Source organism: Parambassis ranga, chromosome 17 (genome assembly GCF_900634625.1).
Source record: "Parambassis ranga chromosome 17, fParRan2.1, whole genome shotgun sequence".
Taxonomy (NCBI): Eukaryota; Metazoa; Chordata; class Actinopteri; family Ambassidae; genus Parambassis; species Parambassis ranga.
The window spans coordinates 20,487,361-20,605,045 of NC_041037.1; the positions used below are offsets into that span (position 1 = coordinate 20,487,361).

General features: G+C 41.6%; 3 protein-coding genes, 2 long non-coding RNA genes and 1 pseudogene across 5 annotated transcripts; 4 read left to right on the top strand and 2 right to left on the bottom strand.

Annotated features, from left to right (window-relative positions):
- The first annotated feature begins 43,755 nt into the window (after positions 1 to 43,755).
- LOC114450080 (proenkephalin-A-like) lies at positions 43,756 to 46,336 on the top strand. Its single transcript, XM_028427987.1, has 3 exons — positions 43,756 to 43,828; positions 44,127 to 44,270; positions 45,514 to 46,336. The coding sequence occupies exons 2-3, from the start codon at positions 44,130 to 44,132 to the stop codon at positions 46,111 to 46,113; spliced, it is 741 nt and encodes a 246-aa protein (XP_028283788.1). The 5' UTR covers positions 43,756 to 43,828; positions 44,127 to 44,129; the 3' UTR covers positions 46,114 to 46,336.
- A 4,364-nt stretch (positions 46,337 to 50,700) lies between these two features.
- Positions 50,701 to 70,389, top strand: LOC114449268 (epidermal retinol dehydrogenase 2-like). The gene is given in 9 exon segments (XM_028426770.1): positions 50,701 to 51,056; positions 51,142 to 51,229; positions 51,695 to 52,019; positions 52,267 to 52,398; positions 58,334 to 58,433; positions 59,413 to 59,478; positions 59,481 to 59,556; positions 61,689 to 61,814; positions 69,259 to 70,389. Coding segments are annotated over 7 exon segments (915 nt in total). The 5' UTR covers positions 50,701 to 51,056; positions 51,142 to 51,229; positions 51,695 to 51,701; the 3' UTR covers positions 69,356 to 70,389.
- A 7,751-nt stretch (positions 70,390 to 78,140) lies between these two features.
- On the top strand, positions 78,141 to 90,815 carry tp53rk (TP53 regulating kinase). The gene is made up of 2 exons (XM_028426772.1): positions 78,141 to 78,642; positions 89,727 to 90,815. Exons 1-2 carry the CDS (start codon positions 78,438 to 78,440, stop codon positions 90,206 to 90,208), a joined length of 687 nt encoding a protein of 228 aa, XP_028282573.1. The 5' UTR covers positions 78,141 to 78,437; the 3' UTR covers positions 90,209 to 90,815.
- Positions 79,597 to 82,204, bottom strand: LOC114449270 (uncharacterized). Its single transcript, XR_003671969.1, has 6 exons — positions 82,002 to 82,204; positions 81,543 to 81,598; positions 80,924 to 81,460; positions 80,644 to 80,811; positions 80,353 to 80,448; positions 79,597 to 80,151 (listed from the first exon to the last, which is right to left on the bottom strand). It is a non-coding gene; the product is annotated as an uncharacterized LOC114449270 (long non-coding RNA).
- A 12,739-nt stretch (positions 90,816 to 103,554) lies between the features above and the next one.
- On the top strand, positions 103,555 to 109,590 carry LOC114449267 (maternal embryonic leucine zipper kinase-like; annotated as a pseudogene).
- Positions 109,591 to 116,538: 6,948 nt separating this feature from the next.
- On the bottom strand, positions 116,539 to 117,014 carry LOC114450216 (uncharacterized). The gene is made up of 3 exons (XR_003672052.1): positions 116,943 to 117,014; positions 116,686 to 116,849; positions 116,539 to 116,584 (listed from the first exon to the last, which is right to left on the bottom strand). It is a non-coding gene; the product is annotated as an uncharacterized LOC114450216 (long non-coding RNA).
- Positions 117,015 to 117,685: the final 671 nt, after the last annotated feature.

The following is a 117,685-nucleotide window of genomic DNA, read 5'->3' on the forward strand; positions in this document are numbered from 1 at the left end:
GTAGACTTATTTTCACGGTAGTGGTTGAGGAATCAGGACGAGTGGAGGAGTCTCATATGGATGTTTGCATTTAGTCACCACTACACTGTAACAATAATGCTCGTAGTAATGGCTGTGTATTATTAATTTGTAGGCAGGTATGTCTTCACAAATAGGTTTAATGCGTCTCTCCACTTGGAATGTAAATGGGCTGAGTAATTGGGAATCTGTATCATATGCAGCGGTTGCGGGTGAGGCCCTAAAGGCTGTGATCAGGGGTTGCATCATCCAACATACATCATACCATAAGAAAATTAAAACACAGAACTTGTTAGAATTGGAAAAGGTAATTAAGTTAAAATATCAGTATAATAATATAATAACCCAAAAGGTTGAATTTAATTTGTTCAGGTCAAGACAATCATATTTTGAGTCAGGAGACAAAGCAGGAGGAGCAAGTTGCTTGCCAGTTATATAAAGCAGAGGGATTTGGCCTCTACTATTCCTGCTGTTAGGTTGCTGGACGGGGAACTGCTGACTGCAACTGTAGATATTAATCAGGCCAGAATTCTATAGTAATCTCTGTAGTTCAACATCTACCTCTAGTGAAGAAGAAATTCATAAGTTCATAGAACCATTAGGACTTCCAAAATGGACAGATAAGAGATTTAGATATTACTATTAAGGAGATTAAAGGGGTAATAAAAGCCTTCAAATAAAGCACCTGGGCCCGATGGCTTTATGAGAGGAATTCTTTAAGAGCTTTGCAACAAAACAAGCTTCACCTTTATTGGAGGTGTATAAAGAGGCACTGAAAAGGGGTATACTGCCACCAACCCTGAGACAGGCCCTTATTACTCTACTCCTTCCTAAGAAAGGCATAGATTTGGATGAATGCAAGAATTATTTTCCTATTTCCTTAATGCAAATAGATGTTAAAATCATATCAAAGATTTTAGCAAACCGATCAGACAGTGTTATTACATCATTGATTTATATTGATCCAGTGGGATTCATTCATGTTTGTAGCTCCTCAGATAATATTAGACGCCTTGTTAATATCATGTAGTCGGTTGCTGACGCCCAGTCCCTAGTTGCAGCAATTTCTTTTGATGCTGAAAAGGCGTTTGACACGGTGATATCTATTTCAAATTTAAGAAGAGATGGGATTTTGTAATAACTTTTTAAAATGGATTCATGTATTATACAAGCACCCAGAAGCAGCAGTGCAGACTAATGGTCTTGTCTTGGCCTCAGCAAGTTATCATGTATCTGGGTATTCGATTTCCTAGACAGCTGAAAGATGTCATTAAAGTTCATTTTAAACCATTATTACAAAAAGTTTCTTGTGATGTTGAGATATGGGCAACTCTGAATTTGTCTATGGCAAGTAAAGTTAACGTGTTGAAAATTAACTGTGTTCCTAAACTTAATTATCTTATCCAGACCCTCCCCTTAGAAATCCCCCATTATTATTTCAAAATGTTTGACAGGTTATCCAAGATATTTATTTGGAATGGTAAATGCCTCCACTTGAACCACAGTAAGTTACAAAGACCTGCAGATAGAGGAGGTTTAGGCCTGCCCAAGATGTTGTTTTACTATTATGCTTTCAACTTAAGGCACCTGGCCCAATTACTGTAGTTTCTCCCTCCTTTTTATTGGACTCCGTCTCCATCTGAGGAAGGTAATTTAGTGCATGTTTTATGGTCATGCGATAAAGTCCAACAATTCTGGACTAACATTTATGATCATTTGTGTGAAATTGCAGAGATACAAATGCCATTTAGTCCTAAATTATTTGTTTTGGGTGATCATTCAGGTCTGACAGGACACGACAAACATATCACTAGTTATGTCCAGACCAGTATCAAGGTTCACTACTAAGACCTGCAGGTCTTAGTAGTGAAGACTTTATAAGCTTCTTCAAAGATAAAATCACTAATATTAGAGAACAAATCAACCATGATCTTTCCGTGACCGCTGAGGATACACCGCTACTTCTAAACAATCAGACATTGTCTCAAAGCGCTTCACAGGAACCCCCCTAAGAGCACTGTGGCAAGGAAAAACTCCCTTTAAGAGGAAGAAACCTTGAGCAGGACCCGTCAACTTAAGGGGGAACCAGTCCTGCTGCTAGTCAGAGAGGATGAGGGAGAGAGAGAGAGAGAGAGAGAGAGGATGAAGGAGAAAGAGAGAGAGGGAGAGAGGAGCAAACATGATACAAACATGATACAGTACAGAGCAAACATGACAGCAAGATGAAACAGTGATTATATTGCAATAGATATCTATATATATCGTCGGTCCATAAGTAGGAATAGTAATTTGATAGTAAAGATGAGCAGCAGGGGCTAGTGAAGTCGATGAGCACAGGAGAGACTGCAGGTCAGTATGCAGGTCTTGAGACCTGCAAAGAGAGAGAGCGAGAGCGAGGCACAGAACTACAAGGAAGACAGTTAACACAGATTATGAGACGATATTACCCAGTATGATCCAGACTAAGGAGAGTGGAGGAGAGGTCAGAGGGTGTTCAGAGGATCGTGTTTGTGCCACCCGACAACGTAGAGCAAGAGAGACTGCACGGGCCGGACTGCAGGTCATCATCCAGGTCTTGAGACCAGTGTGAGCCAGACTAAGGAGAGAAAAGGAGAGGTTAGAGGGTGAGAGGGAAACTTCTCAGTGGATCATGTTTGTGCCCCCCGACAACGTAGGCCTAGAGCAGCATAGCTGTGCTACACACTAGGTCTAAGGCTAACTGTACGCCTTACTAAACAGAAAAGTTTTAAGTCTAGTCTTAAAGGTGGAGGCAGTGTCTGCCTCTCGGACCCAGATTGGTAACTGGTTCCATAATAGCGGTGCCTGATAGCTGAAAGCTCATCCTCCCATTCTGCTTCTATGAATCCTAGGAACTACTAGTAAACCTGCACTCAGAGATCTGAGTGTCCTATTAGGAACATATGGTACAATCAGGTCCTGCAGATACAATGGAGCAAGTCCATGAAGAGCCTGGTAGGTTAGAAGAAGGATCTTGAAGTGTATTCTTGAATCCACTGGGAGCCAGTGAAGAGACGCTAGAACAGGAGAGATGTGATCCCTTTGGCTGCTTCTGTCAGAACTCTAGCTGCTGCGTTCTGGATCAGCTGCAGACTGTTGATGGAGTAATGTGGACATCCTGACAATAAAGAGTTGCAGTAGTCCAGTCTTGAAGTGAAAAAAGCATGGATGAGCTTTTCAGCATCACTCTGAGAGAGGATGCTCCTGATCTTAGTAATATTACGCAGGTGAAAGAAAGCGGTCCTGGAGACCTGCTTAATATGAGAGACAAACGACATGTCTTGATCAAAGATAACTCCAAGGTTCCTCACAGTCGTACTGGAGGCCAGAGTAATTCCATCCAGAGAGAAAGTATTATCTGATAAACTAGTTCTGAGATGTTTCGGTCCAAAAACAATGACCTCAGTCTTGTCCGAGTTTAATAGTAAAAGGTTGGAGGACATCCAGTCCTTTATGTCCTTTAGACACGCCTGTAGTCTGACTAGCGGCTCCGTTTCTTCAGGCTTCATGGATAAATACAGCTGGGTATCATCAGCATAACAATGAAAGTTTATGCCGTGCTTCTGGATGATGTTTCCTATTGCTCTCCCTCCTATGGAGGGAGCATGTAGAGGGTGAACAGGATCGGTCCGAGCACAGAACCCTGTGGGACACCGTGGTTAACCCTTGTACCTGTGGAAGACACATCGTTAGTGTGAACAAAATGAAATCTGTCAGATAAATATGATTTAAACCAGCGCAGTGCTGTTCCTGTAATCCTGATCTCGTGTTCCAATCTGTGTAGCAGGATGCGATGATCTACGGTGTCGAAGGCAGCACTGAGATCCAGTAGAACGAGTACAGAGACGAGACCCCGGTCCGATGCCATAAGGAGGTCATTGGTGACTTTAAGCAGTGCTGTTTCTGTGCTGTGATGGGCTCTGAATCCAGACTGGAAAGCATCGAACAGACTGTTCCTACGCAGGTGGTCGTTTAGCTGACTTACAACAGCTCTTTCGAGTAGTTTGGAGATAAAGGTGAGGGTGGAGATCGGTCTGTAGTTTCCTAGGACGTCCGGGTCCAGTGAAGGTTTTTTAAGTATCGGAATGATCACAGCAGTTTTAAAAGCCTGTGGTACATATCCTGTTTCCAGAGACAAGTTGATCTGTCCTAATATAGAGTCTCCGATCAGAGGAATAGCATCTTTGAGGAGCCGTGAAGGGATCGGATCCAGAAGACAGGTAGTAGGTTTAGACTTGCTGATGCTGGTGGTCAGCTCAGGGAGGCCGATGGGCACGAAGCAGTCCAGAGTTAGATCAGGATCCATTTCCAGAAGTGGCGGTGTATCCTCAGCGGTCACAGAGAGATTGTGGTTGATTTGTCTTCTAATAGTGGTGATTTTATCGGTGAAGAAGCTCATGAAATCTTCACTACTAAGAGCTGCAGGAATGCGAGGCTTCACAGAGCTGTGGCTCTTTGTCAGCCTGGCCACGGCGTTAAAGAGAAAGCGCGGGTTGTTCTTGTTTTCTTCTATTAGTGATGAATAGTAGGCTGTCCTAGCTTTGCGAAGGGCCTTCTTATACGTCAGCAGACTGTCTCTCCAGACCCTCCGGGAGTCATCTGATTTAGAGGACTGCCACATCCTCTCCATCCTACGTGTAATCCGTTTCAGTGATCGGATGTTTGAGTTGTACCACGGAGCTAGCCGTGCTAGAGTGTAGGGATCGTATGTTAAACAATCCACACCTGAGTGTTCTGTTACCTTGTTCTATGTGTTTGTGTGTGTTAGTGTGTATTTTTATGAGGTTATTATGATTAATATATCTTAACTTGTGTGCTTGATGAACTGTGGGAGGACGTGTGACCGTCACCACTTCTATAACATTATTAAGCTTAGTGTTTCTATGTGTATTTGTGTTTAATGTGTTTCTAACTGAGGGCGGCAGTCCTCCAGAAGCAGCAGAGAGGTGTGTAGGACAGCGACTCTGCCTCCTGGCCTCGACCCTGAGTTGTCAGGTTGGTCTAATAAACTTGGCTATGTTTCTAGAAATCAGAGCTGCACCACCCTGGGTGGGATGGATGCCGTCTCTCCTAATAAGGCCAGGTTTCCCCCAGAAAGTTTCCCAGTTATCTATAAAGGCCACGTTATTTTCTGGACACCACCATGACAGCCAGCGACGGAGCGAGGACATGCGGCTAAACATGTCATCACTGGTCAGATTTGGGAGGGGACCAGAGACTCAATATTAACTTTAGTGACCTCTGACTGGCGAAGCCGGGTGTCATTAACACCGACGTGAATTATAATCCTACTGTATTTATGCTGATCTTTCGCCAGCAGCTTCAGGCTACCCTCTATGTCGCCCGCTCTGGCCCCCGGGATGCACTTAACTATAGCCGCTGGTGTCGGCTTTACATGCCGCAAAACAGAGTCGCCAATAACCAGGGTCGGCTTCTCAGCGGGTGTGTCGCCGAGTGGGGAAAAACGCTTCGATATGTCAAGCGGCTGGTGGTCTTTGTTTCGGGCTACGCTTCCTTCGAACCGCCACCCAACCTCTCTGACTTCCCGGCTGCTCAGGGGCTGCCGGGGTGCGGCTAACATCAGCTAAGGCAGGCTGTCCTTAGTCTGAATTTATGACCATCTTGTACCAACCGGAGCTCTCTCCAGAGAGCAGAAAAACAACTGATCTCATCTGCCACAGCCTGAACTGCAGAAAACAATTTATATGACACAATGAAATTACTTGTTAATATATTCAGTATCCTCGAATTACTTTGATTTTCTATAAAACTTCCTAACACATAAACACTTTAATAAATAAATCACATTATTAAGTAATATACACTTGAATACTTCACGTTAGGGACATACTTCTAGATATGTGAACACACACTGCATGTTAACACCGTGTCGAATAAATTCTTTCACCCTTCAACTGGTCAAAAGGACAAAGAGGTAAAAAGTATTCACTAGGTTACTGCAACATATAAAATAAACTGCAGCAAGAGAGTTACCAAAGACGGCAAAAAATTCAGCATCAGTCTGAAGTCCAGCACCATAAGAAGTGGGGAATGAGGAATTCAGCCCCAAGTGTGCCAGCCTCCAGCCAGCAGGAAACTATGCCCAGCCACTCTGTAAAAGGAGGAACCTCCAAAAGGATGGAGAAAGAACAGAAATTATACAAAAAATCCATAACAAACCCCACACGTAACACAACCATCTCTATTCTCCTCTTCTTCCTATCCCCTCTCCTCACCTTTCATCAAGCCGATGCATTATTTCATATCACTGTGTTCCTTGTAGTTTTGTGTCTCTCCAGCCAAACTCAGTGTCTATTGTCAACACCTGCCAATGTCAGGTTCAACGTAGTACTATTAGGTCGAACAACATAGCAGCTAAAATACATACAATACATTGTTTCTCAGCATTTATTTTCGTTTTTCGTTTGTTCTCTGTAATGTATGATGTTTATTGCATGTTCTCTACCCGGCTGACTGTCAGCAGGAAGCCTTATGAGTTGGGTCCTGTTCAAGGTTTCTTCCTGTTAACAGGGAGTTATCCTTGCCACTGTCTGCTTGCTTGGGGGTTCAGGCTCTGGGTTTCTGTAAAGCCCCTAGAGACAATTTTGCTTGTAAAAAGTGCTATATAAGTAAAATTTAAATGAATGTGCATACACATACATACATATGTGCATGCAAACACACACCCACACACACAGATGCACACATGCTACATGCATGCACACGCACAGTGAAAAATACACTAAGCATACATACTAAAACACATGCTTGCACTTCTGCTATCATTCCTTCTTTACAGTAATACAGCTATGAGGGACTAATATCCAAACAAACATTGTTAAGAAAATTAAAGCCATCAGCCCCATAATGTGTGTTTCTGTGTTGGTGTAAGTGAACATAATTAAATGTGCTAGCATCAGGTGTGTGTGTATGTGTACACATGTGCTTTTGTGTGAGCACTTTTTTAATTAAGTCAGCTGGCACCCCTGGGGTAGAGTTATTACAGAGGTGACAGAGACCTCCTGGACAGTGACTAAACAGACAGCATTTTCATTAATTCACTCATGCAGTGTGGATGTGTGTTAATTTGCCTTGTGTGTGTGTGTCTGTGTGTGTGTGTGTGTGTGTGTGAAGCTGTGGGAGTAGGAGGATAATGGCTTCAGGTGTCAAACCATATCGGTCTGTCTTTTTATTAGACCCTAACTGTAACAAGTAATTAACTTCCTGCCGTGAACATGTTTGTTCCTCCACTGATGTCATAAAGAGAGATATTAGCAAGCCATGGGTCAGAATTTATTTTTCCATGCCAGAGGAAAGGGAAAGAAATATGTGGGTGTGTTTTGCAGTGCAGATCAATCAAATTTACTATTCACTATTATTTGATAATACATGACAGCTTTTCTCTTTTATTCTTGTTCCTATTTTATAATTCTCAGTGTAGTGAAAAAATATATACAGTATTTTTTTCATCCATAGCCTACTGTAGTCTACTATAGGTGTCACGACCTGGTGTATTTTTGGTTTTGTTTTCCTTGTTTTGGGTTTTTTAGTTTAATCTGTGTTTAGTTATTGTTATTTTCCTTTAGTTCTGGTGTTTTGTTTCCCTGGGTTTGTGTTTAGTTGTCTAGTCTTGTCTTGTGTTTCATGTTTTACTTTGGTAGTCCTGTCCTCCCTGTGTATTGTCTTGTGTTTTACTTCCTGTGTTTTCCCTCCTTGTGTGATTACCTGCCCTGCCCTAATGTGTGCCACCTGTACCTCGTTGTCTTCCCTGGTCTTGTGTATTTGGTCTTTGTCTTCCCTGCACTCTCTTCCAGTTTGTCTCGTCGTCACTCTAGGGGATTGTGTGTCCATGCCTCGACGCTATGACCAGGCTTTTCCATGCCATGCCATGCTTTTTGTTTGCCATGCTTAGATTTAGCCTTGTTTTTGCCTTGTGATTTTTAGTTAGTTAACTTTTGCCTTGACTTTTGAAGCGCGGCAAGTGTGATTTTTAGTTTGCTTCGTTTGCCCTCCTGGCCTGTAATAAAGACTTTGTTTTGCCACGTGAACGCCTCGTGATTCTGCATCTGTGTCTGCTTCACCCGCACAAACCCTGACAATAGGACTGTTTTTACTGGTCTTACAACTTTAACATTTCCCAAACTATGCAATATAAATATAAAAATCATTTAGACAAGAAAGATACACCTTCACAAACTGTGCAGTTAATCTAGTCTTGTGTACCAAACTGAACACTTTTAACAGTTTACAACATGCATGTTGCCCTGGTACATTGACAATAGCCCTGTGGCCAATGATGTTTCTGCCCCTTCTCACTGTTGCCAGGTTAAATCCAGCCTCATCAATGTATATAAACTCATGCGGGACTTCTTCCACATCCATTTGCAAAACTCTCTGAAATACAGCAGAATATCACATTGCGTAATCAATATACTGTAGGTCTGCTATACAGTAAAATTACATGTACTGTAAAAAGGTTATGTGTGCAGTACACATTGCTACAGTCAGTGAACAAAACATACCACCACATATTCATGCCACAGGACTTTCACCCTGTCTGAATTTCTTTCAAATGGCAGTTTATACAGTTTTTAAGGATACGGCCTGTTGTTGACAGAGAGACCTGTTGGACATTGAAAATTTGGTCGTAATTGACAATATGGGCTTGACTTTCTCAAAGTCTGATTGCATTACAGTTTTTCTCAATTGTTTAAACACATTTTCTGAAAGCATGCCTCATATTCTCATAGCGCTACACACAAATCCAAAATAACACACACAATGGGCAAAACCCCTCAATTCTCCTGCAAAATATAACATTACATTCTAAACAATGTTATTTCTTCTCAAAATGGGTTTTTGTTTTTAAATGACACACAAACCATCATATGATTAGACATCTATAAGAACCAGCTGAACACTGATGTGCTCAGTGTAAAACACTATGATGAATGTTTTCCAATGACTTGGTTTTTTGGTTCAGTGTTACACTGACTACAGACAGTACATACATGTGTGTTGTAAAATATTTGAACACACAAATACACTGTAAAATTTTATTTTATTTTTCCTGCAAAAACAATGTACACAGTGTACATCCCATTCCCATCCCAACCAACACAAAGTTGCACATACACTACATACAAAACGACAGAAGAATTTACTGTATACAGTTACAGTACCAAAAAAAAGCTAACCAAAAAAACAAACAAAAAAATGCTGCATCCTCTGTTCTGTTGCGGTCTGGCCACAGCACATCATCCACATCACAAGCAATGTTTTGCCTGGCCAAGCAGCGGGGGAAATGTCGCCTAGCGTGGCAAATCCAGCCATGAAAAGCATCAGCTGCCATATCTCCACATGCTCCTCCATAGCTTGGAGAAGGGGAACACGTGTTTGTGGTTTCGGTCATACACTTTCCATCTCCAGGCAGAAAAAAATTCCTCAATAGGCTTGAGGAATGGAGAATATGGAGGGAGATAAACAACTAAAAAGCGTGCATGGGCAGTGAACCAGTTACGAACCAGAGCAGCCCTGTGGAAACTTGCGTTGTCCCAAATGACAACGTATACTTGAGCTGCTCTGGGCCATCTACCTGATTTGGTGGAATGAGTGTGTTGTGTAGGGTGTCCAGCAATGTGATCAGATGGGCAGTGTTGTAGGGGCCAACTGTACTCACTGAGTACTGTATTGATATGCAGTACTGCCATTTTCTAGTGAGAGTACATACACCAATCCATTGCTCCAAAACAGAAGAGCTCACCTGTTGCCCTTTTATGCTAAAGCTCTGATTGCTAATTGTAAAACTGTGTGATGGGTGTTTGCCCTTGTGATAAGTCAGTGTGCATATTTGAATGACAAAACAAGATATGTTCTGCATGAAAATGGTGCCAAAAGCAGAAAAATGTGTGTACTATTTTGAAAAAAGTGTGTTTTAGAACTGCAATTTGTGTAAAGCAGGAATTGTGCTTCTAGTTTAGCAGAATTGGTTCAGGGGGTTGGTAAATGAGTTACATGTTGTGGTCATTGTGTCTCAAGTACCAGAATTTGTGTGTAAACAATTGAGAAAAACTGTATTGGCATTGAACTTGCCTGTTGCCTTTTTATAGTGCTTACAGTTTTTTCTGATTGCTTAAACACTAACAATGATTCTTATAGCACAATTTCTAAAACTATTAATAGTTTTAACAAAATCACTCACTGAGTTTGCAAAACTAAAAGCAAAAAAACTGCTCTACACTCAATTTGCACTTTTGTAACACACAATTTGCAATTGTATAAATATAATCCACTTCACAGCACTCTTTTTGCTGAACTGTAAACACAACTCACTGCTTTACACACAACTTCCAAATGATCAACACACTCCTAGTAAAACTACACACATTTATGGCTGGTATTTACACTATTTTGCCAACTGTCTGGCTACACTGTCACATGTGAGAACTGTTTTACATCATTAGTTCACTTTGCAATCAGCATGAGCTCTGTGAATAAGACACAGGTAAGCTTCAGAGTGGAGAACAATGGAAGGAGAAGGAAACTGAGAAGAGTGAGAATTAGAGGAGGATGAGGACATGAGGAAGCAGGAGGAAGAGGAAGGAGGAAGGGTAAGAAGAAATAGAATTACTGATGTCATCGGAGCTACAATAGTGGATCATGTGATCAACCATGGAATGACCCTGAGGGAAGCTGGACAACGGGTTCAGCCTGAGCCGCTACAATATAGCAAGCATCATGAGGACATATTGATGAGAATGGGTTAGTACAGTTCCCTCACTCTAAGTTTTTCTCTAATGAGAAAAACATCAATACTGTACATGTAAAACTGAAACTGTTACTCCATAGAATTGCTAGACATCCAGCATCTAGAAGGAGGCATGCGAGGATATGGACCAGGCATCATGTCAGGCCTGGATACAGCACTCCAGGAGACATGTTCCCCGGTGCCTTGGACTAGAAGACATTGCATGTGATGTTGATGAAATTCTGTGGCCGGACCCAGAGAGACAATGAGACTGATTTTCTCTCTCTCTCTCTCTCTCTTTCAGTGAAATTGTATGTTTTCTAGTGTTTGTTTTGATGTGTGTGAATAAACATTCATACTTGAAATTTGAATCCCTGTGTTTCTATAGAACTATTTATGACAAAAGTTTGACCTCACATGGACATACCTTGTGCACAGAGAAAGCAAAAGCCAGATGTGTTTTCAGTTAATACCATCAGTGTGTAGTTGGCACATTGTGTGCTTAGTAATATGGTGGTTTGTGTTAACTGTGTGGTACAAAAATACCATTTTTACAAAGGTTTGAAGAGTTAAGCAAGATGTATTAGCTTTTGCAAAAGATCTACAATGTTTTGCTGATTTGGTGTAAGGTTTTTTTATTTGTGTGTAGAGTTTTGCACAAATAGCCAATAGTTACAGAAATGTGCTTAAGCAATCAGAAAAAACTGTAACTGAAAACACATCTGGCTTTTGCTTTCTCTGTGCACAAGGTATGTCCATGTGAGGTCAAACTTTTGTCATAAATAGTTCTATAAACACACAGAGATTCAAATTTCAAGTATGAATGTTTATTCACACACATCAAAACAAACACAAGAAAACATACAATTTCACTGAAAGAGAGAGAGAGAAAATCATTGTCTCATTGTCTCTCTGGGTCCGGCCACAGAATTTCATCGTCTCATGCAATGTCTTCTAGTCCAAGGCACCGGGGAACATGTCTCCTGGAGTGCCGTATCCAGGCCTGAAATGATGCCTGGTCCATATCCTCGCATGCCTCCTTCCAGATGCTGGATGTCTAGTAATTCTGTGGAGTAACAGTTTCAGTTTTACATGTACAGTATTGTTGTTTTTCTCATTAGAGTATGGTACACCTACAAAACTTAGAGTGAGGGAACTGTACTAACCCATTCTCATCAATATGTCCTTATGATGCTTGCTACAGTGTAGCGGCTCAGGCTGAACCCGTTGTCCAGCTTCCCTCAGGGTCATTCCATGGTTGATCACATGATCCACTATTGTAGCTCCGATGACATCAGTAATTCTATTTCTTCTTACCCTTCCTCCGTCCTCTTCACCTCCTCGTCCTCTTCCTCTAAATTCACGTCCTAGTCTTTGTCCTCCTCCTCTTCCTCATGTTCCTCCTCTAATTCTCACTCTTCTCAGTCTTCTTCTCCCTCCATTGTTCTCCACACTGAAGCTTACCTGTGGCTTATTCACAGAGCTCATGCTGATTGCAAAGTGAACTAATGATGTAAAACAGTTCTCACATGTGACAGTGTAGCCAGACAGTTGGCAAAATAGTGTAACCACTAGCCATAAATGTGTGTAGTTTTACTAGGAGTGTGTTGATCATTTGGAAATTGTGTGTAAAGCAGTGAGTTGTGTTTACAGTTCAGCAAAAAGAGTGCTGTGAAGTTGATTATATTTATACAATTGCAAATTGTGTGTTACAAAAGTGCAAATTGAGTGTAAAGCAGTTTTTTTGCTTTTAGTTTTGCAAACTCAGTGAGTGATTTTGTTAAAACTATTAATAGTTTTAGAAATTGTGCTATAAGAATCATTGTTAGTGTTTAAGCAATCAGAAAAAACTGTAAGCACCAGTGTGTGTGCACACCTGGTGGCTGTGGTTAACCAATTGGTTCGTAGGGTGTCAAATGCATACAAGTGTGTTTAGTGTTTTGCAAATCACTGTGTGTAATGTTTTGCAAAAATTGTGAAGCTGACAATGTGCTTACAGTTGTGCAAATCTAGGCCTGTGTTTTGCTGCTTGAGTGTTAGGTTTTGTTAATTGTGGGAAAGTTTTAATTTTAGTGTGTAAGCAATTGAAAAAAACTGTAAACAAACTAAACAGCGCATGTTATTTTTCTTATTTGCATGGCAGCATGTCATTTCTGTCTGTATGGTTGTGCATTTACAATTCACTACTGCTGTCTGCGCAGGTGTGCACATACTCCCACCGTCGGACAGAGAACGTGTTGTTTTGCCCACCATTGCTCATGACATGCTAGTTGGATAGACTGAATAGACTGCATTGAAGCGGGAGCGGGGGGAGGCTCACGGTCGCTGCTTGTCGAGGAGAGTAGCCTGACTGCAGAATGATACGTGCTTTCACATCAAATGTCACTAGATAGAGTCGCTAGTTGCTTTCGATAAAAAAAGTTTGAAAAGCTGCCAAATGTAGCGAGAAAGGCACCAAGTTGCCAACACTCATCTCCATGCTGTGGAAAAAATGCGTCCCTGCATTACTTGATGCACATGTCCTGAACTGAACAAAACATGCGCCCCGAACTGAAACATGTGTACCGTTCTGATTTTTTTCCTGAACCGTCCCACCCCTAATCATTACCTTATTACTCCTGCATTATTCATATATATATATATATATATATATATATATATATATATATATATATATATATATATATATATATATATATATAATATACATATATATGTGTGTGTGTGTCTGTGGATGTGGACTAGAAAGGAATAACTGTGTTGTGTGTGTGCTGCAGGCCTGTGCTCTAATAATTAGTCTTACCATCTGTGTGTCTGAGGGTGGTAGCATACACCCTCTGTCTTGTCCCTGCCTCCAGGATTTTATTTTATAAACTTGCTCATTCACTATGACTCTGTGTCACTGCACAGTCAAGTCACTGTCTGACAAAGTCAGACAAAACACTCACACCTTTTTGCATTATATGATGGTGTTTTCTATGGGGCTAAAACTGTGATGGTATACTATGCCAATCTCAGGCCATTGTACCTGAAATGTTGTTTAGCTGTGTGAACTGTGATGGCCCATCATCATTAACTTCAACTAACTTGAACACTTTTAGATCTCATCTTGGAGTTCCTTAACTACCTCAGTGAGCTCGGTGCAGGACATTGGCTTTGCCTCATGTGTAGAAGGCAGGAGCTCCTGAGAGGGCTCTGTCCAGCTGTGTTTCCTAAGTCAGATGTTCTAGGTTCTTCAACCTCGATAGAACTGAATTGATAGTTTGTGCTCACTATATTGGAAGTGTGCATTACAGATACAGATAGATTCAAGATTCAAAGCGTTTATCGTCATATGCACAGTATAGAAACTGGTTTCCCTTTACAATGAAATTCTTACTTTGCTGCTACAAGCACACAGCAAAATTTAGTTGGAACATGCCTTCGAGCCACTGCCATCAGGCGCCACCACACGCTCTCCTGAAAGTTAGTTTGCAGATGCGATACATACAATCAACACAATCACATAATGACATGACATTTGTACACAAGACACATGGTAACATGCTGGAATTTTTTTTAATGGACACAGAGGGTGAGGGGAGGAAAACACAAGATATGGAGGCAGGCGTGAAAACAGCCAAAATCATAACAACAATTTTTCTATCTGTGATTAATTTGCCCAGATCAGTAATCAATCGATCAGTCAGGTCTCAGTGCTCTTCATCCCTTGCAGGTGGATGGAGAACCTTCAATATCTCATCCAGCTTAGAAGATAGTCCTTCTACCGATTGTCAGGTATTCAGACTGTCTTCCAATGTCACCAATCCATTTCCGTCCTTCCCCAGATTGGGCTGAGATGATCAGTCCTTCAATCCAGCCCATCTTCAGATGTAGTAATGTGGTGAAACACTCATAGTGCCACCTACTGGGACTATGAATTGTGTTTTGCCTGATTTTCCATGTTCCACTCCTCATATTTTAAGCGAACTCCTCCTAGGGAAATACTCTGATAGACCTGAGATTTTGTCACATGGTTCTGAAGACATGGTTGTGCAAAAGTTATCAAATGCGCAGATCGAAGTTACACCGTCTCGGCGGGGCAATGCCACAAAGTTGACCCTTCACCATAGAGAAAGTATGTATTTCTTGATTTATTAATCCTATGTGCCTCTTACTCTATCATGACATCAGACACTGTCACCTTTTCATATAACCTTGTCATCAAGTGCAGGTAAGGCCACATGGCTCAGCAGCGCCCCCTAGAATGAGATCTGGGTCCCGGTTTGACCTACAGACAGGAAAATTGGTACACATATGTAACACCTCTAGATGAGAAAAAAACAAAACAGGGTTCTTGCAGGTTTTAGTAAGTTAAATTTAAGACCTTTTTAAGAACACGACGCATTACCCGAAACAAGATGCTGCAAATATCAGTACAACTATTAAAGCAGCAAGCGGCGATAATCGGGCCCTCGCACTCCGCGTGACTGCGGGAGTTGCTTGTATTGTCCCTTCTCTCCCCCACGAGCTGCTGTGATTTTGCCAGCAATGGAAAAAAGTGTCAGACAGAAGCAGAGACATGTCAGTGCAACAAATCTGTCAAGATATGTAAAACTTGTTAGTATGCAGTAATCTCCTCTTTACAGTGGGTGGCGCTGTCCACCGAAATCATGCAACTATACACACCTGTATTACATGTAAAAAATTTGACGCTTTTTGGAGCATTTATGATGAAGTTATACAAGTTGCAGTACTGCATGCATCCACTAGGTGGAGTAAGAACCCATGAAAATAGTGGAAACCTGTTTGTGCATCAAACCTCCAAAAACATTTGATTCATACATGAAAATTGTCAATAAGCAGGTACTTCCTGTTGGTGGTGCTGTGCAGGTAACTCGTGAGCACGCAGACGTGTCCAGGGACAGACCATTATGACATGAAAAAAATCTGAGGACATCAGGATGATGTACGGCAAAGCAGTAAGCAGCACGGTCTTTAGGTGACATCCACCTGACATGAAGTCAATCGGGTGAAATCCCTAGGAGGAGTTTGTCTGCATACCAAAGGTGGAAATTGCTAAAATTTGACCGCCAAAATCAAAATGGATGTCCTGTGTGATCTAGATCAATGGTGCAAGAAACTTTTATGTGCGTCTGGACGTGTTCTGTATGTGTGCCAATTTTTGTCTTCTGCCATTTTGCCCCGCCCACTTGCAAGACCCCCATCAGCTGCTAGGTGAATGTGTGTATGAATTTTCATGATCATAGATGGTCCTTAAGGTTATTAAAAACCCAAACGTAATTTCACGGCGAGGGATCAACAGTCACTGCGCCGCCACACAGACGCCATTGCAAGCAGCTTCACAACCTTCATAGTTGGGAAGGTTGTAGAGCAGAAGTTGATGGTGTCAACTATGTAGGAGCAGTACATGTCAGAGTAAAAAAGAGGCCATTTCCTGTTACCAGCAGGAGGCACCACGATTAAGGCAGGATTTCGACATATGGAGGCGTTCACGGAAGAGCCCTCATCATGCTCATAAAGTTTGAAGACGTTTGGATAAAGTATGTTTCATGGCAAAATAATGAATCGTCACCAGATTTTGGAAAGCCACAGAGGCCTCGTCCTTTAAGTTAGAGAAAAGCTTTTGATAACTTTTGATCAGCAGGTCCTTTAGGTGACATCCACTAAATATCAAATGAATCGGGCCAAATCATCCGCATACCAATGGTGGAAATCGCCAACTTCCACCCAAGATGGCGGACTTCCTGTTAGGTTGAGGTCATGGTGTCAAGAGACATTTTGGTGCGTCTTGGTATAATAAATGTGTACTGATTTCTGAATGTGTACTGAGATCGTGCAACTACTACACCCACATTGTTTCAAAATAACGAAGAGGTAAGGCCACTCCTCCTTAACAAAAGCCTTTTCAGCATTTAAAGATAGGAGGGCCTTATCAGAGGGGTCTTTCAGGCCTTGAATAACATTAAGGACTCTTCTGACATTATGGAATCCTTGGTGTCCTCGAAACCTATTTGGATATTATACTAGGTAATATTTCTTGCTATAATTTTGAGCTCAGAATTTAATAAACTTATTGGGCTTACTGGGCCTTCCAGGTTTTGGCAACAATATTATTATTGCCCCTGTCATTGATTTTAGGTAGACTACCACTATGTAATGCTTCCAGCAGCACTTCTAATGGCTTTAGTAAATTGGATTGGAATTTTTTATACAGGTTAATTGCTAGCCCATCTGGACCAGCTGTTTTGCCTGCTTTTGTGGTATTGATAGCTTTGCCTATTTCTACCTCTTTCAGGTCTGCCTCTAACTCTTCTACAAATTCAGCAGAGATAGTAGGTCATTTCAGTTAATCCAAAAATACATTCTGGGCCTGTTGGTCATATTCAACTTGAGATTTAATCCTACTCTTTTATTATTTCTTACATTATGCATATCCGCACGTTAAAAAGATGACATATCTGTGTAATAGCATTACTACAGCATACTGCGTTTGGCTCAGAGTTTAGCTCTTAACTGGCATTGTTCATCGATCTTACAAGCCAGATGCAGCCTTACATGGATAACTGAAGAGAACATGAGCGTGAACATATAGTCAAAATATATAATGAAACTAAAATTTAAATTAAATGAAAGATAATGTATTTAAAAGAATTTCATAGGCTCCATACTTTTCTGTCTACAATAGAAAAGCACTGGGATTTGTTCTTAAAGAGAAGATTTGAATTATAATATTTTCTCTCTAGAGCTTTATCTATAAAGACAGAAGAGAGAATTAGAGGGCAATTAATACTAGATTAAATGCATTCGGAGACAGAGGGAGGAAGAAAATAAAGGAGGAGAAGAAGATGAGGGAGGATACTAAATGACAATGGCTGATTATTTTCCTCATTTGTTAGGGACATGTTGCCACTGAAATGAAGTCATAAATATTTACTGTCTTAACAGTAGAAAAGTAGGAGTGCGGTCCCTCCCAGTGTCCCATCGGCATAAACTAGCTTATTACAAAGAATAAATTCCGCTATATCGAATCAGATTCAATAATAACTCCTTATCCATTTTAAGCAATGGTGACACATACAAACACAAATTTACAGTGAAACAAGAAGATTTTTGTCAATCTAATGGTGGTAGTACACTAACTATAGGTTTATCTACCTTGGCGCCCCCATAATTGTAACCACACACATTACTAAATAAATTTCTGCTTCACTGTATTCCAAATAACACGACCAGCTGGACTCCCTCATAATAATGGCATATTATTATTAAGCACATACTGCAGCATGTTGACCAGTACCTTTCCAGGACCCTGAGGCATGCAGGTCAGATAACAGCTGACCCTTCTCACCCTGGACATGGACTCTTTGAGCCACTATAGCCATTATATTATATTATATTTCATGTTTTATGCACTAAATCACTAATTCCTAGTGAAATTTCCACAGACAATAAATATCATAAGGGCAAAGTAGGCCCCATTATTGGCCTTACAATATCATTTAATTTCTGAAAACAACTTTTAACATTGTTGATGAATTTAAATGAAATGATAGCCTACCTAGCTAATGGATCTCCTTGACTAGCCAGCTAATAACTAATACCCTTTCCAAAAACCTGTGTTGAAAATATGATGATGAGATTCCGTTTCTTTGTGAGAAATCTCCTTATGTCTTTGCAGTGTTGGGAAGGATTATTTACATGTTGTGTAATTGTATTGAATTGCATTTTAATAATTAAACACACGTGTGTATGACGGTGTACATAACCACACAATTAGTGTGGGATACCATGGGTGGCGTTTGAGCACATGAACTTGTTGTAATTGCGTGTGAGACTTTAGCCCTGCCCCAGGAAACCATGCCCAGCCACTCTGAAAGAAATAAACCTCCTACTGGGAGGCAGAGCACCAGACCATAACCACAACAAACAAGAGTCCACATAACAGTAACTGTTTACTTTTAAAGTTTCTCCTTCTTTTAACAGACGAAGCACAAAAGCTGACTTCCAGATTTGCACTCAGCTTCAAAAAGATGTGTCTAATTTTCCCAGTGCTCTGTGTTTCAGGTAGGTATAATGAGGTAGTTCTCAGAAACGACACAATTTATTAGACTTAGTGTAGCACACTTGGCAGAGCTCATGACACATTGACACATTGGCTCATTCATAACATTATGTGCTTAAGTCATCTCTTCCCTGTTACATAATATGTTCTAAGGAATAATAACTGAAAATACATAATCTCTGTGAACATCATTTCCAGACAATCAGGTTATAAAACATATCCAGTAAAATCAGGGTTTAAACCTGCAAAAATGTTCACTAAAATGAATTCAGCATGTGCTGATTTATAACTAGAGTAGTCAGTGTACAGCTTGTATAGCTGTATTTATTGTTCTCTGAAAATAACTCAACACAGCCATTATTGGAAATCTGTTGTGTAGCCTAGTTCCCAAGGTAGGGGATCATGCTCTGCTTCAAAATATCACAGTAAAGGTTGGAAGTCATGTTTCCCTCAATAACCCACAGCTCCCCAGTGCTGGCAGCACTCATTCAGCCTCAGACCATCACCACCACCATGCTTGACTGTAGGCAAGACATTGTTATGTTGGTAATCCTCACCAGGGCTCTGCCACACATACTAGACACATCTGAGCCAAACAAGTTATTTGTGGGTGTTCTTGTCAGCCAGCCAAAAGGCTTTCTTCTAGGATAAGGGCCATGCAGACCAACTTGATGCAGTGTGTGGAGTATAATCAGACAGATTGGCCTACTGCTTCTTCAACCTTTGCAGCAATGCTGGCAGCACTCATGTTTTTTGAAGCAAACTTTTGGATATGACTGCATGAGGGCTCAAGTTTTTGGTTGACCCTGGTGAAGCCTGCTTTGACTGGAACCCATCTTGAAAAACCACAGTTTGACCTCGGCCAGCGTGCTATAGCTCAGTTTCAGGGTGTTACCAGTCTTTTAATAGTCTAGGCCAACTTCATGGAGAGTTCTTTGCCTTGAGGTGCCATGTTGAGTATTGGGTGTATGTAGGGGCTTTGGTCTCCGTCATCTCGGAGGACCTGGAGGACTCTCTAGGTCTGGATATGCCATTAACAGTGGGTTTATCAGCTAATCTACAATGCTGGATGTGTTTTTCAAAACTGGGGGTGAACACCAAGACATCATCCAGGTATGGGACACAAGTCTCCCAGGCATCCCTCCACGTAGCGCTGAAAAGTGGCTGGAGCACAAGTCAGTCCAAATAGGATCCTCATTATTTATAAAGTCCCCAGGGTGTTATGAATGCCGTGCCAGATCTGCTTTTCTCACTCATGAAGCCCTGGTGATAGGGCTATATTATGCCTTACACAGTTAACACAATAATAGCAATAGAACAAAATATATAGCATAAGCATAAAAAAAACAAAATAGGAATAAAATCAAATGACACAGTAAGTGCCGTGATAAGAGGTTGGAGTTTTAACAGTCTGTACAGTCTGTATTTTATACAGTCTTTGCATGGTAGTATTGCACAGAACTGATATCAGTGTCACTGCTAAGACCTGATGGCTGCCATCTTAACAATGGGGCATTTCTTGGAGTCAAACTTTAAGCACATCTGATACTACTGTAAACCACTAAGAAACCTTTAGTTAGAACGTTTTCAAGGTCAAACCATATTGGCAGTTGACTATAAAGTCCAGGCACATATAGCCCACCTTAAGTCTGCTAACAGCTGTGGTGTGAGGTCATGGTCCGGATGGACCGTAACCTTTTTCCTGAAGGGAGTGGCTCAAAGAGTCCATGTCCAGAGTGAGAAGGGTAAGCTGTGATGTGATCTGCACGCCTCAGAGTCCTGGAGAAGTACAGGTCTTGGAGAGATTGGAGGCTGCAGCCGATCACCGGTGCTGATGGTCCAGGTGTCCGAGACATTCTTTCCCAGCCTCACATGCTGTCTCATGTGAACTGACTTCAGAGAGGAGTTGAAAATGTCTTTGAACACTGGAGTCAGCTCGTTCGCACAGTGTCACAGGACACACCATCTGGTCCAGGAGCCTTGCAAGGGTTAGTCTCCTAAACACCCTGTAACATCCTCCAAGATTGAAGGGCTCTAGCTGAGGAGGAGTGCAAGGTGGACTTTGGTGAGGTGTCTTCTGGGGTGTGGATGTCCAGGTGTGGGCACATGTTTTTGGGCCGGGGATATCATTCATCATTTAATCAAAAATGTGTATTATAAATATTTTTATCAGCCGACAGTATTTGAGAGACGTGACGCGACTCATTGGTTGATTTTCTTGAAGTACATTTGGCTTATCTCTCAGCATCCCTCTTCCTCTTCTGCCCACCCCTCCCCTCCCTCCTCGACCGGAGTTAGAGAGAAGTGACTGTCCGTCTGTGGAAATGGACAATAAACCACAAAAGCGGCAGGGGGGGCGCAGAGAAGCAGAGAGAGAAAAGGCTCAAAAGCCTACAAATGTGCAAATGTGCCAAAATCACAGATATGTTTGCCACACACATGTTCGGCTGTAGCAGCAGCAGGTGCAGGGCTGACATCAACTGCAGAAGCAGTCCCATCGAGTGCACAGGCTGTCGGAGTGGCACACAGCTTTAATGTGCAACAGAGTAGTAACACAGAGGGAGGAGGAGAGACCTGACCCAGCAGGGACAGGCTGAGGAGTCGGTCAGAATAGCTTCTGTCAGCCCGGTAAGAAGTAGCTGAAATGTTAGCAGAATGAAGAAGGGAGGAAGGAGTACTGTGTGTGTGTGTGTGAGAGAGAGAGAGAGAGAGAGAGAGAATTGCCTTTATTGCTTTTGTTTTCAAATTATGCTATGAGTAGACTTGGTGTCCAACTTACAGTGTAGTTTGCAGGAGTTACCATTATTATTATCATAATATAATAATATTAATATTATTTAAACATTGTTTTGTCAAAATGGATGATTAGTCATTAGGAGGTAACCAGGGAAATAACACGTTATTTATAATGAACATTCCTGTCTGTGCATGTGTGTGTGTGTCTCATACTTAAAGGTGCCACTTTGAGGAACTCTTTATTTTACATATATGTATGGTCTTACTGTAGGCCTGATTGTCTTTTTTGTATTTCTAAATGGTATGTTTAGAATTGTAAAGACATTTATTATAGTGTTTCTTTGACAGCCACTTTAGCTTCAAAATGGGAATTGTGGCACTGTGGCCATCTCTCCCAAGATGAAAATCTCTGTGAGTGTTGAAAGAATGTATTTTTTTAGCATGGTTACTCTCTTCCATCCTATGTGCTTTATTTAATTTTTTTATTTAATTTTTGAAACAACACAATGTGCCTTTATATCCTCTTGTATGTCATATGCCTCCATATAAATAATCATAGTGGGTAGTCCATCAAAGCATCAGTAGAACTCATTCAGACTGTTGGCTAATTAACTATTCCTGGACTGTTTACATTATGCCAACTGCACTGTCTTGCACCATTACATCTTTTGCACTCTCATACCAGTCTCAATAAGCTTTAATAATAAGTTAAACCATTCCTGTTTATATTATGCCAACTGCACTGTCTTGCACTATACATCTTTTGCACTCTTACTGCATTGTGCCTTCATAATGTGCCTTGTATTTTGTGTGTGCCTCATTGTAGGTACATTTTTTTACACTTTATATTTATCTTTAGTTTTTAGTTACATGTTATATGTTGCGGAGTGAAGAGTAACGCAATTTTGATTCTCTGTATGTCCAGCACATATAGCAGATTTGACAATAAAGCTGACTTTGACTTTGACTTTGACTAATTGCAGGTCGTCAGTGGAGTGGGGGGCTTTAGGCTTGTAGCTGGTAATTTGCCTAAGCCCTTTTCAACACAGAGGCCAAGTCGTTAGCAGAGAACTGCTGTTGAAGTCTCTCAGAGTACAGTCATCTAGCACTTCTCACCTCCTTGCTAAACCTGTACTTGGCCTATTTCTTTCTTTTGTAAAGAAAAGAACTATGTAAGAATTGTGTCAAAAAGGCTGATTTCCAATTTCTCTTAACACAGTGTATCAGCATGAAAATGATTGCTATGAACCACATACAATAAATGTTGAAGTGCTTTTAAAAACAGTAGGTCTAGTTACGGGTGGCCATACATAATTGAAGCACTGTGCTTGTCAGGCAGACGATTAATGTTCCCATTTAAATCGGCAAACAAACCACTGCCTTCTGTGTGTGTGTGTATGTGTGTGTGTGTGTGTGTGAGAGAGAGAGAGAGAGAACACATTGCTCTAGGGCTGTTTAACACCTGCATGACAGAAAAACATATGAAAACTGATGAAAGAGGAAAGCAAGCACCACCACAGATGCCCGTTGGTTCACCTATAAAGCATATCTTGTCTTTGTTCACTGAGCTTGAAGAAACCTGTCTGAACATTTTATACTCTGACTGACACTACCAGTGTAGGTATGTCTGCTGTAACCTGTTATCCTCCATTAAATCATCATTTTATGTTGTAGAAGCACTAGAAGATACATTTGAGGGACACATACCAGTTTCCCCTCTGATGTCAAAATGCTTAGTAATTGAACTATAGTAATATCACTGCCTGGCAGGGGGACAGATTCTAGACATTGAATAACTTTGTAAGGGTCTTATATAATATTTGTTAACATTGTGTTTTTCACAGAATGATGGTTCTGGGATCAAATTTAACAAGGGCCATATGTGTTGAGTTTGCATGTTCTCTCTGTTTGTGCATGGGTTTCCTCCAGGTACTCCGGCTTCCTCCCACATGCACAAAGATGTGCATGTAAGATAGAATGATGAGTCTAAATTGGCTGTAGACGTGAGTGTTAATAGTTCTTCATTTCTGTATGTTAGCCCTGTGATAAATTGCCAATCTGCCCAAAGTGTACCTCTCGACCATTGATGCTGTAGTACAGGACAAAACCGGTTAAGCAGGATATAGAATTTTTTTCCCCCTGTGTCTCCTTAACTTCATACCATGGAACACATCTATTCTTTAAAATTGAATCAAATTGAAAAAATACCATACATATACAAAATGTAGCCAACCAAAAAACAGCTACACTGAATCTGTTAAACAAAATCAAATGCAAATTCTTTTTATCATCATAAATACATGTATCTAAATCAAATGGTTTGTCAACTAAGATGAAAACTTGTTGTCATTGTTAAATGATGTGTGGCCAGGAATCCTCCTGTCAACCTTACAATTAGTGGACAACCTGATTTACCACCTGAACCACAGCCACCTCTATTCTAGTTTTAGTCCCATTAATGGCCATAAAACCCAGAGCAATAATGGATCTACTCAATCAGCAGTAATGGGGGCTTTCACTTAAAGCATGCTATTAAAGAGATAACAAACAAATCCAAAAATGTGTCATTCATCTATTTTTTGTGAACTTTAAATGACCCTTATGACTGAAAAACACTCTCAGAACTTCCAATCTACCCACACCCACCACACACACCTCGGCAGTGCTGGGTGAGGCAGAGCAGGGAGAAAATGCCTGCCTGGAGAACCACTGCAGTGACAACCACTGAGTGAACCAGAGCTTTGAAGAGGACAAGGCTAATCACCAGCCTACTGTGTTCCACAAGCTGTAAGAGTCTAGACTAGGAGCAGCAGTGGCAGCTGTGTCAGCATGTGTTTGCTAGCAAAGACAAGGACTGCAGCCATACCAACCTAGTCTTCAACTTGGTGTCTGACTTTTGCCATGCAGTTCAGAGCACAACAGTAGTTGAAAGCAAATCTCCAGCAGGCATCATCCAACATCCCCTGGCTGGCCCTTTGCTGTGCTTATGTGTAAGAAAGATGACACCTGGCTGTTCGGCATGGACTAGAGATAACGCGACAATGTCACCCGCAGAGACTCATACCTGCTCCCATAACTAGATGATACACTGGACTATATATTATTTTACTTTTATTTATCCTTTATTTAATCAGGTTTGTCCCATTGAGATCAACGATCTCTTTTACAAGGGAGATCTGGCCAAGAGGGCAGCCTTAGTTACATTAAAACAAAAAATAACACATAAAAATACCAAGACTTGCTCACATAAAACAGTTGCACACAGACAAGGTACTGTGCAAAGATTTCATCAAAGCAAATATGCTAATTAGAATATTACATGGCCAAAACATGTAGCAGGCACCAGTGTTACTAGTCTATGAGGAATACAAAGGTGAAATGGTCATTATGATGGAACCTGATGGTTGCCATTTTTAAAATGGGGCAGTTGATAGAGTCAAACTTTGGTGAACTTTGGGTATGTTTTTAAGCAACCACTAAGAAACCTTTAGTTAAAATTTACTACTAGGCTACCCAGTTGAGGTTTTGCCTCAAGCACCCTACACTACTGATAAACATTTCCAACACTTAGACAACCATTATCCTAATGTGAAGAAAAAAAAAGAATAGTTCATACTATTCATCCTTTTAATATCCCATCTCACAGAAAAGCATTAAGTACGAAATCTGTTCACCAACCCAGATATGAGTGATCTGCCACCTGTGGTGCAGCATAAACTTCTGGAGCTCTTGTGCAATACTGGTTTGCAGTCTTAGGCCCCGTTCACACTGGAGAAAGTCATTCCAGCTAGAGCAGGATTGAGCCCAGACAGCCTTTAAGCTGGATGCGTTCAGACCAATTTTAAATCTGGCTAGCACACACTTGTGTCCGCACTCAATCCGGCTTCATCCAGCGTGTTTGCTGTCCTCCAAACCACTAGGTGGCACCTTGTAATATACAGAGTCCGTTCACGCCGTGGTAGGACCGTGTGTGCGCATGCGTCGTGGGTTTTTTTTGTCCTGTGTCGCGCCCCGTGAACCGGAAGTAGCACATCGCTAACCGAAAGTAGCATGTCGCTAACCGGAAGTAGCATGTCGCTAGCCGGATTCGCTCGCCACATTTGCGTTCACACCTGAGCCACATTTGAGCCAATCTGGCTAGATCCACCTCTCGTGGGTGGATCTAGCCGGATTGAAATCAAACTGGATACAGCCGGATTCAAGGTGTTCACACTCAGAAAAAAACACATCTGGATTGATCTGGATGCGGCCGAATCCTGCTTAAGCCACATTTTTTTCCCCAGTGTGAACGGGGTATTAGTTTACTTGTAGTTTCTAGGATTCATACAAGTAGAATGACAGGACGAGCTATCGGGCACCGGTACTATGGAACCAGTTACCAATCTGGGTCAGAAGACACCACCTCCACCTTTAAGACTAGACTTAAAACTTTTCTGTTTAGTAGCATATACTTAGCCTTAAACATAGTGTTTAGGGCTGATAGGTATAGATAAAGTGTATATATATAAAACATACCGTATATATAAAAATTCCTTCCTGGGTGGTGTGTCTTCCTCAATCTCGGGTCCTCTACCAGAGGCCTGGGAGTTTGAGGGTTCTTCGCAGTATCTTAGCTGTTCCTAGCACTGCGCTCTTCTGGACTGAGAGTTCTGACATTGTTCCTGGGATCTGTTGGAGCCACTCTCTGAGCTTGGGGGTCACAGCCCCGAGGGTTTGAATTACCACGGAGACCACTGTTACCTTCACCTTCCACATTTTTTCTAGCTCTTCTTTAAGCCCTTGGTATTTCTCCAGTTTCACATGTTCCTTCTTCCGTATGTTGCCTACTACTATGTCCGGTTGGTTAGCCATCACCATTTTGTCGGTCTGTATCTGGAAGTCCCACAAGATCTTGACTTGGTCATTCTCAATCACCTTTGAGGGTGTGTCCCATCTTGACCTTGGGAACTCCAGGCCATACTAGGCACAGATGTTCCTGTACACTATGCCTGCCACTTGGTTATGCCGTTCCATGTTCGCATCTACACCCTGCTGTTATGTGCTGGATTGTCTCAGGGGCGTCTTTGCACAGTCTGCACCTGGGGTTCTGTCTCTATCCAGCCTCTATCAATCTTGTGCTCAGGGCCTGTTCCTGTGCTGCTACGATTAGTGCCTCTGTGCTGTCTTTCAGTCCAGCTTTTTCTAGCCACTCATAGGACTTCTCGATGTCAGCCACTTCCTGTATCTGTCGGTGGTACATTCCATGGAGGGGCTTGTCCTGCCATGATGGCTGTCATGTTTCTACTCCCCCATACATACATATATATATATATATATATATATATATATATATATATATATATATATATATATATATACTATTACATACTATTACCTTAAAAAAACATCAAGTTGTGATGAAACAACTGTATAAAGTGCCACTTGAAAGAAATTGAGACAGGGTGAAAGTCCTGCAGTGTGAACATGTGGTGGTATGTTTTGTTTACTGACTGTAGCACATGACCTTTTTACAGTACATGTAATTTTACTGTATAGCAGACCTACAGTATATTGATTACGTAATGTGATATTTTGCTGTATTTCAGAGAGTTTTGCAAATTGATGCGGAAGAAGTCCCGAATAAGTTTATATACAATGATGAAGCTGGATTTACTGTAACCTGACAACAGTGAGAAGAAGGGGCAGAAACATCATTGGCCACAGGGCTATTGTCAATGTACCAGGGCAACGTGGGGGTAACATTACCCTTTGTGCTGCCATCACACAGAACGGGGTCCTCCACCGCCATGCCAACTTGGGTCCTTACAACACTGAACTCATTCTTACATTTTTAGACAGATTACAAAATTATTATCACAGCAGCAAACCAAAGAGACCAGATGCAATACATTGTTGTCTGGGACAATGTAGCTTTCCATCGTACCACTCTGGTCCAAAACTGGTTTCATCAACACCCACAATTTACAGTTCAATACCTTCCACTATACTCCCCCTTCATGCGAGTGTAGGAAGAGCACATGCATGTGTTCATTGTGGCTATTAATTGATCTAATGTGTCTTTTACCATGAGACAAATGTGCGTGTCAAAATAGCAATGAGTCATGCAAGCATTGCGAGCACCCACTGGCAGGAACATAAATCGGCGCCCCTGCTTTCTAGTTTTTTCAGCTTATGATGCATATGAGGTGTGACACATGGCTTCAATAGTATGCTAGACAAGGTGTTTGATGGAGTCTCTCCTACAGTTAAAAACATAATGTAGCCTGCGTGTGTGTGTGACCAATGCAAGTCACGACCAACAATGCCTCTAGAATAAAAGACATATTGGAACTCTGTTGCTAGTCCAGACTTCCAGCTGACTCCGAGAGAGAATTACTGGGTGACTGTTCCATGTTTTTTTTCTTTTCTCTAACCAATCTGCTTATGCTTTTCTCTGTACCCCCCCTTTTACTCCCCAATTTGCCTTCAGGCCAAAAACACAAATAATTTTGCCGACCTCTTTTTTGTTCATTTCTTCTTCCATCCAGTTAAGCTCATCCCTCTAATCGTTACTACTGTCTTGCTCTCTTCTGACCTTCTCTCATGTTTGTTTCCTTAGTTTGATTGTAAACATGGTTTATAATGCTTACATGTTGTATCAAGAGGTGGGCTTAAGCACAGCGCATTTGCACATGCTATAAGGTGGTGTATGTGGAGTAAAAGCTGGTGCCTGCATGTGGTGCTGATATTAGATTTGTCGTCATAGGTAACAACATAATGGTGCTCGGTAATAAAAACTGGAGGAAAATTATGGTAGAGTAAAAAAAATCTCAGAGGTACAGATGTCTAACGTGATTCCCCAATTGGTGCTAATGTTTTAGAATCAAAGATAATTAAATGTAATAATGCACTGGGAATGTGTGTGATAATGCTTTTAACACTGAACAGCATTTTCAGTTGTTTATTTATTTATTTTTTCTGACACAAAATACCATTAAGCCCTGCAGGTTTAAATTCACCTCATACAGACAATATAACATACATGTTCAGCTCTCTGCTTGAGGGGAAGATTTAGAAACTAGTTTCTATAATGTGAGGAAGTACGCTAAAGAGACAGGCATTCTAGAAGTGAGCTGAAAAGAGAAACACACTCCGACCTCAGTTCTTTCTTAATGTGTTGTTGGTTTGTTTGTTTGTTTTTGTGGTTCTGTTTCCATTTTACTATTCACTTTATGTAGCCCTTTTCCATTTTTTTGGGCTTTACCTACTGCCTTAAAAATAAAATGTAACCACTTTTCCATCGTGTTTTAGGAGAGCCCATTTCGTGAATGTACCACAACTCAATAACAACAAAACACATGCCCACTCTCTTGCAGATTAAAATTAAGCTTTTTCAGCAACCATTTTGTCCAAACCACAATCAATGCAGGTTGAAAAGGTTCAAACGAGTTATCTAGAGAACTAGGTTATCTGTTTGTCTGATTGTTAAATTTAGTCTGATTCAACAATCATGATTGAAAGAAAAGTGTTCATTGACCTGTTCTTTGCTGTCATAGTCTGGGCATCTCCCATTGCTCTTTGTTTTCTTTGTGTTCAACAGATTTTCCATCCTGTCATGGAGAAATAGGGATGGTGGTGGTGGAGTTGTGGGGTTAGCGGGGGAGAGAAGGTACGGCGTGGAGGGGAGGGGGTGGTCCTGCGGAGTGCGAGAGTCCAATCATCGCTGCTTGCAGATTTAATTATTATTATTAATTGTGCCACTTTATGCTGCATTTTCGCCCCTTTGCCATGCACGAAAACTCACACTTATCAGGTTTGGGGAAAAATTTGATATTTTGTGGTCGCTGCAAAGGGGCGGGGCAAAATGGTTCTACAGCGCCCCCTTGAAATTTTGAAAGACCCCTCACATTTGGCTTAGTTTGGAGTATGTGCACGAAAATCGGTACATATGTTTATCATACTGAGATGCACCAAAAAGTCTCTTGACACCATGATCTTAACCCAACAGGAAGTCCGCCATCTTGGATGGAAAATGGCGATTTTGGCGATTTACACCAGTGGTATGCGGACGAACTCCTTCTAGAGATTTTGCCCGACTGACTTGAAAATTATTCTATTCTAGAACCTTCTCAGCTAGTTGGTGAAGCTACACTATGAAGGCCGTGAAGCTGCATACAATGGCGTCCGTGTGGCGGCGCGGCGACTGTCAATCCTTCGCCGTGAGATTACGTTTGCATTTTTAATGACCTTAACGGTCGTTAAGGTCATTAATATATGGTATATTAATTATATGATCATGAAAATTCATACACACATTCCCGGGGGGCGTGTCCTAGCAACTGATGGGGTCTCGTAAGTGGGCAGGGCAAAATGGCTCAATGGTGCCCCCTTGAATTTTTAAAATACCCCTTTCCATAGGGGTTTTTTTGGAGTAGGAAGACAAATATCGGCACACACACAGAACACGTCCAGCCGCACATAAAAGTCTCTTGCACCATTGATCTAGACCACACAGGAAGTCGGCCATTTTGATTTTGGCATACATTTCGAATGGCTCTCACGCCCGCATACTTGCTCCAAACGGCTTCAAACTTTCTGCACGTGCTCAGAGCTCCGCCCTGAGTGTGTCTAAGTCATCATGACCTGTGTCGCTCATGGCGCTCCCTTGTGGTGGAGACAGGAAGTGCCATGTTCTACACTGACATGCACTTCTCTCAAACTGTTTAATCCTTGCCCATCATTACACAGGCAAATGAGGATCACAGACTTGAAGTCCCACAGAGACACCTGTGTGGTTTCCTGTATCAGGCAGGTGGCGACTGTAGAACCTTCGCCATCAAACATCATCTGCTTATAACTTCGCCATGCATCGTCCTAACGTCCTCAAATTTTTATGTCACAACGGTCCGTCCCCGGACACGTCTGCATGCTCATGAGTCCCCTGTACAGCGCCACCTACAGGAAACCGGAAGTAACTGCTTCTTGACAATTTTCATGTATGAATCAAATGTTTTTGGAGGTTTGAAGCACAGACAGGTCTCCACTATTCTCATGGGATCTGGCTCCACCTAGTGGACACATAGGGTACTACAGCTGGTATAACTCCACCACGGATGCTCTGCGCTGTGATACGTCAACTGTCTGTCACTCAAGCGGCAATGCCCATAATTATGCGTAATTTTAAGTCCGAATACAATTGAAATGAGTGAGTTGTAAAAAAATTCACCCCCCCTACAATTGATACCAGAAGAGAACCTATCATCTGAGACCAGAGTGGTTTTTTGTACCAGGCTGTAAACATGTTCTTTTCTGCTGTGAAATCGGCCATTTTAACATGGGAGTCTATGGGAAATTACTCGCTTTTGGAGCCAGCCCCCAGCAGTTGCGGCGTGAATTACAAGTTTTGACACTTCCGCATGGGCTTCAACTTTGAGCCCCGAAGGTTGCCGCTTGTGTAATACAGACCCAACCCCGACCATGTGTGGACATCTGTGGACAGCACCACCTACTGTAAACAGGAGGTTACTGCATACTAACATTTTTTACATATACTGACAGATTTGTTGCACTGACATGTCTTTGCTTTTGTCTGCTGCTTTTTTCCCAGCACTGTCTGCAGCTCGTGGGGGGAGCAGGGGAGAGAAGGGACTGCGTGATGGGAAGGGGGTGGTCTCGAGGAGTGCAAGGGCCCGATCATCACTGCTTGCAGTTTTAATTCTCTTTTTTTCTTCCGCGTCATTCAACGCAATTTTTACCCCCTGAATGTGCTTAAAAGTCAGGCTCACAAAAAATGGCGATCTGAAACGCTGTGACTGCGACTTCCCAAATGGCTCTGGAGCGCCCCCTAGAATTTGCAAATATTCAGCGTAACAGCTACAGCCATGAAAATTGGTACACATATGTATCTCCTCACTCAAGGAAACATGCCTTTGGAAAAAAAATTCCACCCCCTACAGGGCGTCGGCCATCTTGGAATAACTTCGTTGTTCATGTTCCAAAATGGCATGAAAATAATATGCTCACACTTGGCTCTGGATTGTTAGATTTATTGAGAGTTGATTTTGAGTGAAAATTGATACATTGATATAATTTTTCTTAATTTTGAATGTATTTACAGAATCAGGGAAACTTGATTCAAACTTTCCTAATACTTGTCTTTAATGTGGACTTTTACTTTTATATTTATTTATATATAGCTTTATATTATTTATGCAATTCCAGGTCCTGACTACATTCGGCAGAAGTTTAATGAGCCATTAGATGTGAATGAGGTCATTGTTGAGGAGAAAAAAGAGACATCTCCATCAGGGAGCCCTCATTTCTACCGGAAAGGCACGACACCCACTCATTCTGTCATGGTTTCAGCCAGGTCTTTTATTTTGTAGTTCATTTTCTGTTTGTATTAGTTCTAGTTTTACTAGTCACTTCCTGTTTTATTTTGAAACTCGATCTTCCCCTTGTGTTTCAGTTCTGTTTACTTCCCCTTCCTCATGTGTGCTCCCTTCCCCCACCTGTGATTACCTGCTCCGCCCTAATGTGCTTCACCTGTGTCCAATTGTCTTCCCGCCCTCCTGTGTATAAAGCCTGTGTGTTTCCTGCCCCTTGTTGCCAGTTCGTCTTGTGAGTCTTCCATGCGACACAGCCGTCCAAGTAGCCTTTCTGCTCTTGTGATTTTTCCCTACGTGTTCTCGAGTAAGTTTTGGATTCTTGTGTTTTTTCCCTACGTGTTTTCGAGTAAGTTTTGGATTCTCTTGTGTGTGACTTGGTTTGGATTTGACTACTGCTTTTTTGCCTTTGTCTTTTGGATACCTCTGCCACATTGACTGATCACCTGTGTACCGAACCCTGGCCTATATTAAAGGAACTGAGTTTGTTTTCACCTCCGGCTAAGTCTGCGTTTGTGTCCGCCATCTCACAACCCCTGACATTACGAACTGGCCAATAAAAGGACACAGCGGACATGGAAGAGGTCAGAGCGGCTGTTAAAAGCCGAAGCCTTCAGTGGGCACCATTTAAGATGGTGCGTCAGTGGAACCAGGTTTACCAGCTTAGAGGAACAGTTCAAGCTGAGTTAGACCTGCTGGACACCCTGCCTTCACCACCCACAGACGAGAAGGAGCTGTGGCGGTTGGTTAACCGCAGGATTTTCTTGCTCCAACAACTTGGAACACTATGGAACTGCAAAGAGACGCTTAGAACTGGGATGGACCAAGCGCTGAACTCAGAGCCTTGGCTCCACATCCATTATATCGGGGCGTTCCAGGAAATGGAGGAGTTCACTGCTCCTGTGGCCTCCTTTCTGCCCACCTGGTTTCCCAGTCTCCAGTTGACGCCGTTCTCCCCAGTTTCGCCCGGAGGCGGGCACCCGTTGCCGTCACCACTTCCGGTTCCGCCCGGAGGCGGGCACCCGTTGACGTCACCACTTCCGGTTCCGCCCGGAGGCGGGCTCCAGACGGCGCCGCTCCTCCCGTCTCGGCCAGAGGGCAGGCTCCCGACGGCGCCGCTCCTCCCGTCTCGGCCAGAGGGCGGGCTCCCGACGGCGTCGCTCCTCCCGTCTCGGCCAGAGGGCGGGCTCCAGACGGCGTCGCTCCTCCCGTCTCGGCCAGAGGGCGGGCTCCAGACATCGCCTCTCTGTTCCGACCCCGGTGGTCCACCGCTCCCGAGTCCCTGTTCCGACCCCGGTGGTCCACCGCTCCCGAGTCCCTGTTCCGACCCCGGTGGTCCACCGCTCCCGAGTCCCTGTTCCGACCCCGGTGGTCCACCGCTCCCGAGTCCCTGTTCCGACCCCGGTGGTCCACCGCTCCCGAGCCGGTGGTCCTTCGCCTCTGGTCTTCAGTTCCGACGCCGGTGGTCCCTCGCCTCTGGTCTCCAGCCCTGACGCCGGTGGTCCTCCCTCAGTTCTGGTTTCCTGTCCGGACCCCGGAGGGTCCTCGGCTCTGGTTTCCTGTCCGGACCCCGGAGGGTCCTCGGCTCTGGTTTCCTGCCCGGACCCCGGAGGGTCCCCTGCTCTGGTTTCCAGTCTGGACCCTGGAGGGTCTTCTGCCTCGTCTTCGGTTCTGGCTTCCAGTCTGGACCCTGGAGGGTCTTCTGCCTCGTCTTCGGCTCTGGCTTCCAGTCTGGACCCTGGAGGGTCTTCTGCCTCGTCTTCGGTTCTGGCTTCCAGTCTGGACCCTGGAGGGTCTTCTGCCTCGTCTTCGGTTCTGGCTCCCAGTCTGGACCCTGGAGGGTCTTCTGCCTCGTCTTCGGTTCTGGCTTCCAGTCTGGACCCTGGAGGGTCTTCTGTCTCGTCCTCGCCGGCGTTCTGCCCGGACCCTGGAGGGTCCGCAGCCTCGTCTCCGCCGACCTTCTGCCGGACCCTGGAGGGTCCGCAGCCTCGTCTCCGCCGACCTTCTGCCCGGACCCTGGTGGGTCAGCCTCATCGTCTCCGCCGACCTTCTGCCCGGACCCAGGAGGGTCCGCCTCGCCTTCCTCGCTGGTCTTCTGCCCGGACCCAGGAGGGTCCGCCTCGCCTTCCTCTCTGGTCTTCTGCCCGGACCCAGGAGGGTCCGCCTCGCCTTCCTCGCTGGTCTTCTACCCGGACCCAGGAGGGTCCGCCTCGCCTTCCTCGCTGGTCTTCTACCCGGACCCAGGAGGGTCCGCCTCGCCTTCCTCGCTGGTCTTCCGCCCGGACCCAGGAGGGTCCGCGTCTCCATCGCTGGTGGTCTTCCGCCCGGACCCAGGAGGGTCCGTCGTCTCGTCATCGCTGGTGGTCTTCCGCCCGGACCCAGGAGGGTCCGTCGTCTCGTCATCGCTGGTGGTCTTCCGCCCGGACCCTGGAGGGTCCGCGTCTCCATCGCTGGTGGTCTTCCGCCCGGACTCTGGAGGGTCCGCGTCTCCATCTCTGTTGTTTTTCCGCCCGGACCCTAGAGGGTCCGCGTCTCCATCTCTGTTGTTTTTCCGCCCGGACCCTGGAGGGTCCGCGTCTCCATCTCTGTTGTTTTTCCGCCCGGACCCTGGAGGGGCCGTGTCTCCATCTCTGTTGTTTTCCCGCCCGGACCCTGGAGGGGCCGCGTCTCTATCTCTGTTGTTCTTCCGCCCAGACCCTGGAGGGTCTGCAACCTCGTCTCTGGTGTTCCCCCGCCGTTTCTCTCGACCCTGGGAAATCTCAGCCTTCTCAGCCTCTGGCCTTGCTCTCTGAGCCCCCCCAGACTTCGTCACGCTGGGTCTCTACCCAGTTTTCTGAGTTTGTTTACTGGACCCTTATTAGACTGAGTTTTTGCTCCCTGTATTTTTGTTCGGACTTGTGGTTTCTAGTGGAACGTCTGGGAGCCGTTCCTTGGGGGGGGGGGGGGGTACTGTCATGGTTTCAGCCAGGTCTTTTATTTTGTAGTTCATTTTCTGTTTGTATTAGTTCTAGTTTTACTAGTCACTTCCTGTTTTATTTTGAAACTCGATCTTCCCCTTGTGTTTCAGTTCTGTTTACTTCCCCTTCCTCATGTGTGCTCCCTTCCCCCACCTGTGATTACCTGCTCCGCCCTAATGTGCTTCACCTGTGTCCAATTGTCTTCCCGCCCTCCTGTGTATAAAGCCTGTGTGTTTCCTGCCCCTTGTTGCCAGTTCGTCTTGTGAGTCTTCCATGCGACACAGCCGTCCAAGTAGCCTTTCTGCTCTTGTGATTTTTCCCTACGTGTTCTCGAGTAAGTTTTGGATTCTTGTGTTTTTTCCCTACGTGTTTTCGAGTAAGTTTTGGATTCTCTTGTGTGTGACTTGGTTTGGATTTGACTACTGCTTTTTTGCCTTTGCCTTTTGGATACCTCTGCCACGTTGACTGATCACCTGTGTACCGAACCCTGGCCTATATTAAAGGAACTGAGTTTGTTTTCACCTCCGGCTAAGTCTGCGTTTGTGTCCGCCATCTCACAACCCCTGACACATTCTCCATGGCAGAGCCCAGCTCCCAGTCCTGATCCATCACCCACTGTGGTCAAAAAGATCCCTCCCAGCAGTGAAACTCCGGACAACATGGCTTCTGCAAAACCTGCTGTGAAAGAAAAATTCATGTTCCAATTTGCACTCCCTGCACTTTTGCGAACGCCTTCTAGGGGAATTGCTTGATAGGGCTGAAAATTGGTGTGCTTGCCCTTAAGGGATCAGGGACCAAAAGTTATCAAAAACGCAGTCATATGGTCTGGCTGTGGTGCCACCACGAATTTGAACCTTCGCCAATGCACAGGAAATTGATGTTTTTGTGGCTGCATCTCCCACATACTTCATCCTATGTGGATGAAAAAAATCAGGCATGATGAGCCTGTCCTTCTGAATAGACTGATATAACCATATGCACATGCAATGTGCACAAGTGTGGCGACATGGTTCAGCAGCACCCCCTACACTAAGGTCTGGGTGCCACTTTGACCTACAGACATGAAACCCGGTACACATATGTATCAACTCTAGACGAGAAAAAAAAGTCTTTTGGGGGTATCCTCTAAAACACACAGGAAGTCTGCCATTTTGAAAAAACTGCACCATTTCATTTGTAGGAAAAATAAAATAAAATGTTACCATGTATTTGTGTGTTCTGAGTATAAAAACAATATTCTCAAATACACTCAACAAAAATATAAACGCAACACTTTTGTTTTTGCTCCCATGTTTCATGAGATGGACTTGAAGATCTAAACTTCATTCCAGATACACAATATTACCATTCCTCTCAAACATTGTTCACAAATCTGTCTAAATGTGTGATAGTGAGCACTTCTGCTTTGCTGAGATAATCCATCCCACCTCTGACCAAGGTGGCCTTTTATTGTGGGCAGTTTAAGGTACACCTGTGCACTAATCATGATGTCAGATCAGCATCTTGATGTGGCACACCTGTGAGGTGGGATGGATTATCTCAGCAAAGCAGAAGTGCTCACTATCACACATTTAGACAGATTTGTGAACAATGTTTGAGAGGAATGGAATGGTTTAGATCTTCAAGTCCATCTCATGAAACATGGGAGCAAAAACAAAAGTGTTGCGTTTATATTTTTGTTGAGTGTATTTTGCAACACACTTATAGAGTAGAGTTCTGAGAATATGAGGCATGCTTTCAAAAATATGTGCGTAAACAATTGAGAAAAACTGTAAAGTCCCCAGATATGACCATAAATGCCTTGGGGTGCTTTGTCTGCACCTTTGCTGTTACTGTGTGTATCTTCTCACAGGCAGCTGATGCGTCTGTGCTCGGTGGTACATATACACAGAGCACGATCACGTGACTTAGCTCCCTCAGCAACTGATATGGCTGCAGGCTAACGGCTAACAGTTCCAAGTCCTGACAACACAGTAAGTTTTTTATTGAGACATGTCCTAGGCAACACCAGCTTTCGTTCACATACAGACCCTTTCCAAAAAATTAGAATATCAAGGAAAAGTTCATTAATTTCCATAATTGCATTAAAATAGTTAAACCTTTATAAATTATAGATTCAGGGCCCACATTTTAAACAATTTCAAGTATTTATTTTTTTATTTTTACATAATTGGGGCTCCCAGCTCATAAAACCCATGAAAACAGAAATTCAAACAATTAAAATATTGTGAGCCAAATTATGCAGGCCATGAACATTTTAAACTGAGTGTCACCCACTAATCATCTACTAAACTCAAAGCACCTCCACAGGTTTCCCCAGGTGTCATTAAATTGCTTTAGTTCGGTTCAATATGGGGAAGACTGCAGACTTGACAACTGGCCAGTAGACCATCATTGATACCCTCTATATGGGTGCCGTGTCCAAGCACATCAATGGAAAGTGTGGCAGGAGAAAATGCACCAGCACAAGAGATGACTGTGAGCTTCAGCAGATCATCAAACAGGATTCTGTTGAGATCTGGCAGAGATTCAGAAAGAGTGGAATGAGGCAGGAGTCACAGCTTTAAAAACCACCACATTCAGATGCATCCAGGAGATAGGCTACAACTGTTGGGTTCGTAGGAAGCATCTCAACTGAGAAAAGGAGAAGAAGGTCTAGACTGTTGGCCAGTGGTCCAAGGTCCTCTTTTCTGATGAGAGTAAAGTGTGCCTTTCATTAGGTAATCAAGGTCCAAGGGTTTGGAGGAAGACGGGTGAGGAACAGAACCCAAGCTGCTTGAGGTCAAGTGTGAAATATCCATAGTCAGTGATGATTTAGGGTCACCACAAAAGTCTACCAGAATGTTTTGGAGGACTTCATGATTCCTTCTGCTGAGGATCTGTATGGAGATGTAGATTTCATCTTCCAGCAGGACCTGGCCCCTGCCCATACTGCCAGGAGCACCAAAACCTAGTTTAATGCTCATGCCATCACAGTGCTTGACTTGCCATCCAACTCACCAGACCTAGACCCCATTGAGAATCTCTGGGGTATTCTTAAGAGGAAAATGAGGGACACCAGACCCAAAAACAAAGAAGAGCTGACAGCAAGCATCAAGGACATTTGGGCTTCCATAACACCCATGCAATGCCACAAGCTGATTGCCTTAATGCCACGGCCCATCAAGGCAGTGATTAAGGCAAAGGGATTCCCAACCAAGTATTGACATATCGCTTAGACAGTACCATATTTTGATTGAGTTAATGTGATCCTAATTTCTTTATTTTTTCTGCAAAAACTGAGAAGTAAATGGTGATTTCTTTATAGTATTCTAATTTTTTGAATTCCCGTTTTCATGGGTTTTATGAGCTGGGAGCAATTATGGAAATTAATGAACTTTTCCTTGATATTCTAATTTTTTGGAAAGGGTCATCATTGACCTCTGCTCTTCTCGCAAGCATTCATGTCTCTGTTGGCTCTCACAGCAGTAAAACCCGGTAGATCGACGTTAGCATCTGGTATCACATCAGTGAGCCACGTCTCTGTGAAGATGTATAAGCTGCACTCACGCCGCCAATGGCGACAGTGTCAAGGGGCAATTTTCGTCAGGGGACCATTTTATGCCAGATTTGCTGAGTTTTTGAGCATGTTCGGGGGGTCAAATTCGCAATACCGTGGTTGGAACAATTGTCAAGTATAAAATAACACCTTGCATTTCAATATGGCTCTCGCACATTTCGTGCTCAGCTAATTAGATGCCAATCCAATGAACAGAAACACAATGTGACCAAAGAGAGACAGTGTAAGCATAAAGAGACACTGCAAGCACCCAGGAGGAGCTGAGAGTTTGTGAGTGTGAGCATCAAGAACCCTGTTTATAGACCTGTGCCCTCATAATTTGGATCTTCCCACTTAAGGAGAGATTATATAAATAATATAATAAAATTCCTCCTTGTTATCTGGATCAGACTTATTACCTGGTTCTTCACTTTCTAGGGTTGACTTGAATAGAATAGAATAGAATAGAATAGAATAGAATAGAATAGAATAGAATAGAATAGAATTGAAATACTTTATTCATCCCAAGCTGGGAAATTACGCTATTGCAGCAGCAATATACAGGCACTCAGCATCCTCAACATTTACCCCTAAAGTAAAAATAACCAGTATAGACATTACATGGCATTACGTTACAGAAAATAGAAGTATAAGTACAAAATAAAGTGTGGAATTTGAGATGTGAATATAAATTATAAGTACAAAACAGGTTGTGCAATTTGAGATGTAAATATAAGTATAAGTACAGAACAAGTGTAATTTCAGATGGAGATAGGGATGATGTAGGGAAGATTTCCTGTAGCAATCTGTATGACAACGAAGCTGTCTGAGTCTTTGGAAAAGACGCACCGTTGTCTGTCCAGTACAGGGAGGAGAGGATGGTCAGGGTTATCCATGATAGATAACAGTTTGTTCCCTTCCTCCTGAAGTCAATCACCATCTCTCTTGTCCACATTGAGCAGCAGGTGATTTCCTCCAGCCCACTCCACAAATCTGTCCACCAGCCCCCTGTACTCCTCCTCCTGTCCTAGTACTGAAAGTGTGAAAGGTGAACAAGAATGGAGAAAGCACAGTGCCCTGTGGGGCTCCTACACCACTCATCACCACATCAGACAGGACACTACCTAGTTAAGCTGGATCCATACTCCGCGAGACAAAGAACTTTTTCCCTCGTGCAGACGTTACGCCCACAAAATGACGTCATTTTTTGTCTCTGACCGCCCGCTGTTCCGCACTCTTGTGCACAGGGTCCGGGCCAAACTTTGTCTTTCAAGGCTGTGCGGCAACCGTGCTGTGATTGGTCGGAATTTATTGTGGGCGTGGTGAAAGTGGAGAAGCGCAAGAGCCTCTCCAGGTATATAGGTAGGTGTATAAATAGCACTGATTCAACAGATTTAGATAAGACCATACCGGTTTTGCATGATGAGCAATAAAAGAAAGAAAGGCAAGTAAGGGTGATTTGTCACCAATAACTCCAGACAGCCATTCACACATACCAGATGGTGACTGTTATTACCATTCTATATACTCCTACATACCCGGGCATAATAGGCTCGTTAACAATGTCTGTATATCTTTGCTATTGTTACTTTTAATGTCGCATCTTCACAGCTCATCACCGGACAGTTTGAAGTATCGCAGGCACATTGGAACACAGTAGGTGTGCAAATGTGATCATAAAGGCTAGCACAAACACTGAATCTTTGCTATTGTTACTTTTAATGTCGCATTTTCACAACTCATCGCCATGCATCTCACGCTGTTGCAGGCACCCTCTCTGTATAATGCCCCCTTGCCATGGCACAAGTCCTTGTGGTGTGTTAAAAAACTCAATAAAGTCTTTCCTTATAGTTTAGTGGGCGGGCCGTATGAGGAGTTCTGCACACACACGTCTCGCGGAGTATGGTACCTCAGTGCGGAAAAGACCTTTTTTTTTATCTCTTACCACCCGTGGAGCGCGTTCTCTGCTCTGTCTCGCGGAGTATGGAACAGCCTTTAGACGAACTGTGGTCTGTCTGTCAGGTAATCAGTGATATTTCACTGTGATACTCCACGAGAACAAAGAACTTTCTTCTCGCTCTCGGCGCTCCAACTACAAAATTACGTCATTTTGTTCTCGGAGTGCCTGTTCGGCAGCTCTTGCAGACACATGGCAGAACTTTTTTTCTCAGTGGTGTGCGAGAACAATTCTGTGATTGGTCGGAATTTAGTGGGCGTGAATAATGTGGTGAAGTGCAATAGCTTCTTCTGGTGTGCAGAACACACAGACAGAAGGAGGAAGTACAACAACATTAAACACTGGGAGATGGGATATATTATTCCAGACAGCCATCCACGTGTTCACAGAATTAAACTCACACATACCACAGGTCTGCTATACAGTCAGCTACACTATTCTTCTATCTATTGTCATGCTATACGCCCTCTTCACTGAGCATTATCAGCTAGTTAGGCCAGGTAACCACGACTTTGCACACAATTTGGAATACGATTGTATTGTCAACCTTTTGTGTGTGATGTGCGCTGTAGTGGGAGGGCCGTATGATGAGTTCTGCACACACATTTCCCGGAGAGTATGATTACTCAGTACTGAAACTAACTTTTTTCTTGTTCTTGCCACCCGCGAGCGACAAGAAAGGTTTTTGTTCTCATGGAGTATGTATCCAGTTTAAGTCTGGTCCAGTAATCTCATCGTAGGAGGAGTAGGGGAGAGCTGACAGGTCATTGGAGGGGGAGGGTAGTAGTGTGGGTGGTGCGGGGGAGGGATAGACAGAAGCAGTCTGAGAGCTAAACCTGTTGAAATAGGTGTAAGGCTTGTTAGCTCTCTCCCTGTTACCATCATTCAGTCTACCTTCCCCCCACTTCCTGTGATCTCCTTCATTCCAGACAACACCTCCCTCACTTATCTTCTGTGATCACATCTTCAGGGTGAACTCTGTATTTTCAAAATCTGGCTGTTTCTTCTGTATCTTCAATAGTAGTAGTAGTAAATTCGTCTCTCTTACTCTCAGGATTTACAATCAGAATCAGAAATACTTTATTAATCCCAGGAGGAGATTGCAGGTGCTCCATGCATGATCAAAAACAGGTTAGAAAAAAAAATAAGGTAAGGTAAAATAGCAAGTAAATAAAATAAAATAACATTCTAAACAATAATAAAATTCAAGTCAAAAATTCAAACCTAAAATGGTAGTCATATATAATACACCTGGAATACTGTAAGTAGTAAAATATAACAGTACTATAATAACATCCCGATGTAAGAAATTGTTTTAGATCAGATTGTCTGATCAGCTAAAGAGGGATTGATTCTGGATAGCTCTTAGGTAATTGTAAAATTCAGAGTCCATTCAGGCTACAGTAGGACAGTGTGTGTGCATGTGTTGTGGATTTTTTTTCCATGTCATTTGTATTTTTTGCATTTTGAACCACTGTTTATTCCTCTGTAACACTGTTGAAAAATAAAACAGGGCAATGCTGTTGTACTTCGACAGTTGTTTACACACAGCGTTGTACGCGACCCGACACTGTCCCCATGAACCAAGAAGTGTGACGTCACTAGTGGGATTCGGTATAACCACATTTGCTTTCCAATTTAAGCGTATCCGGCTAGATCCACCTCCGAGAGGTGGATTGAAATCAATCCATATATATCCGGCTTTGAGTTGTTCAGACTGGGAAAAACTACCTGCATCGCTATGATGTGACAAATCTGTATCAAATACAATCTTCTGTCATACCTGTCATATACTGTGCCATGGGTATGGTCTCTACTGCTATTGCAGGTTCATTAATTTTCTTCCAGTTAAGACCTCTAATCCTTTGTGCCTACAGTCAGTGTTTGAATTATAGGGGAGCTAAGGAGAGTCGAGCTCCCCTGAAAAGGACACAAGCTTTCCTGAAAGCCTACTATGAGACATTTAGGGAGAGCTCTGAAATATGGTCAGTTTTTGGGTCACAGGTTACAGACTTTGATTTTCTGTACAGTCAGGTTCCTGAAATAATACAGTAAAACACACCAGTGCATGTTAATTCGCTGTCTCCATAAATACATGCAATGTCTATTCTGTTGCCAACCATCACTACATTTTTAGTGTTACGTTGCCTCCTGAATTTCTCATCACTTAAGTGGTGTGGCAGCAGGTCTCTCAAGTTTTACGCATTAAGAGTGAAACATGTATTTCAACAACTTCTCCCCTCATATGCCACACATGGCATTTCTCATACAGAGAAATGATTAACTTCCCCGCACAGAATTCTTATAAACTATCCTATAAATGAGTCAAAGGCAGATTACGCTCATACAGCTATCTGGAATTAGCCCTATCGACCATCAGAAAATAGAATTCCTTGTTGCCTGAACTGTCAGGAGAGGGACAGAACAAGTTTAATGGGAAAGTCTGCCTACAGTGGCCTGTAAAGCAAAAATCAAATTTATTTTCTTGAGGTTTCGACAGTATAATCTAAAGTCTACTGGAATATTTAGAGATGAATGACTATGACCAGTTTAAAAAACAAAAATGTATTAAAATTGTTTTTGTCACACTCCCAGATACAATGTAGAAATAGTTCTTTTCCAGTTTGTTAGTGCCCTTTGCTTTATGGCATCTCCCCAGCTCACGACAGCAGAGAAAATGGTGCCTGTCACGACAGACTGGTAAAACATATGGATGGAGCTTCCGGCATAAAAATATTCTATTCATGTCCTTCTTATACATGGCCTTAGTGTTTGTGGGCAACCCCAGTTTTTATATATTTATGTAGGATTAGACTATTTCCACGCAGTTGGAGTCAGATGAATATAGCACATTATATGCGAGAATATGACTTCCTTCCCTGGCCCATTAAGAAGTGTGTTAATTTTTCCTGGTGGGGGAAAAAGATATACAGCTAGGTGCGAATGATAGACTATCCCTACACAAAACAGTCTAGATATAATTATTAAGCATATCCCATCAGTATAACAGTGCTTGGTAATGCAGAATTAATGCGTGACAGAAATGTGTTGCGGTGGTGTTGATGTGTGTGCGTAGATGTGTGTGTGTTGGGAAGAGGGGGCAGGGGATGAATGCCACACAAACTACCTGAACAAACTGCAAAGCCTCTGGCCGCAGTTTTTCTATTACCAGGCAGGAGCGTAGCTTTCTTGCGACAACCGCAACACCAGAAACTTGTGTTGTCACAAATTTAACTGTAGACAGCGCGGATGAGAACGCACAGTGTGTATCTACGTTTGCTGATTGGCTGACAACCGCTGTGCAACCGTACAACACGAACGACCGTGCGCATATATATCGGATGCACACACACACCCCGTTACAGTATTCCCACTGGCTGACGAGGAGGGCAACATAATATCGTTAAATCGTTTAAAATAAAGCAGAGGTAAGATAACATATACTTCATTTATATTTCAGCCATTATCTTACGCAAATTGTATTTATATATGATTAGTAACTGACTGAGATTTGCACTTTACAATTATATGCATATACAAGGCATACATTACTTACAGATCAAAAATATTTAAAAATTAAATAAATGATTTTATTTTATAGAATACTATTGTTGTTAGCTAATGTTAGTGTTAAAATATTCTAATTATAATGGCAGTAGTTACTGACAGTAAGTAGTGTGAATTTATCGTTTTGTGTATTTTTTTTTTGTCAATTTCTGTCCTCAGTCCATGGCTAGCGCAAGCAGCAACTACATGTGGATGTTGGTGCTGGGAGTATGTGTATCGCTGGTGGTTGGAATAGACTGTGGGAAGGAGTGTGCACTTTGTGTGTACCATTTGCTAGGACAAAAGTCTACTTTCACATCTCTGGTAATATCAACAATTTAACTAGTTATTTATTTATGTATGTATTTATTTATATTTAAAGACTTCCTTTACCATTGTAATCAGTTATTCGGCAACTATAGTCAATACAATAATCCCATGGATTCTAAACAAATTAATCCAGTACAGATACACTGAATTTTAAATTCTTGTTTTATTAGAGAATGTTTTGTTTTGAGGGTTTTCTTCTATCAGTGCTTTCTGTTGTGCTTGCAATATCAGCATCTTGATTATTATATCCTGTTTTTATTATGCCAACTTCATATAGATCTCCTGTGTATTTACTGTAATGTAATCTGCAATTAAGAAATGTAACACATTACATCCTTACAGACTTTTCTTAATGTAGCACTTAATTCCCAATAATAATTAATTAATTCCCAACCAATAATTTGGTTAAATTGGACACATAGAGAGTCCACTTTTGACAGAACCTAAATAATGAACAGAGCCTCCCCAATTTACTTACATTTGAAACACAACGGATGCATCCGGCGTTTGCTGTCCCTGATGCATGTGTTCATTTTGGACACAAGAGGGTGCTAGTGCATGTTTCCTTCTTAGCCCTATAGGTGACAATACCCCCTCAATTCAATTTTCCTGTTCATTAATCCTGTAGTCATTAGCCAACAGCACTAAAATCTCAGCAAGAATCTCATCTGTCATCAAATAAGAATGACTGTTGGCTCCAAGTTTCAATAAAATGCATGATGTTTGGGAGTATGTAACCCATCACAGGGATGTTATGGATCACAAACTCTCTGCTGATTTGTGTCTCAAATAATACATTTGGAAAACATCTGCTGCTGTCACAGTTCACTGCATATATACTAGGTAAATTATTCAGCAGAAGAATTTTACAGTGGAGGCAGCAAAACATTAGGGGTGGAGAATGAGGCTCTAGAGTTAGAGTGAATATTCAAAACTAGACTTTTGAGTATTCACTGTCATTAAGCCCATTGATATTTAAAACTTGTTACCTTGTTAGTTGTACACATTTGCTTTGTTCCATTATGTTTTCTTTAGATTTAATAATTAATAATAATTAGATATTCATATTGAGAATGTAATGAGCTTTTAATTTAAGCAGACCAAGCTACAAAAATGGTAAAACTATTAAAATAAACCTAGATTTCTAATCTGATGTACCCAGGTCCAGTTAAAATGATAATAAACTGTAACAATAGGCTTTAAAATAAATTCATAATCACAATTTTGATCTTTCCAGACATGCTCAATTGAGTGTGAAGGTGTGTTGGACAACCAGAAGCTGCGCATATGCAAAGACATACTACTGGAGGAGGAAAACCAAATTCCTCTGGATGTTGACCCCCATCAACAACAGGTTCAAGAAGGAGGAGTCAACACATCAACTGACGATGTGGACACAGCATTGTTAGAACCCCAGATGTCCAAAAAGTATGGTGGCTTCATGAAACGCTATGGTGGTTTCATGTCCCGTCGTTCCACATTGCCAGGAGAAATAGTAGATGGTCCAGAAAACCATAATAAAGAAGAAAATGTTCGCCTGGAGATCCTAAAGATCCTCAATGCAGCAGCTGAGCATAGCAGTGAGGGGGAAGGCCAGGGAGGTGAGACTATGAAGCGGTATGGAGGATTCATGCGTCGGGTTGAAAGTGGGGTGCCACAAGGCAGCTTGCTGGAAGCAGTATTAGGCCGTGGACTCAAGAAGCGCTATGGAGGGTTCATGAGGCGTGTAGGTAGGCCTGAGTGGCTGGTGGACAACAGCAAAAATGGAGGGGCATTGAAACGGGCTTGGGAGGTTGGCAGTGAGCTACAGAAGAGGTACGGGGGGTTTATGGACTAGGAACACAGTAACCATTCGGTCTCATTAGCTTTCCAACCCACTTCTCAACCAATCATATTGTGGTCTGGACTTGTTGGTATTGGTGTTTGAATAAACTGTTCACCTCCTATGCTAGTAACATGCGTTTGTATAATGTGCTACAACCTCTTTAGCTTATATATACACACACATACTTTCTTTCTGTTTGATTGAACATATGTATTAAAGGAATCTCTTGATGGTGTATGGATTGACTATGATTTTTTTACAGTTTTTTCTGATTGCTTAAGCACATTTCTGTAACTATTGGCTATTTGTGCAAAACTCTACACACAAATAAAAAAAAACCTTACACCAAATACGCAAAACATTGTAGATCTCTTGCAAAAGCCAATACATCTTGCTTAACCTCTTCAAACCTTTGTAAAAATGGTATTTTTTGTACCACACAGTTAACACAACCATCATATACTAAGCACACAATGTGCCAACTACACACTGATGGTATTAACTGAAAACACATCTGGCTTTTGCTTTCTCTGTGCACAAGGTATGTCCATGTGAGGTCAAACTTTTGTCATAAATAGTTCTATAAACACAGGGATTCAAATTTCAAGTATGAATGTTTATTCACACACATCAAAACAATCACAAGAAACATACAATTTCACTGAAAGAGAGAAGGAAGAGAGAAAATCAGTCTCATTGTCTCTCTGGGTCCGGCCACAGAATTTCATCAACATCACATGCAATGTCTTCTAGTCCAAGGCACCGGGGAACATGTCTCCTGGAGTGCCGTATCCAGGCCTGACATGATGCCTGGTCCATATCCTCGCATGCCTCCTTCCAGATGCTGGATGTCTAGTAATTCTGTGGAGTAACAGTTTCAGTTTTACATGTACAGTATTGTTGTTTTTCTCATTAGAGTATGGTACACCTACAAAACTTAGTGTGAGGGAACTGTACTAACCCATTCTCATCAATATGTCCTTATGATGCTTGCTATATGTAGCGGCTCAGGCTGAACCCGTTGTCCAGCTTCCCTCAGGGTCAATCCATGGTTGATCACATGATCCATTATTGTAGCTCCGATGACATCAGTAATTCTATTTCTTCTTACCCTTCCTCCTTCCTCTTCACCTCCTCGTCCTCTTCCTCTAAATTCACCTCCTAGTCTTCGTCTCCTCCTCTTCCTCATGTTCCTCCTCTAATTCTCACTCTTCTCAGTCTCCTTCTCCCTCCATTGTTCTCCACACTGAAGCTTACCTGTGTCTTATTCACAGAGCTCATGCTGATTGCAAAGTGAACTAATGATGTAAAACAGTTCTCACATGTGACAGTGTAGCCAGACAGTTGGCAAAATAGTGTAAATACCAGCCATAAATGTGTGTAGTTTTACTATGAGTGTGTTGATCTTTTGGAAGTTGTGTGTAAAGCAGTGAGTTGTGTTTAAGTTCAGCAAAAAGATGCTGTGAAGTGGATTATATTTATACATTTGCAAATTGTGTGTTACAAAAGTGCAAATTGAGTGTAAAGCAGTTTTTTTGCTTTTAGTTTTGCAAACTCAGTGAGTGATTTTGCTATAACTACTAATAGTTTTAGAAATTGTGCTATAAGAATCATTGTTAGTGTTTAAGCAATCAGAAAAAACTGTAAAAACATGTCTGGGTATATGTGTTTGTTTACAGTTTTTTCTGAGGACATATTGATGAGAATGGGTTAGTACAGTTCCTTCACACTAAGTTTTGTAGGTGTACCATACTCTAATGAGAAAAACAACAATACTCTACATGTAAAACTGAAAACTGTTACTCCACAGAATTACTAGACATCCAGCATCTGGAAGGAGGCATGCAAGGATATGGACCAGGCATCATGTCAGGCCTGGATATGGCCTCCAGGAGACATGTTCCCCAGTGCCTTGGACTAGAAGACATTGCTGTGATGTTGATGAAATTCTGTGGCCGGACCCAGAGAGACAATGAGACTGATTTCTCTCTCTCTCTCTCTCTCTTTCAGTGAAATTGTATGTTTTCTTATGTTTGTTTGATGTGTGTGAATAAACATTCATACTTGAAATTTGAATCCCTGTGTTTATAGAACTATTTATGACAAAAGTTTGACCTCACATGGACAGACCTGTGCACAGAGAAAGCAAAAGTAAGATGCGTTTTCAGTTAATACCATCAGTGTGTAGTTGGCACATTGTGTGCTTAGTAATATATGGGTTTGTGTTAACTGTGTGGTACAAAAATACCATTTTTACAAAGGTTTAGAAGAGTTAAGCAGATGTATTAGCTTTTGCAAGAGATCTACAATGTTTTGCTGATTTGGTGTAAGGTTTTTTATTTGGTGTGTAGAGTGTTTGCACAAATAGCCAATAGTTACAGAAATGTGCTTAAGCAATCAGAAAAACTGTAAAATGGTCAGGAGTCAGTTTTGAGCCAGGGCTTTTATTTGGTTTTTGTTGTGTTACCTTGATTGTAGCTTTATTTCCGGTTTTGGTTAGTTATTTCCTGTTTTATTTTGAAATCACTGATCCTTCCTCTCATTTTAGCCTGACAGTTGTAGGCCCACCTCCTGGATGCGTCTAAATGTGGTGGTTTTTTAAAGCTGTGACTCCCGCCTCATTCCACTCTTTCTGGACCTCTGCCAGATCTCAACAGAATCCTGTTTGATAATCTGCTAAAGCTCACAGTCATTTTCTCCTGCCACATTTTGCTCTCTCTACATTGATATGCTTGGACACGGCACTTTGTGAACAGCAAGCCTCCTTAGCTATGAACTTTTGTGGCTTACCCATATGGGAGGTATCAAGGGTTCTTCTGGCCAGTTATCAAATCTGCAGTCTCCCCATATTGAACCGAACTGAAGCAATTTAGACACCTGTGAAAACCTGTGGAGGTGCTTTGAGTTTAGTAGATGATTAGTGGGTGACACTCAGTTTAAAACATTCATGGCCTGCATAATTTGGGCTGACTTCTTCACAGTATTCTATTTTTTGAATTCCTGTTTTTGTAGGTTTTATGAGGTGGAGCCCAAATTATGTAAAAATAAAAAATAAAATTGTTTAAATGTGGGCCCTGAATCTATAATCTATAAGAGTTTTAACTTTTTAAAATGGAATTATGGTAATTAATTACCGTAACCTTTCCCTCATATTTTATTTATTTTTTGCAAAGGGTCTGTACTATATTGGCTGAGCAGGAGTACTTTGTGGTGCTGCTGGACTGGATGGGATGCCACATTGTAGGATACAGCATAAAAGTAACTACAAATAAAAAATACATATGCAAAAATATGTTATAAATAAATGATATGATAACATATTACTAGATATTGCACATACTCAAGTAAGAGGGGTTTTGTAGAGCTGTATGATGGTTAATGGTTATAAGCTGGTAGTCAGTCTCCAGTGTTATGTTTAAGATTCCAGTGAACACTGTAACAGCTGATCAGCACAGTGTTTCAGGTGGATGGAGTGACAGTCTGGTCCAGGGTGCTTTGTAGGAGAATCTGTTAACATCCCTTTCCAGAATAGTAAGAGATCACCGGAGGGATCACCGGAGAGGTGAAGAGCCTGGGGTGGGGGGAGGTTATGTGGGGATAAGTATTGGGTGAAAGGACGGAGGGGGGGTGGGGGGGGGGGGGGGGGGGGGGGTGGGGGGGGTGGGGGGGGGGGGGGGGGGGGGGGGGGGGGTGGGGGGGGGGGGGGGGGGGGGGGGGGGGGGGGGGGGGGGGGGGGGGGGGGGGGGGGGGGGGGGGGGGGGTGGGGGGGGGGGGTGGTATGGGTCTTGTGGCTCCTGACTGCATACTTTATCCCGACGTGGTAGCAGCTGTACAAATTCCAGTGATTGATCCAAACATGTCTCCTGTTCACTATTTGACGTCCTCATAACAGGTTTATATTTTCATATCTGTAAAACTAACTTTAACTACCTACATTGTATTATTAACCAAAGCACCTGATTAACTATTATGGTAAACTATAACTGAATTTAGTAAACACTATCATTGCTCCAGTCCTCTGACTTTTTTTCCCCATTAGTTCAAGTCATTTTTTATTCAAAAGGTTTTACTGTATACTAATTCTCAAGCTACATAGCATATTTGTTTAACTGTAAACCCATGGCCTTTGAACTTCAGGGGGCCTTCGTTGTTACAAAGTTGAGGCTCAGAGGGATACACTCTTTGGAATGATTTATCTGAGGAGCAAAGGCTTGCAAAAAGCAGCGTCGCTTCTTATGTCTTACAGACTCAAGTCCACATTATTAGGGCCAATTACAGTTTACATATTACTTTATGTGGGTTTAATTCTGGCATAATGACTGTACTCTTCATTGTAGGATGTTTACAGTATATTTATATCTTTGTACTATTTTTCTGATTTATCTTGACTTATCTTAATCTGCCTGTCTTTCAGTTTTTGAAACTTGTGTCATTTGGTTTTTGTGTGCTCTTGTTTGGCCTTTGCTGCTGTCGTTTGCTGTTGTTTTTTTATGTAAATATGTCTTTCCTACACTTGTCTGCCATTTTACACACCCGCACTACAAATCCCATAATACATCAGAGAGGAGGACGCGCAGGACTGGGAATGGTTGACTGCTTGTCACGTGACACATCGGTGTCCTTGTTGGTTTGGTTTGAGGTTGCTATAATATTCCGTTATGCTCGTCCGCAGGCTAAAAGTCGAGTAAACAGTACCGTGACCAAACTACCGAGTACTTTATAGATAAACCCTCGAACCCTCACTGTCTTGCCCACCGAGTAACGCGGAACGGGCACCGGGTGTGGGACTTGTAATTACACGCGGATGTTGCCTTTATCTGCATGAGTAAGATAAGAGCAGAACGTGTTGAATTTAGCCTATGTGGAGAGCAAAGGTTACGGTTAAAGCACATACTTTTGATGCGACAAGGACAAACAGCTGGGCATTTTTAGCACTCGGAAGGACCTCTGCCTCAGTAAGCCAGGAGAAGTTTATTTTGGACAAATGCGTAGCATTGTCAGAGTGACTCGTTTTAATTTACCTTAAATATTTCTTTGCAGAAGTTTGTTCTTTGTCCCTGTGAACTGCCTATCAACAACAGAAAAGTGTGAGTGGCACCGTGCGGCAAACTTAAGGAGCTTCAACAAGGTAAATGTCAGCAACAATTTTCCAGCATTATATAGTGGCAACTATACGTTTTCTTTAACCATACTTAAAACATGTGTTAAGACATATCAAGACTGTTAAGAGCTCACAGTGCACAGGGGATCTCACTGTTTGAAGCTACGTCTGGATGTGATTCTGTTTTCTTTGTCTAAAGGAAGTTGCAGCCAAAGAACAATATATGAAATATAATAAATTGAAATAAATATGTATTAAAATAGAATATTCATTTACAAAATGTTAGTGCTAAGTGTCATTTGTTCAGTGAAAAGTGGCACCACTGTTTAACAGTGTGTAATTTAAGACAGGTTATGCTTACTTGGCCTGAAAAAGGTAAAGGTTACATGGAAGTGTAATGAAGAATATATTGAATAAAAACTGTGAACAAGAGTTTTCACAAAGGTTACCTTTCTCTAATGAATCATTTACTTTCTTTTCTTTCTGTCCTAGACCCATCATGAATTTTTTTCTAGAAACCATTCAAGTAATACTCCTGTCCATATGGTACAATGTGGAATCTTTCATCCACCTCTTTGTGCCCATGAAGAAAAAAAACATAGCTGGGGAGGTGGTACTGATCACAGGAGCAGGAAGTGGAATCGGTCGCCTCATGGCTCAGGAGTTTTCAGCTCTTGGTACTGTGGTGGTACTATGGGATATTAACCAGGAGGGGATGAAGGAAACTGCTAGACTAGTAAAAGAGAGCGGTGCCAGAGTGCATTACTATCTGTGTGACTGCAGTGACAAGAATGAAGTTTACAGGGTGGCTGACCAGGTAAGTCTCCTTAAAAATAAAAAAAACCTTACAAAATTAAGTGCCTATTATACATGTCTACACTTTTGACCAGTACACTTTGCATGCGTATTACAGTATGATTTCTTCCTTCATTTAACATGTGGACATTAAGGCAGCAGTTACGTTTTCCTGCACTGAAACATTTACTGTACATTACTGTAATATTGGGTATGTTTTGATAAATTAGAATTGCATTGCACATTATATTTTCCTTTGCTGATTGTAGGTGAAACGGGAAGTGGGTGATGTCAGCATTCTGGTGAATAACGCTGGAATTGTGACTGGAAAGAAGTTCATGGATGCTCCAGACTCCCTTATTGAGAAGACCTTGGATGTCAACACAATGGCTCACTTTTGGGTGAGTCATATCACAAACATATGGAAGCTACTTTTGGAGGCTCCTTTAACGTGTCCTGTGTCTGCCTTGTGGTCTATGCCCTGATGATTAGTTCACCTCTATAGGGAGATGCCCAGGAGCATGTTCACTAGATGCCTCTGATATGGAGGGTAGGAACAGTAGGCTTCCTCTGCTGAAGCCAGAGATGGCATACCACTTGGCCGTTCTACATCACTGATTTGATATGAGCTAGACTGGGTTCTGTGGGATAAAGCAATTTCTTTATCCACCAAAGGTCAATGTTTGAATTGTGTTTGTATGGACCTTCAACTCAAACTGTTTGCCTTGGGAGGCCCTGCATATAGATCCAGACAACCTATCCCTTGCTGATCTATCTTTTTTGCCTTGAAGAGGCCTTGATTTCAGAAGGTGGCATGTGAGGTTTAACAGTTGTCATGGTATTTTGATTTGATTTTAGCTTAAATTTAGCTTAAAATTGCCATAGCACAAATCATACTGCCAGTAGGTGGCAGGGGAAACGTCCAAGAGACTTTTTCTCATATGGTGGTGCTCCATCTGTGTATTGATTCTTTGTGTCTGTAGGTCAACGGGGGACCCAGACCTCATTGTAGGGGGTGCTGCTGAGCCATGTGTTCACCGCCCACATGTACATATGGTTATAGAATCAGTTTTGAATGATAGGCTAATCATGCCTGATTTTTTTTCATCCACATTGGATGAAGGATGTGGGAGATACAGCCAAAAATACCTCCATTTCCTGTGCGTTGGGGCCAACTTCGTGGCGGCATCACAGGCAGGTCGTACAATGAAGTGCTGCGTTTTTGATAACTCCTGGTCCTTATGGTTTAAGAGTGAGCTCACCAATTAATCAATCATCAGTTTTGGGTACAATTTAGGTGACTTTTCGCACATGTTCAGGGGTCAAATTTCCACTTATTTAGGAATGCTAAAATCGAAGACAAATAATAATAACATCCCCTTTAGTTCCAATAGGGCACCACTTGTTTCGTGCTTTGGCCCTTGTAAAAAATTGCGATTACAATAGGGCAGGGGTGTCCAAACCTTTTTCGGGGAGGGCCAGATTTGATAATAGTCTCTGAGGGCCAACAGTCCCCGATGACATTATTTTAAACAATAAAAAATATGTATGCTGTTTTGTAATATATTTAATTTTACACAGCAAACAAAATAACAATATTTTAGCATTCAGATGAACAGATGAGAAAATGTTATCTAAATATACAGCATAAACCTAAAACATTCAGAAACTGTGTGGTTGTGATAACTGAGCAACAGTCAAGTTATTGACACTATTGTGAAGGTGAGAACTGATCATATGTGGCAGGTCTGGTTTAGGAGCAGCAGACATCAGTAAAATGTGAGGTAGACCAGGTGGGAGTCATTTAGTGCTGATCTCAAAGGGTCTGGTAATTTAATGTTTACACAGGTTTGCAGTGCATGCCAACGAAACGTAAAAACGTAATGACGTGCCTTATGACAGATGAGTACTGAATTACGGAGTCAGTTAGAGAGAAGTGCCGCATATCACTGTACATCTGAGAGTTTAACAACAGAGGACGTTAAACAAGCAAAGACGGACTACTCATTGCTGCACCAATAAAGCATCACAGTTTATAACAGACAGTCTGCTCACACAACACAAACATGGTTTATGTTTACAAATGGTTTACAAATGTTCGCATTTCTGGAGAGTTACTTTTATTCAGCTGCTGGTAAAAAGGCACGAGCAGGCTGCCCGGCCAGGACGCAGCCTCCCAGTGCAGCAGGGAGCAATGAGTCCATCGTATCACGTTGACTCCTCTAATGGCTCTAGCATTGCTCCCTGCTGCACCCTTTTTCATGAATTCTAATACTACTACTACTACTAATAATAACAATATTTCCTGCGCACATTATACATAATTCGTGGCCACAAATTTCTTTTTTGACCATGTTACCAGAGGGGCTCCGTAGTTTTGGAGAACTTCACTTGTACAATACAAACACTCTCTGATAGCAGGTTGTATGCAGAAGCATGTTTAGTCTCGTAGTGAATTGTGTCGAAGTGCTGCACCGGTGTTTTGCAACTTCAGAGCCCTCTGCGTAGCTGTAACCAACAACCAAGCACCATGTGAAGCACCGTAATGATGCAGACACAATTGTTGTGCTGCTGCTCAATGTTGTGTTGGTAGTAAATTCAACTGTAGGATTCCTGCATATACTCTGAGACCTGATGAGTGTGCAAAGTTTTGTGAGTTTTCAGGCATAGAAAAGGGTCGAAAAATGTTTTTCTTTTGGGAGGATAGATAATAATAAAAAAAAAAGAAGAAAAAGATAAAACAAAATTACGATTACAATAGGACCTCTGCACTACTTGTGCTCTGGCCCAAATAATAAGTTAAAGCTGCAAGAAGTGATGATCAGGCCCTTGCAGTCTGTGGGGCCATTGTTATATTCATTAATAAATCGCTCAAAAATAGTAATATGAAACATATTTTCTGTGTTCTATGGGTGGCAATATGAATATTAGATGATAGTGTTATATAAATATATTAATACTAAAAGTTCTAAGACCCAGTTCAAACTTCTGTAATCAATTTGGTTAGAGCAGGATTTGGGCTGTATCCTGCTGGAGCAATAAGCACTTGTTTAGGAGAAAGAGAGAACAAGACAAAATGACAAGGAAGATGGGAAAACATAGTTAATAACATGAATCACTAGTGTGGACTGGGCTGATAAGAGAGGTAAGAATGGGTTGAGGAAGTAGGGGAACTGCTCAGAGGATAATTTTTGTCTCCCAGCAACGTCAGTCTATATCAGCATAGCTATGATTTGTCATCCCTGTTCTACCTGTGGCTGTAGCCACATTGGCAAATGACTATACCTATGCTTATTTGCCCCACACACTGTAGTTTAGACTACACCTTGCTAAACAGAAAGGTTGTAAGTATGATCTTACAGTGGAAATTGGAAGCTGGTTCCACAGTAGGGGTGTCTGATGGCTAAAGCAGGGGTGGGCAATAATTTTATTGCAAGGGCCACATAGACTTCCAGGGGTAGGGCTGGGCGATATGGTTTACTTTCACATTAAATCAGTTTTTCCCCTCTGCTAAAACAAAACAACACATTTGAAAAATGATTTTCCCAGTGTAGGCTGCTTTTTATCTGTATCTCATATGGAGCAATATTTGTCCCACTTGGTTGCATGCCTCCATTTGAGGTGCTGAAATAATCAAAGAAAACATCTTAAAATTAAAATTGAGACTATGTAGTTAAATTAAAACTTCAGTACAAACTGAATTGTAGCTTACCCACAACCAGTTATGTGCATCTAGTCATGGGGCAGCTGGGGGCATTAAGTGAAGAGAAGCTGCTAAATGGATAATAGTAAAGAGAACGTTACGGAGTCTGACATAGATTTTGCACAAGTTACACCGACTCTATGTTGATTTTTGATCACCTCCAACAGGCAAAGCTGGGTGTCAATAGTAGGGCTGGGTATTGATTCAAATGTCAAGAATCGATTTGATTAAAATTCTAAAGATTCATAATCGATTATCTCAATCTGATCCAATCCGATCTTGATTCTGGTTAGTGTTAGTAAAACCATTTTTTTGAGGTGTTATTTGAATTACTTGACTGTGTAGTTATGCAACATATATTATTCCTAGTATTATATTGACATTCAACAGCAATTAATGAAGTATTGGTAGTTAATGATGACTGTAAAGACCAATCCCCCTCCCAGAATGTTGATACAATTGCTTTCACATACTGTGGGGTAGAATTGCAGAATGGGTCCAGGAAAGCAAACGGAGGATGCCAAAGGTGTCTATACCTACAGCAGTCGACTGCTACTGGGAAACTAACCTGGTGCATTATCAAAAAGAATTCACCCAAAAGCTGTTGCTGTTGAATTCAAATGCACTTTTATTTTAATTATCAATATAAAATCAAAGATTTTCTCAGCCAGTGTAGATGTAAACAGAGTTCAAGTTTGGATTCAAAGTATCTAAATAAATATCAAAGGTACAGTACTTTAGGAAACATAAGTGTCTAAGACATTCAATTGCCTTGCGAACATGTACACTATGGGATTAGAATCCTGCCATAAGCTAAACCCGAAAAAAGGTTTGAAACCTTGAATAATATTTTGTATCTCAATCAAAGTTTTGAATCTCTGCAAACATAATTTTGTATTTGAATTTTTATTTTTCATAACTAAAGAGTTTCATCATCACATCTTCAGAGATTCAAACCTCTTGTTGCACCCTTCCTGTTTTTCGAATATACATTTTCAGAGTTTCAAATTTGGCATTGTTCTCCCACCAGATTTAGTTTGCAAAAAAGTTTTGAAACCTTGCAATATGAGATCTGCCAGATAAATTTTGAGAATGCCCTCTCCAGATCTGTGTTAACCTACCTAGGTAAGTATATGGGGAGCAAGGTGACCGAGGTGAAAATTGGGGTAAAGTTTAGTTTCCACAGTTCTCTCAGACCTGGGGCCACCCTGATTCCCAAATAGATGAAACCAGTATCCGACCATTTGAAAGGAAATCCTTCTGAGATGTCTGTCTTAGTTAAGGCTGCCACTGGCTTTGCTTCAGATTTATTAGGGCCCGAGCACCGAATGGTGCAAGAGCCCTATTGAAATGCAAGCGTTTATTATTCTCTTTTTTACTTCCGTGTCATTCGACGCAAATTTGACCCCCTGAACGTGCTCAAAAACTCACCAAATTTGGCACACAGCTCAGATTCGTGACAAATGGCGATCTGAAACTGTTGGCGTGACAGTGACTTGCAAAATGGCTCTACAGCGCCCCGTGGAATGGGAATTTGAAAATATTCAGCGTAACAGCTACGACCATGAAAATTTGTATGCTGATATATCGCCTCAGCTTGCAGCTTTAATTATAGTTAATCTTGTATCCAGATATCTTACTTAATTCCTCAAAAATGCTTAGGGTTGTAGAAATGGAGAGCTGAGGGGAGAATAAGAACAGGAGTATGTCATCCGCATACAAGGCAATTTTGTGTTCATCACCTCCCATTGTAATTCCCTTAACTCCACTATGCAGTCGTAGTGTTTCACCAAATGGTTCCATAGCTAAGTCAAAAAGGAGTAGGCTGAGTGGGCAGCCCTGGCGGACACCCCTAGCTAATAAGAATGGTTCTGAACGTTGTCTGTTAGTTATAACGGTAGCTGTCGATGAGTCATATATAGTCTGAATCCATCTAACGAAGTCACCTCCAAGGCCAAACCTTCCAAGAACATCAAATAGGTAGCTCCATTCTAGTCATTGAAAGGCTTTTTCTGCATCTAGTGAGACAGCCAGAGCCTTTAGCTTATTCTGTAAAGAAAAATGTATACCACTGTATTTACTCTTATACCTTGCCAGTAGCTTTATGTTGGCTTCTGAGATGCACTTACCTATAGTCACTGGGATCAACTTCACATATTGTAAAATAGTCACCAATTACCAGGGTTGGTTTCTTAGCAGGTGTGTCACTGAGTGGGGAGAAATGGTTTGTTATGTGAAGCAGGTGGTGGTGACCCATGGGCCTTCATTTATGGCTACCCTTTTTCTTTGAATCGGCCCCCATTAATGGACACAAAAGCATCGGGGTACTGAGATAGTAACCTAGCAACTGTGCTGTGTACACATCACATGCCTCACCAAAGTCTTTCCATTTTTTTAAAGTGGCACTTTCATTCACTGCCTCTGATGCTTTTAAAAGCGTTAAGGCTAAACAATATTTGAACACCAATCTTTACTTTCAAGTGCAAATCAAGTGCTAGATGGATTATGCCTAGTATTTGTCAACTAATATATGCAGACACAAATTACCTGCTGCATGTTTAAGTTAGATTGTCAGTGTTAATTGTTTAGAGACTTTAAAAATACATTGTTATGTTTTGTTTCTGTTTGCTCAGACCTACAAGGCCTTCCTCCCTGCCATGATTGCCAATAATCATGGCCATCTCGTCAGCATTGCCAGTTCTGCTGGACTGATTGGAGTCAATGGATTGGCTGGTATGTTTTCTCTTTATTCTTAGTGTTTTGATTAAAAAGTCTCTGTGATACAGCAGTGGTGAACTGTAAACACACAACGCGTTTACAGTTCACCACTGCTGTCAGTGCACAGAGGCAGGATGTGCGTACACACACAGACACATGCGCACACAAACACAGACACGTGTGCGCACATACTCCCACCATCAGACAGAGAACGACATGCTAGTTGGATAGACTGAACTCTATGACTACACTAAGCTGTGCAATGCTAACAGTACTGATGTCCGTGTTTTTATTTTATTTTTGCCGAAACACGTATACCGAATGGTTCTGATTTTTTTTCCTGAACCGTCCCAACCCCTATTGTATACACATACACACACACCCAAGTAGCCTTGTAGTTCTATCAACATTGCATGGAAACAATCCTGACAGTCAAATCAAAGGAATTCAGTATGTTAAAAACTTTTTGACAATAATAATTTGAAAAATGAGCACAACTACTTGCTTAACATTACTGTAGGACTATTTAATCATTTTCCGAACGTATTACTTATCTATTTATCAAAGATGTAGACTTTAACCCCGACGTATCGCTGTTTTCCTTTCTGCCGTCTTTTCGCATGTAACTTGTGTGTAACTTACCTCTGTCTGCATTGTAGAGCTGCACATTTTACTAACTGGAATGCCCAGACTTGATTGGCTAAAACTAATTTTATTCTTTCTGTACATGCTTCCCTTGGGGCAAATAATATTAGGACATGGTGTCTGCTTTGGATGAACCAGTTTTTGTCTCAGGGTGCAGCTGAGTTTAAAGTGTACTGGAATCTGATGTGTATTGAAAATCCTTCTGAGTTTCTCAGAAACTCCTGATATAATATATGGGATGACAATGTTTTTCCAGCGTGACTGGTCCTGTTATGTTTGGGCTGTCAATCAACCACCTGTTAGCCTTACTGACTATGGAGTGTTTTACTTTTGATTCTACTCCCGGCAGACTACTGTGCCAGTAAGTTTGCAGCAGTAGGGTTTGCAGAGTCAGTGGGCCTGGAGCTGCTGGCAACTGGAAAGATGGTGTCAAGACCACCATTGTGTGCCCTTATTTCATCAACACTGGGATGTTCAATGGATGTCAGACAAAGTAGGTCTCTATATTGTTTTTCTATTTATTTATTGTAGGTATTGGGGCCCAGGTTAAAATTTAAATTTTAGCATATATTTATATAAGGTTAATAACAAACAGTATCAATAACCTTGAGAGCTGTGTTAGGGTTCACAGAGCACCAAAATATTGAAATCAGATACATTACAGTTGCTAGTATTGATAATGATAATAACCAAAGCTTTTTATTTACAGTGCTTTGAACTGACAGGCAGCATATACACTTACAAGAGTTCTAGTTTATCCTTACATGAAAAAGAAGTACAAGAAGACCAAGAAGACGGGGGAGGATTTTCAATTTAGGAAGGCATTGTCAAGAGAAACCTTGCTAAATTGCTAAAAAGCAGCACTGAGATCCAGAGATCGACAGAGCATGCTAACTTGCAACAGCCTTTCTACGTGATTTAGAAATAAATGGGAGGTTGGATATTGGTATAATTTGATTTGATTGTGAGAAGAATTACTGCAGTGGTTGCCCTATTCCACAGTCATGAGAATTGTACAAAAAAAAAATTCCACATTAGTATTACATGTAATACAGTAGGGCTGTGGGTTATTATTTAAGCATCGTGATTACTTGAGGGTTTTTCCTCAATTACGATTAATGAATAATCATTTTTATTGTTTTAAATATAATTACAAATGTGTGTGTGGGGGGGGGGCGGTGCAGCAATGAAAAAACATCCCCCGTGAAACAATTTACCACCGCGCTCCTTTCCATTTTAGGCCTTTTAAACTGGTGTTGCCGGTATATGAAAAGTTCATATCATAACGCAAAAAAACACCGGTTTTCGGTTAAGGGATTAATATTTTTTCTTGCTTTTTTCTGCATAAATATGTTAAACAACTTTAGCCCTGTTCAAAACTACCAAATATTACATCAGTTTGAGGAATTTAACCTTTTAAATGCCAGTTTGATTACTTGAAGCCATAGTCAGTCACAGTTCATTTTTTCAGTTCCAGGGGGAAAATTGCTTGCATTCCAGGTGCTCCATGTATACTCAAAGAACAGGTTGGAAAAATAGTAGAATAAAAATAAAATCTAATAAAATTCTAAACATTAATAAACATTCAAGTTAAATCCAGGCAAGTGAAGACTGATATATAATACAACTTGTACTGTGTGCAGTAAAATGTTACAGTGTCTACAATAAATCCAATATGGATATAATTAACAAGACAGTGTGTTAGATCAGATTGTCTGATCTCAGAGGGAGGAGTTGTACAGTTTGATGGCCATGGAAGCAATGACCTCCTGTGGTGCTCAGTGGTGCATTTTAGGAAGGATCATTCTAGCACTGAAAGTCCTCCTGCACCTCAGCGGCACGTGGTGGAGAGGATGGAAGCTGTTCTCCAGGATCCCCTGCAGCTTAGACAGCATCCTTCTGTCTGACACTGCTGTCAGGGAATCCAGCTCCACCCCCACAACATCACCGGCCCTTCTGATCAGTTTATTGAGTCTGTTTGTGTCTGCTGCTTTCAGTCTGCTGCCCCAGCACACAACAGCAAACAAATTGGCACTGGCAACCACAGACTCATAAAAAATTCTCAGCATAGTCCGACAGATGTTAAAGGACTGGAGCCTAAATAGAGGCGGCTCTGGCCCTTCTTGTAGAGGGCTTCAGTGTTTTTAGTCCAGTCAAGTTGCCAGTTTGATTGCATGATGCGAATATTTAATTTTAAAAAATTGCACAAAAATTAGTTATTTTCCATAAAACAAAGTTAGGTGCCTGAGGCATTATTTTTATATCTGTCATGGATATGTCAAAGATTGGTTTTAAATTGTATTTTCATCTTAGGTCCCATTAACTCCTATTATAATACTACATTTTTTTCATATTATAGCTATAATATAATCATGCATTTCTTGATGTAAGGGTTTAATTTTTGAGAAAAATAGTTAAATTTGACATTTTTTTTGTGACTGCTCACAGCTTTAATTTTTTTTATTTGTATTTTTTATTTAACTTGTGTTTGCCCATGTCAGTTGACTGCAATTGTGTCTTTTTAAGGCTATTTTTGTGCCCTTTTAATTGCCATTTGTGGACAAATAAACGGTTTTGATTTAAATTGAATTAAATTGAACTTCTTCTTCTTTTCTTCTTTATCAGGTGGCCAAGGTTGCTACCAATTCTGAAACCAGACTATGTAGCCAAGAAGATCATTCATGCTGTACTCACGGAACAGGTCTATCTGCTGCTGCCTAGGAGCATGTACCTCATAGCTGCTCTAAAGAAGTTAGTACTATTTTTTTTTACTTTTTTTACACATAACATTAAAGTTGCACATTTCTAGAAATATATAATTCCTTGGTACTTCCTATGTAGTGTGTAATTTTAGATCTCTAAAAGCTGCTGGTTATAAATAACTCGGAGCAGATGTTGCTGGAGAGTGTTATGTTAATGTTCCATACTATTGCCTTTTATCTCAGTTTTTTATTTAATCAATAACCAATACTAGGAGAGGCTGTGTCCTTGTGATTGATGAAAGATTATTGTTGTGTATTGTGTTCTCACCTTGTCAACACTTTGATATTAGTCTTAATTAATAAATGTCTTAATTAATGTGAAGAAAAAGATGAATAATCACATTTAGCAGCAAAGCAATTTTGTGAAATAAATTATTGCAACACCCATGTGTTGCATGTATTCAGCTAAGGCAAGACAAAATTTGTTAAATATTGTTAGCCATGATGTTCACTGGTATTACCACTGGAGGCAGCAGTGAATTTTGTAGTTAACAAGAATAACATTATCCACTTTTACGCTTAGTCTCTTAAGTGGCAAGTGGTGCGTTGGCTAGTCAGTAGTGCTAAAACAAGGACATTAGTGCTTTTAGAACCATTTTTTGCAGAGAAAAATTTTTTTAATACAAAAAATGCTGCGATTCAATTTTTTGTTTACAATCGAAACTGTCTCTAGGCACTTTACAGAAACCTTGAGTATGACCTCATACCCTCATACCCTCCTGCTGATGGCCGGCAGGGTAGAGGAGAAGAAGAGGTAGATAGGACAGAGAGGATGAAAGAGAGAAAGAGAGATCTTAACAAGCTTTATCCAGTGTTACATGGTGTGGCTGTAGTAGAGGTTGACCCATTTATCGGGCCGATATTTGCTATTTTTTAATATATTGGCATCGGCAAAAATCTGCGCCGATTTAAAGTCAGGCACATCCGCGGGCAGCCCTGTGTAATTGGTGTGGTAGAAAGTGCTGCTGTGAAGGACCCCAAGCCAAAAGTTTTGGAAGATTCAATAACAGTCCTGGGAGCAGTGGTGGTTCTACATCGAATTACTCCCCAGGCGAGACCCATGAGGGAGACAGGACAGAGAGGATGAAGGAGAGAGAGAGGAGGAGGAGGAGAGGAGGGAGACAGGACAGAGAGGATAAAGGAGAGAGAGAGAGAGAGAGATGCAGCAGACATCAAACATTACAGAGAACAAACATGACAGGTTGCAAAATCGATAATATGATAATAAATGGTATATAAAAAAATAATGTTTATACCATTTTCTATTTATATATATATTACAATAAATTTTAGAGAGGCTGCTGAATGGATGATACGAAAAGTATTAAAAGAGACAGTAGCTAAGGAGGGAGCTTCACTCCCTGTCCGTTCCGTTTGCAGACCCAGAGGTGAGCTGTCCCCCGCGCCCCCTCCCCTTCTCACACAGCTTCTGTGTACGGCAGCTTCTCAGCATCAGGGGCGCCTGCAGCTGCAGGGGGTGCTAATTTGCCAGTTCTCCAGTTGTAAACTATGAAGAGTTGCTTCACTTAGTGAAAGAAAGAAACAAATAGCTAAGAACCAGCATCACTACCATTAGCTTAGCTTAGCTTAGCTTAGCGTAGTCAATGGGGTTCAGTCTATTCAACTAGCATGTCAGGAGTGACAGTGAGCAAAACAACACAGCTCTCTATCTGCTGGAGGGAGTGTGCTCACCTGTATGTGTGCACACGTATTCGCGTGTGTTTGTGTCTGGATGTGTCTGTGTGTGAATGTGTGTCTGCAGCATGTTTGTGTGCGGACATGTCTGTGTGTGATAGCTCTGAGAAGGCTGTCAAACTGACGGTGATTCAGGCTTCTGGATCAGATAAAATTAACAGTTTGGATGACCACCTTCGTAATGTTATCCATCTTTAATGACTTGCAACACAAAACCTCCTGGTGCAAAATACAGTGAAAAGTCCAAAAATCACGCCCCCCCAATTCATTCACCTTCTCGCTTTTCCGCTGTCCTTGAAAGTTGTCATATTTGTGGCATGAAGACTCACATAGTGGCGACGAAGATTATTCTTCATTTTTTACTTACAAAATCATCTCGCGGGCCAGATTAAACCTATTTTGTGGCCTAATCCGGCCCGCGGGCCGTACGTTTGACACCCCTGGGCTAGATCATCAAAGTTTGCAGCATTATGTTTTTTTTAAAATGTTTTTTAAAACTACTTCTACTACTGCTATTTTGGAGAGGAAATGATGCAATCCTTTTCGTTTTGTGGCAGCACTGCAAAGTTACCCTTTTTAATTAAATAGTTCCTTTAGTTCTCACGTAGTTCATCCAATTGGTCCCAAGCAGTTTTAATTTTGGCAGCAATTTCTGATTTAGTTTTTATTTTAGTCTTGTGACTAAAATGTCATTTGATTTTAGTCACATTTTAGTCATCAACATTTTTTAACTTTAAGTCTAGTTTTAGTCGACTAAAATTCTATGATATATATTTTTTCATGAAATAATTAAGGTTTTATTGTGCAATAAAAACAGGCACAGCTTTAACGTTATTTGAAACAAACACCTCTTTATTTAATTGCTATGACCTAAGAACCAGTGAACAGTGAGCTGCTCTCCCTGAATACACTGTTCAGTCATGACCTTCTTCATGAATCCTCCATAACTACAGCAAAATACTTCAGTGACATGCTGTAAAACCATCAGCAGCGGTGTCTTCATTTATAGTTTTTGTCACGTGTATGAACGGAAGTTAAGATGACTCGCCTGCAAATGTCGCTTCACGTTTATTGTGTTTTTACCGCTGATAGTCGCTCCACACGGTTTGGACCGTCTTCTTTGTCTTGACATCAAACGTGTCCGTGTGTCTGTTCTCCTGTGTTGTGTTACCATGCATGAGTACGCCTTCTTCCAGCATCGCGGGGTAACGTCCTTACACAGAGAGATCACTTCTGATTGGCTCTCTGCCGCGTCTCCTGATTCGTCCCTCCCTTCCACAAACAAAATTTGCTCTGATTGGATCTCGTCTCAATCAATAATTTCGTCTCATTTTTATTCGTTGACGAAAGTGTCACCGTGCGTTTTATTTAGTTATCGTCTCATTTTTATCAGCAAAAAAAGGTTGTTAACGAAAACTATGACGAAAATGATTCGTCAACAAAATTAACATTGGTCCCAAGCTTTTCAAAGATTCTACATATGTAGTGTGGTGTACTCATTTATGCTGAGCACTGTATATTGAAAGATTGTGTGAATCCATGATGATAGTTCCTGTTCTTTTGACCTAAGAAGGAACCTGTAATATTTTTGCTGTGAGATCTTCAATTGATAGCATGTCTCAAACAGCTAGCTTTGTTTGCTGATATATTTATGAAGATTCTGTCATTCAGGTCATATTCGTAGAGACTATTTAATGATCTGGACTTGTAGACAAGTCCTTCGACAAGTCCAGATGCCTTGCTTCAGTTGTATAATGCTAGCTTTGTTGTTTTGTCCTTTAGTCATAAAAATGTGTTTGAAGACATCCTTTCTTCTTGTTCTTTGTTCTTTCTCTGGTCCATTTGTCAGAGGAGAGACCCATTATTCTCTATTAGAAAGATTTTTATCTCTGGAACACAGCTCATACAAAAGGAAATAGTGCCTCGCCTGTCACCTTTGTTACTGTTATGTAAAACCATTGTATTCAAGCTTTTAATAATGTGTCCTATTATCAAGCCTTCTCTCTGCGCCCTCTTTGAAGAGAGTCATTGTTAGGAAATCATTAGTCATCCAAATGCTCCTTAAATGGTGCGAATTAGGGAGAGGTGCATCATGTGTTCTGTTATTTACAGGCCCATTTACATTATCACAAATAAGTTGATCCATTAGGAACTATTTGTAAATTTAATATTAAGGTTGACACAGGCTGTGCTCATAATGGTGACTCCAGCAAGAAAGCATCACATTTCAGTAATGTAAGCAAAGTGGCTGTAGTTACTCGGAGTACAGATTATCCTCTGTTTTATGTATACATGACTACAGCAACATTAGTGAGCTTTGATTGTTCCTATAATGCAGCTTATTTGTATCTTTGTGGTTGAGGCTGAGTGCCGACACGATGTAGACTTTATACTTCCTGGCATTGTCAGCAAACCTGAAAAGAAGGAATGTGTGTCACTTACAACTACAAACATAGTTCATTAAAACATACTTTTATGATGTGTGCTATGACTGTGCAAGCATTTCTTGTTATTATACTTGACAATTCTTCCGGCTCCGGTATCGCCATTTTGACCCCCTGAATGTGCTCAAAAACTCACCAAACTTGGCACAAAATTGTCCCCCAACGAAAATCGCGACTTGACACTGTCGGTATTGGCGGGCGTGGCCTCATGGCTCTGCAGTGTGAAAATATTCACCGCAAGTGCTACAGACCTGAAACTCGGTACACTGATGTATCGCCTTGTGACAAGAAAAAAAGCCTCTTGGACGAAAATTCCACGCCGTACAGGAAGTCCGCCATTTTTAAAAAAACACACCCTGTTCCAATTTACTCACCCCGCACTTTCGCGAACTCCTCCTAGGGGAATTGCTTCATATGGCTAAAAATTGGTGCACTTGCCCTTAGGGGATTCATGACCAAAAGTTATCAAAAATGCAGCACTTCGCCAACACACAGGAAATGGATGTATTTGTGCCTGTACAAATACTTCATCCTTTGTGGATGAAAAAAATCAGGCATGATGAGCCTGTCATTCTGAACAGATTGAGAGCTGATACTCTCATAGCACCACCTACGGGCAGCATGAATTGTGTTCAGGCTGATTTTCCATGTTCCACACCTCGTATTTTAACGAACTCCTCCTAGGGAAATACTCTGATAGACCTGAGATTTTGTCACATGGTTCTGAAGACATGGCTGAGCAAAAGTTATCAAAAACGCAGCTCGATGTTACACCGTGTGGGCGGGGCAACACCACGAAGGTGACCCTTCACCACCATCAAGAAAGCTGCTGGGTTTCTTGATTTATTCATCCTACCTGCCTCTTACTCTATTATGACATCAGCCCCTGTGCACCTTTTCATATCACCTTATTGTCATATGTGGGCCTGGCCAACTGCCTCTACAGCGCCCCCTAGTATGAGATCTAGGTCCCCGTTTGCCCTACAGACACAAAAATCGGTACACGTATGTATTACCTCCAGACGAGAAAAAAAGTCTCCTGCAGGCATCCTCTAAAACGCACAGGAAGCCCGCCATTTTGAAAAAAACTGCACCATTTTGCATTTTTCACTCCCCACACTTTTACGAATTCCTCCTAGGGGATTTGTCCAATCTGCTGAAAATTGGTCTGGTTACTCTTAAGGCATTAGGGACCAAAAGTTATCCAAAACGCAGCACTTAGTCATATGGTCTGGCTGTTGAGCCACCACGATGCTGACCCTTCGCCAAAGCACAGGAAATAGATGTTTTTGTGGCTGTATCTCCCACATACTTCATCCTATGTGAATCAAAACTTTACAGTCATGCTCAACATCTGACTCTGCATGCATTGATATGCGCATATGCTACAGTCACAGCGCCACCTACTGGCTGGAGGCCCTGTCTTTTGTATATGTGTATTTCAGTGTCCTCTTTTGGCCTACAGACCACAGCTCCTGCCGGTACCAGGGAAAGATAGGATGTAGGACAATAGGGGAGGCAGCGGCTGCTGGTCCCGAGGACCGCAAGGAGTGCGTCATCGCTGCTTGCAGCTTTAATTTTCATTTGATTTTTTTTTCGGCTTAATGATTGCATTTTTGGGGGTTTTAACATGCTCCACAACTCACCAAACTTGGTGGAAAAATTAATTTGCCCGAAAAATGTTGAAATTTGCTGACTTTTGAAACGCGCATGGGAAAATGGTTCTATAGCGCCCCCTAATGCTTAGCCCCTCTGGTCAGTTTGAGACAGGATCATGAAAATCGGCACACATATGTATCACCCCAAGAAGCACAAAAAAAGTCTCTTTGGTCACAAATAGGCTTTGTGCCTGTCTGTTTTTTTGTTGGACCTGCCAGTTTTTGTAGTCATTGTCAAAACTGACCAAAACTATCCTGCAACTTCAACCTGCTTGTAATTGAACCATATACCATATAGATTGTGAACTTTCATTAACAGGTGTTTGATAACTTAAATCATTTTAAAGGAGGTGGGATGTCTGGGAATTATTTGATTAAAAAAAAAACATGAAGGACTTTTATTTACATGGACCTATTCTTTGGACCCTTTGGTGAGCTACTCAGAAACAGGGGGTGAGCTAATGGTAGCTCACAAGTTGCGTGTTAGAGACACGGGTTAAGTCAAAGTACTGACTGCACATATTGAGGGCCTGTTTGTGTAATAATCTGTTAGACAGTGAGTGTGTGACCCAAAGGAGAAAGTATTGTGCAGAAGATAAGTCTTTTTAACATAACTCCTTTTCATCACAAGAGGCTTTTATTTGACATGAATCTTGTGTGGGTAGTGCAACAGACCAAACTGTCTATTATGAATCAGCTTCCTGGGAAACAGGGAATTAAAATAAATGAACCAGATAGACAATTGTTAAACCTTAATTCATTGAGTTTTTAGCAATAATAATAAAAACGGTTACAATGGAGCAAAACAACATAAAGGGCAGGGGAGTAGATATGGTTAGAAATAGCTGTGAGTTCTATTGTTGTTTTATGATTTGATCTCACCAAATGTTTAGGTGTCATGATCGAATGATCATCATGACACCTAGACACATTTCTTCCTTTCAGTAGTTATGCAGGTGTAAATCCAGGTGACCTTGGCGAGGTTATATATCTAGGGATCTCCAGATCCGATCACATGACTAGAAATCAGGCCCGATTACATTTCAGACTCGATTGGAATCAGACATTACCTCCTGATCAGTATTCAGATATATATGTATTATAGCACAGAGGCTATCAATGGTTCTCTGGTGCGTTGTCTATTATGATTTTCACTTTGGGTGTGAGAGGTCCTGGCAGTTTGAAGTATTGTGCCCATGGAAATGGGTAGTTGGTGTGGCGGTGAGCGCTCGACACACACACAGAGTTTTACTTATGCAAAAAGAAACACAGAGCAGTAACAGATAGTAGGTTTGAAGAGAAGAAAATAAAAATGCCCTGTGTCAGTGCGAAGGCGCAGGACAGCATAGCCAAGATATCACAAATTATCACAAAGACTGACCTGCTATTTGCCTTTGTAGAGAACCCTAAAAATACCGGATCGGGATCAGTATTGGCAGATACTCAAAATCAAATTACTTGGACTAGAATCATTTGCATTTATATTTTTGATTCAACTGTACATATGGATTTTTAATTGTTATGGAGGATGTAGTTTGTTGTGCAGTTAATTGTATTGCCTCATACTGACAGATGAAGACATGAAATTCAGGCATCCTTTATGATTATGAGGTCTTTCTTGCATTTCTCTTCACAGCATCCTTCCCATGAAGCAAGGCATTCTGCTGGGCCAGTATCTGGGTGCCTTTAGCCTGATGGACACATTCAGAGGACGCTCCAGAAAACAAGAGTGAAAAGAAGGAAATTGGAAATAATGGATAATTGAAGTTTAGGGAGTTATGGAAGTACTGAAGCCCTCAACATTGCCTTACATCATCTTATAAAATCTTAATATAAATTCTTGTGTCATTGCGATATTAAAAGAAGGGCAGAATAATAGCATCAAAGTCTGTGACTACTTTTAAGAGTTAATACTTGATAACTATCTCACAATATATAGTCTATGTTTAAATCTTAATGGAATGGTTTTAATTTAAGTTAAATCAAATAAAAATATCTTATTAGCAACAAAGTACTCAATTAACCACTTCTGAATGATAATACTGTTGTTGTGACAGTGTTTCACAGTAAGATTCTGCAGCTAATTTAATGTTTTGATACTCTCTCCACTTCCACTACTGTAAGTAACTGCAAATCTTTTCATGCACTCAAAACTGCATATTTAGAACCAAACATTTGGTTTGATGGAACAGAAGTAGTTGAGCATTGCCATAAATTCTCTACAAATATAACTCCTATAGTTTATTGACTGATGGCTCAGACTACTTTAAACTCTTAAAACTAAAGCAGAAATACTACTATACATCACTGACAGAGCAATCACATCAGAATTTATGACAGTCTGGCAGTCTGTTCACACTTAGTTTTATTTGCATGAGCTTGTGTAGTACACTACTGCCAGCTGAGGACATTTGTCTGCTAATTTCTAATACCAATTGGGTTAACAAATTAAGAAATTACAACTTTTTATTCATGTCAAGACATTTCCGGCTTTTGTATATTCACCTCTTTTGGATTACACTAGCTTGTCTCACAGCACATTTTCAGGAACCAAGACAAACTTGACAAGCTTACTTGGTAAAATGATAGTGGTAGTAATTGTACCACATAAACTTAATCTGTGGTACAAATACTATAGAATTGACTGAGGCCTAATGCATGTATTCTTACTATCCTAAGGAATAAGAGATGGGCTTTACCTCATTACTAAAAGAAATCTATGTTATCCTTGTAATATCTGATCAAATAAAAAATAATTTGAAAAGGTTCAAAAGTGTTTACTCATTGGATCACTTTAACATTTATTGTAATGCATGCTGTTTGACCGTGGCCTACCGCAAGTCATTGAGTTTGAAAATCCATCCATGCATATGTATTAGATATGCTGTGCGCAGTGGAGAGATAGAAAGGGGCTTGTTTAACACGGATAAAAACAATTTATGTAGGCACAGAGATTAAAATATCTTTGAATTATCACTACAATTACTAAACAAATTTGTAGTATAACCATAATGGCAAATAATGCAATACACATTTTAACCCAAATTTATACAATAAATCTATCCATAGATGTATATATAACGTGTACTATTTGAATGTGACACTTGACAATGACTGCAGTTGGGTAAAGGTAAGATCAATTGCCTATTCATCTGTTTTAAACTGGATATGTTCAGACCTATTTTCAAATCTGGCTACCACACACATGTCCGTGCTGAATCCATCGTAATCCAGCTTGTTTGTTGTCCTCCAAACTGCAAGGTGGCATCTCGTAATATACAGAGTCCGTTCAGGCTGCGAAAGGACCGCGTGCGCACATGCGTCTTTCGTGTTGTCGTCCCATGTCGTTTGTTATTTTGTTTTTTTTTTTCAGTTAAAAAAGCAGTTTATTCCCCTGTCCCACAGTCCTACCGTGGCCTGAACGGACTCTGTATATTACAAGGTGCCACCTAGTGGTTTGGAGGACTGCAAACAAGCCGGATTAAGCTGGATTGAGTGCGGACACGCATGTGTGATAGCCAGATTTAAAAATAGGTTTAAAATAGTTTAAAGACTATCCAGATACAATCCTACTCTAGCAGGATTAACTTTCTCCAGTGTGAACGGGGCCTCAGAAAATAACTATCCAGATATATCCAGATATGGCCCAAATCCTGCTCTAGCCGGATTGATTTCCCCAGTGTCAACAGAGTCTAAAAAAGAAGAAAGTAAAATCGCAGTCACTTGCCAAAAGAGCAGCTGTGAAGAGACAACAGCAATAAAGCAGCTTCCCCTCCCAGCATTTACTGCGCAGAGGTGGTGGTTTTTTCACCTGTAAGCATGTATTTGTACCTTTTCCTGGAAGGAAGAGGTGGGGTCTGCAGCAATGCACCCTGGCTTTTTGTGGAGCAGGCCAGGGACAAAAGCCTGTCACTGAAGGAGCTGCTCTGCCTGATGATAGTCTGGTACAGAGGGTGGTGGACATTGCCCAGGATGGACAATATCTTGCTGAGGATCCTCTTCTCAGCTAATATGTTAAGGAGTCCAGTTCAGCACCAACTAATCTCATAAAAGAGAGCATTGGCAAAGACCATCTGGTAGAACATCTGAAGCAGCTTCTGGCAGATTGAAGGACCCCAGCCTTCTCAGGAAGTAGAGTCAGCTCTGGTCCCTCCTTTAGAGCAGGGGTATTCAACTTAAAGTTAACGAGGTCCAGTTAGGACCTCTTTCTTGAAGCAAAGGTCCATATATATACGGACACACACAGATATACATGCACACACGTATGTGTGTGTGTGTATATATATATATATATATATATATATACACACACACACACACACACACACACACACATACAAGTAGCCTTGTTCTGTCAACATTGTATGGAATAACAGTCAAATCAAATGAGTTCAGTACGATTCAGAAGCTTTTTGACAATATTTTTGTCACATAATATAGAACTAAAGTTCAAAATAAGGGGAAAGAATTGGGTGTATGTTATAGTTTTTTCAGTCACTAACAAGCATTTGTCCAAACAATTGTCACATTTTCAGAACTCAATGTGCACAGAATCGGTCTGTTGTGACCATACCATTCACACATTTCATGTCGTTTTCACAATATGCAGTCAGTAAACACATTTCTACAATGCTTACATTTTCTTAACAGATAAGCTATACTCACCACCATAATGATGGATCATTTTTGTCTTTTGTATAAATGTTGGCACACAACACACCACAATAAAAATAACAATATTCCAAACCTTAGCTACAGTATAAAACCTCTACTTCTGCAACCATGTCAGCTCAAAAACAACACATCAGCTCATAAATAAGCTGATAATTAGCAAACAGTTCAACAGCTGATTTATGTTGGATAAATTGGGCCAACCAAACCAGATTTGCCTGATACTTCCGGCTCTGCTGCATTTGTGTCCTCCATCTTATATCGGCCCTGACAAAGACCTGTAAAACTGAAACATGAAAATCTGTGCAGTTTTTGTAATGCTAACAGTTGCCAGTATTTTTAAGCCTGGTGCACTTTGATTGATTGCATGTACCTTGTGAACTGAAAACACGTGTTTATGTGTGACAGAATAATTTCATTTTGAGTCTGATTTCCAGTGTTTTGGTGAAGTTAGTGTGTTAGAGAAAGATGTATTGTATTTTGAAACGAAGAGTGTGTAGTGTATATTTAACAAAATGTGTTTTTGAGAATAAAATTAACCATTTGGCTGACTGTGTTTTGTCGATATGTGTCTGTGTTCAGTTTAGAAAAAGTATCTGAAGAATGGGTAAGCGCTTGTTACCTATTAAAAAAAAAACTGTAATACTTGTTCACCATAATGAGCTATATTTATTTTCACGTGTGTTCATTTGCTGGATACTACTCCACAATACTGTCACGTGGCTTCATACAAATGTTTTTTTCTTCTTTAATTTACTGAACTTAAACAATACTTTGCTACATACATAAATGTGTTTTGCGCCTTGTTAATTTGTTTTCTTAATTGTAAATTTGTTTTCATACTTGTAAATGTGTTTTGACAATGTAATTTTGTTTTATGATATGTAAAATGTTTTTGAAAATGTAAATTTGTTTCAAGCTTTGTAAAAGTGTTTTGCATTTTGTAATTTTGGTTTGCACTTCCCGGCCACCGTAGTTTCCTCATGTGCTAAGCCACTACCATAAATTCAATGAAAGCTGCACAGGTTAAAATAGCGACCGGCCTGGTTTTAACGAATAACCTGCTGTTTTGACTGTAAGGTCTGGGTCTGTATGGAACGGCTGTATTTGCTTTCCCACAAGAGGGATACAGCGACACCTGCTGTAAAAATGAACGAAATGACTCAAAGAAGATTTGTTGATTTTTTTTGACAGTAAAAGATCTGAGTCAGTAAAAAGAGTTGAACTTCCCAACACTATTAGCGGCCAATCAGAAAATGCAATTTCTCAGCCAAATTAGAATATCTTGTTGCACAGAACACACAGAGGATGTAACCTGTGCAAGTTGTAGACGAGCTGGAGGTGGAAGAGAACTGTCAGGAAAGGGACAGAATAACCACCACTGTTCAAGGGGCCTTAATCTTTCCTTTATTTGATTTGTCTGTTTTGTGTTTTGTTGTTGCAGTGTTTTCTTTGCTCCATTTGTGATTTTGGTATATAAGTATATATGTATAATATAGCAGACCCCTGTTCTCAGAAGGAAAGTTACTAATTGATCATTTTAAGAGAAAAAAATGTTTTGGCTATTAACAGTATTTTATGGGAAACTTCTGGAAAAGTGTGACATATGGAGAGGGACAGATTAACCACCACCCCATTTGGGGTTGAACAATGGAGGACATGAAATTGAATATTTTTTTATTGACAACGTTTTATTTTTATATATTTTATTTTTTTTTTAATTTACATTACAATGTGGCATTTTGTCAATGGTCATTCAAGCAGAACAGGTGCATATAATATAGAAAAAAAAGAAAAAACAATACATTTACAACATAGGCATCTCCTACAGATGTGTAAAGCGCAAATATAGATACAATACAAATCCATAAAGCAGAGAGTGAAAGGAAAAGGTAAAACGTAAAAGAGGATGCTAGGGCTTATTTAGCAAATCATATTTGTCAATCAAATTAAAGGGTTTGATTACATATTTCCCTCTAATTATTTTAGGGGCTTTAGTGAAAGAAACAATTTCGTTATAAAACACAGAAAATCTAGGATTAATCAATTAATGTATTTGCATTTGTGTATGTAAAAAAGGATGAGGATATTGTTAATCAAGAAATCATAGGAAATTGAATTTAAGTGATGTTTTTTTCTGTCAAATCTCCTGTCCACACTCCAGTCCAGTAGGTGGCGGTAGTGCAATAAACTTAAAAAAAGAAAGAAGAGGAAGAGCGCAAGACGATGGGATCAGTGGGAACAAAGACGTGGACAGATTGGCAAAAGAAGCTCTTAAAAGGGAAACGTGGGAATGATGGTTAAAAGTAGTAAAATTGAAGCAAAATGTATGGTATGGAGGCATTAACTCAGGAGTTGCAAAGGGAGTGGGACACTGGACAGAAAGGGAGACATTTATATCACATTGCGAACATGGGTTCGGGGTCCAGAGTGCAGGGGGGTGTCTTTCAAGGCTGTGCGGCAACCCTGCTGTGATTGGTCGGAATTTATTGTGGGCGTGATGAAAGTGGAGAAGCGCAAGAGCCTCTCCAGGTATATAGGTAGGTGTATAAACAGCGCTGATTCAATAGATTTAGATAAGACCATACTGGTTTTGCATGATGAGCAATAAAAGAAAGAAAGAAAGGCAAGTCAGGGTGATTTGTCACCAATAACTCCAGACATTCACACATACCAGATGGTGACTGTTATTACCATTCTATATACTCCTACATACCCGGGCATAACAGGCTCGTTAACAATGTCTGTATATCTTTGCTATTGTTACTTTTAATGTCGCATCTTCACAGCTCATCACCGGACAGTTTGAAGTATCGCAGGCACATTGGAACACAGTAGATGTGCAAATGTGGTCATAAAGGCACAAACACTGAATCTTTGCTATTGTTACTTTTAATGTCGCATTTTCACAACTCATCGCCGGACATCTCACGCTGTTGCAGGCCCCCTCTCTGTATAATGCCCTCTTGCCATGGCACAAGTCCTTGTGGTGTGTTAAAAAACTCAGTAAAGTCTTTCCTTATAGTTTAGTGGGCGGGCCGTATGAGGAGTTCTGCACACACGCGTCTCGCGGAGTATGGTACCTCAGTGCAGAAAAGACCTTTTTTTTGTATCTCTTACCACCCGTGGAGCTCGTTCTCCGCTCTTTGTCTCGCGGAGTATGGATCCAGCTTTAGGAGAGAAGAGAGCGTAGCGTGGCGCTTTATGGACGTAATACGCCCGTCTGTCTCACAACATCAATTTACACCAGGAGCGTTTCAGAAGCGTAGCGCTGCCTCCATACTCTCGTGAGATTCACAAAGTCACGTAGTAATCTGCCTGTTTATTAGGGGTGGGCGATACTGAAGATTTCAGTATCGATCCGATACCAAGTAAATCCAGGGCCAGTATCGCCTTCTTTTTTTGCCTTTAAATAGATTATCGTGATTAGCAGAATAATAATACACAAGAAACATTTGTTAAGTAAATCAAGCTGCAAACAAAAGTGCAGAACTGTATAAGTTTGAAATTTTAACTTCACACTCATGTCAGCAATGCTCCTTGTGACAGCCATGGCTCTTTGTGAATCATGCAGGTGAAACAGCATGACTAAGATACTTTTATAAAAGTTTAACACCTACCTGCATGTAGCCTAAATATGAAGAATAAAGATCCTTCAACAGTTATCACCAAAGCATAATTATATTAATCATACTGAAATACATATCATTATATAAACTTATATAATTACATTATTAGATATATTTTGGAATTTGAGAAAAACAAGATTTATTTCAGCTGGTGATATGATGACTGTTCAGTCATTCTGCTAAAATTGCATGTCTTATCACAGCACTCAGAAAGACACCATTAATTCATGCTGCAGATTACTCAATCTAAACCTTCACTTCTTTAAATCATCTACCTGGATCTTCATGAGTGTTGTGCAGTAAAGCCTTTGTCAGTGACCACTGTCTCTGGTTCATGTTTGGGGATCTGCCTCTTCCTCCTCCCTCTGTTTACTCTGCAGCTCGAGGTCTTTGGGCTCTGCTGCTTTATGTTTGTGTAAATGAGTTGTGTTTCCACAGTGGCAGGTCGCTTTCCTGAACCCCTCAAGTAGCAGTTTCTTCTTCTCGTCTGTCGCTGTGAAATAACTCCAAACAGCACTCCTCTTCCTCTCTGCTGTCTCCATGATGCTAGCCGTACTTTACAGCCAATCAGGAGCTCCGTCTGCTCCGGCAGAGTGGAGAAGGAGGGGGAGGGGCGGAGTGCGCCTGCGCACTGAGCAGAGTGAGAGAGGAGCACTGTCTGCACCGCGAGTAAATACGAGTAAAGCTGGATCCATACTCCGCGAGACAAAGAGCGGAGAACGCGCTCCACGGGTGGTAAGAGATAAAAAAAAAGGTCTTTTCCGCACTGAGGTACCATACTCCGCGAGACGCGTGTGTGCAGAACTCCTCATACGGCCCGCCCACTAAACTATAAGGAAAGACTTTATTGAGTTTTTTAACACACCACAAGGACTTGTGCCATGGCAAGAGGGCATTATACAGAGAGGGTGCCTGCAACAGCGTGAGATGTCCGGCGATGAGTTGTGAAAATGCGACATTAAAAGTAACAACAGCAAAGATTCAGTGTTTGTGCCTTTATGACCACATTTGCACATCTACTGTGTTCCAATGTGCCTGCGATACTTCAAACTGTCCGGTGATGAGCTGTGAAGATGCGACATTAAAAGTAACAATAGCAAAGATATACTGTTAACGAGCCTATTATGCCCGGGTATGTAGGAGTATATAGAATGGTAATAACAGTCACCATCTGGTATGTGTGAATGTCTGGAGTTATTGGTGACAAATCACCCTGACTTGCCTTTCTTTCTTTCTTTTATTGCTCATCATGCAAAACCAGTATCTGTTGAATCAGTGCTGTTTATACACCTACCTATATACCTGGAGAGGCTCTTGCGCTTCTCCACTTTCATCACGCCCACAATAAATTCCGACCAATCACAGCATGGTTGCCGCACAGCCTTGAAAGACAAAGTTCGGCCCGGGCCCTGTGCACAGGAGTGCGGATCAGCGGGCGGTCAGAGACAAAAAATGACGTCATTTTGTGGGCGTAACGTCTGCAGGGGGGAAAAATGTCTTTGTCTCGCGGAGTATGGATCCAGCTTAAAGTTGCTGAAGGTATAGAAGAGAAACTTCCACAGAAATATCGATCTCATCACGCTAGTATCGAGTAATTACTGATCCCAACTTTGGTATCGATACTATCGATATTTAGATCGATTCGCCCACCCCTACTGTTTATCGGATGGTTAATGTCCTCTCTACATGTGTCAGGCAGGGTTACAGAGCAGTTACTGAAAAACTCAGTTTACTCCCTCAACACTCTGAGAAAAGCTGCTGCTTCTCTCCCTGCCTTTTCCTTTCTGGTGTCGTCCTTATAAAAGCATGTTCTATCATATAAAATGCCGTTTCTCTAGTTTTCTAACTGAATCTCTCCTCATACATGGCTGTGGCTGTTTCTCTGCCGGTAGCGATGTTAAATCAGCGAGAGTTCAGTCTGACAGCGTTTTATTTTGAAAATCCACCGGAAATGTTTATTCTGGTGACTGACTTCCTGTCTGCTCGATGTAGTTGGTGCAAATAAACGCGTGTTGGGCGCGACACATCTCCAAAATAGACCTGCCGCGTATCACTCGCGGAGCAGCGCGCAGCAACGTTTCTGGGATGCTTCTAAAACGCGCTAGTGTCCTTTTTAAAAGAGACAGGGATATATGTGAGGATATAGGCAGTACTGATGAGTTAGTAGTTTAAATATACAAGAAATATAAAAAGTATATATAATATAAAAAGATTTTATACAAGAAATTAGGTTTAGTTTATTGTATTTGTTGCTTTTTGATATGCTGCTGCTACAACTTAATGTCCCCACGGGATTAATAAAGTAAATATCTATCTATCTATGAGATTGTGAGCTCGCGCAATGTCCCATACTCCGGAACAGTAGGTGGCGGTAATGCTCATTTAAGTTGGTTGCCAACCGCCGTAAAACAAAAGGAAGAAGAAGAAGAGCGCAAGACGAGGACACCGACAGCCAGCCACAGCCACGCTACACTGTTAAAGAACGCGGAAGAAAACCAAATACCAGGAGAGGAGCATGGCGTTGCCGGATTTTCTCAGTAAAGATAAATTAATAAAACAGGGAGCAGAAGCTCGAGTGTACCGGGCAGAGTTTCTGGGGAAGCCAGCGATAGTAAAGGAGAGATTCCCGAAACGGTACAGACACCCGGCGCTGGACGAAAAGCTGACGCACCGCAGAACAACGCAGGAGGTCCGCTCCATATTGCGCTGCAGGAAAGCAGGCAAGTCCCACAGCCTACATCGTTGCGAATGTTCCAGTTTAATGGGGTGTTTCTACGACACTTTTACGTTCAAGGCAATGGGGACGAGCTCCATATCGGTACAGTCACACACAGAGCGACTGTAAGCAACGACACTATTATACACTGTAAACCCGAACAAGTTCAGTAAACTCAAAATTTTTGATGTAACTGATTACATAAAAACTTTTGAGTTACTCTGCTAAAATTTTTGAGTTACACAATACTTGAAGAATATGTGTGCAGTTAACTTAATCTATATTCTGAGTTCAATATCATTTTATTAATTCACTTAACTTAATATTTATGTCTTCTTCACACTTTAATGATTTAATTTAATGACACTTATAAAAATAAATTATATGGACTTGAAAAAATCTACTGTACACAATGTATTATATCAATAGTATCTACTCAAAATATTATACCTTAATGAACTCAAAATATTTACCACTTGCAAACTTAAAACGTACATGTTTGTAATGCTCAAAACCAAAATAGCTGCTATAGACCAGGGGTCCAGCTAAAAAGGGGTTCTGCCCCCCAAAGGCATGCCAAAAAATAACTGCAAATTGTGCAGATAAAGTTGTGTATATGTAACTGTAGAACTGTAACCATATATGTATGATTGTGCAAGAGAAACATCATCCATGCAATAAAAGGTTCTTGACTAAAGTGTTTCTGTCAAAATTCCAAAAATTTATTAAGGTATAAAACAGCACCTTAAAACCTTTTAAAAAGGTATTACCAACTCTTATGTTTTTTTTTTTTTAAATATCAGGCTTACTAAAACTGAAATATTGTAAACATTTGTATGTTTTCAATTTCAAATAATTGGGAATGAACAAATGTTCCCATAGTAGCAGCATGAACATCTAATTTTTATGCAAAAGAGGAAAAACATACCAAATAACAGAATTAAACTATAATATAAATAAATAACTGAATTGCCATTAACAATGAGGGCATACTGATCAATGAGGAGGCAGTACAACATAATAAACAAAAAATGAACCTCTCATTCTAAACAGCATATGCAAAAGTGCTTTCAACATTTAAATGGACTGGTCTATAATATCAGACACATCTAAGAATGAACAACAGAACATGGCTGTCAGCCATAGCCTGGCATGTTGCTGACATGAATGCCTGCACTCAGCAGGTGTGCATTTCTCACCTTTTCTATTCTTTTAACAAATCATTTGTCAGGGAGAGTAGGCATGGTTTCAAAGGTTTGTTATCATCCAAGCACATCAGCACTTTCTGGATGAATGTGAATGTATGAGTGATTTTCTTTGGATAATCCATGTGTAATGCATAGATTAAACCAAGCAGCACCACAAATGCATCAGCCAACCTGGGAATCTCGCTCATAACAACTTCATCCTCTATCACAATGGATATGTTATCAGGGATGATGGAACCAGTCGAGTCAGGGACCACAGAGAAGAGCCCTAGCTGTATGTCAGTTGTCTCCATGTCATCCTCACCCTGCAAAACACAGGAAAACCAATTAAAACAACAAATCCAGAAGGATGCCACACAATCCTTGTTTGTAGTTAACAAGTTCACACCAACTAAACAAACAACAAAACCTAAGGAGTACTGGAGAGAGCAACATGAGCTAGAGTCATGCCAAGAACAGAGAGATCAGTCTGTGTGTGCAAGAGTGAAGTGAAAGTGAATACTTACATTCCAGGTTTTGTAGAATTCAGTGTCATCCTCCCGGAGATACACTGGAAGTGCACGAAGAGCCAGAGTGCGTCGGCTGTTGATATCACGTTCTTCCTAGATTGAGAAAAAAGACAAATTATAGAAATATCTTGGTAAGGCAGTGGAATGCTTCAGTGTTTCAATGTTAAAAATAGTTATATATATGATTCAGCAGGATAATCGACTACTATCAAAAATATTTGTGATCTGTAATGACAACACATTATATGATCAACAATGTCCCCGTGTTAAAGTCAAACATAAACTTACCTCCAAGTCATAAATTCTGAGCATCTCTCGCAGTGCCTCTGCTCCCTTTCCTGTCCTTGAGGACTTCTGTCGATACAGCGAAACTAGCTTTGGTGTGTATCAGTCAAGTTCACTGTAAAACTGGTTGCGTAGATGTACGTTTGTAATTCGATGGAATTCTGCAAACACCTGTACACGTATAAATATTTAGGTGTAAGAACAATGTGGAGTTGTCAAATATTTTCTACATGAAATGTTAAATACCAATTGCTTTTATTAACTTAACATACTATATATTTACCTGTGACTGCCTTCGCAATGCTGGCCAGTACTCCAGGAATTCCCTCACCTGTGGACTTCCTTGAACAATTTGTTGGCGGTGAAGAGCAAAGGTTGTGTGCATGAGCTTCTATTAGCATCTGGTCTCTCTCAGTCTTTTCAGTCTCTTGTACAATCTGTACTCTCATTTCCTCCAAAGTTGCCTCATTCTCTCCCCAGGGAAAGTTGGGCAGGTAATTCACCTCAGCTCTTCTCGCTCTTTTGATTTTGGAATGAGGATGATCATTTTCAGGGTTGGTACGGCTCCTCTTGCCTGCATTGACAGAGACCTCCACACAACCAGATCTGGCCAACTTAGAGCGATAATTCCCCATCTTGAACTTCAAGGCCACCTTCCATCCATACCATCCATTTTTACTTCCATGTTCTCTGAGGCATGGATGAGCTGCTAGAGCTTCAGCAGCCATACCCACTTCTTTGTCATGTGGATATGGCTTGAAGCTGTACATTGTTTCAGCCATGTTTTCCTTGAACTGGGGCGGAAGAGGTCCCACAAATCCTGCAGGGAAAGAATGAACAAATTTATTTCCAAATCATGATGAACGTCATAATCAAATTTTTTAAATACATACTTTACTCACCAATACTGTTGGTTGGTCACAATTACAAACTTCTCATATCCAACCGCTCTATGGCACTAAACATAACAGAGAGCACAATTTAATGATGCTTAAGGTGTAACGTATATTATTGTATATGTATTATTTTGTCAATTCCTTACTGGCGAGGGCAACTGCGTTAGACGACCGTTCTCAACATAATGTGATTTTTTGATGCCGAATAAAACGTAAACTTTTACATATGCAGCAACTGTTTATATTAAAACATTTCAACAATATTTGAATATTTCTCAAGTCAAAGAACGGCTCTTTCCTCGTGTGTGTCGTAAGTAATGTTACCGACCTGGGAGGAGCAGCAACACTGATGATAATCACTAATTAAGCTTTAGTTTAAACATAAATATCGTTAAACAGCGTTTAACAAAAGATAACTGTATACAAGTTAGTGAACTTTTGCTAAACTTTTGTAACGTTACTCACCGGTTCGCGCGCGAAACTTTCAAATCCTGAAGTCGGCGTCCCAGAACACAAAACAAAGATAATAACACAATTTTACAACAGCACGGCGATAAAATCCGCGTTCTGTTGTTCCGTTGTGCAGGTTTTTCGCTGAATATTATTGTTGTTCCTCCTTTGTTCGTTTCGTTGCATCCACCGCTACGATCCAGCCATCTTGAATTTTCTGGGTACGTGCCCTGATCGGTTGGGTATAGTGACGTCAGACGTCACGTCCTCGCACGTACAACTGTTAACTTAGACATTTGAAGTTAAGTGACAGTGTTCACTTACACTTACTAAGCCATGTGAAATCAAAATGAAATTATTCGTTCGAATACTTAATGTTTCAGTGTCAGGTGAACTAATTAGCCCACTTTGACTTACTTTGCATGCAATAGTTATGAGTTGGTAGTACTGTTCGGGTTTACAGTGTATATGCTAAGAGAATGACATGGAACATGCTTTAAAAAATAGTCGACACTTAAACCAATTTAATTTCCAAATTAATGCAGTGGTGGGCCGTGCATATCACACATAGGCCTTCAATGACGTCCCACTTAGTCCTACCTAAATTAATACACCTCATAATAACATCAATATGACACCATGGCTCAAGAATACTTACGTAATTGTAAAATAGTATGGAGCCAAATCGGGGTCATAAGTTTTGTTCACTTGAAAAAATAAAATTCATTTAAACACTCCAAACTGAAACTTTATGTTTTGATGTTGATTTTTTTTTTATGTTGAAATCCTGAAAATAAACCATTTATTCAAAAGAATTTTAAAGTTGATTCAAAACAAACAAATTGAACTGAAAAAATTAACATCAAAACATAAAGTTTCAGTTTCAAGTTTTAGTTTTTGAATGAATTTTATTTTTTCAAGTGAACAAAACTTATGACCCTGATTTGGCTCCATAGAATTACATTTAAACATATCATCTTAATATAAGATAGCTGAGCAACACTTGATTTCCTGAGCAATTACAACCAATAAGCACACATTAACAATTAAGAGTGGAAAACTAAGATCAGGGATACTGTCAAAGTCCAAAATAAAAGGTGAGTTTAAGAGATAAAATGAAAATAAAATGCTTCCACTTACTAACACAGATCTCCTCCACAGTGCCGGGTTATTTGAAAATAAAATCCATCCTCATTTCTTTTCTCAAGAAGTCTTGAGTGTATCTGTGCGTTTTAGTTCCATCCTTTTCTGTGGACATGGAGGCTAATGCTGACCGTGTATGCAAGCTTGTGTTTCTGGCATAAGTTTTAATACGCTTTAATGCCAAGAATGACGGCTCAGCAGAAGCAGTGGACACAGGGACAGTCACAGTCAGACAGGCTAGCTAGCACAGGGGTTGGCCAACCGCTTCTCACAAGATCCAGCTTTTTGTGAAAAGTCTTGAAAATGGTGTCGCAAGTGTCTGTAACCAGACCTATCGCTTCTCCTCCTTCAGCCATCATGGATTAAAAAACATAGCTGTAGCTGTTGGTATCAATCGGGTCTCCAAATTTAGTTCAGATACTTTGCCAAGTGCCGCCATTTAGGCTCTTGTGAGTGCTTATCCGATCGCCAGACTCGTTCATATCCAATTCAGCGTAAGACCTTCCAGCTGGCCTTGGTGTCGCTGCCTCAAGATCTCATTGGATAGTGCAACTTTTTTTTTTTATGTGTCATACAATGACTAGCAAGGCGCGCCGCACAGGTGAAGTGGCTTGCCCAAGGACACACAACAATGACTTAGGTAGCAGTTGGAATTGAACCACCAACCTTCCGGTTATTGGTTGATTCTGAAGGCGTTAGGCAGATTTCACAGAACCTGACAACAGATGCTAGCTGAAATATGATTGGATAAAAACTTCCATAATATATAACACTGGAAGCTTGGATTTTTATCACCGAAGCTCCAATGTTTGAAGTATATTAGGAACAGACTGTTGTACTGTGTCCATCTTTATTGTGATGACGGCTCATAATTCTACACACATGTTGATGTTATTCACTAAAAGTACAGACTGATGCGTCACTATGTTATTTATCAAGTATTATTGTTCCTCCACTTTACCCTTTCTACAGTATTCATAATTGAGTTATTATTGAAGATCCAGATGTTCACTCTAAATATCCAACTATTTACACTAGGGATGTCCCGATCCGATCACGTGATCGGAAATCGGCTGTTACCTCCCGATCAGGACTCGGACATATATTTATTAGGGCTCTCAAAGTTAATGCCTTCTGTGCAGGGTGGCTATGACTAGGCCTGTCACGATAAACAATAAATCAATTAATTGCATGATAAATTGAATGGGCTCGATAAGTTTTTCGGCCACGATAAATTACATTTGCATGCTGGTTTGTTTTCCTCTCTTTCTCTCTCTCTCTCTCTCTCCCTCTCGCTGCCAAAGAGACTGGATGACAAAAGGCGTCACTCCGGTGCGTCGTAGCGTATAAAGGCCGTCGGACTTTATATGGCCCGCGGCTTCTGTCTTAAAATGTGTCAAATCAACAGGTAGTTCTTATTTTTTAACTCATTGTGTAACGTTTACGGGATGTTCTGAGCAGACCACGGTCAGCTCGCTGTCGCCACGGTGCGTCACAGCGCTGCAGGGCTTGGACGTTACAGCAACACAGAGAGCTGTGAAGCTGCTCAACACCGTTTCAACACTTTGCCACAATTCACCACGACACTAAACATGCTCATGTATAGAACCTGCTATCAGAGAGACACCCGTTGTACGAGTGAAGTTCTCTGCCTTCTCACTGGCGGCACTCGCTGCAGCGCCACCCATTCTAGTTCTCTTGCCCAGTCCTCTTGTGCCATCTCTGCTGTCAGTTTCTATGTGTTTCTGTCTACATGGTGGCGTTTGTAAAATTCACTGCAGCTGTCTGCAGCGGCCTGATGCGCATACACACATGCAAACGCGTGCGCACACAAGCACATGTGCGTACAGGTCAGCCCACTCCCATAGAGTGCGTGTTGTTTGGCTCTCTGTTGCTCATGACGTGCTAGTTGGTTTGACTTAACTCCATTGACTATGCTCAGATAAGCTATGGTAATAGGCCTACCACTACTCATAATAATAATATTAACATTAATATTAATATAATTAATAATAACAATAATAATAATAATAATAATGTTGATGATTGAGGGCCTTTCCAGTGTTAAATGTTCTTTAGAAATTAAAGTTTATTGATCTTATGGAGAATCTTGAAAGTATCGGATCGGTACTCGGTATCGGCAGATACTCAAAATCAAATGACTCGGACTCGGACTCAAAGGCAAAAAAACCTGATCGGGACATCCCTAATTTACACTTGTAAATTCAATTGGAGGCTGAATTATTTATTGATCACATCCTGTCATATGTCCAGTGTGGACTATTAAGATTATTTATGAATGCTCCCTGTACGTATCAATGATATGCTAACACGAATTCAAAGTGTCCTGTAAAATTCACAAGGTAAATTAAGGGCTTTTATATCATAGCCGGTTTTATTAAAATTCAAAGTATGCAGGCATATTAAACATAAAATCATCATTTGAGAATCACAAATGATGTCCAAGGGCATTGAGTAAGATTACACTGTGACACTGATATAAAACCTAGTGCTCAGGACTCTCAGCTGCAGACAGGTGATGTCTTCAGACATCCAAACACAGGTGTGCACAGGTGGAAATGTCCTCTGAAAAACACAAAGGGCTGATTCAGCTTGTTTCAGACTTTATTCAAAGTCTGACAGGAGCAGCTGCTTTACACACTGCGAGCAGCTGGAGTCCCCAGCACCAGACAGGCCACATATTAATACAAGTTATGATCAGACACTCGGTGTAAAAATACAGCACATGTAACGCCACTATGAGCAAAACAGAGACCACTTCTACAGACTGTAACACATTGTTATTATGCTGAATAAAAACATATCTGTATGTACCGTAGAACTTGTTGCTTCACATCACGTTTAAACATAAGTCTACATTCATGCAGCTCATAACATGTCGTTTTAACTAACAACGTCTGCTCACTGCTACTTGTTTAAACTGGATTTTTTTATCAGGCTTTGGATGAGCAGCTAACTACACATTGATGCAATCTAGCGTGGCTAGCAAGGAGTCCATAAATTTAAGTTGAGTCCTGAGTCCTGAACGTCTTGTTAAAAACACTGACACACATTAAACTTAACATTTCAATGACAAATGTGTATTAAACTATAAATCATTGTTAAAACTTTTTACTTTTAAGTAAAACAGACACACTGTTAAGACAGACGCAGCTGTCTGATAGACTTTTTAGGGAGAACTATGAGAACACAAGTATGCATTTAGTAAGTAATAAGTATTTGTAAATTGAAAAGGGAGAACTTAAACACACATTCAATCATTTAAAAATGGTTGTGCTGAGACTAAACAAATCTGCTCTAGAATATGCTAGAGAGGCTATTCATCTATTATTGTTAGTGCCTTGTCCTGCACTACAGGGTCATGGGAGGTTGGATCCTAGCTTAGCTGTCTAAGGGGAGGAGGTGGGTACACCCTGTACAGGTCGCCAGTCTATTTCTAACATGGAGAGAGAAATTACCACCAAATGGGGATCGTTGGTCACTGTTTCAAGCAACAAAAATTACAGGCAGTACAGCCACATTTACTGAAATGGAAATATTAGTGCACCTAACACTGTTTCACAGAAAAATCCATTTCATTTCATTTTGTGTTAGATTGTGTGTCCGTCCGTGTCCCTGCGCGTAATGGGATGAACTGCACACCGTAGAGACGGGGGATCGCAAACATTGCTCTAGGTGACGTTAAATTAATGTTAGAAGACGTTTTGCTGCTGAACAGCAGAAACCACAGTTCAGGTGAACATGCAGCGGAGGAGGAGGATTTGTTGCTACTATGCAGGTTTTGCTAATTTGCTGTTGACCTGAATGAGTGACGATAACGAGCCGGTAATGTTCAGGGAGGGGGCGTGACGTGCTCGTAGCATTAGACTGAACAACGGGTCTGACAGACAGTGTTATTTGACCTGCGTGGTACCATCCATGAAGGCTGAGTCACTGTGACTGTCAGCAGTCAGCTAGTTTTAAGGAGTAATAGTGCATGATGAACGCCCATTTAAAAAATATTGTAATTATCCTGCTATAGTGGACCATTGTCTGCCAGTATGATATCTGCATACACAGGGTGTCCGCGGGGTCTTAAAAAGTATTAAAGGTTGATAAATCAATTGTGGGAAAATTAAGGCCCTTAAAAAGTATTGAAAAGTCTTAATCCCCATTTCATGAGGTATTAAATTTTATTGTGATTCAACCTTTGACTCCAGAAAGTAGCCATGAATATTTATTTTCCTCTTCACGATGTCACCTGACGGCGAAAAAATATGAGGTTGCGCCGGTGTGACCAGCTGTTAGAGGGAAATACATTCTCCGCGACTCTCCCGGTGGTCCAACAACAGACACACGTCAGGCTCATCTCGTGGTCTAAACTAATCAGAGACGGTGAAGGGCGGGACCCCGTGTGTCTGTGTGTGTGTGTACATTTGCAGTCAGACCGAGACCATCTGTCGAAAATCCAGAAGAAGAAGAACACGGACATATGCTGTGTGCTAAACAGAGAAATGTGTGTGTTCCCGAGGTGCTAAGAACAAGAACAAAGTTCGTTTCGGCCCGGACTTTTTGAAACGTGTGTGCAGAACTCATACGGCCCTCTCACTGCACCGCGCAGCGCGCACACAGACAGACAAGGTTCAAAGACGCTTCGCAGCTGAACAGCAGAAACCACAGTTTAGGGGAACATGCAGCAGAGGAGCAGGATTTGTTGCTACTATGCGGGTTTTTCTAATTTGCTGTTGACCTGAATGAGTGACGATAACAAGCCATTAATGTTCAGGGATTGGGCGTGACGTGCTCGTAGCATTATAACAGACTGAACAACAGGTCTGATGGACAGTGTTATCTGACCTGTGAGGTTCATCCATGAAGGCTGAGTCACTCTGACTGACAGCACTCAGCTAGTTTTAAGGAGTTATAGTACATGGTTACATGACGAACGCCCATTTAAAAAGTATTGTTAACCTGCTATAGTGGAGCATTGTCTGCCAGTATGATGTCTGCATACAGCTAAACTGTAACAGACATAATGAAAAGTCTGTCAGCTGGAGCTCAGCTTTGGAAAGAGAGGAGGCAGAGAGGAAGAGAGGTGAGGAAGATGAAAGAAGAGATACTGTACCTACATTAGAAATGTGTTGAAGAAAACAAAATATATATCTCAATCACAGCTATTAAATAAATAATGGTGTGTATAATTTAAATAATTTTTAATTCACATTGGCAGATAAGTGAGGAACGACAGCCAGAAAATACAGAGAGAAAGCAAACATGGAACTGAAGAGTGCTGTATGAACTTTAAATCTTCATTATGGATTTCTGACAGGCAGACAGAGTACTATCAGCATTAAAATATTTTTATATAACTGTTCATTATACAAGGTCCAAATTCATTTCAGGATGATATGTGATCATTAAGCCTGTTCGTATAGAATGTACTGATGTGTACAAAATATATGGACAGTGATTAAGAACAAACTGCGGTGTTAATTCACAATGTTTTTAGCGTTACGTTGCCTCTTGAATTTCTCGGCTCACGCATTGAGAGCGAGACCCACACAACTCAACAGGCTCACACGGCACACATGGCTTCACCGCACATAAATTCCTAAACGAGTGACAGGCAGACTACTGTGCACTTCCAATAGCTGTCTGGATTTAGCGACCTATTAATTACTTATTTACTTAATTACAAATTACTACTAATTTGAAAACTGCCTGAAGGGTATCAATATACCTATGTTAAGTTTAATGTATTCAGCTTACCTCATTTCTGTTAAACTGCAAACTACAACTGTTAAAGATGTGTTCCTAACAACAGCTTAAAGGGGGCGATGGGGTCTTAAAATATTTTTGAAAGGTTTTTAAAAAGTCTTAAAAAGGTATTGAAATTAACCTCAGGATTCCTGCATATACCCTGATACAGCTTAAACTGTAACAGACAGAATGAAAAGTCTGTCAGCTGGAGCTCAGCTTTAGAAAGGGAGGGGAGACAGAGACAGAGGAAGAGAGGTGAAGAAGATGAGAGAGAATACTGTAGCTACATTAGAAATGTGTTGAAGAAAACAAATATATATCTCAATCACAACTATCAAATAAATAAAGGTGTATATGGTTTAAATAATTTCTAATTGACATTGGCAGATAGATAGATTGTTTAGATTGCCATTTGATCACATTATGGAAAAAATATACAGCTTGCGTGTTAATTATTATAAGCAAAATATTTTCTACTTGTTAGCTGATGATTTGCAAACACAAAGCTAGACAATTTACCAACCAGATCTACCTGGGAGTCTGGATTATTTGGTTTGATGTTTGCTTGCTAGCATTGCCATTATACTAATACACTAATAACTAATACCACAATTTAGTGTACATAAATATAAACAACCATAGCAAACGGTAAAAAAAACTGTGGGGTAAATTAAACCAACAGCCAGGATGCTTGCTTTTGGGGTGTAAGTGGCAGGTTGACAGCAGGATTTCTAGTTCCTTTGTTTAGGACATTTAATGCCAGACTAGAGGTTCATAGTATATGCATATTTGCAGATAAGCATGCAACCAATTAAACAGACCCTTTCTTATCCCCAGGCATATCTGTTCCTGTGGTATACTTTGTGGACTACACCTCACACTGTATTTTCCTGGAGGAAATCACAGGTTCCTTGACTGTAAGTGACTACATTGCATCTATTCAGCAGTGTAAGGAGCAGGAGCTGCTGCGTCTGGCTGAGCAGGTGGGACAGATTCTAGCCAAAATGCATGATGAGGATGTGATCCATGGAGACCTGACCACATCCAATATGTTGCTGAGATGCAGCACAGTGGACATACACCAGACCGACCTGGTTCTTATTGACTTTGGCCTGAGTTACATCTCTGCCCTACCAGAAGATAAGGGAGTGGACTTGTATGTGTTGGAGAAGGCTTTTCTCAGTACCCACCCCAACACAGAGGTACTGTTTAGGAAGCTGCTGGAAGGTTACGCTGCGTCATCAAAGAAGTCGCCTGCTGTCATTAAAAAGCTGGATGAGGTCCGGCTAAGGGGGAGGAAGAGATCCATGGTGGGGTGAATCAATGCTGTGTGCATAGGGACAATCAGAATTTGAACAGAAAACATGGAAATATGACACTGATATAAAGACTGCTGTGTAAAGTAAAATAAAAAATGCCTTGTTTTTTTTATTGCCTAAGCACTGACTTATTGTATTGTTAAAGGAATTATTATTAGTATTAAGATTAAGAAACCCTATATTTGTCCCACAATGGAGATATTGTGGGATGTATTTGTGCCTGTATCTCCCACACAATTCATCCAGTGTGGATGAAAAAAATCAGGCACGCTGAGCCTGTCATTCTGAACAGATTGATATGCTAATCAGCTGATACACTCCTAGCGCCACCTACTAGTATGAATCGTGTTCAGGCTGATTTCCATGTTCCACACCTCGTATTTTATTTTTATTTAACCTTTATTCAACCAGGTAAAAAACCCATTGAGATCCAGATCTCATTTACAAGGGTGACCTGGCCAAGTGGTCAGCAGCACACGTCAAGAACATTAGAACAACATTTTAAAGTTGGTAAACGTAAAAGTAGAAAGATATCTTAAAAACACAGGCACTGATGAATGGATGCTTTTTGCCTAATGTGTAATAAAGAATTAAATGTTTTAAATGAGATAAGCTCAGAGATTTTTAAATTAGTCTGGAGGGTATTCCAGGCTGAAGGGGCAGAGTAGCTAAAGGCCCGCTTTCCTAGCTTAGTCCGCACATGAGGGACCTGCAGGTGGTAAATGCCACTGGAACGTAGGGCATAGTGGCTGGTAGTTCGCTGGAGAAGAGTACACAGATAAGGTGGAGCCAAACCAAGGAGGGTCTTATAGACCAATGCCATCCAGTGGGTGTGCCTCCTTGTGCTCAGGGAAGGCCACTCAGCTTTGGCATACAGTTCACAGTGATGGGTGAGGCGGGTACAGCCAGTCACAAACCTCAAGGCACAGTGATAAACGGTGTTTAAGGACTGGAGGCATTTTGACGACGCAGTCATGTATACAACATCACCATAGTCAATCAGTGGTAAAAAGGTTGCCGATACCAGAAGTCTGTGGGCTCTGAGAGAAAAACAACATTTGTTCCGAAAATAAAACCCAAGTTTCACCTTCAATTTGTGGACTAAGTTTTAAATATGTGGTTTGAATGACAGCTCTGAGTCAAGTAAGAATCCAAGATATTTATAGCTGGTGACCAGTTCAATGTGTTTTCCTTGGAGTGTTGTTATTACCGGCAAGTTATCCTGTCCTCTACACCTGGTGAGAGTGCCATCACTTTTGTTTTCTCTGCATTTAAAACCAAGTTCAGTGATTGCAGATTGCAGAACAGTGTTAAAAGCAGACTGTAAAAACACAAAGGCTTGTGCAAGTGAAGCAGAGCAGCAGTAAATGACTGTGTCATCAGCATAAAAGTGATGTGGCATTTGACAGATTAAAACACATATTATTAATATAAATAGAACATAAAATAGGTCCTAAAACTGAGCCCTGTGGCACTCCCCTTGTGATCCCAAGAGAAGATGATACAGAACCCGCCATTTGTACACACTGGGATCTATTTGAGAGGTAGTTGGCAAACCAAGCAGCAGCTTGGTTTGAGAAACCTATATTTGACAAGGTTTTAATCAGGAGAGGGTGGTCTACCATGTCAAATGCCTTTGACAGGTCCATAAACAGAGCTACACAGTGTTGCTTGTAGTCCAGACCATGGATAAAATCATTTAAAACTTTTAAGGTGGCTGTGACAGTGCTGTGCTGTTTTCTAAAACCAGACTGGAAGTCGGTTAAAATATCAAAATCGTATTTGAACTAACTCCTCCTAGGGAAATACTCTGATAGACCTGAGATTTTGTCACATGGTTCTAAAGACATAGCTGAGCAAAAGTTATCAAAAACGCAGCTCGACGTTACACCGTGTGGGTGGGGTAACACCATGAAGTTGACCCTTTGCCACCATAGAGAAAACTGCTGTGATTCTTGATTTGTTCATCCTACCTGCCTCTTATAGAGTAAGACATCAGCCCCCGTGCACCTTTTCATATCACCTTATCGTCATATGTGGACGTGGCCACATGGCTCAGGAGCGCCGCCTATAATGAGATCTGCTTCCACATTTGACCTACTGACACGAAAATTAGTACGCATATGTATGACCTGTAGACGAGAAAAAAAGTCTCTTGGAGGTAACCTCTAAAACGCACAGGAATTCCGCCATTTTAAAAAAAAAAACCTCGCCATTTTGCATTTTTCACTCCCCGCACTTTTACGAACTCCTCCTAGGGGATTTGTCCAATCCAGTTGAAAATTGGTTACCCTAAAACATTAGGGACCAAAAGTTATCAAAAACGCAGTTCATCACGCGGTCTGGCTGTGGCGCCGCCACAAAGTTGACCCTTCACCAATGCACAGGAAATGGATATATTTTTGGCTGTATCACCCACAAACTTCATCCTATGTGGATGAAAAAAATAAGGCATGCTGAACATCTGACTCTGCACGTGTTGCTGATATGCTACAGTCACTGCGCCACCTACTGGCTGGACGACCAGCAGCGCTCCTGTGTTCAGTGTCGCTCTGTGCGCAGGACACGACATGATAGTGTCTGTAAATTATTATAACATGACAAAAACAATTGTCTAAATATTCCTTAACAGTTTTTTTGCTGATATCATTAGATGAGGGTATATTTTTCAGAAATCCAGAGCTATAATACTGCGCAGATGCACGTGATTCAAAACGCTGTCATAGCTCGCAGACAGACTCAAGTGTGTAATTAATTTCAGCGCAAAATAATCAGGTCAAAACGATGTAATAATAAGCAAATTAGCAGCATGTTTGTCCAATAACCGGAAGGTTGGTGGTTCAATTTATTTATATATATATATATATATATATATATATATGCTACCCCTGGGGTCCATATTCAGGAAGAACAACATTCCCTTCTATTGTTTTGCTGACGAGGTCTATTTGCCGCTTAGAGTTTCTGCCAAAGATTCCCTCCAATCACTGCTAAACTGCATGATTGATATTAAGAAAAGGATGGACCTAAACTTTCTGAAATTAAATGAAAACAAAACTGAGGTTGTCTTGTTTGGTCGCCCCGACCTGGTCCAGGTCCTTGCCAGCTCCCTTGGCCCACTAGCACCCCACATACAAACTCATGCTAGGAATCTTGGGGTGATTGTAGATGGTGCTTTTAAATTAGTTAAGGGGGTAAGCTCAGTGGTGAAGTCTAGTTTCTTTCAACTAAGGCTTATTGCTAAGGTAAAGCCATACCCTAGTCAGAGTTACTTAGAAAAAGTCATCCACGCTTTTATAACCTCTCGCTTAGACTGCTGTAACTCCCTGTACATTGGAATTGGACAGTCAGAGCTTCATCGTCTGCAGCTGGTCCAAAACGCAGCGGATCGCCTTCTCACCGGGACAAAAAAGCGCGAGCACATCATGCCAGTACTTTCCTCACTTCACTGGCTACCGGTGAAGCACAGAATTGATTTTAAGATTCTTTTATTCATTTTTAAGTGCTTGCGTGGGCTGGCCCCGGATTATTTATCAGTCCTCTTGGTAGTGCATTGGCCCTCCAGAGCTCTTAGGTCTGCTAACCAAATGGCTCTGGAGGTCCCCCGATCTCTTTTAAAAACTAGAGTGACCGGACCTTCTCAGTTGTGGCTCCCACTCTGTGGAATGCTCTGGCCTCATCACTTTTAAATCTCTACTTAAGTCTCACTTGTTCACCTTGGCCTTTGCCAAGTATTTGCAGCTCCTGAGGATTTTATGTTTCATGATTGTATCTTTGTTTTATTGTATTTTATTGCACCTCATCTCTTTTATGTATTTTATTAGTTTGATTTTATTTTATGTATTTTAATGTTAAGCACTTTGGTGGTTGATGCCCTTATAAATGTGCTATATAAATAAAACTGACATTGACATTGACACATGCAGAAGGTTTGAAGCGGTTTGGAGCAAGTATGTAGGAGAGAGAGCTGTTCGTGTATGAATGGCAAAGTGACGCCGCAGCGGCCACGCCCTTTGAGGATTTTTGGAGCAGTCATGATGGAGAGAAAGGGGTGTGTTTACTTTCAAAATCTGGCTGACTTGCTGAGTTTTCAAAATCTCCTACCCTACCTTTAACGTGATACTTACTTAAAACAATGATGTATCTTATTTTGAAGTGCTGTTTCATTGTTAGCGTATTTCCGGTTTTGTCCCTGCCCACGCATCTCCTTGATTTTTCAGCGGGGTGTTGCCCAGACATGTCCTCACTGCTCGCTGTCGTTTGCTGTATCAAGACTACATTGAGTGTATTATCGGACTGAGAGACGAGCATTGAGGCATTTTGCAGAGGCTTTCTGAAGGATTTTCTTCGACACATCACATTACACCCAACACCCACAACATTTACACGTTTTTTTCAGGTTTTCCTCGTGTAACAGGGTAATAATGTCCCTTAATAATGGTTCCACTTGCCAATGTAATATTAGGTATGCATGTCACAGTTGTCATGTTCACCCGCGGACAGTGGGAACTGGCGCCACCTATGGAGTCCCTGTGGACTTACCTGGGTACACCCTAGTGCTGTCGCCAGTATCCTCCATGCTGTCCGCGTGGTAAGTTGTGTGGTCATGAGCTCAGCTAGCACTGAGATATTTATGTTCTTTTATGCATTGTAAATGGTAAATTCCCACATGTGGTAACTTAATGTTTTCAAAAGCACCACTGCCTAGAGTGTGCAGTATTATTTCTGCTAATGTGTTTTAAGTGTACTGCATTGTGGGGGAATCGCTAGCTTAAATGCTACGTTCGCTAATTTCATGCTTTGTATTAGCGGCTGTGTCCCAATTCAGGGTCTGCATCCTTCGGAGTGCGCATTTTAAGGCCGCTTACGTCACAAAGCTGCGCGAAGGCTGTCCCAATTCGCCAAAAGTCGAAGGGTCCTTCAAATGCGTCCTCCAAATGCGTCCTCCTTTTGCCTGAATTTGGAGGACGCATCGCTACCATCCTTCGTGGCCTTAAATATCCCACAATGCTTTGCGGGCCTACTTTTTGTCCAATAGTACAATGACGGACCAAGCGAGCGGCAGCGGCAGGAGTGCCGAATTCACATTTAAATGTAAGTAAAGAGCAGTAGTTCGAGAGTTTTAAAATGCTAGTAGTGACAGTGGCATTAAAAAAAATGAGTTTTATATTTACAAACATGACGTCCTGTTGATACGAGGAGCTGTAAACTAAACGCTTTGATTGAATGTTGTTTCTGGACTGTTTACTGTAGTATAGTATAAAGTATAGTTCACGTGAGGAGCAATATTATCGTTATTATATCAAACGGTCATTCTGCCTGTTGTCATTTTGTTGAAGGAGGAGCAGAGAGAAACAGAAGAAAACCTGACAATTGATAACGGAGGAGATGAGGCTGGAGAGGGAGGGAGAGAGAGAGAGAGAGAGAGAGAGAGAGAGAGAGGGAGGGAGAGAGAGAGAGAGAGGGAGGGAGAGGGAGGGAGAGAGAGAGAGAGAGAGAGAGAGGGAGGGAGAGAGAGAGAGGGAGGGAGAGAGAGAGAGAGAGGGAGGGAGAGGGGGAGAGCAGAGAAAGAGCGGACAGACCTCAGCTCATACAGAGGATGTTGGACAGCAGTGATTTTATGTTCTGTGTTATTTAAATGTTACTTATTAAATTAAAGGATGATATTAAATCGTTCTTGTCTCTGTGTTCTTAAACTCTTCTAACCTTGTTACATCATGTGTTTTCACCTATTTATAATTTAAGTAAACTTTTGAACAACTTCTCAGTGACCACAGTAAATCATTTATTGTGTGTGTGTTGTGTTATGTACAATATTTACAAAGACACAGTTTGAACATTTCTAACTATTTACCAGTGGGCATTATGAAAATGTGCAGTTTATTATTTATAAAAGATCAGCAGAAAATACTATTCACAAAGAACATATATATAAATGTTTGGCTGAGCAGGAGTCCTTGGTGCTGCTGGACTGGACGGTGCCACGGTGAAGACCTTGGAGTCCTCTGGCTGTGAGTGGGACATCATCTGGGGGAGGGGGGTGTCTGTCTCCTCTGTCCACCACATCGTCCATCAGGGTTTGCAGAGCTGACGATCGGCGGCTGTCATGTTACTAAAGATGTTTTTAAAAAGGGCAAAAATAAAAATAATAACTTCAACAGAGCGGCTTCCAAAGCAGCTTAAAATATGAAAAGCTATAAAATATGTATCCTCACCCTCCAAAGGTGATGATGGTCAGTACACCTCCTCCAGGACAGACAGCTGGTCCTGCAGGGAGCCCCACTCTCCTCCACCCAGCAGTAATTCTCTGGTGCAGTGACAGACCTGATGCTTAATGACACATTAAAGCAGTGGTTTCAGGGTTATTTGCAGGGTTCTTACACATTTAGCTATTTATTTAAAGTATTAAAATTACAAACAGACCCTGTATCAAGTCTTACAATTGAATCAAATATAAATTACATTTAATCATATTTGTCTATCTACTGGTTATATATCTAGCGTTTGCTCAGTAGCTGGTATATTAATTATGATCAATAATATGGTTAAACAGCAGCTTACCGTCACCTCCCCACTGCGCTCTCCCAGCCTGAAGAAAATGAGCCGTCACCGGTTTTGCTGCCGCTGGAGCCGCCTCTCCTCTTCCTCCAACAACAAATAAATATATTAAAATATTCCAAATGTCTAAATCCACACTGTTGTCCCGTTTGTTGTGTAGTCCGTGTTGTGTCGCTGTCGCTGCTTTTGTTTTTCCCGGGGCAAAATTTATGACGTCGCGCCACAATCAGGAAGTGATTTGAAGGCCAGACCGTCCCATTTACCAACGGTGGAGGATCCTCCGGAGGATCCTCAGGAGGCCGCGTCCTCCTGAGACCGCGTAGGCTGCGTCCTCCGAAGGATGCAGACCCTGAATTGGGACACAGCTACTGTTCCACTTTTCAAACAAGCATGGACTGAACTGCTCCAGGCTGAGTTTAGGAAACTTAGCGCCACCTGTGTGAGAGGAGGGACAATGACACAACTGACAGTGGTGATTACACGTGATGACAGCAACTTCAGTCCAGCTGTTGTCCACACTCAGGCTCTGATCCTCCACCACCAGCCCAGCAGGAGGTGTTACCACCAGTGAAATTATACCGTATTTTGACTTCTTCTATTGCCAACCTTCACCTCTGTCTTAAATGATCGTACCACCCTAACACCCTTTCTCATTAGGGTTAACCCCCTCCTCTTTATCATCAGCTCAACCCACCATTACCCTTCTCCTCCTGCTGGGACACACAAGGAGAACCTGCCAGAGAGAAATGCTGATCAGCTGCAACACACAGGCATGACAAATGTGGCATTTTATCAGGTAGGAACATCATTTATTTCACATTATATACTATGTTAAAGACCTAAAATCGTGTCCATTACAACTGCACAAAAATACTGAAAACAATGTTTAACATGTAAGTGAAGGCATCTCTTGACACCTTTCACTGCTCATTTTCTTGGAGGTAAAATGTTCAAACACTGTCACCAAGCTAAACTATCACCATCAATCTCTCCACCAACGTGAAGTGAAGCCTGGAAGATGAACAGACGGACGATGACAGAGTATAAAACACACCACTGCTCCATCGACTGGATGAATAATACATTTAAAGTCAAGTAATTTTGTCTCTATAAACACAGAAATCATTTTATTTTGATCTTTTTACAATGTCAGAAAAAACAAAAATATGACACTGAAAACCAGAGAAGACAGACATGAAATAAAAACAGACGCTTCATATAACCATGTAAAACAGAGAGTTGTAAACACATGTACATAAAAAAACATGACTGTAAATGAGTAATGCTTTGCTTGTGTATGTTATTCAATTAAGTTCTACACCTACAGGGGAGAATAATAACATCCGCACAGATAAGATAAAATAAGATAAGATAAGATAAAACTTTATTAATCCCGAAGGAAATTCTTGTGCCAGAGGTATCAAGTCACAATAAATGCAGTTAAGTACAGAGTATAGGTATAAGTGTCACTATAATCCAAAATAAGAGTACAGTACACAGTATGAGCACAATATATGATACCTGGATACAAATATGGAGATGTAAGGTGCTAAGTAAACATGATATAGACAAGTGGAGGGAATGACAGTGATGCCTGACATGAATATCTAGCGCTTCTCCCTACAGAAAGGGGAGGAGTTATACAGTCTGATGGCCACTGGCAGGAAGGAGCTCCTGTGGCGTTCTGTGCTGCTCCTCGGTAGTCTCAGTCTACCGCTGAATGTGCTCCTGTAGGACAGCAGTGTGTCGTGCAGGGGGTGAGAGGTGTTGTTACGAATACTGAGGAGTTTCCTCAGTATCCTCCTCTCCGTCACCTCCACCACAGACTCCAGCTCCACTCCCAGCACCGAGCCAGCCTTCCTAATGAGCTTGTTGAGTCTGTTGGTGTCGGCCGTCTTCATCCTGCTGCCCCAGCACACTACAGCGTAGAAGATGACGCTGGAGACCACCGAGTGGTAAAACATCTGCAGCATGGTCTGGCAGACGTTAAAGGACCTGAGTCTCCTCAGTAGATACAGGCGACTCTGTCCCTTCCTGTATATTGCCTCTGCATTTGTGGACCAGTCCAGTTTGTGGTCAATGTGGACACCCAGGTATTTGTAGCTGTCCACAATGTCCACGTTGGTACCCTTGATGCTGACCGGGTTTGGGAGTGTCTGGTGCTTCCTGAAGTCCACCACCAGCTCTCTTGTCTTTGTGACATTCAGCTGCAGGTGGTTCTGTCCGCACCACTCCACAAAGCTGTCCACCACACTCATATACTCCGCCTCCCGACCTCTGCTGGTGCAGCCCACAATGGCAGAGTCATCCGAGAACTTCTGCAGGTGGCAGGACTGTGAGCAGTGTCTGAAGTCCGATGTATAGAGTGTGAACAGGAATGGAGACAGTACCGTGCCCTGGGGTGCCCCCGTGCTGCTCACTATCGTGTCCGAGACGGTGTTCCTCAGCCTCACAAATTGTGGTCGACCTGTAAGATAGTTAGTGATCCAGGTGACCAGTGGGGTCTCTACCTGCATGTCCAGGAGCTTCCTATTCAAAAGGGCAGGCTGCACGGTGTTAAACGCACTGGAAAAATCAAAGAACATGATTCTAACAGTGTTACCTGCCTCCTCCAAGTAGGTGTGTGCTCTGTGCAGCAGGTAGATGATGGCGTCCTCCACTCCAATACGGGGCTGGTAAGCAAACTGCAGGGGGTCCAGCGATGGTTCCACAACAGCACGCAGGTGTTTCAGGACCAGCCTCTCCAGAGACTTCATCACATGTGAAGCAACTGGTCTGTAGTCGCTGTGTGTGCTTGGATGTTTGGTCTTGGGCACAGGAACAAGGCATGTTGTCTTCCACAGGGCAGGGACGGTCATCAGGCTCAGACTCAGGGAGAAGATGTGCTGGAAGACCCCACACAGCTGTGTGGCGCAGTCCCTGAGTACTCTGGGGCTGAGTCCGTCCGGTCCTGCAGCTTTTCCCGGTCGTAGGCGACTGAACTCCCTCCTCACATCTTCTGTGGTGATGGTAACTGTGGACACAGAAGAGCAGAGAGAGAGATCTGATGGGGGAGGGTGGGGGGTTGTTAATGGAAGGTGGGGTAAGGGGGGCAGGGTGATGTTATTGATGGGGAGGTGAAACTGGTTAGTGTGGTTAGGGGGAGGGGGAGGAGGAGGAGGTACATTGTTGTTATCGACAGGTGTTAATGGTGCATCACAGGGAGGGGGAGGGGGAGGGTGGTCAGGGAGTGGACTATCAAACCTGTTGAAAAACAGGTTCAGTTGGTTGGCCTCCTGCAGATCTCCATCCATCAGCTGGTCGGAGATCCTATTGTGGCCGGTGATGGTTCGCATGCCACTCCATACCTCCCTCAAGTTGTTCCGGGCAAGTTGGCTCTCCAGCTTCCTCCTTGCCATCTCCAATCTTCTCCTTCACCTCTGCCTGGGCCCTCCTCATCTCCTCTCTGTCTCCACTCAAGAAGGCTGTCTTCTTTCTGTTGAGTGATGCCTTGATGTCCTTTGTCACCCATGGTTTATTGTTTGGAAAGCAGTGTATTGACCTGGTGGGGATTAGTGAATCTGTGCAAAAATTAACATATTCTGTGATACAGTCTGTGAGTGTGTCTACATCCTCACCGTGAGTGTCACAGAACACATCCCAGTCAGTCACCTCAAAACATCCCTGCAGGGTCTCCAGGGCTTCCGGTGTCCACCTCCGTACAGTTTTGGTGGTCACCGGCTGCCGCTGTACTGCTGGTATATACTGGGGTTTGAGGTGGACTAGGCTATGGTCTGATCTGCCCAAGGGAGGGAGAGCTATGGAGCTGTATGCCTCTTTAACATTAGCATACAGTAAATCTAGAGTTTTATTTTCTCTTGTTTTACAGTCCACAAACTGCTTGAAAGTGGGCAGAGTTGATTTCAGATTAACCCTTTAAACCCTGGCCATATTAAAAGAAAAAATCACCTAAAAAGACATTCCCGAAGAAAATGAGGAAATGCACCACAATAATAATGTGCATATGCATGTTCTTGGTGTCTAGGGACATCTAGGGACCTCAGAGAATGCATTTCCAGTGTTTAAAATATTGTGTCTATTAGTATGCCTGAGTAAATTAGAAAAAACTACAGGAGAAATGTAACAATTTTATCCTCGCCTGAGTTTTTTTCCTATTTGACAGAGGAAAACATTATGCTAACAATGATTCTATGTACACAGATGCCATTGATCACATTCAGCTATTCCTTGGCTACAAATATACCAAATTTGATAGAATTTGAACAAAGAGCAAAGCCTTCACAAAGGTTTTAGTAAGGATATCACCAGGCGGACACTCAGTTTGGCACAATTTGGCACCACATTGCCAAATAGGTTACTATAGCTATAGCTAGCTTACTCATTTCCAGTGGAAACTGGCTGGAAAATACAATTTATATCCATTTCACTAGTCTATTGCCATCTACTGGAGCTTTTGGGTATGAATTTACCTTGCACTTCATCAACTTCTACCATTATGCACAGTGTAAAATCAATAGAAAAAAACATCAAAATGTATGATTTTGTCTCCAAATAGAGTAGTTTTTATTATAATAACTAATAACTAATGTACATTAATGAAAGTCCAACCAAATATTAGGTAAAGAAAATAAAAATAACAACAAGGAGAGGTGATGCCTCAGTGTTGAGCCCAGATGGGCCTGGAACCTCACTTTCCTCTTCTCTTCCCTCTTGTTGGCTGTGAAAATAATAACAATTATTATTATCTGTAATTGCATACATATTGAAATACACATATTATGTAAATAATATGTAAAGACAGTATTGAATAGGATTGAATCATCCTTCTTCATCTCTGTTCAGCTGTTCCCTTAGGGGTTGCCACAGTCAATCATCACCACTATCCTCTGCATCCTCCTCTCTCACCCCAACTACCACCCTGCTGTCTACTATATTGTGTACACGTATATATATAATAAATCATTTTATCGATCAACACGGATATTAGCAACAAATAGTTTACACTTCAAAATAAATGTACAAAACTTACTCAACTTACTCAAACTGGGTCTATCTTTTCCAACGTTCAACGTTGCTGGCAACGGGGTCGAACGAATCCGGAAATTCCTACCGTTGAAATTCTGCTCCATGCCCCTCTCGTCACGGTATCATGAAGAGATACGCTAGCTAACAACCTAAAAAAACCCTCTGACACTTACTGAAACTCACTGAAAGTCACCGAAAGTCACTGAAGCACACTAAAGCAACTACAACCTCCACAAACACATACGCGTAGTTAGCTAGCGTTAGTGTTGTTGCGTCTAGTCTTTACACAGGGATTTTACGTCAGCTGGGTATTGTAGTCCATTAGATTTTTTTGTACCATTCGATTCAGTAGCTTGTCCTCTTTCATTGGACTACAAACATGGCCGCAACCGTGGCAGAATTTGATCAGAATTTGAAGTAATAGTGCCTGTACGTTTTCGGCCCTTCGGCGGGCCCATCGGGTTAAGGAATTTCGGTGTCATTTTTAACATGGGAGTCTATGAGAGAGCCCTTCAACGAGGGTCATCTGCCAAATGTATCTCCTACAAATTTCAAGCTACAGACTCCATTTAGTCTTAAAACGCTCATTAGATGCTGCTCTATCAAACTTGTATTCAGAATTTTCTAATTCCGAATCATTTCCGCATGCCAGGCTCTTAAAGTTGGAGTGGTTTTTGAGGCCTCCTCTGCTGTTACCATGGTGACAGGCTGACACACAGAGGCATACAAAGCTCTGAATTGCTCTGATTCTCCAGCAATTCAGAGCAATCCTTCACATCAGCATTCAAAGCATTCTAGTATATATTAAGATAGTGTGGTAACTGATTCAAGCTACTGAAACCTGTTGGAAAGTTTGGAAATGATTTGCAGGCTTTTTCATATCTGAATAAAACACACAATGTTTCATATGAAAATTGAAAAACAAACATTTGTTTTTAAATGTTGCTATGACGTTATCATGATGACGTTTTGGTATAGAGATATATAGATAGAATGTTGATTTCACCATAGAGACGTATCAACAAAGCTTCAGTCTTTTGGGACACAACTCACCAACCTGAGTACTCACCGTTGTTTCTTCTTGTAAAGAAGTTGCATTTTCCTGCAAGAGATGGATCCTTTCACCTCATCATCCTTCACTGCAGTAAGTAACAAGCTCTTCTCATCTCTAACCCTCCTAATGTCCAAACTTCTTTTAGAGAAATAAATATGAACTAGAAAAGCATTTCCTGAAGAAAATGCAAGTTTGATTGCCGCAGCTGAAGCATTGCTTTGAACGCTGATGTGAGTGATTGCTCTGAATTGCTGGAGAATCTGCAATCTGAACTTAATTTGCTGAAACACAGTTAAGAATTTAGAAAGATGAAGCTCTTATCTGGAAAAGTAGAAAATGTTTTAATATTATGAAGATATGAAAGAGAAACAGCTGAAGACAAGAACAGTATGAAGTCACTAGGTTGATTGCCATGGCAATCAAACTAATAATAATAAAGACGTAGAAGAACAAGAGTTTGATTGCCTAGCAACGGCAATCAAACTAATAAAGACGTAGAAGAACAAGAGTTTGATTGCCTGGTTTGGTTGCTGGGCAACCAAACTAATTATAGCTTAACTATCAGAGAGTGTATTTAAACTCTCTATCATAAAGATTACAGTGTTAAAATGTATTAGCGATGTTAATGCTGCAAATTTCAGTGTTCTTGTAAGCCTGTTGGTAATTTCAAACCTTGTTTTTATCTCGTATGAAGGAGGTTTATCGTGTAGCTGGAGCAGGAAGCATGCCCGTGGAAAGGACGACGGAGTTCCGAGCCGAAGAGCTCTACAAATATTACAAGGTTTATGAGACCATCGGCTCGGGTAATTTCAGGACTAAATGCAGTTTGTGTCGTTTCGTGTCATTTCTATTGTGTGTTAAAGGACGCTGTGTTTTATTTAGGAGGCTTTGCTAAAGTCAAGTTGGGTCGTCACATCTTGACAGGAGAGAAGGTTGCCATTAAAATCATTAATAAAAAAGATCTCGGGGTGAGTCTGACTGAAGTGTACAACACAAAACTTACACAAACCATGACCTCAAGCTGCAGGACCATTTGAAAATGTACAAAACAAAAAAATAAACACGGCTGTGTTTACATCACATTTAACCGATGTTGAAAGCACCTTCACTTTCTAACTCTACAGGATGACTTGCCTCGTGTGAAGCTGGAGATTGAAGCCATGAAGAACCTGAGTCATCAGCACATCTGTCGGCTGTACCAGGTCATAGAGACCTCCACCCAGATATTCATGGTGCTGGAGGTAAAGGTCGAACAGACAGAGATGATGTGTGACTCTGAATAAAACAATCTTATGTTCATATATTTGCCTTCTTTGTAGCACTGCCCAGGTGGAGATTTGTTTGACTATATCATAGCAAAGGACCGTCTGTCGGAAGAGGACACCAGGGTGTTTTTCAGACAGATTGTGTCTGCCATGGCCTACGTACACAGCCAAGGATACGCACACAGAGACCTAAAACCAGTAAAAGTCCTCATCATACAGCCAGATACCACAAAATGTTTGTCTGGGTTTGACTACACTTGATTCTAATGTTTGTGTCTCTGAATCTTAGGAAAACATATTGATTGATGAGGATCATAACTTGAAGCTCATTGACTTCGGCTTGTGTGCCAAACCTAAGGTACATCATCAGATGAAAAAGTCTGATCTTTAAGGTAAAACTGTCACATACTGGTCTACATATCACGTTTCCTCTTTCTCAGGGAGGTTTGGGTTATGAGCTGATGACATGTTGTGGGACCCCCGCATACGTTGCACCTGAGCTCATCCAGGGCAGAGCTTATATTGGTTCAGAGGTAGGACATGCATACTGTTGAATGTTAACATGTAGAAACCTTTGTGTTTACATTCAGGATCTCCACTAAAAAAGATCAATTATTACCTGCCTGCTCTGCTGCGTCTGCCTCTTCTTGGTTTCTTGATCTTATTCACTGGTGCATGACTCGGTACAACTGAGCTTGAAGCTGAAATACTGCTGTGTAATGTGTAACCTCCAGGCTGATGTATGGAGTATGGGAGTGCTGCTGTTCTCTCTGCTCTGTGGAGACCTGCCCTTTGACGATGATAACTGTGTAGTCCTCTACAGGAAGATTACAGTAAGAGCTCTGCTGTGTGTCCAGCATATTGGTTGAAGTTATGGAGGTGCTGCTAAATAATTTGTGGCCATGACCGACAGTCGTTGTTTTGTCTTACAGTCTAAGCTAGTGCCGGAATATTGTTTGTTTTTCCTGAAGTGTTTGTGACGTGGATATTTTTTTTCAGAGGGGGAAATATGACAACCCACACTGGCTCTCTCCAGGGAGCGTCCTTCTCCTCAACCAGATGATGCAGGTACATTTCAGTCAGTTTGTTTGCTGTTTTATTTGTGTTTTATCTTGACCTTATCCTTTTTTGACACAAGCAAGGTAGAATGGGGTTCTTGTCCATATTCCTACATGCATCATCTACAGATGTTGAAAGAACATAAAATATAGAAAATAGCCAACTGAAAAAAGGTCCAGTGGAAAAAAAATCTCTGTCACTCACTAATTGATTGCTATAATGGGGATATTATCATTGCCCAACTTGCCATTTATTGATGTGTCCATTTCACCTTGCAGAACACAGGAAGTGCTTGTTTACTGTAGGCAACTAACATTGGGGGAATTCAGATCTGTTAACTAAACTGTTTTTGTCAATGGAGTTTGACGGTTTGATTCAGTGTGGTGTCAGTTCCCTGTAGGAAAACCCTATCTGACATCAAGGAAAAAAGGTCCTTCTTCAAAGAAACAGAGCCATCCTCTTTTACAATGTACACTTAATATCTTTATCTGTAGTAAAGCACAGTAGTCTGTTTTGGGAATTTACAATATTAATATCTATCTCACATAAATAATCAGTTTCTGAACTGTTCTTGTATTATAGTTTTAGACACAGTGTACATGTTGAATTGCAGTGTCTGTGTGTGTCCTGTAGGTGGACCCCAAGCGTCGTGTGACTGTTAGACAGCTACTGGATCATCCCTGGGTGATGAAAGACCACAACAGCCCTGTGGAATGGTACAGCAGGCAGCTGGTAAAGACACAAGAGGATCATCTATAACAGCATGCATTAGCAAACATTTAAACCACACAATTACAAACACTTAAACAGCTTTTGCTTTCGATATGTGTTCTCTTTGGTAGCTTGTTTCTTTTGGTTTCAAATCAAAGATTCGTCGATTTCGAGGTTTTTTACTGAAACAATAACATCCTTGTATTATATACTCAACAATATTATTTGTTGGAAATTGTTGTTTTCGTGTGTTGACATAAAACTAGAAGTGTCCCTCTTGGGTCTTTAATGGATAGTCCTGGTCTTTTTTTTTGTAGCTTGGTCACATAGATGAAGACTGTATCACTGAGATGGCAGTGAACATGAAGCGATCGAGAGAGAGCACCACAGCGCTTGTGAGGGAGGTGTGTGAATTCACTACACTGTAAAATCTGTTTAAGAGATCTGTGTGCATTTTTTTGCATGGTTTCTGATGGATTTTAAAACATCTCCCCTCCCACAGTGGCGTTATGACCACACCACAGCCACCTACCTGCTGCTGCTGTCAAAGAAGCAGAGGGGAAAGCCTGTCCGCCTGTGTCCTCAACCAGCTGTCTATGATTCCTCCTGCTCTCCGCTGCACCAGGGACTACAGGTCAGACTCTGGACCACTCCAATATACTCCACATATTTAGGGCTACTGCCAGGTGGATGTTCTTCTTGTACTGATTCTCTGCACCTAAATGTTGTTGTGGACCTTTTTTCTTGTGTTCATTTTCAGACAAGAGACGCATTTCAGTTCAGCGAGGATGAAGATGCTGTAATTGTGGATTCTATGGACCTTTGCTCAGATTACATTGATGATTGCCCTTGGGTTTCAGTCTCACAGCATACACCCCAGGGGGTCAGAGGTCATCCAGATGAAAGAACAAACAAAGACATGGTATGTGAAAGTTGAAACAAAAGCAGGAAGCAGAAGGAGGAAGGGTGGTTGGGAGACCTGATTGTCAGACAGTCTCTTTGGTATTCTAACATTATGCTATGATGCTGCTAAGAAGACCCTTATTTTGTGGTATTTGATTGTTCACAAGCAAAGGCAAAAGGGGAGGGAGCTGCCATGGTAAACCTTGGCTAATGCTTCTGCAAGACAGCTTCTCTTGGTCTATAACCATTTACATGTCTTTAAAGATGACAGTCATTCCCCATACAGTGACTAAATGTTGTAGAGAGAATGAATTTGGTGTCCAGCTGATGTGCTGTTCAGACAGACCACACATTCAGCATGATTCTGTCAAGAGTAATGTACTCATACCACTTTTCTCATGTTGGATTCCTAAAGAGGCTGGCATCTCCATCAGTGGAAAAAAGGTGTGCTTACAGCCCAACCCCAGAGAGGGGGCGGAAAACGACACCACACCGCCAGGAGAAGAAGGAGAGGGACCAAGAACGAACCAGTGAAAACAAGGAGAATACTGCTATCCAAGAAAATCAAAATGGAACCAAACCCACAGCGGTCACACCCAAAGGTAGGAATAATTTCCTGGTTACAGATAATGCAGAGCTTCAGGACTAGTACAGTTTATTTGAATACTGTAATTGTTTGTTGTTCCAAACAAGGGCTTGAAGTACCGTCCCTATTAGATTAGATTTGCAACTGCCCCTCTCCACCCCCCCCCCCTCTTTCCTTTATCTATCCCACACTCACAGTCTCATGCAGCTCTCATAATCACAAGTGCCACATCCACATGCCACACATTTGCAAGTAAATTGTCTTCTGGTAATAAACTCATTTTATTTGGCCATTTTTTTTATCCCAAAGCCACTCATATTTCTGTGATTTAGCTGTCATTATGTCAGAAAATGGACACACACTCAGATTCACTCACACTTATCACTGTCAACTCAAAGGTGAGGTTATAATCAGGAGGCTAATTCTATTCACCTATCTGTAAATGGAGGACACTAATGTGAAAAGAGAGTCATTAAAGGCTTAATTATTTGTCATATTGACGTCTCTGCTCAGATGTCCAGCCTCATTTGTTTCTTTTGGCTAAACTTGCTTCCGCTGAGCTGGTTGGTGTTAAAGCCTCGGACTCTGGCTCAGCCCTGCTTTCTTTACAGCCTCCCACTCTCTGAGCTGCAGTGCAGACAGGCTACCTGTGACATACACACACCATGGTCTGTGTGTGTCTGTCCCTAGGCATGTGCTGTGACAGGTGTAGCTGTCTCTTTCCTTTGCTCACTGTCCCACGTGGGCTGTAGTGACATGTGTTCTCTTGCCACTAAAACCTATCTCTCTGTTGTGTGTGTGTGTGAGAGAGAGAGAGCGTGTGAGACTCATTTTGCCTTTTGTGTTTACAACTCTAATGCCAAAAACAGCCAGTCATATGCATAACAGCTGTTCTTACAGTTTAACATTTGATTCCATCCCATGAGGTTTTGTCCTTTTAAATTACTTAAAACTGGGATGAAACATTCACTCCATAATATCTGTTTTTTTTCAACACTAAAAGTTTCCTAATGACTCAATCATTTTTGTATGTTAGTAGTTGAACCACACCAAATAATAATAATGCTGGTACTATTAATATAGAACTATTGACTCTTGTGTCAAAAAAAAGAAAAACAGTGCCAGAAGGCTGAAATGATAAATTTATGAGACCAGAAAAGCAGCAGTCACAGCTTCCTTTATATTGGAAAATGGCTAACTAGATTCTTTACTTTTTTGATGTGTAAATGTAGGTGGTGATAGTGCAACTAAGGAGCTGAATAAGAAGAGGGCAGCAGAGAACAAAGATGCTGCAAACCTTGAAATACTGGCCTTTAGTCCAGAGCGAAGGTGAGTGCTCTACAAGATGAGTGAAGGGACGATGTCCTTACACGTCTTTGGTCGGCCAATCAGACCGAAATGGGGGAAAAAAAAACAAGAACATGTGAGTCACAGGTGACAGAAGTTAAGCTAAACTGTTTGCTTTCCAGGCCTTGTTCTCTGGACATGGCCGTCACAGACAGTGGGAAGAAGAAGAGAGCAGGGAAAGTGTTTGGTTCCCTGCAGAGAGGCCTAGATAAGGTGATCACTATGCTCACCCCGAGTAAGAGACGAGCCCATCAGCACGGCCCCGCAAAATCAAGGTATAAGCATGGTGAAACAACAGACCTCACCATAATTTCTTCATTTTTCTTACTAAACCATGTTCATAGAAAAGCTACAATGATAAACTTTTGTTGATGAATGGCTGTCTCCTTCCAGGATCAATACAACGTGACTCTGACCAGTCAGACCAATCCAGACCAGGTGCTCAACCAGATCCTGTCCATCCTGCCGGAGAAAAACATCGATTTCCAGCAGAAGGGGTTAGAAAGACATGCTGCCTCCCTGCCTTTTTTTCATAATGCTGCTCCTCCTATCAAATTCAGTCATTTTACCATTATTTACTTCACCCATCATTCAGGTACACTCTCAAGTGTCAGACCTGCAGTGACTTTGGAAAGGTGACCATGGCGTTTGAGCTAGAGGTGTGCATGCTGCAGAGGCCAGAGGTCATCGGAGTGCGCCGCCAGAGGCTGAAGGGAGACGCCTGGGTCTACAAACACCTGGTGGAAGACATTCTCTCTGCATCCAGTATCTGAATGATGCACTTTCCTGACAGTAGCACTGCTGGTTTTAAGTCAACTTTAGCATAATTGTCAGCAACATGACGTTTCTTGTCAGAAAAGAATGACTGATGCAGGGAGCTGTCTTTTTTTTTAAAACATAGACTAGAATACTGTGGTATGTTGTGCTGATTACATTTGGTATTAAGCTGAGAGAGAGAGAGAGAGAGAGAGAGAGAGAGGGAGAGAGAGGAGAGAGAGAGAGAGAGAGAGAGGGAGAGAGGAAGGGAGAGAGAGAGAGAGAGAGAGGAAGGGAGAGAGAGAGAGAGAGAGAGAGAGGGAGAGAGGAAGGGAGAGAGAGAGAGAGAGAGGGAGAGAGAGGGAGAGAGAGGAGAGAGAGAGAGAGAGAGAGAGAGAGAGAGGAGAGAGAGAGGAGAGGAGAGAGGAGGAGAGAGGAGAGAGAGAGAGAGAGGAGAGAGAGAGAGAGAGCAGAGAAAGAGCGGACAGACCTCAGCTCATACAGAGGATGTTGGACAGCAGTGATTTTATGTTCTGTTATTTAAATGTTACTTATTAAATTGTATATTAAATCGTTCTTGTCTCTGTGTTCTTAAACTCTTCTAACCTTGTTACATATGTGTTTTCACCTATTTATAATTGAAGTAAACTTTTGAACAACTTCTCAGTGACACAGTAAATCATTTATTGTGTGTGTGTTGTGTTATGTACAATATTTACAAAGACACAGTTTGAACATTTCTAACTATTTACCAGTGGGCATTATGAAAATGTACAGTTTATTATTTATAAAGATCAGCAGAAAATACTATTCACAAAGAACATATATATAAATGTTTGGCTGAGCAGGAGTCCTTGGTGCTTCTGGACTGGATGATGCCACGGTGAAGACCTTGGAGTCCTCTGGCTGTGAGTGGGACATCATCTGGGGGAGGGGGGTGTCTGTCTCCTCTGTCCACCACATCGTCCATCAGGGTTTGCAGAGCGGACGATCGGCGGCTGCCATGTTACTAAAGATGTTTTTAAAAAGGGCAAAAATAAAAATAATAACTTCAACAGAGCGGCTTCCAACGCAGCTTAAAATATGAAAAGCTATAAAATATGTATCCTCACCCTCCAAAGGTGATGATGGTCAGTACACCTCCTCCAGGACAGACAGCTGGTCCTGCAGGGAGCCCCACTCTCCTCCACCCAGCAGTAATTCTCTGGTGCAGTGACAGACCTGATGCTTAATGACACATTAAAGCAGTGGTTTCAGGGTTATTTGCAGGGTTCTTACACATTTAGCTATTTATTTAAAGTATTAAAATTACAAACAGACCCTGTATCAAGTCTTACAATTGAATCAAATATAAATTACATTTAATCATATTTGTCTATCTACTGGTTATATATCTAGCGTTTGCTCAGTAACTGGTATATTAATTATGATCAATAATATGGTTAAACAGCAGCTTACCGTCACCTCCCCACTGCGCTCTCCCAGCCTGAAGAAAATGAGCCGTCACAGGTTTTGCTGCCGCTGGAGCCGCCTCTCCTCTTCCTCCAACAACAAATAAATATATTAAAATATTCCAAATGTCTAAATCCACACTGTTGTCCCGCTTGTTGTGTAGTCCGTGTTGTGTCGCTGTCGCTGCAAAATTTCGGGGCAAAATTTATGACGTCGCGCCACAATCAGGAAGTGATTTGAAGGCCAGACCGTCCCATTTACCAACGGTGGAGGATCCTCCGGAGGATCCTCAGGAGGACGCGGCCTCCTGAGACCGCGTAGGCTGCGTCCTCCGAAGGATGCAGACCCTGAATTGGGACACAGCTACTGTTCCACTTTTCAAACAAGCATGGACTGAACTGCTCCAGGCTGAGTTTAGGAAACTTAGCGCCACCTGTGTGAGAGGAGGGACAATGACACAACTGACAGTGGTGATTACACGTGATGACAGCAACTTCAGTCCAGCTGTTGTCCACACTCAGGCTCTGATCCTCCACCACCAGCCCAGCAGGAGGTGTTACCACCAGTGAAATTATACCGTATTTTGACTTCTTCTATTGCCAACCTTCACCTCTGTCTTAAATGATCGTACCACCCTAACACCCTTTCTCATTAGGGTTAACCCCCTCCTCTTTATCATCAGCTCAACCCACCATTACCCTTCTCCTCCTGCTGGGACACACAAGGAGAACCTGCCAGAGAGAAATGCTGATCAGCTGCAACACACAGGCATGACAAATGTGGCATTTTATCAGGTAGGAACATCATTTATTTCACATTATATACTATGTTAAAGACCTAAAATCGTGTCCTAAAATCACTCCACAAAGCTGTCCACCACACTCATATACTCCGCCTCCCGACCTCTGCTGGTGCAGCCCACAATGGCAGAGTCATCCGAGAACTTCTGCAGGTGGCAGGACTGTGAGCAGTGTCTGAAGTCCGATGTATAGAGTGTGAACAGGAATGGAGACAGTACCGTGCCCCGTGCTGCTCACTATCGTGTCCGAGACGGTGTTCCTCAGCCTCACAAATTGTGGTCGACCTGTAAGATAGTTAGTGATCCAGGTGACCAGTGGGGTCTCTACCTGCATGTCCAGGAGCTTCCTATTCAAAAGGGCAGGCTGCACAGTGTTAAACGCACTGGAAAAAATCAAAGAACATGATTCTAACAGTGTTACCTGCCTCCTCCAAGTAGGTGTGGCTCTGTGCAGCAGGTAGATGATGGCGTCCTCCACTCCAATACGGGGCTGGTAAGCAAACTGCAGGGGGTCCAGCGATGGTTCCACAACAGCACGCAGGTGTTTCAGGACCAGCCTCTCCAGAGACTTCATCACATGTGAAGCAACTGGTCTGTAGTCGCTGTGTGTGCTTGGATGTTTGGTCTTGGGCACAGGAACAAGGCATGTTGTCTTCCACAGGGCAGGGACGGTCATCAGGCTCAGACTCAGGGAGAAGATGTGCTGGAAGACCCCACACAGCTGTGTGGCGCAGTCCCTGAGTACTCTGGGGCTGAGTCCGTCCGGTCCTGCAGCTTTTCCCGGTCGTAGGCGACTGAACTCCCTCCTCACATCTTCTGTGGTGATGGTAACTGTGGACACAGAGAGCAGAGAGAGAGATCTGATGGGGGAGGGTGGGGGGTTGTTAATGGAAGGTGGGTAAGGGGGGCAGGGTGATGTTATTGATGGGGAGGTGAAACTGGTTAGTATGGTTAGGGGGAGGGGGAGGAGGAGGAGGTACATTGTTGTTATCGACAGGTGTTAATGGTGCATCACAGGGAGGGGGAGGGTGGTCAGGGAGTGGACTATCAAACCTGTTGAAAAACAGGTTCAGTTGGTTGGCCTCCTGCAGATCTCCATCCATCAGCTGGTCGGAGATCCTATTGTGGCCGGTGATGGTTCGCATGCCACTCCATACCTCCCTCAAGTTGTTCCGGGCAAGTTGGCTCTCCAGCTTCCTCCTTGCCATCTCCAATCTTCTCCTTCACCTCTGCCTGGGCCCTCCTCATCTCCTCTCTGTCTCCACTCAAGAAGGCTGTCTTCTTTCTGTTGAGTGATGCCTTGATGTCCTTTGTCACCCATGGTTTATTGTTTGGAAAGCAGCGTATTGACCTGGTGGGGATTAGTGAATCTGTGCAAAAATTAACATATTCTGTGATACAGTCTGTGAGTGTGTCTACATCCTCACCGTGAGTGTCACAGAACACATCCCAGTCAGTCACCTCAAAACATCCCTGCAGGGTCTCCAGGGCTTCCGGTGTCCACCTCCGTACAGTTTTGGTGGTCACCGGCTGCCGCTGTACTGCTGGTATATACTGGGGTTTGAGGTGGACTAGGCTATGGTCTGATCTGCCCAAGGGAGGGAGAGCTATGGAGCTGTATGCCTCTTTAACATTAGCATACAGTAAATCTAGAGTTTATTTTCTCTTGTTTTACAGTCCACAAACTGCTTGAAAGTGGGCAGAGTTGATTTCAGATTAACCCTTTAAACCCTGGCCATATTAAAAGAAAAATCACCTAAAAGACATTCCCGAAGAAAATGAGGAAATGCACCACAATAATAATGTGCATATGCATGTTCTTGGTGTCTAGGGACATCTAGGGACCTCAGAGAATGCATTTCCAGTGTTTAAAATATTGTGTCTATTAGTATGCCTGAGTAAATTAGAAAAACTACAGGAGAAATGTAACAATTTTATCCTCGCCTGAGTTTTTTTCCTATTTGACAGAGGAAAACATTATGCTAACAATGATTCTATGTACACAGATGCCATTGATCACATTCAGCTATTCCTTGGCTACAAATATACCAAATTTGATAGAATTTGAACAAAGAGCAAAGCCTTCACAAAGGTTTTAGTAAGGATATCACCAGGCGGACACTCAGTTTGGCACAATTTGGCACCACATTGCCAAATAGGTTACTATAGCTATAGCTAGCTTACTCATTTCCAGTGGAAACTGGCTGGAAAATACAATTTATATCCATTTCACTAGTCTATTGCCATCTACTGGAGCTTTTGGGTATGAATTTACCTTGCACTTCATCAACTTCTACCATTATGCACAGTGTAAAATCAATAGAATTGATTTTGTCTCCAAATAGAGTAGTTTTTATTATAATAACTAATACTAATGTACATTAATGAAAGTCCAACCAAATATTAGGTAAAGAAAATAAAATAACAACAAGGAGAGGTGATGCCTCAGTGTTGAGCCCAGATGGGCCTGGAACCTCACTTTCCTCTTCTCTTCCCTCTTGGCTGTGAAAATAATAACAATTAATATTATCTGTAATTGCATACATATTGAAATACACATATTATGTAAATAATATGTAAAGACAGTATTGAATAGGATTGAATCATCCTTCTTCACCTCTGTTCAGCTGTTCCCTTAGGGGTTGCCACAGTCAATCATCACCACTATCCTCTGCATCCTCCTCTCTCACCCCAACTACCACCCTGCTGTCTACTATATTGTGTACACGTATATATATAATAAATCATTTTATCGATCAACACGGATATTAGCAACAAACAGTTTACACTTCAAAATAAATGTACAAAACTTACTCAACTTACTCAAACTGGGTCTATCTTTTCCAACGTTCAACGTTGCTGGCAACGGGGTCGAACGAATCCGGAAATTCCTACCGTTGAAATTCTGCTCCATGCCCCTCTCGTCACGGTATCATGAAGAGATACGCTAGTAGCATCGGTCAGTCTTTTGGCTTGCCAGAAAGATGCCAAAATGCAACCCGAATACGTCACGATGCTGTCCCGCTCTTTACACAATCTTTGGGTTGACTTGCATATGCCATAACTCAGCCATATGATGGAAATACCGTTGGCGCCTTTTGATGTATTAAGGTAAGCCATAACCCACACCACAATGAAGCCAAATGCCAGGGTTTTGGCAACCAGACATATGCCATAACTCGTGTCTTTTATGGTAATCCATAACCATGCCAAAGTTTGGCCAAGCCTTTATGCTGTGCCAAAACACAACCAAAAATGCCAGATGTATGCCAAGCCACAGCCAAAAGGTTTGCTATCTGGGTAATGTATGATGTCTGTGCATGTTTGCTCCTCTCTCTCTCTCTCTCTCTCCTTCATCCTCTCTGTCCTGTCTCCCTCTTCTCTCCTCCACCCGGCCGACTGTCGCAGGAAGGTTCTTCCTTATGAGCCGGGTCCTGTTCAAGGTTTCTTCCTGTTAAAAGGGAATTTTTCTTGCCTCTGTTGCTCTTAAGGGGTTCAGGCTCCACCAAATGTAGGCAATAAGTTCTTCTCATGGAGTTCAGTCTTATCTTTATTTGTGCCTACCACATATTATCCTTTACAGTGGCTACTCCGTGCTCTTCCATTCCTGCACTACATTTCTGGGAGTGGAGACAGACAGTCCAGACCTTTCACATCATTTCTGGTACCCTTCTCCTAATTCATGATAATGAATTATCTTTTGTTTTAGGTCAGCGGAGAGCTGTTTAGAGGCCCCCATGTGTCTACTCTCTAAGAAAGAACCTAGGACAATACGCAGCAGTTACCTATGTTAAACAGCTTTTTCATGATTGATTCCAGCTGTCTTTGTAACTGAAGATCTAACAAGCTAATCAAAGCAGTTTTGTGCTTCAACCTGCTTTATAAACCCCTACAGGTCTTGAAATGAATGTGATAAAAAGGGTGCCAACACTTTTGCACATTACATTTTTTACATTAAATTTTATTATAATAAATCTCTACTCTAAGGATGTCAATCTGGAAAACACTCATGTCTGCATCTCTGGAGGAAACAAACTCGTCGCTGTGATCTTCTCTTAGGAAGGTAGAGCAAATTATCATGAATGATAGGGGTGCCCAAACTTTTGCATACCACTGTAATCATGTTTTCAATTAGGATCTTATGTTTAGCAAGTATTTGACAGTGGTGGAACTGCTGTGTCTTCCTATCCAGGAGTTCGATGGCTCGTCACCAGAGGTTTCCAGAGGTTCCACGGATGTACTGGTGGCTTGTGAGCAGCATGAGAACAATTGAAGAAATGTGACAAAATCACAGCATTCAAAACTTTTCAGATCCTTCTATGTAAGTGAGTTTCTGATACATCGGAATTTTAGAGTGTAGTTTAGAGTGCACCTCAGATTTTTGGGATCTAATGTACTTAATACTCGAACTCTGTTACATGCATAGGCTACTTTGTTTATTTGAACTCAAACTTATGTTGACATGGATAAGAAACATCCATCCAGGCCTTCCTCAGGTGGACGTGTCCTCTGACTTCCCTTGTTCTGCAGACTGGCTTTTGTTGCTGTCTGTTGGGAGGAACCAAAAAAACATACAAATTACTTCCAGATAAACACAAACAAATGATGAACATGATCTCACACTAACTTCGGAGAGGAACTTTGTTTGAACTCACCCCCTTCAATATTCCTCATCGGAAGACTCCTCTGCATCACACTCACTGATGAGTCAACACAGACACAGCCATCAACTTTTACATCATTTACTGACAAACATGAAGCTGTCAGAATGAAGTGATCTAAAGTCTGACCTGTTGACAGCAGCACCTTCTGGATCTTGAACCAAAGTGAATTCGTCTGGATCAGAGTCCTTTTCTGCATCCTGTAAGAATGATAAATATTATAGAAACAAACTGTATTTCAGGTTCAGAAATGAAAACATGTACAAATATTAGTGAGAAAACACAAGCAGCGGTAGCAGACTTTAGATCTGAGGAACGCTTGGATGGTGAGCAGCTCATCTGTCTTCTGTTCCACTAAACCCAGGTAGGACATGATGTTGTTGTCGGTGACGCTTGTGGAGGAGCCCACCATGTCATCAATCAGTGAGCGGTCACACTCTAGGCTGGAGAAGGTGCTGTTTACTCCTGTGAGAGGGAGGAGTATCAAGTATTCGAGTATCAATGTTCTAACTGATGACTCGATTTAACAGCTGGAAGTCACAAGGTTGTGAAAAAAACCTGTTTTAATCTGTTCCAGGACTTTGCTGATGATGGTGGCTTGGTCTTCATAATCCTCTGCCTGAGACTCGGCCCCTTTAATCTCTCCTGGACGTCTCTTAGCCGAGAGTCATAATCCTGCTCCTGCTGCCGACCTTTGGCTTCAGCCTGCTCCATGTTTGTTTGGATCTAAACTCATTCACAGCACAAATACATAAATAAATGACCCAGCAAACCACTGTCTTCAATGTAATTCAGAAGGTTGCAGCAAGGCAACTGGACTTGTAGAATTTCTACAGGTCCAGTAGCTTTGCTTTAACCAACTGAATAAAAATGACCCGGATGACTGAGAATCTTCATCAACAGGTTCATTGTAATGTGTGAGACCTTCAAATCAAACTCACCTGGCTAATTTCATTCTTTAATACATCAATCTCTTTGTTTTGCTCGTTCACCAAATTGAAGAGAGCAAAGTTCTCCTCCTCACCTACAGGGGGAAACAATACAATACATAATACAGCAGGGAGATACAGTGTGTTTCCATTTAATGAGACCCCCTTCTGACTGGAGAAAGTTGGTCTAGCTAGAGCGGGATCAAATCTGGTAGTTCAATCTTTGGTAGTTCAGTGGATGTTTTACACATGGCGTGACCCAGATACTGTCCCCATGAACCCAGAAGTATGATGTCGCTAGCCACATTCGTGTTCAGACCTTAGCCAGATTTTAGCAAACCCAGCTCAATCCACCTCTGTGAGGTGGATCTA

Bases quoted from the DNA above. Each gene is read 5' to 3' on its own strand.
- LOC114450080 (XM_028427987.1), top strand. From the start codon at position 44,130: ATGGCTAGCGCAAGCAGCAACTACATGTGGATGTTGGTGCTGGGAGTA. The intron at 44,271-45,513 runs GTAATATCAACA...TGATCTTTCCAG, and splicing joins AGTCTACTTTCACATCTCTG to ACATGCTCAATTGAGTGTGA.
- tp53rk (XM_028426772.1), top strand. From the start codon at position 78,438: ATGGCGTTGCCGGATTTTCTCAGTAAAGATAAATTAATAAAACAGGGA. The intron at 78,643-89,726 runs GCAAGTCCCACA...TCTTATCCCCAG, and splicing joins ATTGCGCTGCAGGAAAGCAG to GCATATCTGTTCCTGTGGTA.